This window comes from Salvelinus namaycush, chromosome 3 (assembly GCF_016432855.1).
Source record: "Salvelinus namaycush isolate Seneca chromosome 3, SaNama_1.0, whole genome shotgun sequence".
Classification (NCBI taxonomy): domain Eukaryota; kingdom Metazoa; phylum Chordata; class Actinopteri; order Salmoniformes; family Salmonidae; genus Salvelinus; species Salvelinus namaycush.
Window position 1 is genome coordinate 48298348 of NC_052309.1, and position 144179 is coordinate 48442526.

A 144179-nucleotide genomic window follows, 5' to 3' on the forward strand; every position below is an offset into this window, starting at 1 on the left:
AAAACACCAGGCAACGCTGGAATGTGACACAGGAGACTGTAATAAATACAGGGAGGGGTAGAAGTGAGTGACTGTGTGTGTGGGTGTGTACAGCATAGACCTCCTGTCCGTGTGCGTGGGGTTTAACCATGAATAACAACAACATCAGAGCCATGGCAGGCTGGGCTCCTCAGCATTTAGCCTCTCCTTCCGCTAACACTTCCTGGGAGAGCTCATCTGGCCTGAAAACCAGAGGCCAGCCAGGATTTGCTGATAGAAACCCTCTGACTGTCGGTCACTCTATTCTCTTTCCTTCTACTTCACACAAAGGAAAATCAGGAGGAACAGGTGGAGGGAGTCCACCTATTGCAGGGGTAGGCAACTAGATTCAGCCGCGGGCCAATTATAGTCGGAGCAGATGGCCGGGGGGGCGGAACATAATTATAATAATTTGTACACAACAAATTGACCACAACTATGCCCAAAAAGAGATTGTATTTTCTATACAGTACCAGTTAAAAGTTTGGACACACCTACTCATTCAAGGGTTTTTCTTTGTTTTTACTATTTTCTACATTGTAGAATAATAATACATTGTAGAATCAAAACTACGAAATAACACATATGGGATCATGTAGTAACCAAAAAAGTGTTAAACAAATCAAAATATATTTTATATTTGAGATTCTTCAAAGTAGCCACCCTTTGCCTTGATGACAGCTTTGCACACTCTTGACATTCTCTCAACCAGCTTCATTAGGAAGTAACCTGGAATGCATTTCAATTAACAGGTGTGCTTGTTAAAAGTTCATTTGTGGAATTTCTTTCCTTCTTAATGCATTTGAGCTAATCAGTTGTGTTGTAACAAGGTAGGGGTGGTAAACAGAAGATAGCCCTATTTTGTAAAATACCAAGTACATCATATGGCAAGAACAGCCCAAATAAGCAAAGACAAATGACAGTCCATCATTACTTTAAGACATGAAGGTCAGTCAATTCGGAAAATGTCAAGAACTTTGAATGTTTCTTCAAGTGCAGTCGCAAAAACCATCAAGCGCTATGATGAAACTGGCTCTCATGCACCACAGGAGGACCCAGAGTTACCTCTGCAGCAGAGGATAAGTTCATTAGAGTTAACTGCACCTCAGATTGCAGCCCAAATAAATGCTTCAGAGTTCAAGTAACAGACACATCTCAATATCAACTGTTCAGAGGAGACTGCGTGAATTATGCATTCATGGTCGAATTGCTGCAAAGAAACCACTACTAAAGGACACCAATAAGAAGAGACTTGCTTGGGCCAAGAAACACATTAGACCGGTGGAAATCTGTCCTTTGGTCTGATGAGTCCAAATTTGAGATATTTGGTTTCAACCGCTGTGTCTTTGTGAGAGGCAGAGAAGGCGAATGGATGATCTCTGCATGTGTGGTTCCCACCATGAAGCATGGAGGAGGAGGTGTGATGGTGCTTTGCTGGTGACACGGTCAGTGATTTATTTAGAATTCAAGGCACACCTAACCAGCATGGCTACCACAGCATTCTGCAGCGATACATCATCCCATCTGGTTTGCGCTTAGTGGGACTATGACCCAAAACAATGACCCAAAACACACCTCCAGGCTGTGTAAGGGCTATTTGACAAAGAAAGAGAGTGATGGAGTGCTGCATCAGATGTCCTGGCCTCCACAATCACCCGACCTCAACCCAATTGAGATGGTTATGGGATGAGTTGGACCGCAGAGTGAAGAAAAGTGCTCAGCATATGTGGGAACTCCTTCAAGACTGTTGGAAAAGCATTCCTCATGAAGCTCGTTGAGAGAATGCCAAGAGTGTGCAACTCTGTCATCAAGGAAAAGAGTGGCTACTTTGAAGAATCTCAAATATATTTTGATTTATTTAACACTTCTTTGGTTACGACATGATTTCATAGGTGTTATTTCATAGTTTTGATGTCTTCAATATTATTCTACAATGTAGAAAATAGTAAAAATAAAGAAAAACCCTTGAATGAGTAGCTGTCTAAACTTTACTGGTACTGTAAGTATTTTTCTTTTAACTAAAAACTGGTGGGTAAAAAATAAAGTTGTGGGCCGGTTTTGGCCTGTTACCGACCCCTGACCTACAGTGTGACTGAGCCCCAACCCTCCTCCTGATAGTCTGTACATGGAGTAATCTGGACACAAGTCTGTCATCAACTCAGTCATAGTCTGGATAGAAAAATACTTCTTCCAGACAGGGCTGTACTTGGCTATTCTTTAGAAGTTGGGCTAGGCTTATTTCCTGACCATGTGACCTGACCAGTGAAAAACCCCTGGCCCTATATTATCTAGTAAGATCTGTGTTCCTTATGAGGGTCTTGTTCAAGGAAACTGCTAGGAGGGGTTCCCGGTCTTCCTCCTATAACCCTTATGACCAGAGATTTACAGGCAAGCCTGTATTTTTATAGACTATATTACCTCATGTTGAAAAGTAGACCTCTTCATCCATCGGCTTTAAAACACAAGCACCACTGAATTGGATAGGGAGAAGATGCCAAATGACGACCTGAAAACGCACACCACGGTACAATTCAATTCATTCTGTATGAAATAGCCCTAGGCCTGCCCCCACTTATAGCTCGGAAGAAAACTACAATTCTTGAAAACACTGGCAGCAGCATACTTACTGTACACCGACGTCTTCGAGCTACTAAAACCGTATTGACTTTCCCTCAGAGCTAACTGGGTTAGCGAGAGCAGCTTCTGCTGTGGCAAGCACTATTCTTTCTGAGGCCAGAGGAGTCGGCCGGGTGAGCGCAGCGGTTGAGTTCCAATTTGGACCCTATTCCCTAAGTAGGAAACTACTTTTTAACAGGGCCCATATGGATCTGGTCAAAAGTAGTGCACTATATAGGGAACGGGGTACCATTTGGAACACAGCCAGTGAGTGCAGTATGGGGCCGGCCGGGCCAGGACCCAGAGGTGACTGAGGCCAGTAGTGTGTTCAGGTCATGCCAGACAGACCCCTGTCCCCTACAGTCAATGTGTCCCACATGACCTGGGGCAGGGGTCCACTCAATATGCAGGCGCCACTTTGCGCTTCTTCTCACTGGGGGGGGGGGGGGGGGGGCAAGGCAAGGCCAATGGTCGCCTACATTTAAAACACATGTCTATAGGCTTAGGTCTACAACTGGCCTCCTTTCCAGAGTCCACCCCACCTCATCATGGCCAAACATATATATATATATATATAAAATAAAAAAACTCTGCTCCCCTTCAGTCATTGATCAGACTGAAACTGATCATCAATAGCCCCAGACAGGATGTCAGGATCACCAGCGTGAACCTTTTCAATAAAATTGTCTGTCTCCCCCATGGAGTGCTGTAACTCAATCACACTACAGTCAAAGTCCAGCTCTCCTGTACTGACAAGGCTGCTTTGCAGGGTGAGGGGGTTATTATGTTTCAATTAGCCTAATCTAAATAAATTCATGCAATAGACACATTACAATTCTGTAGGCTATTTAAATGTAACTCACCCGCACCCTGCTTCTTTGATTTTAACTGTGTTGGCGTAAGAAGCACTCTAGGATGACCTTTGACCTATCGTCTCCCTAGAGGTTCACAAAGTGGCCTGACCCCATCTGTGACACGTGACATCATCAGAGTGTTGAACCATCCATTAAAACACATCACCAGCTAACTACAGACAAATAGCGTATCACATAAACTGCACATACGATCATCTGAACTGTCAAAATATACCATTTTCCAACATGTCAGTTTACACTAAATCAAATGTACAACGATAACAAAATAATGTTCTTCATTTCACTTAGGCCTATGCTTGACAAAAATGATGTGGTAAAAGATTAGGATTGCCTATTTAATTATTTTTAATCAATCAAAGTGGGCCTAAACATAAAACACAAGAAGCTGCAAAAGGACAGCAGCAATCTTGCAATTGAACAGCAAATGTAAGCAATGTCCTTTTGTTTATATGTGTAGAACAGAGTGACATGCAGGTACAGTGTTGCTGCCACCTTCTGGCACATAGGCTGCCTGCTCCTCAGGTGACCCTGTGCAATAATTACAAGCAAGCTCTTTCTCGCTACAGAAGCACCACCCTGGTCTGTAGACTAGAGTTCAAATGGTCTTCCAAGCTTACATAAAATGTACAGTATGTAGACCTTACAGAGGAGGGCATTGTACATAACACCACAGCACAGCCATTCAGGTTGCAGAATAAACATCCTCCTGGACATTTCCATAGACTTCTAAAACTTCTATCAACAGTATAAGAATAACACATCTGAAGACTTCACACATTCACTGCAATTCACCCCGGTATCTTAAACACGACGGGAACACAGCAGACTCTTTATACCTCATTTCATAATACACACATTATTTGAGGCTTGGAGTACGCCCAGGCAGAAACGAGCGTAGGCTAAGGCAGTGAATTAGAGGTCTGTGGACTCGGGGAGGCAACACGTGACCGCTTCACTGTATTGTAGGGCCGACTGAAGAGATCACACACCCATTCAGGCATTTAAGCATTTCAGATCAAAACTCTAAAACCAGGGACGATGCAGTAGCACTACAAATCTCCTTACTTGACATTAAGATGGCTTAACTTCTGTGAGAAAAAAAAAGATGTTTCCATTAACGGTTTGACATGCACGCCTGTAAGGTCAGATTTGATTTTATTCCCGCTTAAGACCGTTGGTCATAAAGCAGCAAAGTGCTCGGGTTAAATCCTCTCTCCTGTTAGCGCTTCATCAAGGAGTCCCGAGTGGCGCAGCAGTCTAAGGTACTGCATCTCAGTGCTAGAGGAGTCACTACAGACCCTGTTTTGATTCCAGGCTGTATCACAACCGGTCCGTGATTGGGAGTCCCATAGGGCGGCGCACAATTGGCCCAGCATCGTCCGGGTTTGGCCGTCATTGTAAAATAAGAATTTGTTCTTAACTGACTTGCCTAGTTAAATATTTTTTATAAAAGAGTCAGAATCATGCTTGGCTTTCAGGTAGGACTACAGCGCTTACATTTTGCCATGGTACGGAGCGTCAAACTAATCAAATGGTACTTAGCCTAGCCTTTATGCAGTGGTATAAAATACTAAATTAAGTAAAAATACTACTTTTAAAGTATCTGTACATAATTGACAACTTTTGGATTACTACATTCCTGAAGAAAATAAATCTACTTTTTACATTTTCCCTGAGACCCAAAAGTACTCGTTACATTTTGAATGCTTAGCAGGACATGAAAATGGTCCAATTCACACACTTAAAAGAGAACATCCCGGGTCATCCATACCGAGTGATCTGGCAGACTCACTAAACACAAATGCTCCATTTGTAAATTATGTCCGAGTGTTGGAGTGTGGCCTTGAATATCCGTAAATGAAAAAAAAAAAGACTATTTTGCCGTTTGGATTGCCTAATAGAAGTAATTTTAAATGATTTATACTTCTACTTTTGACACTTAGGTATAGTTTTGCAATTACATTTACTTTTGATAGTTAAGTATATTTAAAAGCAAATACTTTTACTCAAGTAGTATTTTACTGGGTGACTTTCACTTGAGTCAGTTTCAAATAATGCATCTTCACTATACTGAAGTATGACAATTGGGTACTTTTCCCACCACTGCCTATATGTACAGTATGGCGCTTTTAGAAGGGGGCAGTCAGGTTCCTTGGCCCCCCAAAGTCGATACTTTCAACGCGGTTGATCCCTTACGGTGTAAAAATAAAAGTGGGTCTTTAGTGAAATCCTTAAAAGCCTGTGGGAAAAAAAACAAGAAGTTTATAGAAAGCCCAGGGTAGTAATGGGGCATCATGGAAAAAAGGTAGAGTGCTGCTGTACCATCGCCACACTACAGTACAGCTGTCATCTATCCACCAGCCCCTGTGCCAGACAACACAGCCAAAAGCTTGGCTGGAAAACACAATTTTTTTTTGCCATTATGTAATCTTAACTAATTCGCAGAGATTGATATTTTAGACTCGACGACGGCTGAAGAGAACAGCAAAGTTATGACAACAACTTAGGATGTCAAACTTGAGCAAAGGCTCTAACTCCAAGTCATAATCCAAGCTATGAAAAAAAAAACTCTGGGTTTACTCTTTATTCTAAATTGTAGATATAACAAAAAAAGTTAAGGGCTACGGTTGTTTTCTCTCTACCCATAAGCCTGGAAGACACCTTGTGAGAGAGAGCAGAGTTTGAGAGAGAGCAGAGTGCTGAGCTCACTTTGGTGAGGCTGTAGTCTCTCTGCTGCCAGCCCGAAAATAAGTGTTTGAGGGTGGGCGGCTGGGCTTACAGTGTCTACAAAGCATTCACACCCCTTGACTTTTTCCACATTTTGTTATGTTAGAGTACGCATTTAAAAATGGCTTACATTCAGATGTTGCGTCACTGGCCTAGACAGAGTACCACAATGTCAAAGTGGAATTAAGTTCTTTGAAATGTTTACAAATGAATACAAAATGAATGGCTGAAAGGTGTGGGAGTCAATAAGTATTAAACCCCATCCGTTATGGCAGCCAAAATAAGTTCAGGAGTAAAAATGAGCTTAACAAATCACATAATGAGTTGCATGGGCTCACTCGGTGTGCAATAAAATGATTTTTGAATGACTACCTCATCTCTGTACACCACACACACAATTATCTGTAAGGTCCCTCAATCGAGCAGTGAATTTCTGACACAGATTCAACCACAAAGACCAGGGAGGTTTTCCATTGCTTTGGAATGAAGGGCACTAATAGGGAGATGGTAAAAAAAAAAAAAAAAAAAAAAAGGAGACATTGAATATCTCTGAGCATGGTGATGTTATTAATTACACGTTGGATGGTGTATCAAGGAAGGAAGCCACTCAGGGATTTCACCTGGAGGCCAATGGTGTAACTTACAACAGTTACAGAGTTTAATGGCTGTGATAGTAGAAAACTGAGGATGTGTCAACAACATTGTAGTTACTCCACAATACTAACCTAAATGACAGAGTGAAAAGAAGGAAGCCTGTACAGAATACAAATATTTTTTTAAATGCATCCTGTTTGCAACAAGACACTAAAGTAAAACTGCCAAAAATGTGGCAAATAAATGTACTTTATGTACTGAATAGAGGTCAACCGATTATGATTTGTCAACGATTATTGGAGGACCAAAATAAGCCGATACCGATTAAATCGGCCGATTTTTTTTTTGCTTATTTGTAATAATGACAATTACAACAATACTGAATTAACACTTATTTTAACTTAATATAATACATCAATAAAATCAGTTTAGCCTCAAATAAATAATGAAACATGTTAAATTTGGATTAAATAATGCAAAAACAAAGTGTTTTAAAAGTGCAATATGTGCCATGTAAGAAAGCTAACGTTTAAGTTCCTTGCTCAGAACATGAGAACATAGCTGGTGAAGCTGGTGGTTCCTTTTAACATGAGTCATCAATATTCCCAGGTAAGAAGTTTTAGGTTGTAGTTATTATAGGAATTATAGGACTATTTCTCTCTATACCATTTGTATTTCATATACCTTTGACTATTGGATGTTCTTATAGGCACTTTAGTATTGCCAGTGTAACAGTATAGCTTCCATCCCTCTCCTCGCCGATACCTGGGCTCGAACCAGGAACACATCGACAACAGCCACCCTCGAAGCAGCGTTACCCAAGGGGAACAACTACTCCAAGTTTCAGAGCGAGTGACGATTGAAACGCTATTAGCGCGCACCCCGCTAACTAGCTAGCCATTTTACATCGGTTACACCAGCCTAATCTCGGGAGTTGATAGGCTTGATTTCATAAACAGCAGAGCTGATGGCAAAACGCACAAAAGTGCTGTTTGAATGAATGCTTACGAGCCTGCTGGTGCCCACCATCGCTCAGTCAGACTGCTCTATCAAATCATAGACTTAATTATAACATAATAACACACAGAAATACGAGCCTTAGGTCATTAATATGGTCGAATCCGGAATCATCTTGAAAACAAAACATTTATTCTTTCAGTGAAATACGGAACCGTTCTGTATTTTATCTAACGGGTGGCATCCATCAGTCTAAATATTCCTGTTACATTGCACAACCTTCAATGTTATGACGTAAAATTCTGGCAAATTAGTTCGCAATGAGCCAGGCGGCCCAAACTGTTGCATATACCCTGACTCTGCGTGCAATGAACGCAAGAGAAGTGATACAATTTCACCTGGTTAATATTGCCTGCTAACCTGGATTTCTTTTAGCTAAATATGCAGGTTTAAAAATATATACTTCTGTGTATCGATCGATTTTAAGAAAGGCATTGATGTTTATGGTTAGGTACACGTTGGAGCAACGACAGTCCTTTTTCGCGAATGCGCACTGCATCGATTATATGCAACGCAGGACACGCTAGATAAACTAGTAATATCATCAACCATGTGTAGTTATAACTAGTGATTATGATTGATTGATTGTTTATTCTAAGATAAGTTTAATGCTAGCTAGCAACTTACCTTGGCTTCTTAATGCATTCGCGTAACAGGCGGGCTCCTCGTGAGGCAGGTGGTTAGAGCGTTGGACTAGTTAACCGTAAGGTTGCAAGATTGAATCCCTGAGCTGACAAGGTAAAAATCTGTTGTTCTGCCCCTGAACAAGGCAGTTAACCCACCGTTCCAAGGCCGTCATTGAAAATAGGAATGTGTTCTTAACTGACTTGCCTAGTTAAATAAAGGTGTAAAAAATAAAAATGATTTTAAAAATGATTTTAAAAATATTGGCGTCCAAAATTACCGATTGTTATGAAAACTTGAAAATCGGCCCTAATTAAATCGGCCATTCCGATTAATCGGTCAACCTCTAGTACTGAATATAAAGCGTTATGTTTGGGGCAAATCCAACACATCACGGAGTACCACTGACATTTAAGAATGGTGGTGGCTGCATCGTGTTATGGATATGCTTGTCATTGGCAAGGACTAGGGAGACTTTTAGGATAATAAGAAACAGAATAGAGCTAAGCACAGGCAAAATCCTAGAGGAAAACCTGGTTCAGCAGGACAATTACCTAAAACACAAGGACAAATATACACTGGAGTAGCTTACCAAGACAAGATGTTCCTGAGTGGCCTAGTTACAGTTTTGACTTTTAAAATCAGCTTGAAAATCTATGCCAAGAAAATGGCAGTCTAGCAATGATCAACAACCAACTTGACAGAGCTTGAATCATTTCGAAAAGAATAATGTGCAAATATTGTAGTCCAGGTGTGCAACGGTCTTAGAGAAGTACCCAGAAAGACGCACAGCTGTAATCACTGCCAGAGGTGATTCTAACATGTATTGACTCGGGGGGTGTGAATACTCACGTAAATTCGATATGTCTGTATTTCATTTTCAATCAAATGTGCAAAACTTTCTAAAAACATGTTTTCACCGTCATTATGGGGTATTGTGTGTAGATTGGTGAGAGAGAAAAAAATATTTAATAAAATGTTAAAATTCAGGTTGTAACAAAACAAAATGTGGAATAAGTCAAGGGGTAGGAACACTTTCTGAAGGCATACAATACTGTAGCTAGCTACATAGATCAGTGACAGAGGAAAACGACAGGTTCTGTGAGGCTGTGGCCTACATGCTTTTACTTGTCTGAGTCCACAGGCTGCCTGCAAGGCCTAGCTAGGTGTTTAACTTGAAGGCAAATCCGCTTCTGTTAAGACATTTAGTCAATAAGTCAAGTACAATAAGACTTTTCCAGACAACCGTGTGGCTGGTGGATATTAAATACACAGAAAAGGACACTTTTTAAAAACAGGGAACGGGAGATACCTAGTCAGTTGCACAACTGAATGCATTCAACTGATATGCATCTACCGCATTTAACCCAACCCCTCTGAATCAGAGAGGTGCGGGGGACTGCCTTAAAAATTTACGTCATCGGCATCCGGGGAGCAGTTGTTTGGTGGTTAACTGCCTTGCCGGCTCGGGGATTCAAACCAGCGACCTTTCAGTTACTGGCCCAACGCGCTTAACGGCTAGGCTACCTGCCGCCCGAAATGAACTGCGGTGATATTATAAAAAGGGACGTCACAATAGGGATTAGCCCAAATTTAAAGAGCCCTCAACCACATCCCCTGGTTTGAATACATTTGCATGGGAAATAAGATGGTATGTTGACTGAACATGGCTCCCGTGATGGTGACAACAGTGTCACTTATCACCTTGGCAGCACAAACATATCGGTAGCCCTGGGGGAATGGCATCTTATCAGGGGGACATAACAGCATTTGGTGTACTGGGAAGGGACACGCAGAACATCATATTGTACTTCGAGTGCATCTATCGCTTGCTGCTTACTCTTTTGTTCAAAGTCCCAAGAAATACATTCTCTGTGCAGGACTGATAGAAGTTCAAGCGCTGAGAATTCTGATCTTGACACATTGTTACTATTAACATGATAATTGGCCTAGGGTGACGGTTAGAACACAAGGCCCCTTGAAGTTTGTTTAGTTAAGAAATATGAACAATTCAAAAAAGGCAAACAAACTATACTGAGCAAAAACAAAACTCAACAATTTCACAGTTCATATAAGGAAATCAGTAAATTAAAATAAATAAATTAGGCCCTAATCTATGGATTTCACATGACTGGACAAGTGTACAGCCATGGGTGGGCCTGGGAGGGTATAGGCCCACCCACTTGGCAGCAAGGCCCACTCAAAGGGGGGCCAGGTCCAGCCAATTAGAATAAGTTTACCCCCCCAAAAAAGGGCTTTATTGCAGACAGGAATGTATCATCGAGGCACAGATCTGGGGGAAGGGTACCAAAACATTTCTGCAGCATTGAAGGTCCCCAAGAACACAGTGGCCTCCATCATTCTTAAATGGAAGATTGGAACCACCATGACTCTTCCTAGAGCTGGTCGCCCGGCAAAAATGAGCAATCGGGGGAAAGGGCCTTGGTCAGGGAGGTGACCAATAACCCGATGGTCAATCAGAGAGCACTAGATTTCCCTCTGTGGCGTTTTTTATTTATTTAGGTTTTTAGGCAATAGATATTGTTGTCATTTTGTCACTCAAATATCACATGAATACACATTAGAAATGGCCAAATGTATAGAACAGCAACAAAATGTGCTTTTAAAAAACTGCTAAATGTTCTTTGCACCCCATGACAAGGTCTGTAGAATTGTAGGAAATAAGCTTTTAAACCTGCAACATTCTCTCATGAACAGTGCCCCCAAGTGAAAGTTTGGAAACCCCTGTTCTACACTATACATTGCTTGTTTTGTCATAAACTGAAATTAGGCGAACTATTCGAATTTTAGCAACCAGGAAATGCTGGAGCGATTTCTGCATATTGCACGTTTAATGTTGTTGAAATATCATAGCTCTTTTGTCATGTCTATCGCATTAACAAATATGTATTTATCATTGTCGTTACACTTTTTTTCAATTTGTCTCAACAGATGTCCCAGACTGTTTCATTCCTGACCACGTCAGTAGTGGTTCACCTGATGAGAAGAAGAGCTGGCTGCATGCCTGTGTCACAAATCGTGGACAGATGTGTCATGTTTGGTGACATCACTGACATTGCAACCGGCGTCAGAAATATGTCCAGGGGCCAACCTCTACAGAGGAAGCATCTCCCATGTCACATTTTCCAAGTTGCAGAAATGTCTACACATACAGCAAAGCAAAATAGAACCATCAGAAAAAACTATTCAGTGTCAGATGCAAGCAGGGGTGTAATCATTATGCCGATTCTGTTTAAAAAAATGTGGTCTGTTGCAAAACCGTTTACTCCAAACAGAAAACACAAACAAGAGTTTTTATTAGACAAATTCAGGTAGGTCCCTCACCTTTTTAGTTTCTCCATTTGCTTCTGTTTGGTTCTTAAATGGTAAACGGTTTCTGTAATGAATACACTCTAGCCTAGTGAGGGTAAAAAAAAAAACTAAAAAAAACATACTGAGGCGAGACTGAGCTATGGCTTCTTCCTGTCCAACATGCAGGATGCAGTACAGGAGGGAGATATTGAGGTTATACATTGTAGCTCTGTTGTTCTACAATGCCTATGGTCATAGCCAATATCCCCACTAGCTGGCTACTAGACAAACAGTTGGCCCTAAAGCTTTTTGTAGGGAGCCAAGAAAAGCAACTACTGCATGTATCAGTGATGGACACTAGCTAGAATGTGGTCCAATGCTTTTACAGCAATATAGCTAGCTACTAATACAAAAGCCCAACTTCTTGCACAACACATAAGGTTGTCACTTGGTCAAATCATAAATAATACTATATACGCACACACCAAATAAATTGACCAACAAAAAATATATAACAAGGTATACATAACGTATTTATACTGTATGTTCCTTATCATTTACTTAGTATTATCAAACCTCATGCAGGTACTGCACTACATTGTCGATCTGCATGGAATGCAAAATTACTATTTAGCTTGTATTCTCCGAACAAAAACAGCAGTATACCTGTAACAGATTGTGTATTCTTTAATATACAGTGCATATTCAGACCCCTTGCCTTTTTCACATTTTGTTACGTTACAGCCTTATTCTATATTGATTAAATAAAAAATATCCTCAATCTACACACAATACCCCATAATGACAAAGCAAAAAACTTTTTTTCCTTTCGTTTTTTTTGCAAATGTATTAAAATACATAGCTATTCAGACCCTTTGCTATGGGACTTGCATTTAGGCTCAGGTGTATCCTGTTTCCATTGATCATCTTTAAGATGTTTCTACAACTTGATTGGAGTCCACTTGTGGTAAATTCAATTGATTGGACATGATTTAGAAAAAGGCACACCTGCCTATTTCGCACAGTTGACAGTGCATGTCAGAACAAAAACCAAGGTATAGCCATAAGACAGGAATGTATCATCGGGGCACAGATCTGGGGAAGGGTACCAAAACATTTCTGCAGCATTGAAGGTCCCCAAGAACACAGTGGCCTCCATCATTCTTAAATGGAAGAAGATTGGAACCACCATGACTCTTCCTAGAGCTGGACGCCCGGCCAAACTGAGCAATCAGGGGAAAGGGCCTTGGGCAGGGAGGTGACCAATAACCAGATGGTCACTCAGGCAGAGCTTTAGATTTCTTCTGTGGCGATGGGAGAACCTTCCAGAAGGACAACCATCTCTGCAACACTCCACCAATCAGGCCTTTATGGTAGAGTGGCCAGACGGCAGCCACTCTTCAGTAAAAGGCACATGACAGCCCGCTTGGAGTTTGCCAAAAGGCACCTAAAGACTCTCAGACCACGAGAAACAAGATTCTCTGGTCTGATGAAACCTAGATTCAATTTTTTATAAAATTTGTTAAAACATTTCTGAAAACATAATTCCACTGACATTATGGAATATTGTGTGTAAGTCAGTGACAAAAAAATCTCAATGTAATCCATTTTAAATTCAAGTTGTAACAACAAAATGGGGAAAAAGTCACGGGATGTGAATACTTTCTGAAGGCTCTGTACGTAAAGTTAACATTTGATTATTTGTGTATGGAGGTTGTTATTATAGGCTATTGGTTCCTTACTCAGCCCGCAAAGGAAAGATAAAAATCATCCGCTATTGAAATAATGCATGCATCATCAGCTTTTCTGAAAGATCTTGGCCCGGGACAGTATTTTTATTTTATTTGGGCCAGCAGCTTTCGTTTTGCACTGGCAAATTTACCTACATTTAAAGGTCTGCAAAGCATGTCAACCTGGGCCCTGCATGACCCAAATGCATTTATAAACTTGTCCGGGCCAGCGAGAAGAAAAGAAAGTTAACGTTGGACACCGCAGGGGTGTGCTCTCTTTTCTCAACGGCTTGAATCAACAGACCAGCCTTCTCCATTGAATCGCAGCATTGAAGAAAAAAAACGGATTTCCTCCTCAAGAATGGGAAGACACTTGGGCCGGGCCCCACATGACAGGGCAGGAAGGGGGAGCACTAAGTCACTTCCCAGGTCACAACCTCTGCTCTATGTAGCCCATAGCGACAGGGTCAGTGCTTATGAGGAGCTCAATAGGATCCACATAACGCTCCCTGCTGCAGCTCCCATCCTCCTCGTTACCATCCAGCAGCACCAACTAAACAAGGGGCTCCAAAGGAGGCGCAGTGGGCTAACTGGAGTCTAAACAGAGGAGGACTGAAACCGACCTCATAACTCACACAGCATGGGCAGAGCCTCTGAGCCAGGAGAGGAATAAAGCACGCCGCATGTAGTGTGTGCTGCTGCTGCTGCTATTTTCTGATAAGAAGATAACATGTTAACAAGCATTGGGAAATACATTTGTGTAATCCTTAACTATGTGTCAAAGGGCAGGAAGTGAGGTATCGCGTGGACTTTTACAATACGTCTGAACATCCTGCAGTAAGGTTAGCCTAGGCGACTTCCTAGCTGGCAAAATCACACACAAAGACAACCCAATGTTTTACATGTCTCCATGTACATGTCTATTTAACAGTCTTGGGGGAAAGGTGTGCCGATGCCAAACAATCCAAAGCTAATGGGATTCCCAAACATATAAAGGGTCAACCAAATGACTGTATATGAATGGACAAAAAAAACATTGATCACGTGACACAATTAATTCCTCCCCTTCAGGAGGATGAAAAGATTTGGCATGGGACCAAAGATCCTCAAAAGATTATATAGCTGCACCATCAAGAGCATCGTGACAGGTTGCATCACCTAGACTTGGTGCTCCGGTATGGCTTGCCTTGCGATAGGAGAGAGAACAGTCTATGACTAGAGTGACTGGAGTCTTTGACATTTTGTAGGTGCTTCCTTTGACACTGCCTGGTATAGAGGTCCTGGATTGCAGGAAGCTTGGCCCCAATGATGTACTTGGCTGTACGCACTAACCTCTGTAGTGCCTTGCGGTCGGATGCCGAGCAGTTGCCATACCAACAGTGATGCAAGCAGTCAGGATGCTCTCAGTGGTGCAGCTGTAGAGCTTTGATGATCTGAGGATCTATGGCAAATCTTTTCAGTCTCCTGAGGGGGAATAGGCGTTGTTGTGGCAACTTCACAACTGTCTTGGTGTGTTTGGCCTATGACAGTTTGTTAGTGGTGTGGACGCCAAAGAACTTGAAGCTCTCAACCTGCTCCACTGCAGCCCCGTCAACGTGAATGGGGGCGTGCTTGGCCCCCCTTTTCCTGTAGTCCGCGGTCAGCTATTTTGTCTTGCTCCCGTTAAGGGAGAGGTTGATGTCCCGACACCACACTGCCAGGTCTTTGACCTCCTTGCTGTAGGCTGTCTCATCGTTGTTGGTGATCAGGCCTACCACCATTGTGACGTCGGAAAACCTAATGATGGTGTTGGAGTCATGCGTGGCCACGCAGACGTGGGTGAACAGGGAGCACAGGAAGGGACTAAGCACGCAACCCTGAGGGGCCACCATGTTGAGGATCAGCGTGGCAGGTGCATGTTGCCTACCCTTACCACCTGGAGGCGGCCCTTCAGGAAGTCCAGGATCCAGTTGCAGAGGGAGGTGTTCAGTCCCAGGGTCTTTAGCTTAGTGGGGGCACTATGGTGTTGAAAGCTGAGCTGTAGTCAACTAACAACATTCTCACATAGGTGCTCCTTTTGTCCAGGTGGGAAAAGGCACTGTGGAGTGCAATGGAGATTGTGTCATCTGTGGATCTGTTGGGGCGATATACAAATTGTAGTATTGTTAAGAGAATTTTGTTCTCAGTTGTTCATAATACCCAATTGAATTAATTACTCAGCCTAAAACCCAGAATTTGTAAGAAACTGGTTGAAATGAATCAAGCGTAGGCCCAGCTACAATTGTCAGGAATGTTTATTTAGAAAGCTCTGCTTATCATTTCCGGTACATTGGTCTATATACCTCACATTTCGTCATAAACGTCCCTCCTCTCAGATACAATGGCAACATAGTTCACAAGTCTTACATTGTCCGCCACCTGTTATACAATCTACTACAAGCCCAAGGTCTCTCTCCTCCCTGGGTGGGGAGACTTCCATCCCTGTTATCAGTTTCACAGTGGTCACAAGTTGTCTGCCACAGTTCCTTGCCTACCAACAGTCCCTCTTTCTTATGGACAAACATGATTCCTCAGACAGGATATAATTCTGTTAGTTATAATTCTACGTTAAATGTATACATCATTTAGTCATTATTCATACAATTCCCATAACAAGTGTGTCTAGGGTTTCTGGGATGATGGTGTTGATGTGAGCCATGACCAGCCTTTTAAAGCACTTCATGGCTACAGACGTGAGTGCTACAAGCAGTAGTCATTTAGGCAGGTTACCTTCGCTTCCTTGGGCACAGGGACTATGGTGGTCTGCTTGAAACATGTAGGTATTACAGACTCGGTCAGGGAGAGTTTGAAAATGTCAGTGAAGACACTTGCCAGTTGGTCAGCACATGCTCAGAGTACGCGTCCTGGCAATCCGTCTGGCCCTGCGGTCTTGTGAATATTGACCTGTTTAAAGGTCTTATGCACATCATCCTCGGAGAGCATGATCACTGGTGCTCTCATGCATGGTTCAGTGTTGCTTGCCTCGAAGTGAGCATAGAAGGCATTTAGCTTGTCTGGTAGGCTAGCATCACTGGGCACTTCCTGCTTGAGTGTTTGCTTGTAAGCAGGAATCAGGAGGGTAGAATTATGGTCAGATTTTCCAAATGAAGGGCGAGGGAGAGCTTTGTATGCATCTCTATGCGCACGCGATATGCTGATGGAAATTAGGTAAAACAGATTTCAGTTTTTCTGCATTCAAGTCCCCAGCTACTTGGAGTGCTGCTTCTGGGTGAGAATTCTCATTTACTTATGGCCTTACATAGCTCGTTGAGTACGGTCTAAGAGCCTGATTCGGTTTGTGGTGGTAAATAGACAGCTACAAGCTGTGGTCCCGTGTGGCTCAGTTGGTAGAGCATGGCGCTTGCAACGCCAGGGTTGTGGGATCAATTCCCACGGGGGGACCAGGGTTCAATTCCCACGGGGGGACCAGGATGAATATGTATGAACTTTCCAATTTGTAAGTCGCTCTGGATAAGAGCCTCTGCTAAATGACTTAAATGTAAATGTACAAAAAATATAGATGAAAACTCTACCTCAGGCGAGCAAAACCTCAAGACTTCCTTAAATATTAGAGATCGCGCACTCCTGTTGTTGACAAATAGACAGACCACCACCCCTCGTCTTACCAGAGGTTGCTGTTCTGTCTTGCCAATGCACGAGAAACCCAGCCAACTGTATATTATCCATGTCCTCAATCAGCCACGACTTGGTGAAACATAAGATATTAAATGTCCCGTTGGAAGGATAGTCTCGAACAGAGCTCATCCAGTTTATTCTCCAGTGATTAGACATTCACCAGTAGGACAGATGGTAAAGGTGGATTATCCACTCGCTGTTGAATTCTCACCAAGCACCTGGATCTGCACCCCTGTATCGGCATCTCCCCTTCATGCGAATGACAGGATTTGGGCCTCATCTGGGAGGAGCCGTACATTTTTGCCCTCTGATTCGTTAAAGAAAAAAAATCTTCATCCAGTCCGAGGTGAGTAATTGCTGTTCTGATGTCCAAAAACTCTTTTCAGTCATAAGAGACATATCAGAAACATTATGTACAGAAAAAGTTACGAACACGATAACACATACACAGAACAGCACGATTGGTTAGGAGCCTGTAAAACAGCAGCCATACCCACCAGTGCCGTAATGTATCCTTATAACCTTTTCTGTGTGTGATTGGTTCAAGGACATAGTGCATTCGTAAGGTATTCAGACCCCTTCACTTTTTCCACTGTCAGGTTACAGCCTTATTCTTATGTTTTCCTTTCACCAATCTACACACAATACCCCATTATGACAAAGTGAAAACAGTTTAGAAATGTTAGCTCATTTATTAAAAATAATAAACCTGAAATACCGTATTTACAGAAGTATTCAAACCCTTTACTGAGACTTCAAATTGAGCTCAGGGCCATCCTGATTCCATTGATCATCCTTGAGATGTTTCTACAAATGTTTTGGAGTCTACCTGTGGTAAATTCAACAGATTTGGACAGGATTTAGAAAAGGCACACACCTGTCGATATAAAAGTCCCACAGTTGACAGTGCATGTCAGAGCAAAAACCAAGCCATGAGGTCGAGGGAAATGTCAGTAGAGCTCCGAAACAGGATTGTGTTGAGGCACAGATCTGGGGAAAGATACCAAAAAATGTCTGGAGCATTGAAGGTCCCCAAGAACACAGTGGCCTCCATCATTCTTAAATGGAAGACGTTTGGAACCAACAAGACTCTTCCTAGAGCTGGACGCCCGGCCAAACTCAGCAATTGGGGGAGAAGGGCCTTGGTCAGGGAGGTGACCAAGAACCCGATGGTCACTCTGACAGAGCTGCAGAGTTCCGTTGTGGAGATGGGAGGACCTTCCAGAAGGACAACCATCTCTGCAGCTCTCCACCAATCAGGCTTTTAAAGATAGAGTGGCCAGACGGAAGCCACTCCTCAGTAAAAGGCACAACAGCCCTCTTGGAGTTTGCCAAACGGCACCTAAAGGACTCTCAGACCATGAGAAACAAGATTATTTGGTCTGATGAAACCAAGATTGAACTCTTTGGCCTGAATGTCAAGCGTGACGTCTGGAGGAAACGAGGCACCGCTCATCACCTGGCCAATACCATCCCTACGGTGAAGCATGGTGGTGGCAGCATCATGTTGTGGGGATTTTTTTCAGCGGCAGGGATTGGGAGACTAGTCAGGATCAAGGGAAAGATGAACAGAGCAAAGTACAGAGAGCTCCTGCTCCAGAGCGCTCAGCACCTCAGACTGGAGCGAATGTTCCCTTTCCAACAGGACAGCGACCCTAAGCACACAGCCAAGACAACACAGGAGTGGCTTCAGTACACGTCTCTGAATGTCCTTGATTGGCCCAGCCAGAGCCCGGACTTGAACCCGTTCGAACATCTCTGGAGAGACCTGAAAAAAGCTGTGCATAGAAGCTCCCCATCCAACCTGACAGAGCTTGAGAGGATCTGCAGAGAAGAATGAGAGAAACTCCCCAAATACAGGTGTGCCAAGCTTGTAGCGTCATACCCAAGAAGACTCGATGCTGTAGTCGCTGCCAAAGGTGCGTCAACAAAGTACTGAGTAAAGGGTCTGAATACTTATGTAAATGTAATATTTCAGTTTTAGGCTATTGTGTGTAGATGGATGAGGTGAAAAAACAATTTAATACATTTTAGAATAAGGCTGTAACGTAACAAAATCTGGAAAAAGGGGTCTGAATACTTTCTGAATGCACTGTTCATCTGGTGTATTAGAAGCAATTATTGGTACCATGATTGTCTTCTAAACCTTTTTTTTTTTTACATGAAAAATCCCGTTTTCCCATTACCTATAATGGGGGATCCTGTTTTCTGCAAACAATGCCAGCAGTACAGTGATCAGCCTTTAAATTCTGTGGCTTCAATGAGGGGGCAGTTGTTCTCCTTTGGGCCAACCCATAGACATGAAAACCAGTAGATACTGATAGCGCTGCCTTACTTAGTCACCAGCAGCTCCAGGCCTGATAACTTCCATCACAATGAGTGAACAGCCTGAGGGGTGGGCACTTCACGGAACCAGCTCATATTCCCGGCATGCAAGAGGTGTGCACGTTGCATTCTTGTCGCACGCGTCAGCTAAGTTAGGGATTTAAAGAGTCAGTTCCGGTCCAGCTTCATTCTTTCATGTTAGTGCTCTGAGGTGGACTGCCAGTAGAGTCAATGTTCAGAATCGGCGCAATCTGTAATCTGTGGGTGTGTGCATCAAGTTGTCAATATAACCACTTGTAAAGGTATTTTAACCGAGTGTTTTGAAGCAATGCCACAAAAAAAATATTTTGGTGTCTTTCCCGTCCGTATTTGTGTCCGAAAATGGGCTTTTAGAGATGACAAAAGAACGTGTGAGTAGGGGCGGGTGCATAGCCTTGCAATTAAACCAAGAAACAGATGTTCCACTTCCAGAGCATTGTTTAGAGGAGGACCAGACCGAGAGGAAATGTGGGACTGACTGCAATAAGGTATTGTGTTGTACTGAGTGACTCAGCTTTTCCATAGTACCATTAAAGGGGGGGGGGGGGGGGGCTCAACTTTGGTCTTCAGACAGTACCATTCTGTCAATGACAGTACATAAAATTCCACCCTAAACAAGATCACCTCAAATAAAAGTGCCAATATATGAATTGAAGGGAAAATAAAGGCATCATGGCTCATCAGCTCAGGAAACTGTGGTTGTTTAGACTTGCTGCATGAGCAGTGTTCTACTCCAAATATATATATATATATATTTTTTATATTTAAACTTTATTTAACTAGGCAAGTCAGTTAAGAACGAATTCTTATTTACAACGGCGGCCTACCTCAGCCGAACCCTAACCCCAGACGACGCTGGGCCAATTGTGCGCCGCCCTATGGGACTCCCAGTAACGGGCAGTTGTGATACAGCCTGGAATCGAACCAGGGTCTGTAGTGACGCCTCTTGCACTGAGATGCAGTGCCTTAGGGCTCCCGAGTGGCGCAGCGGTCTATCACTAGCTTTTTTAATATAGCCTAACTTCTTAAAGGGAACACAATGCAAAAGAGAAAGAATGGACAAAGCCCAATGTAGACTTCTATGTCCAAAGATACTCAAATAAACTTCACATTTTCCAGGTCCTTCTCTAGTGTACCTGCGCAAGGCTATTGAGTGGAATGTTATTGTGCTAAATTAAGTCTCATTGGGTTGTACGCAGGATGTTTGTGACCTATATATTTGAGCTGCCTTGAAAGAATAGGAGAGGAGTCGCGCCTCGATCAGACCGACAGCGTCATTGCATCAATGCTGCGCATCAAACTCTGCAGTCAAACTTTTTTCATTACGTAATCCACAATTTTTACTGGATATGTATACAACAGAAGTTCAACATTCACCTTCTGCTACCATTTCTGTCAAGTCTGCACATATATCCAACGTATGCGTCAAATTGTATCTAACCTACGCACCAAAAAGAACACAGAACGCACTGCAACTGCAACGCTGCAAGACAAACGCAGCATTCCATTGGAAACCAGTGTACTTCTGGTGTACCAAAAACGCAATGACGCTGTCGGTGGGAGAGAGGCGTTACAAGGCCCACTTTCCTTTTCTATAACTCACACAGAGGGGAGTCAAACTGACAGACAGGGATTCCAGACCAGTTTCGCAAAGTAATAAATACACTTTAATAAGACTACCAGGGCGACAGTTTTAAAAGCAAGAGCTTGTAGTCTACTTCTCTGGTAGCCCCTATAGAGGGATAAGAACAATAATAGAGACAAACATCAAAATGACAGTCTTTAAAAAACTTTAATGCTGTGAAAACTTCTGTTTGGACACATGCTCTGCGTGTATACCGAACAAAAATATAAAACGCAACATTTAAAGTGTTTCATGAGCTGAAATAAAAATACACCACAAAAAGCTTATTTCTCTCAAATATGGTGAACAAATCAGTTTACATCTCTGTTAGTGAGCATTTCTCCTTTGCCAAGATAATCTATCCACCTGACAGGTGTGGCATATCAAGAAGCTCATTAAACAGCATGATCATTACACAGGTGCACCTTGAGCTGAGGACAATAAAAGGCCACTCTAAAATGTACAGTAGTGTCACACAACACAATGCCTCATGTTGAGAAGGAGCGTGCAATTGGCTTGCTGACTGCAGGAATGTCCACCAGAGCGATTGCCAGAGAATAAAATTTTAATTTCTCTACCATAAGCCGGCTCCAACGTCGTTTTAAATATTTTGGCAGTACGTCCAACCGGCCTCACAACCACAGACCACGTGTAACCACGCCAGCCCAGGACCTCCGCATCCGGCTTATTCACCTGCGGGATCGTCTGAGAACAGCCACCCAGACAGCTGATGAAACTGAGGAGTATTTCTATCTGGAATAAAAGCCTTTTTGTTGGGAAAAACGAATTCTGATTGGCTGGAGCTGGCTCCCAGTGGGTGGGCCTGGCTCCCAAGTGTGTGGGCATATGTCCTCCCAGGTCCACTCATAGCTGCGCCCCTGCCCAGTGATGTGAAATCCATAGGTTAAGGCCTAATGAATTTATTTTAAATTTACTGATTTCCTATATGAACTGTAAACTCTGTGAATTTGTTGAAATTGTTGCATGTTGCGTTTACATTTTTGTTCCGTATAAAATAACAAAACCTTGCAAAGCGTCTACAATTTACTTTCAGGGTGTGTTGTTTTCAGGAATTCAACAGGAATTCCCATTGCTTCACCAGGGTGAAACATTGACCTTTGTGACTAATGTAGCCTGCCTACTTCAGAGTGGCCCTGCAGCGTCTGCTTTCACTATCAGTACTGGCTCTGAGGGAATATGCCTCTTCACGCCCTGAGTACTGCATGGAATGCTGCTTTACATGCAGGCAGCCTTCACACAACACAGCCATTACAGGCTGGAAATATGTGCTTGTCTTGTACCAATACAAATTTTGAAAATAAATTATATCCGCTTCTTGTTTTGTTTCCTTACTACAATTCTTCCGAGTACTGATATCGTAACAACCCTACAGTAAATCATACAGTAGTGGGCACCTCTACCGACACAGCCTCTTAGTGGATAGAGCAGGATGATTAACAGGAAACTCAGGACACGGACATCATTGTGCATCGCAAATGGCACCCTGTTCCCTAGCGCACTACTTTTGATCAGTAGTTTATTATGTAATATGTAGGGAAAAGGCCACCATTCTGGATGCAGCCCATACCTGGAGCATAAAAGTCACTCATAACGCCCTACATCTGAGAGCAACACACGCAATGCCTATGTCTGCCTACGAGATAAGCACCAAGACCACATTTTCATTCATATCACTCACCTGACAAACTTACCTTCTCTAATAGTAATTTTACACAGCTGTTTTGTTTATGTTTGAGGACCAACACATGTTGCTTAGAGTGTGTTGTCACTTTGTATTATGCACTCACCCTCTCTCAAAAAGGTGCAAAGAGGGGTTTCTGTTCATTGAGTGAAAACAAAACCGTGGATCAGTCTAAGAAATTGGCTTTTGAACTAGGTTGTAGGTAGGATTTAGCCAATTGTGCCTTGAAAAGTGTTTGCAATTCAAAATGTTCTGCAGCTGAACAGAGTAGGCTATTTGGGGAAATAGTATGGCAATTCCACAGTAACAGAGTGATGCTGAGACTCCGATTTGTACACTTTAAAAAAGTATGTGAAACAAAAACCAAAGACTGCAGAGTTAAACAAACCCTGCACAAGGACTACATTTTACAAAAACATTTACTTGTAGAACAGTGCAAATGAAAAGTTTGGTAACAGAATGATGGCACAAACAGTCATTCTGTTATAAAACTGCGCATCTGAAAATGTTTTTCAAGTATATCTGTTTTAGGTACATTTTCACTCAGTTACTGTGGAATTGCCTTATGGCAAAAGCAATGGCAATTAAACTGGGCTGAGGTTTGGATTGTCAGAGAAGAGCAGTTAATTTAAGCTGAGGTTTAGATAAATAACTTCTGCATCTCTGTGGGATGACAGGGGAAGGAACGAATCATGGATTATAATAGTATTCTTAAAGTAGAATCAAACAAGCACATTCAGAAGTCAGAGAATTTGGAAAAGTTCTATCAAATGGTACATCATATAAAGGCTACTGTTTTATAAAGGATGATTGTGTGTGAATGGAGGAGTGGGGGGGGGGGTGTAGTTGCCTTTTTGAAACAGCTGAATATCCTCAGATGATAGATCCCTTGTAATGATGACAGTCCCACAAAACCCTTAACAGTAATGATAGCCAGAGAGAGATACTATTGAACATATGACCGGAGGCCCCCATAATAGAACAGGACAACAATTGCATTATCGTTTAATCTTAAAACTGCAACTTTTCAGAAAACTTAAAAGGGAAACCGTACTGAATGATATTTATGACGTCATCTAAATAAGATTGACACTCACTTTCCATTGCAGTAGTTAGCAAACTTTCTCTCAGGTTGGATAGCTAGCTAGAGTAACTTAAGTGTGTGTGTGTGTATATATATATACACACACACACACATATATATAAAACACACAAAGGTGGTTCGTTCTCACCTTCCTGGAAATAAAACCAACTGAGTGACTGGCTGGGTGAATGGATAACACATTGCTCCTCGTCAACTAGTGCGTTAGAATGCTAGCTAGCAAGATAATTATTCCAGCTAGCTAGCTAACTTTTTTGACATGAGAAATTCAAACCAAGAACACATAGCTAACGTTAGCTTGCTTACCTCTGTTGTCCTTTGTGATGGAGGTTTCTTTAAAGCTTGTTTGAAAGAAGTTTCCATCGATCCAGTCATTGTCACAACTTCACACCAGAAACAAATCCCCAAGAAATCAATGCATTGATCCCATCTCACTTTAGGCCGATGCCGCTATACACCCATCCCGTTGCTATCCCGTTTCTTCGCCCGAGCATGGAGGGAAAAGTCCTTGTTAAAATGAGAACAAAACTAAAAACTAAAACAAAACTGGTTCACATCAAATTGACCGAAAGTACATAATACAAAAATGGATATGTGAAAATCCTAGTGAAGAACGATATACATGTTTAGCATCCAGTTAGAAAGTTGCCTCCCTCTGATCAATTCTTCATTTGGGAAGAATTGACTGCTGACACTACTATTCTGCTAGCAGCACTAACGATGATGTCACTTTCCTATGGTAATGTGCCTTCGAAATAAAAGCCCGCATTTCAAAACATTGCAAAGAGTATAACTCATTCAAAAGATACTACATGTTAATCGATTTGTATTATGCTTACAATGAAATGCAAGAAGGAATTTATTTTGAAATATGTTTTTAAAACATTATTTTAAGACCACTGTTGACAAATACAATGTTCAGACTGGTATGTTGACAATATAGGGCTTATAGTGAAAAAACGATTATTTGTGCCAATATAAAAGTGGGGTTTGGAGTACTCAGTAGGGTCTGTAGAATCTATCAGTTGAGGCTCCTCAGAGTAGGAAGGAGAGGACCATCCTCCAAAGTGAATTTCATTTTTTTTAAACAGACCATTTAAAAAGTTCTCCTTTTTAGATAAAACTATACTAAATATAATCACGTCACCTAATAATTGATTAAAACACACAATTTTGCAATGAAGGTCTACAGTAGCCTCAACAGCACTCTGTAGGGTAGCCCCATGGTGTAGCCAGAGGACAGCAAGCTTCCATCCTCCTCTGGGTACATTGACTTCCAAACAAAACTCAAGTATTTTTGTTCACCCAACTTAGAATACCTCACAATCAAATGCCGACCGCATTACCTCTCGAGAGAATTCTCTTCGGTTATAGTCACAGCCGTGTATATTCCCCCTCAAACCGATACCACGACTGCCCTCAAAGAACTTCACCGGGCTTTATGCAAACTAGAAACCACATATCCTGAGGACACATTTATTGTAGCTGGGGATTTGAACCTCTATTAGATCGGTGTCCACCCGCAGGACAGTTGAGCTAATGTGCGCTAATGTGATTAGCATGACGTTGTAAGTAACAAGAACATTTCCCAGGACATAGCCATATCTGATATGGGCAGAAAGCTTATATTCTTGTTAATCTAACGGCACTGTCCAATTTACAGTAGCTATAACCATGCTATTGTTTGAGGAGAGTGCACAGTTATGTACTTGAAAATGTATCAATAAACCAATTAGGCACATTTGGGCAGACTTGATTTGGGCAGACAGTAATTCAATGGTTCATTGGATCAGTCAAAAAAAATGCACATACACTGCTGCCATCTAGTGGTCCAAATCTAAATTGCGCCTAAACTGGAGTAATACATTGTGGCCTTTCTCTCGCATTTCAAAGATGATGAAAAAAAAGAATATGCATATCCTTGCTTCAGGCCCTGAGCTACAAGCAGTTAGATATGGTAAGTCATTTTAGGCAAAAATTTGAAAAAAAGGGTACGATCCTTAAGAGGTTTTAACAAAGCATATTTGAGTTAAACGCTACGGAAGTTCTATCAACACATTGACAGTAATACTCACAATGGAAAAACATTGAACCACTGCTACTCAACTTTTCTAAATGCCTACAAGGGCCTCCCTTTGGCAAATCTGATCACGACCAATAACATTTGATTTGAAAGTGAACTGTGTTTATATTGCGCTGATTCTGTTGAAAAACTTGTCATAAACGGAAGCAAACGGAACAAAACAGGGATGAAGTTACCTGAATATGTCCAATAGAAACTCTCGTTTGCAACTGTTGGACTAATGATTACAACCTATATCAGCTAGATGCAGGCAAGAGTGTGCAAGGCGGTGACTGTCTGGGCTAGGTTGTAGCAACCTCATGAAAATTTGAGTATTATGTAGTAGAATTAACCTAGCTATGTTATATTGAGCTGGGTGAGTTGAAAATGAATGACAGTCATCCAATATGCTGTAACTGAAATAAGGCCACGCTCATGAAAAAATTAAGTGTTCTCCCTCATCTTAAACGGCACCGACCGCCACTGGAATCTAAATGTCATTTCATGGGGCACTGAATAATACAGATTGTTTCCTACACCCATTCCATAGGCCACAAAGCAAATCACTGGCGCATTACACATCGGCTAAAAAGGTGAGAAGTGAGGGGAATTAAGGTTTGGAATATTCACGTCGAGGGTCTGGCGTCATTGTGCTTTTGTACGGATTGTGCTCTTGACCCAAATAACAATATCAACAGGTGAATAACATGATGCAAAGACAAGGGAATTATGGTTTGTCATTAGATATAGTGCTAACAGACAGGCATACCTGTTCTAGGCATTTGTCTAGATTAGAGTGCTGCTGGCCTTTCAAGCTGCCCATTCCATTGGCCAGAATGCATTACACTGTAAATGTAATACATATTGAAATGCTGGTATTAATACAATATTAAAATGTCAAACATACTTTAAGGTGGTTGCAATGTGAAAAACAATTAGAGTGCAGAAAAAAATATTTATATTTCCCAAGTTCAGCATGTCTTTGTAAAAGGACTCTTTTACATTTTTATCTGCGTTCCTGTTGCCAGCATAATATCCAGCGGTGTAAAGTACTTTTTTTTTTTTTTTTAATTGGGGGAGGGAAATCTGTACTTTACTATTTAGACAACTTTTACATCACTACATTCCTCAATAAAATAATTTATGCTCTAATTTTGAATGCTTAGCAGGACAAGGGTGCAATTCACACGCTTATTAAGAGAATACCCCTGGTCATCCCTACTGCCTCTGATCTGGCGGACTCACGCAACACACATGTTTCGTTGGTAAATTGTCCGTGTGCCCCTTGCTTTCATTAAAAAAAAAGAAAAATGGAGCCATCTGGTTTGCTTGATATAAGGAATTTGAAATTAATTGTACTTTTGATACTTACGTATATTTACAGTGTTCCACATGTTTGCTGAATCTTTGGCCCATTTTCCCCAAAACTCTCTAGCAAAAACAAACATGTTTTTTTTGCAGCAAAAATGGCACACGCATCATATGAATAGATCTGTCTACCAACCAACACTGATGTGCTCAACACAAAACACTACTATGAATATCCCATCAGTAGGTTCATGCCTTTTCAGTGTTACACTGTAGCCGGTTGTAAAAGATTACAGTAGCCTACTCAAATATACATAAACACACAAATGCAATACAGTAACAAAAACATTTCCAAAATGCTGTGTTTTGTATCTAACACTTTCCATACCCAACAAGAGAAAACCTAGAAGAAAAAAAAAATCAGTAAGATAAAGGGTTTTCTGTACAAAAATAAGTAGCTCATTCTTTCAAAACAGACAAAAACAAAATGCAAAAAGTAAGAAAAAAATGACAGGCTGCATCCTATTATGGTCTGGCCACAGCACCTCATTTACATCACAAGCGATGTTTCTCCCTGGCTAAACAGCTTGGAAAGAATCTTCTGGAGTGACGGCTCCAGCCGCCGAAAGTCCCCACATCAACTTCACCACATGCATCTGCCATTGCCTGGAGAAGAACATGCGTGCGAGGGGATGGCGGTCACACACCTTCCATCGCCATGCCGAAAAAAACCTCTTCAATTGAGTTTAGGAATGGGGAATATGGTGGGAGGTATAGAACAATAAATTGTTTGTGGTCAATGAACCAGTTGCGGACCAGAGCAGCCCGGTGGAAACTCATGTTGTCCCAGATGACAACATACCTGGGCTGCTCTGGTCCACCCCTCTGTTCAGCTAGAATGAGGATGCCATGTAGTGTGTTCAGGAATGTGATGAGAAAGGCGGTGTTGTAGGGACCAAGGTTGGCATGGGGATGGAGGACACCTTGCTGGCTAACGGCTGCGCACATGGTGAGATTCCCTCCACGCTGTCCAGGGATATTCACAATGGCCAATAATGTTCCATCCCCTTCTTTTGGCTAGGCCAGCCTCTATGTAAATATAAACATACTGATGCAGTGGAATCCAGCTCCAAGACTCTGAAACAGACAAGACAATGTGACATAGACCTAGAGCAGTCAATATGGTGAGGCACAATACACGGGATTACAGTACTGTGCCTATACAGTGCTGATAGGATAGTAAATTCACAGTATAGTACTTACTTGCACATATTCATAGCGCTGTTCTTTAATCCTCCGACTCTTGCTCAAATGGCACCCTGTAGACCGGTTTCATCCAAATTCGGTTGCGCTGTAATACACGGTCCAATGTAGACAAGCCCACCTGGTGAATGTTATTGAATATTGTGTTTGTCTGCAATTATGTGCTTCTGGATTTCTAGTAGTCTAATGGTATCGTTTGCCACCACCATGTTCAGAAAACAAGTCTCCTGTTCTGGTGTGAACAGCCGGTGTCTTCCACCATGGCCTGGTCATCTCAGTTCTGCAAAAGATCAACAAATATGATTGGTTACAGTAAGCTAAAATAATCAATTTTCTTTCCATATGAAATTACATTCCTGTAACATTGGTCAACAATCACTGAGTAACATATGCCTAGTAATATGTCAGACTGCAATATACATACATACATAAAGAGCATAGTGTAGATGGTAGGTAACTTACCGGTTCTCATTTCTGGATATACAAATGATAGATGCAACCATGTAGCGGTTCAGGTTGGGCTGAACTCTGCCCAGCCTCCCTCATACTCAATCCATGGTTGAGCACATGGTCAACCAACGTGGCCCTGATCTCATCTGAGCCAGCCAGCCAGCCAGCCAGCCAGCCAGCCGTTCCCCTCTCTCCTTCACATCTAGCTCTTGCTTCACCATTGATTTCCTTTTATACTGCTAAAGCTCTGATTTCTAAGTGAACAATTCAGCAACTAGTGTTTACACCTGTGAGGAGTGGGTGTTGCCAATTGGTGTATATAGCTTGGCATTGTGATTGGCGTTGCTTTCCAAAGGGACTAAAGAGATTTTAATTTTGAATGTTGTGCCTAATGTAGAGAACTGTGTGTAGTGTTTTGCAAAAAAATGTGATATAGAATTGAAAGCTGAGTCTAAAGCAGGAATTGTGCTTGCAATTTTGCAGACTTGGTTTAGGGATTTGGTACATGAGTTTCAGGTTTCGGTGATTGCGTTTCAAGTTCCAATTTTAGCGTGTAAACAATTGGGGAAAAACTGTAAAATGGTTGTACTGGGACACGTTTTAATACAATTGTAGGCCTCGTTTTAAAATGTTATGAGTCCGCAGTGGTTCTGTGTAGTTACGCTAATCATATTTGTCATATACACATGGTTAGCAGATGTTAATGCGAGTGTAACGAAATGCTTGTTTGAGACAAGTGTATTGCAGTTCTTTTTGTCTTAGACTTAATAAGTCAAATATGTTTGAGTAACAAATTGGGAAATAACGAGTTATTTGGATTTTAGTTACCACTAGTACTTGGATAAATTCGTGCTCGTTGACATTAAATTCACATTATTGTCATTGACCCGTGTCCGATCTCTGTACACTTTGGCTGCGTATTGACCAGGGGAGAACTGCCCACTCTCATCGAAGCCACGGAAGTTAAAGGCCGACCGAGGTACTGCATTGTTAGCAAAAAACAGTCAATCTTCGTGGTCAATCTTCGTGTAAATCAAATAAAAATGGAAGACAATCATGGTACCAATAGTTGCTTCTAAAACAAGAGATGTATGTCCTATAAACAATTATTTTAAAATCGCACACAGAAGAAGTTAACTTATTTTAAATGCTAATGTCAGCCTGCAGTACCCTGGTCGTCCTTCATTTTGAGTTAAGGTGTCTGCATACTAGGTTAGGTTTGCTCCAAACAGAACTCAGCTAGAAGAAGTGAACGTCTTTGCCTCGCATACTCCCTTAAAACACCGCTTGAAAAAAAGAGGCAATAGTACTTTTTGTCCCTCTTGAGACGCCTTAGCCAGTATAGATTTAATCAAAATAGTCTGAGGTAATCTATGATAACTCAAGAAATCTGTCATTCATTTAGACGTTTTTGCTGAGGTCTTAATCATGCAATTGTACATTTAACTATGATGTTTGGTGCAGTATTTCTCAAGTGGAAAAATGTGCACGAGAACAAGTCGTCTCTCGTTGAATGATAGACTTCATTGAAGTATCCCTACTGTTGACCAATCACCGAACGAAGGGGTGTAGACTTCGGCTACCGAATTTCGGCTTGCCTCAAGGGAAACAAGATGTGTGTACGAACAGCCCCCCCAAAACTAACAAAAATGGCACAAAATGTCATAATATATGCACCAATTGTTTTGGATGGGAAGCATGTAGACGCCTTTAGTCAATGAGAGGAGGCAGCACTGAGCTAGCAAGCAAAGTCACTCCCTGGAGTAGCTCAAACTGCGCATTTTATCAGAGAGAAAGAGACGAAGCGAGAGGTTTTACTCCTCCCAAAATCTGTTCACGAAAATGAACCCTGTGAGGAACGTTTGTATGGCGGTCATTGAGAGTGTAGAATTAGGTCAACAAAAAATGTAATTGCTCATTTGCTACGTGAGGCTTATTTGATCTAACATCCGTTTCGTAATGGTTAGGTTGTTACGAATGCACTGACGTAAGTGGACGCACGTGACATTTTGGCAACTTTGGGAAAAAAACGACTTTGTATTGGAGCTGTAACTGTTGTCATATAGATATATTGAGAACTAATCATGGATATAACCAATTTTAGCATGGACATTGCCATTGAGGGCTTCCACCATTTTAAGTGTGGGAATTCCTATGAGTTGCACTGACGTAAGTGGACGCACGTGACATTTTGGCAACTTTGGAAAAAAAACGACTTTGTATTGGAGTTGTAACTGTTGTCATATAGATATATTGAGAACTCATCATGGATATAACCAATTTTAGCATGGACATTGCCATTGAGGGCTTCCACCATTTTAAGTGTGGGAATTCCTATGAGTTGGGAGAAAACAGCCAATGAAGAACATGAAAATGGACTACTTTAAAATGGTGATGGCCTCAATGGCACGGGTACAAAGATTCATCCACTATTTCTTGCTATGGCCTGTTGTTCACGTGCGTATCTGCCCTCTCATTGGCTAGAATGGTCCCACCTGATCTCACCTCTTCCCGCCTGCCTTCCATTTTTGAGGACATGTAGTTTTATTGTTAGAGCGGTCACATTGAATATCTTGTTAATATAGTTTTGTTTGATAAAATACATTTTTATATTCAAATGTTGGAACTGGGTTCTACAGTTTGAACCCGTGCCGTTTCTGGCTCCACACCCACTCATCTAGATGTGTGAAAGTTAGTTAGTTAATGATCCATCATGTATGACATTCCTGGGAGTGTGTAAACTTACATTTTGTATCACCATTTTTGTATGTTCTCTATAGTTATGTACTTGGAAATGTATCAATTGACCAATTCGGCACATTTGGGCAGACTTTATTGTCCAGTATTGTAATTCTTCACTGGATCAATCTGAAACTTTGCACACACACTGCTGCCATCTAGTGGCCAAAATCTAAATTGCACCTAAACTGCAATATATCAGGACCTTTCTCTTGCATTTTAAAGATGATCGAACAAAAAAATAGAAAACACTTTTTTTAAATGATCTTTTACCAGATCTAATGTGTTATATATATTCTCCAACATTAATTTCACATTTCCACAAACTTCAAAGTGTTTCCTTTCAAATGGTATCAAGAATATGCATATCCTTGCTTCAGGTCCTGAGCTACAAGCAGTTAGATTTGGGTATGTATTTTTAAGCGAAAATTGAAAAAAAGGGTCTGATCCTTAAGAGTTTTTTTTAAACAGACAGCCCAATTCAGAATTTTTTTCCACTCATTGTGGCGTTTTGCCACTGATTATATCACTGGAATGTATAGCATCCGTTTTACGGGCTCCTGACCAATTCTGCTATTTTGTGTGTTTTTTTTTACTGATCATAACTTTTTTTTTACATAATGTTTCCTCCACCGTTTTCTATGACCAAAAAGAGCTTCTGGACATCAGAACAGCGATCACTAACCTCAATTTGGATGAAGATTTCTACTTCAATTAATTGGCAGCACAGGACATACTGCTCACCACGGACCAGGTCTAATCCCTGACACTCATAAGAGAAAGAGACCGCAATATAGAGGCCGACGTGCCGGTGTCCTGATGAAACTACGGCAGTGAGTAAATAATCCACCTCTACCCTCTGTTCTATTGCCGAATGTACAGTCACTGGAGAACAAACTGAACGAGCTCTGTTCGAGACAATCCTATCAACAGGACCTGAAGAACTGTAATATCCTATGTTTCTCTGAACAAGGACATGGATAATATTGTACCTGGTTTTTCTGTGCTTTGGCAGGACAGAACGGCAGCATTGGGTAAACTCAAGGGGGGTGGAGTGTGTCTCTTTGTTAACAACAGCTGGTGCACAATCTCTAATATTAAGGAAGTCTCAAGGTTCTGCTCACCTTTTACTTCCTCATCAATCTTTTTTTTTTAATTTTGGGGGAAATTTTTACCCCTTTTTCAGTCTAGTCCCATTGCTGCAACTCCCGTACGGACTCGGATGATGCGAAGGTCGAGAGCCCTGCGTCCTGCGAAACACTACCCTACCAAGCCGCACTGCTTCTTGACACACTGCTCGCTTAACAATCCTGTCTCAGAGCTACACAGACAATTCCTTCGATCTCATCGCTTGGTTTTTACTCTGACATGCATGGTCAACTGTGGGACCTTATATAGACAGGTGTGTGCCTTTCCAAATCATGTCCAATCAATAGAATTTACCACCAATCCAGTTGTAGAAACATCTCAAGAATGATCAATGGAAATAAGCATTCCCGAAAGGCCCCAGAGTCTGCAACACCACCAAGCAAGTGGCCCATGAAGACCAAGGAGCTCTCCAAACAGGTCAGGGACAAAGTTGTGGAGAAGTACAGATCAGGGTTGGGTTATAAAAAAATATATGAAACTTTGAACATCCCGCTGAGCACCATTAAATCCATTATTAAAACATGGGAAGAATATGGCACCATAACAAACCTGCCAAGAGAGGGCCACCCACCAAAACTCACGGACCAGGCAAGGAGGGCATGAATCAGAGAGGCAACAAAGAGACCAAAGATAACCCTGAAGGAGCTGCAAAGCTGCACAGTGGAGATTGGAGTATTTGTCCATAAGACCACTTTAAGCCGTACACTCCACAGAGCTGGGCTTTACTGAAGAGTGGCCAGAAAAAAAGCCATTGCTTAAAGAACGCATGTGGGAGAATCCCCAAACATATGGAAGAAGGTACTCTGGTCAGATGAGACTAAAATTGAGCTTTTTGGTCTCCAAGGAAAACGCTATGTCTGGCACAAACCCAACACCTCTCATCGCCCGAGAACACCATCCCCACAGTGAAGCATGGTGGTAGCAGCATCATACTGTGGGGATATTTTTCATCAACAACTTATAATTCATAAAGGTCATGTTAACTGAGAGTAAGGGTTAAGAGTTAAGGTTTGGGATAGGGTTAAAACCAGTGTCCACGACTAGGATTGAATGTACAACCTGATCCAGTCATAGGATTACGCCCTTTCACCACTCCGTCCACAACGCCTTAGCAAAACTCAAGCCTACTTGATGATAATAGCACTCACTGTTGCCCCTAGTGGACAGTTTAAGGCATTTCCCGACATCCTCCAATTTCAATGTCAATCTTGAACGACCTGGCGGAGCTAGCGAGTTCTTCTGTAAGAAATGACATTATACTACACGTGTTAAGCTCCTGCATAAATTAAATATTAGTATACAGTATTAGCATCAGGTAGCCGAGTGTCGTTTTTTGTTACGCATTGAAAAGGTAAAACCTTGATTGCATAACTTCGTTCATTTCCAAAATATTGTGAGAAAAACGTATTCCACTAATTGCATCCCTGACAACGGGCATTTCTATACCTGTGCAGATCAGGTATAAATAAATTAGTTAATCAAGAATATAGTACAGTATTTCAAGTTAGTAATTTTTTGACGTGAAATTATTTGTAAAACTGCAGTGTAGAGATGCTGCATCAGTACATCTGAAAAACTTCCACCTTTCCTCGATCGAAAATAGTAACCCAGCAGCATCCCTAGTAGTTTGTTTGAAAATCCATTATGAAAATCCATTATGATAGTCTATAGTGGCTAAGTCAGGCATGAGAGACCATGAGTAAAAACACCTTGAGTATATTAGTTGTTTAGTAGTGATTTGGCACGTTGAAAAACCTCAATGTAAGTTAACTGATAATATAAAGGTGGTTTTGTATACCAGGCTATGACAAAACTCCCAAGGCACTTCCCCAGGTTAAAAGGTAACGTAGTAAGTTGCAGTAGCTTACTGTATATGTATGTATGCATGTACAGTGCCTTCGGAAAGTATTCAGACCCCTTGACTTTTTCCAAATTTTGTTACGTTACAGCCTTATTCTAAAATGGATTTAAAACAAATCCTCAGCAATCTACACACAATACCCCTTAATGACAAAGCGAAAACCGGTTTTTGGATTTTAAAAAAAACATTAAAATAAAAAAACAGAAATACCTTATTTACATAAGTATTCAGCCCCTTTGCTATAAGACTCAAAATTGAGCTCAGGTGCATCCCGTTTCCATTGATCATCCTTAAGATGTTTCTACAACTTGATTGGCGTCCACCTGTGGTAAATTCTATTGATTGGACATGATTTGGAAAGGCACACACCTGTCTATATAAGGTCCCACAGTTGACAGTGCATGTCAGAGCAAAAGCCAGCCGATGAGGTTGAAGGAATTGTTGAGACAGGATGGTGTCGAGGCAGAAAAGATTCTGCAGCATTGAAGGTCCCCAAGAACACAGTGTTCTCCTTCATTCTTAAATGGAAGAAGTTTGGAACCACCAAGAGTATTCCTAGAGCTGGCCGCCCGGCCAAACTGAGCAATCGGGGGAGAAGGGCCTTGGTCAGGGAGGTGACCAAGAACCCAATGGTCACTCTGACAGAGCTTCAGAGTTCCTCTGTGGAGATGGGAGAACCTTCCAGAAGGACAACCATCTCTGCAGCACACCACCAATCAGGCCTTTATGGTAGAGTGGCCAGACGGAAGCCTCTCCTCAGTAAGACACATGACAGCCCGCTTGGAGTTTGCCAAAAGGCACCTAAAGGACTCTCAGACCATGAGAAATAAGATTCTCTGTTCTGATGAAACCAAGATTGAACTATTTGGCCTGAATGCTAAGCGTCACGTCTGGAGGAAACCTGGCACCATCCCTAAGGTGAAGCATGGTGGTGGCAGCATCGTGCTGTCGGGATGTTTTTCAGCAGCAGAGACTGGGAGACTAGTCAGGATCGAGGCAAAGATGAACGGAGCCAAGTACAGAGAGGTCTTTGATGAAAACCTGCTCCAAAGCGCTCAGGACCTCAGACTGGGGCAAAGCTTCACCTTCCAACAGGACAACAACCCTAAGCACAGCCAAGACAACACAGAAGTGGCTTTGGGACAAGTCTCTGAATATCCTTCAGTTGCCCAGCCAGAGCCCGGACTTGAACCCGATCGAACATCTCTGGAGACCTGAAAACAGCTGTGGAGCAACACTCCCCATCAAACCTGACAGAGCTTGAGGATCTGCAGAGAAGAATGTAACTCCCCAAATACAGGTGTGCCAAGCTTGTAGCGTCATACCCAAGACACAAGGCTGTAATCGCTGCCAAAGGGTCTGAATACTTAGGTAAATGTGATGTTTTTTATGATTAATATATTAGCAAAATTTTTTTTGCGTTGTCATTATGGGGTAGTGTGTGTAGATTGATGGGGGGAAAAACAATTTCATCCATTTTAGAATAAGGCTGTAACGTAACAAAATGTGGAAAAAGTCAAGGGGTCTGAATACTTTCCTTAGTTTGCACTGAAATGAAACATGAATTTGAAATGAAAAATGTATACTGAAAGTATTTACTGAGACACTTGCATCTATAACATTGGCATCTTTATTGCACAACATTCCCATAAAATTGGGAAAGGATAATTTGAGAAACAATTCATATTGAAATAAAATTAATATGTACAGTTTACATTAATCATTACACACCATACTAAATTATTTATTCATATTCATGTATAAAGAGAAAAGTAGATATAAAGTCATACCTCCGAGAAATAATCAGGGGTTTCACAAAATGCAATAAGTACAACATATCCTGCAGTGCCCTAGCATCTTACATGATAAGCATGTAAAAAAAAATGTTTACAGCAAAATAAATTCTTCAGAAGCCCCTGATCCATTCACACTACATGTCCATTAAAGGTAGACTCAGCGATATGACGTAGATGCATTAAGTAAACAGCATAGCGGGTCAATTTCCACAACACCTAAGAGTGTTGAAGTGCGAAGCTCAACTTCTGAAGCTCAACTTCTCAGCTGTTTTTGTGCCATGGCTACCATGCTGTGAACAGCAAGAAGCGAACCTGGGCAGATACTGTGTGTGACTGTGTGAAAGCTAAGTCTTGCATCTCAATATCTGCAGTGCTGCTCTTTCGCTGAGACTCCATTGTATGGCATTCTCTCTCCAGACAAAGTACTTCAAAATCAAATGCAACATCAATTTCTTGGTTGGTAAAAATATTTGTAAAAAACAACAATAAAACTGATTTGTGGTTTCACCTCTTGCTTTTGTAAAATCAAACGCAGTGTTGTTTTTAGTTAGCCATAATTAAATATTGGAGTATAGTGTAATGAACTGATACACATATTGCTAACATATATTCCACAAACTCTCCCTTTGTAGCATTCAATACAGCCGTAAACATGGTATAATGGTGGCAAAGCGATAAAAAAGTTTTAAACCGTGAAAATATTTCAGTTTGAAAATATATGTAGATCATTGTTTCGTTTTTTTCAACATACCGCAGTAGAAATGGGCTCTCATTGTACTCAAGAGAAATACAATAGTTTTCCCATTTTCAGGAATTCAATTAACATCCCTTTTTCAATAAAGCACAGCATTGTGTTCGCACAGTTTTATTTCCTACGATTAAAAACAACAAAATATTTTTTCCCTCAGGCATTTCTAGTGGGTAACTATAAAAAGCAGATCTGAGGTAGTGTTGTACCTGTGATAAAGTATGTCAAAGCCACATTAAGCATTTTTCAACCTCAGCTAATAATTAAAATGACTATCGATTACCCAGATATGACCTCTAGGCCTATGTTTATAATTAGTGAAAAGATGTAGTTCATTTTCAAATGAAATCCAATGAATTATGGATCATTTAGAGAGACATTTTAGGGCAAGTACACTTGTAAACAAATACATGAAGAACACAAACATAATTGGCATAAAGTGACAATATTCTCTATGATATTTACAACAAAAAAATGCATCCTATCCATCTCCGGAGTCCGTTGCTTCCTATGACCTGGTTAAAGATTGTACAGAAAAAAAGTACATAAAAAAAAAAAACTATTTTAGTATCGCTGTCTTTATTATTCATACTCAACAGAAAATGTCTGACTTTGGCTTTCTTGTCCTTTAACAGGGTTAAAATAGTCTGGATGCAGAGGTGGGGAAAAAAACATTCAAAAAGAAGAGAACGATTTAGGGATGCCTCCTTGGCCTGGAGTTAGCCAGCAGAGCTTCAGCACTTACTAGCGGAGAGTAGACTGTGGGCTAGGCTGCCCCCTTGTGGCAGTGTGTTTGTATGCCCAGTGGCAGCAACAGCAGTATCCACCGAGGTCTCGCATCCATCGAGGTGGCCTTTTCTTCATCCCAAATGACACCATATTCCCTACATAGTACACAAATTATGAATAGGATGCCATTTTGGATGCACACCTTGTCCAGGAGACCCTCTCTGAGAACGTCAGCAGGGCGTTGGCGGACAGGGTCAAGCCGCCATGTTAGGCCAGGGCAGAGCACAGTATCAGTCATACTCCATCTCTGGCTTTGGTTCCATCTATTATAGCAGTATTTGGGCCACATAGGGAGAGTGAGTGCTCGCCACAGCTGCCAGCAGTGGAAGGTCACTGGACTCAATACTGAAATGATAAGAAAAGCCATACTTAGATTATTGTACATAGCTGAGCAAAAAGCCATGGGTATATTCTAACTCCGTTACTGTGAATGTTATTCAGATGTAAATAACAAAGTGCAGTATGTTAAGAACAGAAGGAACATTGATCACAACATTTATATTTGACAATAAATGGCACCCTATCCCCTTATATAGTGCACTACTTTGGACCAGGGCCCATAGGGCGCTGGTCCAAAGTAGTGCAATATATAGGGGAATAGGTGCAATTTGGAACGGAATGCCATTGTATAAGAACGGTTTAGCTGCTCACCCCAGGACCATCCCCAGCTCCTTGACGTGCACTCTAGTCTGTCCCTTCAGGTACTCTGCCAGCATTTTACTCTTGAAGTAGATCTCCTGGAGTCTGTCCTCAAGGTGCATTATGCACTGAGGAGAGTTATAATCTTGTTAGATGTTTGTGATACCGAGTAGCCAAAGTAGGGAGTACTCACACTGCTAATCACTGCATGCTAATTTGGCATTTGTATGAACTTACAAAGTTGGGGGAGACGTTCATTTTGTAGAGCTGGTGGGTGGACTGGAGGAGGCTGGACACGAGGCTGGACACCAGGACTTCCTTCCCCAGTTTGTTGTTGTCCGTCGCTCGTCTCTGGCTGCTGGCTACCTGCACTGTCCACTTATCAGTGTCTGCGATAATGCAGACAGCCTCCGCAATGGGCTCATCCAACACTGGATGCTGCAAGAAAAAAAATAGGAGAATACTTTGGGCTCAGACGGCTGCAGATCAGATACAGCATGTAAAGGATTAAGTGAGTTAGACTTTAGGGTCTCACGAAGCCTCACAATCCAGCTGTTTAGTGCTTGAGGTATATAGCAGTCTTTTACCTGTACAGCGTGGGCCAATTCTGACATGAGGCCCTGCCTTAACTTGTCATCGTTGGGCATCCCCTGCAGAACAAAGTCCGGCACGTTGGTCGGACAGTACCCTCCGAACAGGGACCTCCCAAAGTTGGCAATGCTCGGTTTGGAGAAATTCTCCACTAGCTTTGACCTGTTGATTTAAGACATGGCATAGATGACATCAGAACATATTCTGACACATAAGTCACAGAGGTTGAGTTGAAAACAATGTTTTTAATGTTGACATCAATACGCCTTGTAAAACTCAAGACGTATACTGTGTGAAAGTGGCCAAGCCATTGGTTCAGAGCCAGTGTGTATCTCACCCAGGGAAGGGGACCTCCACCTCCTCCTGCCACTCGTCTGGTTCCTGATCCTCTCTGTAGTAGATGTCGCTCTCGCTCTGCCTGTGGATGTCCTGCCCTGCGTCTTCGCTCTCGCTGTCCCCCAACGCACTGTCCGAACTCTCGTTCCGGGGGATCTCCCAGTCATTAAGCGGGGCCACCTTCTTTTGTTGGTCCTCTATGTTGTCCCCTTTGCGGACAGTTAGTGAAATCACAATGCCCTTGTCCTGCTCAGCAGAACAGCTCCTACAGGAGTCTGCCTCCGACCTGTCTGTGGAGCCACACCTACACCTGGTCTGGACGTCTGCCCCCCCTCCACCCCCACCTACCTGTCCCATAACGCCCTGTCCCGTACCCTCCTGTCCCTTAATGCTACTGCTGCTCTGGACTCCCGAAGGGTCCAGCAGCTCTTTCTGGGTTTTGTCCGTGCCGCTCGACAACTCTAAGCTTTTCGCCACGTCGTCTATAGTTCTGGTCTCGACAGGGTTGTCGTCACTGAAGTATTCGTCGAACAGCTCCGAGCACTCCTCCTCGCTGACAGGGTTCCACTGGGGCATCTTACTGGAGACGCGCATCAGAGTCTTCTCCCCCCCACCGTTGGTCTTGGTTTGGTCCGCTGATGTGCCAGTTGTGGACTTCACCCGTTGATCACCACCGTCACTGCTCCCACTCTGCTGCTGCTGCTGTTGTTGTTGTTGTTGATGTTGTTTTTGTTGCAGTAGCTGTTGTAGTAGTAACTGTTGCTGCTGTAGTAGTAACTGTTGCTGCTGTTGTTGTCGTCGTAGTTTCTGTTGATGTTGTTGTTGTAGCAGCTGTTGTTGCGCTTGATGTAGTAGCTGCTGCTGCCTCTGTTTCTCCATGATGTATTTCTTGTGCTTCTTAATGTCCTCCTCCACCTTCTTCCTCCTGTTCTCGGTGTCTGACCCTGGGGACTGGGGGTCGCCGATAAGAAACAGCACTTTGGTGGCAGGCTCTTCCTGGTGGTTTGACAGAAAGGGGCCGGGTACAGGTACAGGTACGGTCTTGTCAGGGGGCTTCTTCTCCAGTGGTATCCCTGAGGAGTGGAACACCTTGATGGGCATCTCCTCTGTCACCTCCTCCTGGCTGGCCTTGACCTCCAGCTCTGCCTCAGGCTCGGTCTCCAGGAGCACACAGGCTTGCTCCCCGGGGGAGGCTGAGCCCACACGCACCAGCGTCTCCATTTTAGCATCCACACAGGATGTTGGTGACTCCTTCAGCGGCGCGGGCTCACTATCATCCTCCGTGTGGACGATGATGGGCACAGCGTTGGTGTTGTGGCTGGAGTGGGCCAGGGCCTGCAGGACGCTGCTCTTGGAGCCCTGACTGTTCTTATTACTGTCCCCCTCCTCGTCGTTGTCCTCCTCCTCCTCCTCCTCCTCCTCAGGCCCATTGCCAGCCTCAGTGTCTGTGTAGGTGCTACTCTGCAGGCTGTTGTTGCTGTCTGAGGGGTAGCTGCTGTCCTCTCGGGACTCGGGACCCTGGCTCAGGTAGTCTCCGCTAGGCTTGTGCATGGTGACCAGCACATAGTCGGACTCCTCCACCTCCCCGCGCCGCAGTGAGGTGGTGATGAGGGAGCCGGGGATGACGATAGCCTCGTCCTCAGCGCTGTCCAGCATGTGGGTCTCCAGCAGCTCCGAGCAGCGGATGAAGTAAGTGAGCACGTAGAGGAGTCTCTGGACTAGCTCCTGCCTCCGACCCACCACTACCGTCCTGGACAGACGCACCGGGGAGCCGATGGCCCCGTACAAGTCACCTATAGGCACAAAACAAACACCACAGTTAACTACAGTTCATCCCAATTAACTACATATTTCTAATTTTCACTTTGTTACATATGTACAGCTACAATTCAAATGTGGTCAAAAGTGTATAACTTATTCTTTCCCTTTTACATTTGGGAGAGTGAGGGAATCAGCGCTCTGTGCTGTGTTTGATCCTTTTCAGCCACTAGGAGGAGCTGTACACTAAAGTTGCATGTGCTAAAATGAAGCCCACTATTTGGTATTTACAGCTAGTTACTGTTAAGTATAGGAGCGTCTTTTAACAGTCGACTAAACAGAGATATTTCTGCCATGTTATTTAACATGAAGTGAGTGATGATGACTTTCATACCACTTAACAGCTTACAAAAAAAATGGATCCTGACAAATATGCATGCCACGATGGGATGGAATTTAAGGATTGTGAGCACTGGCCAGCCGATTTAGTAGACCGCGATTTCTACTAACCCAGGTAACATTCGGTCTGTCCTTACCGAGCTGGGCCCACAGTGGGTTATAGGGGTGCGTCTTGGCCAGCATATCCACGCTCTGAGAGGAGTGTTTCTCCAGAAAGATCTTGATGGGCGGCTGTCCGTTGGGCATGACGGTGGGCACCCAGGCCAGGTGGTTGGTGAGGATGGCTGTGAGGAGGGCAGGGAGGAACCTGGGAGAAGAGGAAGAGAGAATTATTTAGTGCTCTACTTTTGACCATGGTTCATAGGGCTCTGGTCAAAAGTAGTGCACTACATAGGGAATAGGGTGACATTTTGGACACAGTCACCGTCTACCGCTTCCACTCTGTCTGACTCATTTTTCTCAATCTCCACCCCCTCTGCAGCCTCGTGTTTCCCCTCTTCTCGAACTCATGATCATTCCCGAGATACATCATAGTGGTCACTGGTCAGTCTAAATCATGTGGCAGTAGACTACTGCATCCTAATACAGTGAGTTCTATGGATGTCTTGCTACATTGGCAAATGATTAAGCTTGGTTTTGTAACCTCGACAAAAACAAGCTAAAGATTGGCAGGGATTCCTGACTTTTCAGCTCGTTCACTATTGCACACGTACAGCACGCACATACAGAAACACAGACAGACAGGAGCACTCAACTGGTTCTTTGAAGCCTGCTCCATGAGCAGGGAGAGCTCCCTCATGAACTGTCCACAGAGCTGGTTCTTCTCGGGGGCTCCAGACATCATGGTGAGCCAAACGGGCTCGGCCACGCGGGGCATGGTGTAAAGGTTGACGATGGTCGTCCTGGAGAGGGGGAGGGAGAAACACAAGCCATCATTGTCTCGGGGTGAACAAGAGGGCCACAGTTCTCAGTCCAGGCCTTGCTTACAAGGGAGACCCTCTGAGGCAATTCAGCGTCTGGAAATTTCACAGCGGGAAGCAGTCCAGAGTTTTACACAGAACTGAGGGCATCTCTGAGGATGGAGGAATGTGCGGCATTATAGTTTTAGATCCCAGATGTTTGCTGATGAGCAGGGGAAACAAGTAGTATGACTATCGAACAACAGCTATAGGTAATAGGAAGGAGATGACAGGTAGTGAGGAGATCGATGATTTGTAAAAGGTCTTTCCCTGAATGAAATTCACAGAAACTAAAAGATGAACACAAATAACATATAGGCATATTGTGTCTCCTTTTACAACAGTAGTGTTGTTAAACATCAGATTTTGGTTTCAACTGACTGGGATCATTTTGACACACTGCTAGGAAATATGCAGACATCGCGTAACTAATAACCCTTCAACCCCACTCTACCTTAATGTTATTATTCAACGAACACATAAATCCAGAACCTTTTGCTAAAGTTCATCACAGCAACACTTCTCAGCCGCTATTGTGAAGAACCCTATTAAAAGCCCATGGCGTGGGTAGTGAGGTTTTTCCCTGACGTGGGGAAGCCAGCCCATGGTCTAGCCTTACGGCCCGTCTGACCAGCTGTCCAGGTGAACTTTAAGGCACCGACGGACATTAAGGAACGTCAAGTCGACTGGACATTTATAAAACCGACTGAGTCTAAGTTTATACTTCATTCATTCCATGTGACCTCAATACCACTGTTGTGCGGGCAGAGCATTTTAAGTCCGTCAAAGAACGAAGAGACTTTTGATTGGTTTTTATCATATCCCAATCCTACAAAATATACAATTGGCATCGTATGTGTGTTTCCATGTTGCTTCCGTGGGTATGGGTGTGTATTATATCAGACTGCGTCAATTTACACCTGACTTCGTCATCAAGCAGCATTTCTTCCATTTTGCGGCATTATGTTTCCATGACCTCAGAGACCTAAAGGTCAAACACAAATAGCCAACTATATTGGCCTTCCTGCTGATGGCACTGACATTATTTACTCTTCTGGTAGCCCGGACACTGTCTGAGGGAGATCATGTTTCCTCAGCGCGGGGGCTTGGGTTGCCATGGCACAGCGCCAGCAGGCATATGACTGCAGCAACAGGAAGCCTTCACACTGTGCTCAACACGTCTCTCTCCCTCCCCTCCCACCGCGTCAGTGGCTCTGCAGCAGGGGATTTCCCAGCATGCACTGGGAGCAGCAGGGGTGTAGCTGGCCTGTCGTCACCGTGTGCGAGTGTGGACAGGACAGGTAGGGACTGCATGCTCCCTCTCTGCTTACAGTGCAGATTATTAATGAGCTTATTTTGGCCGTGCTTGTGAGAACACCCTGTGGGGACGCTGCCCAATGTTAGGAAGGTCAGAAGCTATCTACGTCACACTAACTTAAACTAAGGCATGGATTAATGATCTACTGCTCTCCGACACTTTGATATATGTTACATAAAAGGAAATATACAGAGTCCCTATGGAAACCAATTATGCCTCCACCTGTCCTCCCTCCTTGCCCAGGCTCCTAGGTAACAAGCTAAGGGATTTGCCTCTGCTACATTGTCAGTGTGGTTTGCTTCAGTCTCAGTAAACACATGACAGTAACAGTAACTCACCTGAATTCATTGAGGCCATCCACCATGCGGCTGTAAGCCAGAGCCCTCTGACTGGCATCAGCTGATCGCCGGCTCATTTTCATGGCCTTGTAAATGAGAACAGAGGCATGTTTAGAGGCATGTACTTAGAGAGGGAGAAGATAGAGCAGGGACCCCCCTGAGACTACACACACTGACAAGAACAGAGACTGGATACAGTGCCTTCAGAAAGTGTTCACACCCTTTTACTTTTTCCACAGTGTTGTGTTGCATAGTGGTATTAAAAATGATTTGTCATTTTTTGTCAACGATCTACACAAAAAAAACTCTAATGTCAAAGTAGAAGAACAATTTTAACATTTGTAAAACATTTATGAAAAATAAAACACTAATATATCTTGATTAGATAAAAATTCATACAAGAATTCATACAATTCATACATTAATATATGTTAGAATCACTTTTGGCAGCGATAACAGCTGTGAGTCTTTCTGGGTAAGTCTCGAAGAGCTTTCCACACCTGGATTGTGAAAGATTTGCCCATTATTCTTTCAAAAATTATTTTTTTTGTTGATCATTGCTAGATAACTAGGTTTTGCCATAGATTTTCAAGCAGATTTAAGTCAAAACTGTAACTCGGCCACACTGAACCCGGTTTTCCTCTTGGATTTTGCCTGTGAAAAACTCTCCAGTCCTTAACGATTACAAGCATACCCATAACATGATGCAGCCCCCACTATATGGATAGCGGTACTCAGTAATGTGTTGTATTGGATTTGCCCCACACACTTTGTATTCAGCACAAAAATAAAACTGTTTTAAAAAGCAACCATTTGCCTCAGCGGTTTCCTTCATCTCCGGCAACTAAGTAAGGAAGGACGCCTGTATTTTTGTAGTGACTGGGTGTATTGATACGCCATCCAAAGTGTAATTAATCATTTCACTAGTCTCAATGGGATATTCAGTCTTATTTTGTTTTACCCATCTACCCATAGGTGCCCTTCTTTGCAAGGTGGGGTACAGATGGGTGGGGTACAGAGATGAGGCAGTCATTCAAAAATCATGTTAAAACTATTATTGCACATAGTCAGTCCATGCAACTTATTACGTTAAGCACATTTTAGGCTTGTCATAACAAGACATATCAGCTTTTTATTTTTGAATAATTTGTCAATTTCAAAAAACATAATTCCCCTTTGACATTATGGGGTATTGTGTGTAGGCCAGTGAGAAAAACTCACTTTAATCCATTTTAAAGTCAGACTGTGACAACAAAATGTGGGAAAAAGGGGTGTGAATACTTTCTGAAGGCACTGTAAAAAAAAAAAAAACACAGCCACAAAAAACACACACATGGCGCTGACAGATCTAACAGAAGTTGAGATTTAACACAAGATGGTTTTTACTTTTCCATCTCAGGCCCACATACATTGTATATGTTTAACACACTGAGCAAGTCTGATTGAAAGCCTCCCCCTCTCCGTTCACAACATATCATTTTGTATATCTACCATCACTGTCAAATATGCCAGGGAGACTTCTCCACACACCGACAACAATATCTATGGGAGCAGCTCCTCACCTGTTCAATGGCACTTTTGAGTTTGTTCATGTGGCTCTCGAAGAGGGGGAAGTGGGAGAAGAAGAAGTCCTGGAACTTGCTGTTCTCCTCCTCGTCCTGGGAGAGGAGGAAGATGACGCCGATGGCTATCTTCTTCTTTCTCGCCACGCCCAAGCTAGGACCGCCGCTCTCGTCCGACATGTTAAAGCTCTCCTCCACAGACCTGGGGCAGGGGGGGGAAAAAAACGACATAAATTCTACGGGGGACACAGAGACATCGTGACTATGAAGTAAACGCCAGTATTCTTAACAGGCAAATGTCAAAGGAGAGAGGTAAATGATGCCTTGACATAAGATCTCAACCTGGAAAAGGGGGAGAACAATAGACAATAGTACTCACTCACTCACTAATCAGGATAGATAGAACACCAGGAGTAGTTGATACTCTTCAACAGGGACAACTCCCAGAATAAACGATACGATGGAATACCTAAATGTAATTTGTAACTGGTCATGTACTATTAAGCCAACACCAGTGACAGTGCGTTTGGTGTCCTGTAATTGATAGGTGTAGATAGAATTCAGGGAGGGGCCAGTGGTCCCACACAGTATTATGATCCTCCAGTCCAGTCATTTGTATATACAGTAGCGATGCCTGCTGGAATTTGAGGAAGTCCTCAGGGGCTCCACTTCACATGGGCGTTCGAGAGGCCCTGGTGGGGGGGGGGGGGGGACACCAGAAGGGGAATGTGTGTCATTGTGTTGAGCTGCTGTCTCACCATCTTGGGAAGACCCCGTTTTCCAGACTGGTGGTCTGGCTGCGGAGCCAGCGTCTCTGGTAACTACTGGCCTGGCTGCTGGTGAGGGAGGAGCCCGGGGAGGGGAACGGAGTGATCAAGAGGCTGCTCAGAGACGCTGTGGAGGGAGGGAGGCATGGATAGAGCGAGTAAGAGAAGAGGAATGGCAGAGGGGAAAATGGGAGTAACAGAGAGCCATAGAAGTGTAGAGAGCAAAAGAGAGGAGTTGAGGAATGAGAAAGGAGAGAACAAAAGGAGAGAATAGAAGAGAGGGGGAGGGTAACAGAGAAAAGAGGGAGAGTGAGTCAGTCAGGAAGGTTACTCATACACAACAGAACAGGGGAAACTCACATAGCAGACGTCTGCACTGCATTCGTTCAGCTTCCCACAACCCTCCCTGATTATTACAGCATGGCTTTATCACCTCACAGTCACAAGGAAAGCTGACCCAATACCAGGCACCACGTAGGCATAGATCAATGGAGGCATGCCAAATGTTTGTGATTGAGGACTAGGGAGGTGTATGGGTGTAGGAGAAGGGGAGCTTTTTGTGTGTGTGTGTGTGTGTGTGTGTGTGTGTGTGTGTGTGTGTGTGTGTGTGTGGTAGAGGGGACCAAATTAGAACCTCATTTACTAGTACCAGGTTTTGGGAGGTGCTATATTTAAGCATCTGCCTGTGACGCGGGTGGTTGACAGAAAGTGAGATTCCTCTCATGCTGGCAATGCCAGGGCTGGGGGTCAGTTTCCACTGCACAGGATTTTCCAGCATCTCTCTCTCCTCCACACCCCCATGAAGGATGGCTACATGGTGGCAGTGGGGGTCAATGAATGGAAAAAAAGGGTGGCCGTTAACATCTGAGCCATGCCTCCATTAGAAAGGCCCTGGTCAAACGTAGTGCACTGTGTAGGGCACAGGGTGCCATTTGGGATGCAACCGTGGTGACACTATCAATCCAGTTTGACCTTGAAGAGAAAGAAATGCTGTGTGGAGCTGACTGGTCTACAGCCGTGACCCAGAGGAATGTGGCTTCATCTAAACCCATTAGTTGTAAGAGCACTCTTGTTTAGAGATGGACACACCAGTGAGGTGAATCTAGTACTAAAACCCAGTAACCGAGGCGCAACATCTCAGAGACATATAAGGCTTCGGATCAGTGCAGGGTGTCTAGCAAGGCTAATCCTGGATTTAGTTTAATAGGCATTACCTGATCTGGCGATTCCACTGTCTCTCTCGTCGTATAGGTTTCTGCCCGGCATATCCATGGGGTTACTGTGGCCTGCAGGAGAGAGAGAGAGAGGGAGAGAGAGAAGGGGAAAGACTGAGAAACAGACCAGGTCGACTCGGCCCACTGAGGAGCGCAAGCCGGGAGGGGTGCCAGTGCTTTACCCACCACCGCTCTCAAAGCAAGGGGCAACCTTCGCTACCACAGAACATTCATTTCCCAATGACCAAGTCCACCAATTACATACCGCCACAGTGCAAGACACTTGCTACAGGGCCCTCTACTAGGGTACTGTGGTTTGTGTTCACTCTAACCCCACTCGGTGTTGAAGCAGGTGCAGCAGCAGTAGCATCGGAGATACACAACAAACAACATGTACGTTCGCAGAGGTTTACCTCGGCGTGAACACAATAGGCTAAATGACAAAGGGAAAGTTCACACCATAGTTTACGAGTGCAGAAAAATGTGGTGGCCAAGGCATTGTTTAGTGTGGTGCTGTTGATATGATTTACGGTCAAATCAACACAAGCTTTGCTGCAACGCGCCGTTGCCCCCCGCCCACCGTGGCCTGCACCTTATGAACATTCCACTATAGCATAGCTAGGGAGCAACATGCCGTGCCACCTAGCAGTGGCTTACAGAGGGTCACAAGGAGGCTATTTATACGTAAATCACCACAAGGGGAGAGGTTTCGGCGGTTCAGAGAAGGAGGGAGGAAAAGGAGGAGGGGGGATGGAGAGGTTATGGTTCGGAGGGTAGGAGGGAGTGAGGAAAGTGAGGGGTACAACAACCATAAAGCAGATATTGACCATGCCCCGTAATACACTTGCTGACACATGCGGCGTACGTACACATGCATGCAACTGCACACAAGCACATCGCAAACCTGAAAAGAAAGAGGCACTCTTGATGAGGCGGAGAGGGCCCTGCTCAGAGAAGGCCCGCCGCGGGCTGCAGAGCTGAGATAAACCTGCGCAGCACAAAACGGACAGGGAGAAGAGACAAAACAAAACCGGACATGAACCACTGTTAGTAGAGAAGCAGGAGGCCGACTACCATGTAGGCACTCTAACCCCGACGGAGAGACAGACAACCTGGAGCAGTCCGGGACCACAATGTGACCACAACGGAACCGCAACGTCCGTCGGATATATTTAGTTGCCACGGAGAGTAGTCGGTCAGGTGGACCAAGATCCCGCACAGAAAATACAACCTCACAGCGAAATACTTTTTAGAAAACATTCCGAAATTGTAGAGGAAAGTGTATTTTCTGTGGGGATGACAGAGAGAAAACAAGAGATGAATTTGCCAAAATATCTGTGTTTGCATCATAAATCTCTAGAGGCACAGGCTCCAGTGGAGAACTCTTGGCAAATTCAATTCAGCCTGTTTTAAACTGTCCTGAAATGGACGTTCAAGGAAAGGGAACAAACAGTTTGCCTGGAGAATACACATCAATTCAGGTAAAGTCAATTTACATGTGACACACGTAAAAAGAGAGCCAGTGTCTGATAAAGATTTGCAACACAGATCACATACAGTTAACTGCCCAAATAAATGAAACACTTGAGGAAATGAGGGATACAAAGTATATTGAAAGCAGGTGCTTCCACACAATTGTGGTTCCTGAGTTAATTAAGCAATTAACATTCAAATCAGTCTTATGTAATGTATAAAAATGCCAAGTGGCCCATTCATTTTGGCTACCATAGAAGAAGAGTTCAGTGACTTTGAAAGAGGGGTCTCAAAGGAGCACAGGGGTTTTCAAGGGTGTGTCTGTGTCTCAAGTCACCAGATCGCAACCCAATTTAACAGGTATGGGAGGTTCTGGAGCGGTGCCCGAGACTGTGTTTTCCATCGCCATCAACAAAACACCAAATTATGGAACTGCTTGTGGAAGAATGGTGTCGCATCCCTCCAATGGAGTTCCAGACACTTGTAGAATCTATGCCAAGGCGCAGTGAAGCTGTTCTGGCGGCTTGCGGTGGCCCAACGCCCTATTAAGACACTTCATGTTGGCGTTTCCTTTATTTTGGAAGTTAACTGTGTCTATGCATGGATAAAACGATAAACAAAGACATGATAGATAAACGGAGATATACAAAACAGTGCTTCAGCACAACCAAAATAAAATAAAACCCATCGGTGTCGATATGAACAGTATACATCCATTCATGTGTGAGACATTGTAGGTGCCAGACCAGTCAGTTGTACTGTGGTTGTGGTTACCTATGTTCCCCAGTAGACCGTTGGCCACAGTGTTCTGATCCGGCCTCAGAGCGTTGGGGTCCTGACCGATGAACTCCAGGCTGTCTTGCAGTCTGCCAGGAGCACACAGACAATGGCACAGGTTCAAAGGGCATCAGTAGAAGAGATCGAGATAGATGGAGCAAGCATAGAAAGAGGAGGAAGAGAAAGACAGGAGAGAGAGAGAGAAAGACAGGAGAGAGACAGATACATGAGGGAAGGTGGTAGTAGGGCTTACGTGTTAAGGCTGCCATAGACACTGCTCCCTGTTCGGGCTGTAAACACTTTACTCAACATCAGCTGATGGGGCGACCTGTAAACAGACAAGGGAGAAAGGGCGAGAAAAATAGGGGGGGGGGGGGGGGAGAATTCATGATGACTCGGTGCTCCTGACGTGTGATACCAGTCAAAAGTTTGAACTCATTCAATGGTTTTCCTTTACTTTCACAAGTTTCTACATTGTAGAATAATATTGAGGACATGCCAAGAGTGTGCAAAGCTGTCATCAAGGCAAAGGGTGGTTACTTTGACGAATCTAAAATCTAAAATTTATTGTGATTTGTTTAAAACTTTTTTGGTTACTACATGATTCCATATGTGTTATTTGATAGTTATGTCTTCACTATTATTACACTATTCAATAATGACAACACATCAAGACAGCTGCTGTGTACATTTCTTAGAGCTCCAGTTCAAAGTGCTGTGGGACACAATCTCCCCCCCCCCCCCCCCGCCTGGATCTCACCGTATCTGATGGATTTTGAGTGTGGAGCCCTTGTAGCTCATGGCCACAGAGCCAAACATCATCTCCCCCAACATGTTGGCATCAGAGGAGCACCGTGACCCCTGAGAGACAGGAGAGGAGAAGGGGAGAGAGGGAAAGGAGAACAGAAAGGGCGAGTAAATTGCATGGTTTTCTGCCGTCAAGACTGAAACATAATACATTGGATTGACATTAAAGTCTGAAAGGCATTTATTTTTTGGTTGCCCAAACACTTTGATCACTTGCCCTCAAATGTAAATGAGCTATTCATGCAGAGAACCATATATTGCCTGCCTTTCACCAACACATAGGGGACAAATAAGAAATTATCCGTAAAACAATTCTCAGAGCAGGCTCAACTTGCATGACTGCCATAAATGGTCTGCCTTTCACTCAAATGGGGAGGAACCAGAAATATCAGTTGTAGGCTACTGGAAGTCGTTGCAGTTTGGTTATTTTCGCAATCACACACACCTTAGCCAAATACATTTAAAACTCAGTTTCATAATTCCTGACATTTAATCCTAGTAAAAATTCCCTATTTTAGGTCAGTTAGGATCACCACTTTATTTTAAGAATGTGAAATGTCAGAATAATAGTAGAATGATTTATTTCAACTATTATTTCATCCATCACATCCCACTGGGTCAGAAGTTTACATACACTAAATTAGTATTTGGTAGCATTGCCATTAAATTGTTTAACTTAGGTCAAACGTTTTGGGTAGCTGTCCACAAGCTTCCCACAATAAGTTGGGTGCATTTTGGCCCATTCCTCCTGACAGAGCTGGTGTAACAGTCAGGTTTGTATACCTCCTTGCTCACACATGCTTTTTCAGTTCTCCCCACAGAGTGGCTTTGTGATGGCCACTCCAATACCTTGATTTTGTTGTCCTTAAGCCATTTACCACAACTTTGGAAGTATGCTTGGGGTCATTGTCCATTTGGAAGACCCATTACCGACCAAGCTTTAAATTCCTGACTGATGTCTTGAGATGTTGCGTCAATATATCCACATAATTTTCCTCCTCATGATGCCATCTATTTTGTGAAGTGCACCAGTGCCTTCTGCAGCAAAGCACCCCCACAACATGATGCTGCCACCACCATGCTTCAAACCGTAGTCTGGATTTTTTATGGCGGTTTCGGAGCAGTGGCTTCTTCCTTGCTGAGCGGCCTTTCAGGTTATGTCGATATAGGACTCGTTTTACTATGAATATAGATACTTTTGTACCCGTTTCCTCCAGCATCTTCACAAGGTCCTTTGCTGTTGTTCTGGGATTGATTTGCACTTTTCGCACCAAAGTACGTTAATCTCTAGGAGACAGAACGCGTCTCCTTCCTGAGCGGTATGACGGCTGCGTACAGATGAACGTGGTACCTTCAGGCATTTGGAAATTGCTCCCAAGGATGAACCAGACTTGTGGAGGTCTAGTCTGAGGTCTTGGCTGATTTCTTTTGATTTTCTCATGATGTCAAGCAAAGAGGCACTGAGTTTGAAGGTAGACCTTGAAATACATCCACAGGTACAACTCCAATTGACTCAAATTATGTCAATTAGCCTATCAGAAGCTTCTAAAGCCATGACATCATTAGAATTTTCCAAGCTGTTTAAAGGTACAGTCAACTTAGTGTATGTAAACTTCTGACCCACTGGAATTGTGATAGTGAATTATAAGTGAAATAATCTGTCCGTAAACAATTGTTGGAAAAATTACTTGTGTCATGCACAAAGTAGCTGTCCTAACCGACTTGCCAAAAATATAGTTTGTTAACTTCTTATGGCTGCAAGGGAAAGTATTGAGTAGCCAGTGAAATCGTGCCCATTTCAAACGGCCTCGTACTCAATTCTTGCTCGTACAATATGGATATTATTATTCTTTTTGGATAGAAAACACTCTAGTTTCTAAAACCGTTGGAATTATTTCTCTGAGTGAAACAGAACTAATTTGGCAGCACTTTCCCTGACCAGGAAGTGCAATGTCAGAAATATATGCTCTGTTCAACTTGATGCCTATACATGGTCATGACACTTAGGAGTCTACTTACACTCCATACGCCTTCCTCTTGGTGTCAAGAGGATGTGAGAGAAGAAATTTTGTGTTCATCTTGGTCTGAGGTGGAATAAAAGCTATTTCTTTGACGTGACCGTCCACTTCCGGTACTCTGAAGCGCGCGACAAGGAAGTGGGATTGACTTCTGTTTTGCTGCCGTAACGGACGACAACTATCCCCGGCTCTGATTTTTTTTGATACATGTGACCATATCATCGTAATGTATGTTTTTTCAATATAGTTTAATCAGATTATTGAAATTTTTTCGGGAGTTTTGCCGTGTTCCGTCCTCTGACTGTGTTTACGTTGGAGAGATTTGTGCCACTCGGCTAGTGCCAATGCTAAGTGAAGAGGGAAATTTGCCATTCTGAATCCAAACAACGACTCATCTGGACAGAGGACACCTTGTTCAACATTCTGATGAAAGATCAGCAAAAGTAAGACCCAATTTATGATGTTATTTCATATATCTGTCGTGCATGTGAACTGGTCGTGGGCGCCCAAGTGTTTCTGGCTATTGTGGCTACGCAAATATAGCGCTACATTTTGTTTTCGCTGTAAAACATTTAATAAATCGGAAATATTGTTTGGAATCACAAGATGCCTGTCTTTCAATTGCTGCACACTATGTATTTTTCAGAAATGTTTTATGATGAGTAATTAGCTATTTGACGTTGGTGTCTGTAAATATTATGGCTGTTTTCGGTGCAATTTCTGATTGTAGCTGAAATGTAAACTATGGTTTATACCTGAAATATGCAAATTTTTCGAACAAAACATATGCTATACAATAAATATGTTATCAGACTGTCATCTGATGAAGTTTTTTCTTGGTTAGTGGCTATTTATTTCTTTATTTGGTCGAATTTGTGATAGCTACTGATGGAGTAAGAAACTGATGGAGTAAGAAAAGTGGTGTCTTTTGCTAACGTGGTTAGCTAATAGATTTACATATTTTGTCTTCCCTGTAAAACATTTTAAAAATCGGACATGTTGGCTTGATTCACAAGATGTGTACCTTTCATATGCTGTATTGGACTTGTTAATGTGTGAAAGTTAAATATTTAAAAAAAATATCTTTTGAATTTCGCGCCCTGCACTTTGAGCTGGATGTTGTCATAAGTGTACCGGTGCCGGGCTGCCGCCATAAAAGGTTAACAAGAAATTTGTGGAGCGGTTGAAAAACGAGTTTTATTGACTCCAATCTAAGTGTATGTAAACTTCCGACTTCAACTGTATGTATGTATGTATATAAAAAAACATATGTCCATGAGTGACTGTTCAGTTTACTTGCCTCAGGCAATAGGGAAACCCTTTATGTCAAACTATTAGGGTTCAAGCCAGTGTCTTTTGATCATGAAATAGCTCTCAGTGGTATGCTTTGAGGAGCTGTGGCCCATCTATCCAAACAGCGCGTGAGGTGTCAGAGGGACCATTCTTACCCATAGAGATGTACTAGAGTTAAATCTCCTTTCCAATGGTGTTTCGCATGCCAAAACAGGCCTCGAGTCAAGTACGCCTCTCTGTCCAACAGTATGTTCTCACCTGGAAGCGCAGGCCCTGTTCCCTGGGTTCCCGGGGCTCGGAGGCGCAGGAGGAGGAGCTGTCTAGAGAGCTGGAGCTGCCCCCTGTAGGCCTCAGCTGGCAGCACTTCCCAAACACCTTCATCTGGGCCTCACTACTGCACATCTTCTGCTGGGGGAGGACCAAACAAATAATACATTTATATATATATATATATACACACACACACAAAATTATGTGGACACCTCTTCAAATTAGTAGATTCTGCTATTTCAGCCACACCTGTTGCTGACGGGTGTATAAAATCAAGTCGTAAAATGTTTGCCCTGCTAGAAATGTAAGTGCTGTTATTGTGAAGTGGAAACGTCTAGGAACAACAACGGCTCAGCCGCAACATGGCAGGCCACACAAGCTCACAGAACGTGACCGCCGAGTGCTGAAGCGTGTAAAAATCGCCTGTCCACGATTGCAACGCTCACTACCGAGTTCCAAATTGCCTCTGGAAGCAACGTCAGCACAATGACTGTTCGTCGGGAGCTTCATGAAATGGGGTTGCATGGCCGAGCAGCTGAACAAAAGCCTAAGATCACCATGCGCAAAGCCAAGCGTCGGCTGGAGTGGTGTAAAGTTCGACGCCATTGGACTCTGGAGTAGTGGAAACGCGTTCTCTGGAGTGATGAATCACGCATCACCATCTGGTAGTCTGATGGACGAATCTGGGTTGGCGGATGCCAGGAGAACGCTTCCTTCCTCAATGTCAACTGTAAAGTTTGGTGGAGGAATAATGTCTGTTTTTCATGGTTCAGGCCCCTTAGTTCCAGTGAAGGGAAATCTTAACGCTACAGCATACAATGATATTCCAGATGATTCTGTGCTTCCAACTTTGTGGCAACAGTTTAAGGAAGGCATTTTCCTGCTTCAGCATGACAATGCTCCTTTGCACAAAGCGAGGGCCATAAAGAAATGGTTTGTCGATATCAGTGTGAAAGAACATGACTGGCCTGCACAGAGACCTGACCTCAAACACTTTTGGGATGAATTGGAACGCAGACTGCGAGCCAGGCCTAATCGCCCAACATCAGTGCCTGACCTCACTAATGTTCTTGTGGCTAAATGGAAGCAAGCCCCCGCAACAATGCTCCAACATCTAGTGGAAAGCCTTCCCAGAAGAGTGGAGGCTGTTATAGCAGCAAAGGTTGGGACCAACTCCATATTAATGGCCATGATTTTAGAATGAGATGTTTAAGCAGGTGTCCACATACTTTTGGTCATGTAATGTATGTAGTACAAGAATTAGGCCCTGGTCCTTTGAGTTTCTCGCATACACACCCCCCCCCCCCAAAAAAAAAACAACACTAGTATTTGTCATGGCCTATCACATAAATAAGAAGCATACTGCCTCTGTCTTAGGTTTGATGAGCTTCTGACTGATCTTTAAACATAAACGCTGGATATCTTTTGCACAGAGGGCACATTTATAGGAATTGTCTGACAGTATAGTTACACATATACACACCCGGATGGAATTCAATAGTTTAGCGGTACAATCTTTCCCCCAAAAAATATGCACGTAGAGCGACAAAAATGTTCTTCTGTTCATGTTTGAATGATTGATGTTTATAGACATACATTGCTTAAATAATGATAATAACAAATACAGTGCATTGAGGGATTTCCTAAGAAACCAAATAGTGTTAGTAACATTAAATGTAAATAAAAACATTATTAAATCAAGCCTTTATCAAAGCTTTATCTCGTATTCCTACGCAAACACAACCAACAAAGAGGCTTTCTGTATCTCACGAAATGAGATTGATGTCAGAGCATTCAACGTTATTTCTGTTCGTCTTAAATCCATACAGATTAAAACACAAATCTTACCCCCCCCCCATGTGATGTGACTTAATTTGTCAGCAGAGAATGGCACCCTATTATACTGGACTGCGTGTGTTGCTTTGCTTTAGTAATGGCTCACATCAAACAAATGTCTCGCCACACCCTGATAGAGTACACAAAGGCTTGGTACATGTGAGTGCCTGTCATATGACTTCCTCAGGAACTCGTGAGCTGGAGCTGCAACCGCACTCTTGCTCTCCCTCACTCCCTCCCCCTCTCTCTTGCTCCCCCTCCCTCTCTGCAGCACCCACTCCCTCCCCCTCTCGCACTCACTCACTGCTCACCCTCTTTCTAGCTTGTACAACCTCGTTACTCCCCCTCCCTCCCTCTCAAGCTAACTCACTCACTCTAACTTGCTCTCCACCTCTCCAGGGAGAAACAATATCCTCAGGCAAAAAACCATCATGTGACAGGGGTCACACAGGAGCAAACTAAACCTTAATCATGCTGCAGAATGCATTGAATGGCAATGACTAACATAGTACCCACACTTGTTGCATAGACAGGCCTAGCTAATTGTGGCCCTTATCCAATAAACTCATATTGCTTTTTAATACAAACATTTACAATAGGTTGTTAAAGTAAATACACATGTTCTATTTGGACACAAGGGTGATATAAGTCAAGCAGTTGGGGTGCTGTCAACACCAAAGTACATTGCAGCAACCCATGACAGCGCAATGCCAAAAGGGCTGAAGATGTGTGATAGAGACTCAGACTGGTCATGTGAGTCTGGAGGAATGTTTACACATCGGTGGCGGGTGTCAGCTGATGCTATTATTATTATTATTGGAGATAAGAGGTCCAGTTCAAACCGGTCAAGCCCTCTCTAATACAGCCACAGGAGCTTTAGACAGCATTACCCATTTCCCCCACACTATGGTGTACAGCCTCATAAAACATCTTCCCCAGACAAGACAGACACATCGCCCCCCATATCCCTCACCAAAGTGTCACTCACCGAGGCAGGGGCTTCCTCTGCACTCCTCTTTTTGGCACTGGAGTCGAAGAGGACATTTCTCCCCCGTCGCTCACAGTCTTGGTACACTATCAATCTGATCTGGCTAGGGTCCAGCTGTGGGGATGACCAGCTAGAGAAAGAGAGAGAAAGAGAGATGGGGGGGGGGGGGGGGCAAGCATGAAGCATATGAGCATGCTGGCACTACTAGCAATGAATGTAGACCTGTTACTCAAACTATCAAACTGACTCCCAAAATATAAGCAGCACGTTAAAACAGACATTCCCCAGTCAGACCTGTCTTCACCCAGTCAGAATACCAGAACCAAGCAGAGGTCCATAATGGCCCAGGTAAACTCCATCAAATAAAGGATAAATTACAATAAAAAGTAAAACAGGTTCACAGTGATGGACTGACAGTTGGTTAATAAGTCCTCTTATTAGGACCTTTCGGTCGGTGGGCCTGCCCGTCGTGCCATTGCGGCCATTCCTCCCCTCATTCTGCCGCCTCCCTGATGGAGAGCAGAGACAGCTATGGCCACCCCCCAGCCTCCACCACAGGGCCTGTTCGGTTTGGAGGGCCGTAAAAAAAAGTGATGGACAGACAGACGAAACAGAGGAGGATTTTTCTCAAATCTGAGGGATGGGAAGCAGGGAGTGGATAGGCCTATTTCAAGCTGTTTATTGGAGAGTCTGTGAGGGGTCCTCTTAAATGCCACTGTTTTGAGGGGGGGTGAGGGAGCTTAGCTGTCCTAACTCCCTGTCAATACCATTAGTCACAGCCCACTGGTATTTGTGTTCTCTGCATTACTGTGGTCCTTCAGGGCCAGGGATGTGTACTGGTCTGGGCTAAGTGCGTGTGTGTGACATGCTGTTTACCAAAACACTGGTGTCAGTCACAGTATAACCTACATACCTCATTCACTTGGGGGGGGGGGTTTAGTTCTTAAGCCTCTAATCTAAAGGAACTTTTAATCAAGTTATCCATTGCTCATCTCAAGTCGTTTGATCATTTATATTGTATTAGGGGCTTGGGTGGTACACTATATATATACACACACACACCGCATACACTGGATGTTTTTTCAACACCGTCAAAATTATTTCTTTGAAGTTTAATACATTTGAATATTTACAGATACTTTAAGTAAATACTTGCAGTCAACTTGTGCAGTACCTCAGAAGATAAAGGAGATAGTGTTCTTCATTTCACCTGTCACCATTTTTTATTAGAAGGCTTACCTGCAGTCCCCAGGTAAGTCCTCACGTGGTGTTTGTTTACAAGCACACGACGAAAGACCGGAGCCTTGTTTGTCACCCACTGTTGTGCTGCACGCGCCAGGTGATCTAGTTACAGTATGGAATTCACAACTACATGTTTGCCAGCCAGGTATCTTATTACTATTAAGTTAACGGTCTAAAATATGCCAAATTCTCCGCAGTTGTGCATTTGGTTTGCTAATTTAGTAGCTAGTTAGCTATCTAGCTAAGTGGTTAGCTACAGTACTTCCAAAATCAAGCTTTGCTTGGTAACAGCAGAGAATCCGCTCCTGGACCAAGAGCCTTGCTGTTTAATATTTGTTTTGTATGTGCAGCTAACTTTGAGTAGTATTTTTTAGTTACTTGTATAGTTTAGGTCAGAAACTATACAATGTTAGCAATGCCTTTGTTTGAATTTAGTTAGCATTTTCTACGGGATTTTACATGTACTTGTTAGCATTGATAACCTTCGGATTAGAGCCTCGGTGGGGTTGAAAACAGTGCCCCTTGTGTTCAACGCCAATATTACCAAATATCCCAGTGTGGTACAAGGTTGGTAGGAAAGTATGACACTGGATACTGCCCAAGCCTAGCTCGTATGACATTGGCCGAACATAACGTCTATCATTGAAATAGATTCATTATCAGTGTCCTCACAATAATTGCTACGTCCGAGTACAATATTCCCTTTATGTGCCCATCAAACCTTCACTCAATGACAGCACTAATCGAGTAGGTCGGCTAAACGAAAAACAACATTCAAGAAAAGAAACCTTGAAAGTGAATGAGGTGATGGTACACGAATCCTATAAAGTAATCATCCTTGGACTCATTCATGGAGTGCAAAAGTTGTCCATTTTGAAAGCAAGGCCTACCCTGGCGAGAATCAGCATTCCATGGCAGGCCAAGAATACTCCCCTACCCATTGCAGAGCATAGGAAAGAGCAGACTAGTCAAACTTACTGTGCCTTTGTCCTAAATTGTACCCTATTCGCTACATAGGGCACTACTTGTTCCACAGGTTTATGGTCAAAATTAGTGCACTATATAGGGATTAGGGTGCCATTTGGGATGCAAAGAGCCTGTTACACCCCAGGCTCTCCATAGCTGGCCTATATATTCTGTTCAGAAACATCCAATTCCCCTCAGACAACCAAGTCATCAATGATGTTGGCTCTGAGTTACGCACGAGGCATTCACTTTTTCTCATTGGGGCAAAAGTCGGTCCGCTCTCCTTCCTGTGTCGTCGTGTAGTTGAGAAGTGTCAATTTGTTAGTAGGTGAACGGAAGTGTCCTATAAATTGGACTAAATGATAGGATCAAACCGTATGGACTAAATGATAGGATCAAATGACAGTAGCGCAGGCCTACAGCCTGTCAATATGTTTTAAGCACCATGGCATTACTCCTTAGCATGATACATTTACATATAGGCTAGGCCTAGCTAAAGCTAGTAATAGGATTCATTCAGCCTAACAAACAGAAGGGAGTACAAAAACTAAAACATAGTATGAGCTTGGCAAATCATTTCAGCAGAGGACAACAGACAACGCAGCTCTCCATCTTATCAGAACAGAAGTCAGCAGACGAGAGAAAGTGGAGCAGTTTTAAGAACACTGTGTCCATCAACCAGTGACAGAGAGCGAGCGGGGAGAAACAAGGAAACAGACCCTATGACAGTTGGCTATTAGGAGCCATTCATAAAAGCAGCAGCACACAAGACTGTTACATACAGCAGCACAGTGCTGACCTCAATTCAGACTGAGCCTATAAAATAGCCTACAAAAATAAGGCCTATAAACATCATATTAATTTCCTTGCGGTATCCACCTCTTAATGTGTTTCTCTATCCCTCAGTCTATGAATGTTTCAAATGTACTATTTAGACTAGGGCATTTGTAATAACAACAACATTTGCTTATAGCTCAGCTGTATCAATCAGAGCATACAATCTACAAAGAAGCATTGTGTGAGCCGGAGCCCTGCAGTGCAAAAGTAAACTCCCTAAAAATTACAGAAGACGGACGGCCTTTGACTGAAAGGCGGTAAACACTGCATCCACACTGGTTCCAAATAGAGAAGCAACTGCAAGCTGTCAGAGCACTAATCACCACATTACATAACACAGCAGCACACTGTCACCACAATTATAGTGAAAATATATAGCCTTGCGCCACTTAAAAACAAGTAGATTCAAGCACCGCGACACACAGCTGCAGCTCTCTCCGTGAAGCTGAAAGTAACCTTGAGTTAGGTATTCTAACCACATTAAAATCCAACACGGTCAAATCCTGAACAGTATCACAAACACATGGCAATAATCATACACACAAGCAGCAAGCTGTTTGAAATATTACTAGGTACCTGGGCATCATTGTGCATCTGCCAGTCTTTCCCCCAGCCCTCTCTTTGCCCTCTCATCCACTGCGTGGCTAAGAATAGCTCTGAACTAAATTCACACAACAACATGAGACTGTCAGGTGATCTTTGCGCTGTGCTGGACAGCGCCTGGACAAAGGCATCCCGGCACTGCCGCTGCCCACTGGGCGGGAGTCTAGTCCCCCTCTGAAACTAAAGAAAGTGACAGGCACAGCCATCCACTGGAGGTCTTCACAGGGAATAATATGTCCTCCTCGCTGTGACCGCAGAACAGCCCTCCCTCCCACCAGAAAGGCACTGTGTGTGTGTGTGTGTGTGTGTGGTGGGCAGCCAAGTGGGGTGAACATGCATGTTACATAAACAGTCAACCTAAGCTGTGACGCTTTTCCTCTGTCTGATAATGGGGGTTGTTTTTGAATACACAGAGGGTACTTTTCCAGATAAGCATTCTGGTGAACCAGTCCAGCTAGGCTATATTATAAAACTCTGGGCTGAAAATGAAACCCTGCTTTAGGACGCTGGGTGCTAGAATAACCTAATCACACTTTCTTATGAGTGAAAGAGGACACCTGCTTACCGACTCCAACACACAAACACCATCTCACACACACATACACACACACACACACACACACACACACACAACTGGATCTGTGGGCAACACACACATACCCTCCCTGCTAAAACTAAAAACACAGTGACTGCGTCTGAACTGGGGAGGGGTCAGTGGGAGCTGGAGGAAGGGGGAATCCTTTCTCCAATCTCTCTCAACAGCCCCAGAGAAGCCACAAGATGCTAATGCAGGGGAGCTTGAAAGCTCCAAGTCCCCACCACGGCTGACTCACTTGGACACCTGACCCACAACCTGTTGTGTTTCCTTGGTTTCAGCCAGGTGACCGCTCACTTCTGCATTCTTATCCATGAGTCATATGATCCATGAGTGTGTGGATCACATCCACATTCTCATCAAACCAAGTTCAACCCCTGATTGTTCAATGGAAAGGATGCCAGAGGAAACCACAAACCCAGGGGCTGTGTGTCTATGACTGAGTGGATCATGCTGCATCACACATGTGTAAGAACGGTGTAACGTTGTGGAATGCTATTGCTGTTACATGATTGCCAAACTCGCGTTATCTCTGGGGAAAATAGTTATTCTACTTTAAGTCAAGCTGAGTGCAAGGGGACTATGCCTAATTCTGAGCTTCAGTTCTAGACCAAGAAATGGCTGTCTGAAAGCCCCCACAATACTGAGTGTCTCTGTTTTGCCAGACTGTACAGAAAGTAGGTAGTCAGGTGATATGGGATACATCACTGATATGGGACTCTCAACTAAATAGGTTAGACCTAGATTACATTCCGAGAGGCCTTTAAGTGTTCATATCAGTTTATGGTGTAACATTACACATGCACATGATTGACAAAAGCATATTTCTCTCAAATGTTGTGCACAAATTTATTTACATCCCTAATTAAATTAGCATTTCCTCTTTGCCAAGATAATTAATCCACCTGACAGGTGTGGCATCAAGAAGCTGATGATAAACAGTATGAATATTAAACAGGTGCACCTTTTGCTGGGGACAATAAAAGGCCACTAAAATGTGCAGTTTTTTCACACCATAATTCCACAGATATCTCAAGTTTTGTGGGAGTGTGCAATTGGCATACTGACTGCAGGAATGTCCCCCAGAGCTGTTGCCAGATAATTTAATGTTCTTTTCTCTACCATAAGCCGCCTGCAATATGATTTTATTGAATTTGTCAGTACGTCCAACTGACCTCAACCACAGACCACATGTATGGCCTTGTGTGGGTGAGAGGTTTGTTGATGTCAACGTTGAAAGTGCCCCATGGTGGAGGTGGAGGTGGGGTTATGGTATGGTCAGGCATAAGCTACGGACAATGAACACAATTGCATTTAAAATCGATGGCAATTGGAATGCACAGAGATACGGTGATGAGATTCTGAGGCCCATTGTAAGGCATCTGTAACCAGCAGATTTATTTTAATTTAATGATTTCCTTATATGAACTGTAACTCAGTAAAATCTTAAACATTACTGATACCACAAGCCCAGTTCCATGACTCACGGCAACCCAAATAGCACCCTATTCCCTATATAGTGCATTACTTCTGACCAGGACACATTGGGTTCTAGTTAAAAAGTAGTGCACTAACCTATATAGGGAATAGGGTGCCATTTGGGACAAGCTCTGACTGCCAATTCTGAGAAACAGCAAAAAGGGTTTCTGGCAAAGTTGGTATTGTAGTCAGGGTTAGAATTCTGAGGGGAGTTAAGCCATCAGCATGCTTCAGTTCAGCTGGCGCCTTGCTGAACTCGGCTAGGCAAAACGAACGAGTGTGCGTCCGCATACTCCCTTAAAAGATCAATAGTACTGTTTGTCCATTCTGAGAGAACTTCCTCAAAAAGTCTAAATTAATCTAAGATAAGAAATGTGTCATTAATTGACTGAGTTAAGGAGATCTAAGTTGCGCAATTTTCCATCAAAGATGTTTGATGCAGTATTTCAAGTTTTTTAAAAAGTGCATGAAAACATTTCGTTGAATGACAAATTTAAGAATCCCTACTATTGACCAATCACAGACGAAGGCACATAGTCGGCTGCCAACCTCAGCTTGTCCTCGAGAAAAAATATAATGTGCGTGAACAACCGGGAAAAAAAACTTGCCGAAGACCAAATTAAGACAAAATGTGTCATAATATACGCACAAACTGTTACGAACTGTTATCAGCTGGGAAACATGCGGACGCTTTTAGGCCTGCATATTAAAATCTAGGATAAATGCCGGTAGGCCTACACCGTTCAAACACCAGCTTTTCAAAGGCTTTGATGTGGTTTATCAGGAAACATTGATTGTGCTGCTAACTAAGAGAGCATGGAAGAGTTCAAGAAATAGGCCTAGTAGGCTACATATATTTACATTTGATAGCCTAAATCTCACACAAATAGGCTATTCTGTTTCCATTAAGACATAGGCAACTATTAGTACTTACCAGTACCATAGGTAAAGACAGGGTGGGGTCCTTTACACAAAATATATATCTTTACCATGACCCTGCTGTTCTCAGAACTCTTGAGTCACTTAAAATAGCACTGATAGGAAGAACATGTCGACAAGCTGTCTTACAGACCACTGGCCTGCCTGATGAGATGCAACACACTCACTAGACCAACTCATTAAAAAAGAAAAACCACAAAGTAGCCAAACCACAACTCAAGACGGGGAAGCAGGAGATTGGATGTAAAAAATAAATAAAAAAGCAACAACTTTCCCTCATCTAACCTGGCAGCTACTTTTACAGGTTGTGACTGACTAGGGAATAGAAGTGATACTGTGACAGACGTTATTTACATTTTACATTTTAGTCATTTAGCAGACGCTCTTATCCAGAGCGACTTACAGTAGAGTGCATACATTTTATTACATTTTTCTTTTTTTTTCACATACTGAGACAAGGATATCCCTACCGGCCAAACCCTCCCTAACCCGGACGACGCTATGCCAATTGTGCGTCGCCCCACGGACCTCCCGGTTGCGGCCGGCTGCGACAGAGCCTGGGCGCGAACCCAGAGACTCTGGTGGCGCAGCTAGCACTGCGATGCAGTGCCCTAGACCACTGCGCCACCCGGGAGGTTATGATTGATGATCCCGCACATGACACACACACACACACACACACACTGTTATGAAACTATGTGCAGAGGGAACTTGAGCCTAGATTTCACCTCTCTCAACCATTCCACTACTACATCTTAAAGTATCTGTCCAGTGTTCGAGAATGTTTATGAAATATTTCCCTACAATTAATTACCACATGAATTAAATAGATGTCCTTCCCCAAAAATATAACTAAGGACGTTAAAAAGCAGCTTTTCTCTGTGCCTCTGCTTGGCCTGTTAGGAAAGAGTGGTTTGGGAGTAAACTGCTTTGACAGCTCATCCAATGAAACTTGCATACAGCTGGATATTCAAATTAGCTTCCATGTGGGGGCACTGGGGCAGTCTGCCTGAGCCCGAAAGGACCAAGTCAAATAGTTTGGATAGATTCAGGATTTGGAAACACACGATGGAACTACTAGTGCACTTTACCATAACAGCAATAAATGCAGACAGATAATTTCACAAGTGTGAGTCGTTTCTGTCCTTTGCTTTGTCACTATATTCCTTTCCTTGAAAAACAAGAAAAAAGCGGTCTGTGTACTGTTTGTCCATCTTTACACTTCCTCAAAATATTCAGAATTAATCGGAGATAACTTAAGAAATCTGTCATGAATTTACACCTTTTTGCAGAAGAAATCATGATGGTACAATTTTACATTAAGATGTTTGGTGCACTATTTCTCAAGTAATCTTTTGTTGCATATAAAGTGTAATTGAATTAAACACTTCATTGAAGAATCCCTACTGTTGACAAATCACTGACGAAGGAGTGTAAAGTTTGGCTTCCCTCGAGAAAAACATTTCTGTGCACGAAGCTGCTTGCCTAATCACATAAGGGCACATCTTATCCAAAGAGGATGATGTCATTATCTAAGCAAATTTCAAGCGTTTTTAAAAAAACGGTTCGCTTCAAAAACAAGTGTACTGAGTAGGGATGCACGATATATCGGTGAACATATCGGAATCGGACGATATTAGCTAAAAAACGCCAACATCGGATGTCTAGTTTAACGCCCCGATGTGCAAAACCCGATGTCAAAGGTACCGTGCATACATATAACGTAGGTACATGACCGCAACTTAACCCTGTTGCCCAAAGCTAACGTTATAAGCAGCCAGCTAGCTTCATCTGGCTAGTAACGGTCGACCGCACCGGGTTGTGTTGTGAAGCTAGCCACAATTAGGATTAGGCACAATAGTGGAATTTGCCTTCACAATAAAATGTATGTCATTGAGAGTAATGCAAATGAATACAAATAGTAGAATTATGCCATATTTTTATTTTGAAGGCTAACTGCAAAGTCCACCATTGTGGCTAATCCTTATTGCGGCTAGCTTCACATAGATGGGTCCGACCACAATTAATCAAACAAGAACGTCTTATAAATTAGGGTTATTTTAGATGACACCTAGCTATATAGTTAGCTAGCTAACTAACTATAGCTACTGAAACAGAAGTCATGTTATTTGACACATCAAAGTGTTATTTGACGTGTATCTTTTTTGACACGCAAAGACCTGAACGGCATTCCATAGAAGTACTGGTTGAGAATGAAACAACTGAACAAGCACAGCAAGTAAATCAGCACAGCAAGTAAATGAAAGAAATAGGTTATGACAATGTTTTACTGGTAATGGGAACATACATAACTGCCAACAAAACAACTTTTTGGTCAGTGTGGTGTGTGTAACCTTTATTTAACTAGGCAAGTCAGTTAAGAACAAATTCTTATTTACAATGATGGCCCGGAAGATGCTGGGCCAATTGTGCGCTGCACTATGGGAATCCCAATCATGGCCGGATGTGATACAGCCTGGATTCGAACCGGGGACTGTAGTGATGCCTCTTGCACTGAGAAGCAGTGCCTTAGACCGCTGCGTCCATGTGGGTGTGTTAACTATTTAACTGTACTAGCATGCTTAAAAAGCAGCTAAAATGATAAATATCGGTTATCAGTTTTGCTTTTTTTGGCAAGGAAAATATCAGAAATCGGTATCAGCCAAAAATGTCATATCAGTGCATCACTAGAACTGAGTGTTTTTTCTCTAATGTATGCTTTGGCTAATAAGTAAATGGTGAGTCAACAACATTATTTGGTTATGAGCAACCAGGTTTTCATCTAGATTTATTTATATATTTTTTTTTACATGAGGCAGCCACCAACATGCTTGAAAATACGAAGTGTAGCACTTAGTGATGTGTTGTCCCGAACATAATGCTTTGTATTCAGGACATGAAGTTAATTTCTTCACTGCCTTATTGCAAACAGGATGCATGGAATATTTTGGAATATTTTTTTATTCTGTACATGCTTCCTTCTTTTCACTCTGTCATTTAGTTTAGTATTGTGGAGTAAATACAATGTTGATCCATCCTCAGTTTTTTCCTATCAAAGCCATTCAACTCTGTAACTGTTTTAACGTCACCATTGGCCTCATGGTGAAATCCCAGAGCGGTTTCCTTCCTCTCCGGCAAGTGAGTTAGGAAGGACACCTGTATCTTTGTAGTGACTGGGTGTATTGATACGCCATCCAAGTGTAATGAATAACTTCACTATGTCCAAAGGGATATTGAATGTCCGTATTTTTATTATTATTTTTTACCCATCTACCAATAGGTGCCCTTCTTTGCGAGGCATTGGAAAACCTTCCTGGTCTTTCTGGTTGAATCTGTGTTTGAAATTCATTGATCGACTGCGACCTTACAGATAATTGAATGTGTGGGGTACAGAGATTAGGTAGTCATTCAAAAATTGTGTTAAACACTATTACTGCACACAGAGTGAGTCCATGCAACTTGTGAAGCAGATTTGTACTCCTGAACTGATTTAGGCTTGCCATAACAAAGGGGTTGAACACTTGACTCAAGACATTTCTTTCCATTAAATTGGAGACTACATTTTTTTTTAAACACAATTCCACTTTGCCATTATGGGGTATTGTGTGTAGATCAGTGACACACAATCTCAATTTAATCAATTTTAAATTCAGGCTGTAACACAACAAAATGTGGAATAAGTAAAAGGGGTGTGAATACTTTCTGCCTGGGGAAGGAGCAGTGTGTTTTGAGTTCTGACTCAAGGCTGTGTGTGTTGTTCTGTGGTACAGGAAGGAAGCTGTTTGCATTCGGGGCAGGCCGGGAAGCAAACAAAGCCTTTGGCAGGTATCTCTCAGCGATATACAGTATAATGCCCTTGGTCACACGTAGCCAGGGAGTCAGGGTAATATGAGCTCTGTTAAGGGTTTTCCTCAGAGTGTCAACCAACCTGCTGCCCTGCCTGGTATTCTTATAGTCAGTCCAGTGTCAGTATCTGAGTAGTTTTACTGTCAGATAAGCAAATCAATAATTTTGTAGTAGGAGACACCAACATGCTTGAGAGTGTGTGTTAAAGTGAACTATCAGTCCCGTGTGTCTGATGAATGAAGCCTGGGTGCAAAGAAATGTACTTAAGTGCAGGCCAGAAAGGGAATAGTAACCCATGCCACGATGGGGGCCAGTGTGAAATGAACTCTGCTGCATCTCTCTCTCAGCCTGGACATCTTTATGAATGTGGATTTGACACATATAGGGGAGGGTATTTAGTATCATGTGTTCTCATGAGTGACAGATATAAATGGAATCCACCTGAATTCATTGACATTTCTCTTAAAATGATAGGCCTATAATTCATAAGATCTATATATTTAAAGGATGTTTAAAAGGATTTCCCAATGCGCAGTAACAGAAGATAAATATCAAACGGTTTGTAATTTCATAGTAATCAGAGAAACTAAGGCACAACTAATGTATTTTCTGAGCATTCACAGAGCAGCTTCAGCTTGCCAGCCATCCATTTGTCATAGGCCCATTGAACAGTCACGTGCACAGAGCACATACTGTCCCTGGTTGACTGGCTGGCTTGTGACCACATCTCAATGCGTGCTACTGTACAATGATGTATATATACACACACACACACACACATACATCATTGGTGTAGTAGCATGTATGCAGCGCCGTTGTACATTGCACCGAGTGTTGATAATAATCTGGAATTGTAGCAAACTAGTTATGAATAGTTATGCATTCTAAAAATCGATCATTTATTCCACGGAAACACACCCCAATTATGAACACCCTATCCAGCCCAAATTAGTAACATTAACATTAGAAGTTAACACTTGCTTTGTCTCGTGTTACCGAAACGTCTTCAAGTAATTGCCACCAAGAGTGGCGGCATTGCCTTATTTTCTACAAAGACCCAACATGTTCCTCGAGCGAGTTCACAAGGTGGGTTAACGTTAGCTTGCCGGTGGCAACAATAAGGGCCGCATTCAGCTGCTGTCATCAGACATTAGTTATGCTAATACGGATTGCATAGCAGTATCCTAATACAAGGCTCCGGACCTTTTGCTCACCTCTTTCACAAGATGAGCTGCTCAACTAACGTTAGCTAGCTAGTTTATTACGGATAGCATGCGCACGTACCTGAACGCGGGATCCTCTTTGTTGCATCTTGGGGGCGGCGAAAAGGCATTTCTTTTATTAAAAAGTTTATGGAAAAGAGTTGGAGGCATTTTGTACCAAATATTTAGGTACAGAACGTCTCACTTTCTTTTAAATCCAAGAGCAACGCTAGTTCCTTGAAACTAATTCCATTTGTGTCGGAGTCATATGACAAGCATTAGTCACACGAGCTGCTTGGAAACCCACTACATGTTTCTGATTGGACGATGATCCACTGCTCCTTGTCGAAAATACTTGATTGGCTGATATTTTTGGCCAAGCACCACGTGGTCAATAGAAATGCTGTGTTGATGTTTTGGCTTAAAGTTACCATCTGGTCGAGATACGAAATAAAATGTACATTAAAAACTCCCAAAACATAATAAAGAATCCATATATATCCCAGGCCAGGACACCGTAGGAGATTACATATTTTGATAAGTTAAATATGGTTCATATTCAATTCCTAGCCTGAAACATACTGTATGTCACATGTCAAATAGCTCAAATACCAGCTCTTCAACAGGGTGGTAATATTATCAATGTATTTAGTTAAACAAAATCAATGTACATTATGTATTACAGCAACAGAATTTCATACATGTTTATTTTCTATTTAAAAAAACATGGACTGTGAAAACATTCTCTTTTTCTTTACAGAATTGTCCTAAAATAAATAATTAAAAAACAAATGTACAAACTGCCTTTTCATTAGTGTTGTATAGCTTCATAATTGTGTATTGAATTACAAGTTTGCAAAACTATTTCAAAACATGCTTACAGGGCCTTGTGAGATGAATGTGTTGTGAAAATGTCAGGTAAAATAAGGTTATATATGAGCTTCAGCCAATGTGGTTTGTTTGCTTTCTCACCTCGATTGATGACAACTTTAACAAGTTGTGGTAGCTTTCCTTCCCGGAGGGGTGGAGCCGGCACACCTTGCACAGCTGGTTCTGGAACTGCAGAGTGAATAAAGCACAATATTCAATAAAAACAATAGAAAATGAACAGATGTAGCAGCAGATTAATCATACTCAATAACCATCACTATAAATTATTATGACAAAACAGTATGTTTCATGGATAGGGTGGCAGGAATTGAGCCCAATTTGAGCCCAATTTACAGCCAATAAATAGAGACAAGTTTTTCCTGGTCCAGTCACAATTGTCAGGAAAAGCTCATGGCCCTACTCATGGAAATGCTTGTAAGGACATGATGAAAGGTCTCATGAGAAAGGCATGACCTCTAATGGACATTTTGAGTAATGACATATTTCTGCAAGACATTTCAGTGCAGGGTAAATAGAGTCCGAGGATGTGGAATTTACAGTTTTTTTAGAACAAAAATCTGCAAGACTTCATCCTGTGTAGAAATGGTGAGCATACCAAACAGCTTCACCCTCATCTTCAAATGCATCTGTCGAAGGTACACCAACATTGGCGAATATCATCTGGTGGCGAAAAACACCAGGCCCATGGTCAGTCAAACAACATTCTATGACAGCAACTCATCCAGATTGACGATTCAGAGAGAATGCTTACCCTCAGGGAGGAGCACCTCTGCCACACTTTTTTGAAATAATGTGTCCTTTTCTTTCTCGTCTGCAAAGTCAAAGAACCTGGTTTGCTCCGGGGAGTGTTGTGTGGGTCTTTTCTGGACTTTTGGGGCTTCTTCAGGGGCAGCCGTCTCTCTGTCGCCCCCTGTGTTTCCGGTCCTCTCAGTGATTTCAATGGCCGTGTGGCCACTGACAGGCTCACATTGTTCACTACCATCTTCTCAGTGGTAACAGAGTCACTGAATGTTACTCTCTTCCTGCATTTTGATCTTCCTGGGTCTAATCATCACTGACTTTGAGAGAAAGATTTCATTACTAACTGACATTCATACACTATTTTTTGTGTGTGTTTTTTTTTAACCTTTATTCAACCAGGAAAAGCCCATTGATACTCAGAGTCTCTTTGTCAGATGATTCACAATTTCTCTTGAGAATGAAACAATTTCTCTTTAAATGCCACTGAGATACAGCCAGAATCTGAGAAATACAAAAAGACAGGGGAGGGTTTTCATACTCGTGGTGTTTTCTCGGGGACTGAGGGCACAGTTACTCCTCCAGGCAAGGGTGTTCTTTCAATGGAAAAATAGGCATTGTACATACAGCTTGTCTACAAATACATGGAAAATAAATAATCAGTTCGATATGTGTTCTCCTGCTTTTGTTAGGTGTTTGACAGAAATAAGTCAATTATATATTACAAACAAAAAATATGAATGATAAACAAATCCCTAAAAATGTGTGTCTAATGGGCAGTGCTAAATGGCTGTGAACAAAGAAATGTCATTTGTTAGGATATACTGTTTCATTCTATGAAAAAATGAATGTGACATCTAATACATTGAATCCAATTGACCTCTTTTCCTGATGTTTTCCATCATTCATTTGGGAGATATCTGCAAAGATACAAATAACATTGTGCACACATAAAGAAGCATGGAATACTTTATATCCCAGGTTGGCAAGGTTTCACTTTCCTTTTAAAAACGACACATTGGCTGTGTCCCATGGCAACCTATTAGCTAGAGCAGGTGAGTGAGGGCTGGTTGGGGATGCGGAGAGAAACAGGTGAGTGAGGGCCGGTAGGGGATGCGGAGAGAAACAGGTGAGTGAGGGCTGGTAGGGGATGCGGAGAGAAGCAGGTGAGTGAGGGCTGGTAGAGGATGCGGAGAGAAGCAGGTGAGTGAGGGCTGGTAGAGGATGCGGAGAGAAGCAGGTGAGTGAGCGCTGGTAGAGGATGCGGAGAGAAGCAGGTGAGTGAGGGCTGGTAAGGGATGCGGAGAGAAGCAGGTGAGTGAGTGCTGGTAGAGGATGCGGAGAGAAGCAGGTGAGTGAGGGCTGGTAGGGGATGCGGAGAGAAGCAGGTGAGTGAGAGCTGGTAGGGGATGCGGAGAGGAGCAGGTGAGTGAGGGCTGGTAGGGGATGCAGCTGGTTGATTACAGCTGCCACACGTGATATGAGCATGAAAGTGAAGTTGATATTATTGAACCTGTGCATACAAGAGACCAGTGGCTGTTGCTTAAATTCAACTGAATTTATAAACCAAACTAACTTTATAAACATTTTATAACAGGTTCTTTAGATTGGTAGGGTTGAAAACTTCAGTAGTATCACATGAAACTGTACTATGGTATTCTAAAAATGTTGGAGTCATAAGTATCATGACGTTTTGGTATCGTGATATTACCATGGTACCGGTATACCATGCGACACTAGATTTAATAATTTAATATTCAGATTTAATAATCAACAATCAACTTCTTACAGCATAGGCTGTCAGCCAGGTATTTTTTACAGTGCCTGCTCAGTCCTAGACCAACATACACATACACACATACACACCATAGACTTCCTCTCTGCGGAACACCTCAGGTGAGATCAGACTGCTGGTATCACTGGAGATAATATCATCTGTCAGTTTCATCACAATCCAACAGGAGGGAGGAAACATCCATTGGCGAAACTGCACCTAGAAAATGCATTACGTTCAGTGGTCAACTTTCTGACCCAATTACAATCCAAAACATCACAGACCAAAAGGAGCAAAGGCCCTCCATCCCTTCACTCACTCACTGACAAAAAAACCCAACATGTTCCAAACTCAACTTGCACGGTCTTCTGTGCTTGAATTGATTGTGCTCTCCTGAAAAAAAAATGGAGAGTGATAAGCTAGAGTAAATCGGAGGTGAAGCAAACTGGTTTAATTGAATGTTTTCACTCATCAGGGGAGCAGTTGACGAGACAGATCTGTTGAGGTAAGCATTGTAATGGGATGTCAAAGGGATGATCAGTCACTTTATTGTAGCTACAAATATTATCTGACTGCATCCCAAATGGCAACCGATTCCCCATTTAAAGCACTACTTTTGATCAGGGCCCATATGGCTCTGCTCAAAAATATTGCACAATATAGGGAATAGGGTACCATTTGGTACTCAGGCCTTATGACTGCTATTACTTGTTAAGCAGATGAAGCAGCTCACCTGTGGTTAGCGCATATTGACTCATTTATGGGTGTCAGGACCTTTTTGCTGTGCACAGAGGGGTTTAACGAAGAGTCACTTCAGTTCTGAGAATTAAACAAAAGATGTGCTTGATGATCAGTTTGTCTGGCAGACCAATTTGCTTCTGCCAGACAAGTGAACAGCAACCATAGTGGGAAAACCTACTGATCAGCTATGAGCAGGACTTAACTTCATCTGCAAGGTAGAAAACTAGTTTGGTAATGAGTACACTGGGCTTGGGTTCTTTTTTTGTCTACCAGTTGTGCTGTAGGTAAATGTGTGTAGCTGGTTGTCAGAAATTGTTTTTCTAATAATGTTATAGATGGCTACTGTATATGTTTTCTGTGTAGGAATACAATAAAATAAGTCTAGGGAGATATGGCCTTCAGGTATAATCATAGTAGCTCATACTGTAATTGTTCAAACAAAACACGAATGCGAGCTAGCAAACATGTTTGAGTGACCAGGGAATGACCCCTGCTAAACTAGCTACTGCTAGCTAGGCAACATAATTTTTTTGTTTGAACAAACTATTCTTAATAAAATTATTAAAATATTGTAATTGCCCATAGCGAGTATTTCAATTCTGGATCTTCAGCAACTTGAATGAGCTTGAGCCTCTCGAGCTATTCAGATATTATTTTGAATGGCGGTGTTCCCCCCAAAAATGTATTTTTGCGACCCCTGCTGGTCATAAAAGTGAGATGCAAAAATAGAGTACACTTGCGCCAAAGAGTTTTTTATAACTAACCCATTTTATAACTAACTCATTGTTCTATCTGTGCTAATGCTGTACCAGGTTTGAAACATGACCTCACCTGGAGTCATGTCATTAGTCAAAGAAGGAAAAACACGGACTATTCAAATATCCAACATGTACAGCTTTATTCCTCACCTGCCCATCATTTAGGTTTACTATAAAACATACTATTATTTATATATTTTTAAACATACTACATGATTATTTATATTCTGCCCTGTTTACATTCATCAGTTGGAATTTGACTATACATTTTTTATTGATTTCTCACCAGTCGCATGGTTTCACATGCAAAGAAAAATTGTATACCTTTAATACTTTACATTAATTTACATAAGTGCTGTACAAGCATGCTTGTTCTGCCAGATGCAATGTACACAATCCTCGTACTCTCCCCTACATATATCAATCACATCTTATCTGTGAAGTGGATTCATGTTATCCTCTGAACAGCTTGTTTGTAAGCAGAGACTTGTGATTGTGACTCAGGATAAAAAAAAATTTTTTTATTCTGGTTAGATATTTATGTGACAGGTGTATTTGTCCAGGCAGAAATGACTGAGAGCGGCCTCAACTGGTGCAAACTTGAAATAAGTGAGATGGAGGAGGACTACCGTCAACGGCCTATGGTCCTTATAGGAGCCAAGGACTTAAGTCAAGTATTTTTTTTGACACAGTGTAATTTAAAAAAATAGTTTTACCAAATAAAATGAGCTGGATGTTGCAAATGTATTATATTAATCTGTGTGATGGACGCTACGATTTGAGCCCTGGCTGACTGTGTCACAGCACTGTGTTAGCCTGCAGAGCTAAATCATGTAGGCATGTACTTTGTGGGCTAGTCTTCAGGCCTCAGTTCACTCAAAACCCACTAAAATTACAATTGTTAGCTGTAACAGACAATGTGAGGTTCTACTGCTCACGAGCATATTTCAGAGGCTCTGTAAGTGCAGCCTTTCCCCCACTAAAATCAGACATCAAATATGATGATGAAACATCTGAGGTACTTGAAGAAAATACACCATATAGACCTTCAGCACTCAACATTGTGGTTGTTGGCTGCTGAGAAGAAGCAGGCACTAGCATTTAGTGCCTGCTTGTTGTGCCATAGTAAACTTCAACCAATCACACAGCCACGTTAACTGTGTAAAGCTCAATAGACTCCAAAAACACAGGATGAACACTTCTATGGAGACTGTGCCACCTGTCCAACTGTGTGCATGCTCATATTACCCTATATCACTATCGTGATCATAGTTAACACTTTGTCTATATCGCCCAGCCATATGAGTCAGTGTTGCAATGCAAAGGTAATCCTGTTTTAGTTTGATTGAGCATCGCTTGACATGGAAAGTAAATAAATAATAAATAAAAATTATTCCAGAATGTATTTTATTTTTCTCTGCCCCATCCCTACCCCAACACACCCCTAATCCTTATTGCTGCACTCATTCAATACAAGGATATGGTGATGATTCCATATGACAGAAAATTCAATGAAAGTTACAATTCATCTCACTACAAGCAAAAAAATCCATTCATATGCTTACATCTACATCTACATAGTGATACTTTGCGACCAGAATTAACTCAAAAGCCTATACATTTGTACTATGTAAACCCAAAATGTCACTGTCCATTTTGTTCTAACCTCCGTCAATGGATGGAGCTTGTCGATATCGACTACATGAGAAAGCCTTACAGTTTGACTGTCGACGACCAGAAAATCCCAGGACAAATTTTGAAGTATCATGTAACAACAGTCCCAGCAATGCAGAGCACACTGCATGCACTGCCCTTAGCCCATGTATGTATGTTCTTACCAGGCAAACTCTGAGCACATCATGTAGGAAAAAAAACTGATGCAATCTTTAAGTTATGTTTTGATAGGCCTACAAAGGAAAGAGGAACGTGCAGGCTATGTTGACTGTCTGTTGCTGCCGTTTCAAGATGGAGAGGAGGCTGATTTGGTTGTAGATCTACATTGGCTGCCGTGGGGCAGCGGGCAACACTCGGTCAGCGGGCGTCAAAAGAGAAATCGATTATTCCTTCCTGAACCACAGTCACTTGTTTGGCTGATTTGAGTCTGTTTTTGTGGTTTCATAGGGGTGAAGTGGAGTGAAGGAGAAATGTGAATGAGGAGTGATGTTGCTGAGAACCAGGCTTTTAGTTTGTGGTCGTGGTAGTGTTTCACATGGAGATGTTTTCGTACAGGTCTTCAATCTTCTCCTTGAAAAACTCCCTCAGCTCAGGTCTCTTTGCTTTTAGTGTCGGAGTCAACAGGCCATTCTGAATGGAGAATTGCTCATTATGGACGTAGATGTTTTTCACCTTAGGAGAAAATGAAGACATTATAAAATGTAGACAGGATCCTGTGTCATCATCGAGTTCTCTTTCAGATACTTGTCAGTTGCCCCCACCAATGAACACCTCACAATTGACGCACCCACCTGCTCAAATGAGTGGAGGCCGCTCGCCTTGCCCAGTCGCTGCAAGTCTTCCATGATGGCTTTCTTCAGGACCTTTACACAAACAGAGACACAACACCACCACACTATGACTCTCGAAGATGATACCATGTGTTGTGCCAACCTTTTCAACAAAGGGCCCAACTCTTAACAAAAAGGGGTTCAACAGGGCACCCTTTCATTTTGTTTAATCAGTTTACTGAGAATCTAGGGCTATTTCTCTATTCACATAACACATAGTTGACACCTTTCATCATGGCAACAAATGGAACAAACACACCATTGAATGTAGACGAATTTAAAATCACATACAGTATTTTTACAGAGGTCCCGATAGCTCCCCTCCATGCCTTTCTTCAGGGCCCAAGCAGGCATTGTCTCTGGGTCAGGAACAACTATGGCAACCAGACAGGACTGGAAGAGTAACAGACCATATAGTATATGAACATTAGAAGTTAGAAAGGGGAGAAAATAAATATATACAGCCCCAGTCAAAAGTGTGGACACACCTATCGATCAAATGTTTTTATAAAGCCCTTTTTACATCATTTACTCATTCAAGGGTTTTTCTTTATTTTTTTTACTATTTTCTACATTGTAGGATAATAGCAAAGACATCAAAACAATGAAATAACACATATAGAATCATGTAGTAACCAAAAAAGTTAGTAGTAACCAAAAAAGTTTTGACTCAAACGCAAAGGAAAGGCTAGCAATTATAATTTTAGTGGTGGTTGAGTGAAAAGTTAAAAAAGTTAAGTGTTAAATCAAAATATATTTTAGATTTTAGATTCTTCAAAGTAGCCATCCTTTGCCTTGATGACAGCGTTGCACACTCTTGGCATTCTCTCAACCAGCTTCACCTAGAATGCTTTTCCAACAGTCTTGAAAGAGTTCCCACATATGCTGAGCACTTGTTGGGTGCTTTTCCTTTATTCTGCGGTCCAACTCATCCCAAACAATCTCAATTGGGTTGAGGTCAGGTGATTGTGGAGGCCAGGAGATCTGTGGTAGTGGGACTAATTTCAAACCAGACAGGATGGCATATCGCTGCAGAATTCAGTGGTAGCCATGCTGGTTGAGTGTGCCTTGAATTCTAAATATGTCACAGACAGTGTCAATAGCAAAGCACCCCCACACATTCACACCTCCTCCTCCATGCTTCACGGTGGGAACCACACATGCGGAGATAATCCGTTCATCTACTCTGCGTCTCACAAAGACACGGCGGTTGCAATCAAAAATTTGGCCTCATCAGACCAAAGGACAGATTTCCACCGGTCTAATGTCCATTGCTCGTGTTTCTTGGCCCGAGCAAGTCTCTTCTTATTGGTGTCTTTTAGTAGTGGTTTCTTTGCAGCAATTCGACCATGAAGGCCTGACTCACGCAGTCTCCTCTGAACAGTTGTTGAGATGTGTCTGTTACTTGAACTCTGTAAAGCATTTATTTGGGCTGCAATCTGAGGTGCAGTTAACTCTAATGAACATATCCTCTGCAGCAGAGGTAACTCTGGGTCTTCCTTTCCTGTGGCGGTCCTCATGAGACCCAGTTTCATCATATTGCTTGATGGTTTTTGCGACTGCACTTGAAGAAACTTTCAAAGTTCTTGACATTTTCTGGATTGACTGACCTTCATGTCTTAAAGTAATGATGGACTGTCGTTTTTGTTTGCTTATTTGAGCTGTTCTTGCCATAGTATGGACTTGGTCTTTTACCAAATAGGGCTATCTTCTGCATACCACCCCTACCTTGTCATAACACAACTGATTGTCTCAAACGCATTAAGGAAATAAATTACACAAATTAACTTTTAACAAGGCACACCTGTTAATTGAAATGCATTCCAGGTGACCACCTCATGAAGCTGGTTGAGAGAATGCCAATAGTGTGCAAAGCTGTCATCAAGGCAAAGGGTGGCTACTTTGAAGAATCTCAAATATAAAATCAATTTTTATTTTTTTAACACTTTTTTGGTTACTACATTATTCTATGTCTTCACTATTATTCTGCAACGTAGAAAATAGTAAAATAAAGAAAAACCCTTGAATGAGAAGATGTGTCCAAACATACATATCTATATACACTACCGTTCAAAAGTTTGGAGTCACTTAGAAATGTCCTTGTTTTATTTGAAAACATACACGAAATGAGTTGCAAAATGAATAGGAAATATAGTTGAGGTTGACAAGGTTATAAATAATGATTTATTTTGCACCGGGGCCTCCCACTTCTCTTTCTATTCTGGTTAGGGCCAGTTTGCGCTGTTCTGTGAAGGGAGAGGTACACAGCGTTGTACGACATCTTCAGTTTCTTGGCAATTTCTCGCATGGAATAGCCTTCATCTCTCAGAACAAGAATATACTGACGAGTTTCAGAAGAAAGTGCTTTGTTTCTGGCCATTTTGAGCCTGTAATTGAACCTACAAATCCTGATGCTCCAGATACTCAACTAGTCTAATGAAGGGCAGTTTTTTGCTTCTTAAATCAAAACAACAGTTTTCAGCTGTGCTAACATAATTTCAAAAGGGTTTTCTAATGATCAATTAGCCTTTTAAAATTATAAACTTGGAATAGCTAACTCAACGTGCCATTGGAAAACTGGAGTGATGGTTGCTGATAATGGGCCTCTGTACGCATATGTAGATATTCCATAAAATAAAAAATAAAAATCAGAAGTTTCCAGCTCCAATAGTCATTTACAACATTAACAATGTCTACACTCTATTTCTGATCAATCTGATGTTATTTTAATGGAAGAAAAAAAATATTTAAAAAACAAGGACATTTCTAAGTGACCCCAAACTTTAGAACGGTAGTGTATATATCATTTAATATGTTTTTTTCTTCTGGATTATGGAAATTCTCCTGTGACTCCATTTTCATACATACATCTCTCTATGTACACACACACACACACACACACACACACTAGAACTGGGTGCGTTCAAGTCGTCGATGGCCAATGATTACAAAGGAGCTACAGTATGGGCCTAAGTAAGTCTGTGTCTCTATGAAACTAGCTGTACATAAACAGTGTCAAGCATAAACTGTGGCATTAAGAAAAGCCACTACTGACTTGACTGGATAAGGGGTTTATAAACAAATTGAGCGACATATATAATGAATTGGCTTGACCCGATTATCTATGTCCTCTGGCAACAAACAGAAAAACTAAAACTGCATGGGTTTGGTTTAGAGCACATGGGTACATGTACAGTCTGGACACAGAGATGTCTAGGTATCCTCAGGTGGTTCTGGGTCCAGTGACCATCTCTCATCATAATGCTCAAACAACGAACCACGTGCTGTGATGTGATAAGGAAGAGAGGTGGTTAGGGAGGTAGGTTAGTTCACCTGTAGACTGTCACCATGGACGTAGAGCTGGGTCACAGGCTCACAGCGGATGTAAATGTTCTCTATCTTCTCAGGGGAGATGTACTCTCCCTGGGCCAGCTTAAAGATGTGCTTCTTCCGGTCAATGATCTTTAGTGTACCGTTCTGAGGAGTGTAGAGGACAGGAGAGAAGAGGGCAGATGTCATAAGGAGATAGTGGGAAACAGGTCTGAATCCTGTCTTGAAATACGCTCATACCTTACATTTTAACTGAGATACTTGTGGATCGGATTCAACCATAAAATAGGATATTGTACAAGGATGGCAAAGAGATGTTTGAGGAATTGTCTTTGTAAGTGAAGGGTCATAGACAAGCGTGTGTACGTACAGGTAACCATTTCCCTATGTCTCCGGTGTGGAGCCAACCGTCTGTGTCTAGCGTTTCAGCCGTCCTCCCTGGGTCTTTAAGGTAGCCCTTAAAAACATTGGGCCCTTTCACACACACCTAATGGATGATTGGAGGGAGGGAGGGAGAGAGAGAGAGAAAGAAAAACAAAGTGATAATTAAGGAGAATATGTTCAGCACCCAACTATCATTTTGACTAATGCTAACATATTTTACATACAGTGGCTATCAGAAGTATTCACCCCCATTGTATTGTTTCACATTTTGTTGCGTTTCAAAGTAGGATTGAAATGAATTCAGCCCCCACTATGCTTGAAAATAAGGAGGGAGTTACTCATTGACGTGTTGTGTTGGATTTGCCCCAAACCTAAGGCTTTGCATTAAACCTAAGGCTTTGCATTAAACCTAAGGCTTTGCATTAAACCTAAGGCTTTGCATTAAGGCCAAAAAGTCTATTCCTTTGTCGTTTTTTTTTTCCTTCTTCAGTATTACTTTAGTGCCTTCTTTCATACAGGATGCATGTTTTGGAATATTTGTTACTCTGTATATTTTCTTTTCACTCTGTCATTTAGGCAATTATTGTGAACTACAATGTTGTTGATCCACCCCCAGTTCTTCCTTCACAGCCATTGAACCCTGTAGCAGTTAAATAAAGAAATAAAAAAATACAAATTCACCAATGGCCTCAAGGTGACATCCCTGACATCCTTTTTCCTGCAGCAGATCAGGAGGATGATTGTATATGTGTTGTGTCTGGGTGCTTTAATACATAATCCACGGCATAATTATTAACTTGACCATTCTTAAAAAGAGATATTCAATGTCTGATATGTTATGGTTACCCATCACTGCCCTTCTTTATGAGGCTTTTGAAAAGCTCCCTGGTCTTTGTAGTTGAAATTCAATACTTCACTGAGGGACCTTACATATGTTGTATGTACATATGGAGGACAGAGGAAGGGATAGTCAATCAAAAATCATGTCAACCCCATTTATTTCACACAGAGGGAGTCTTATTTTGTGATTTGTTAAGCCAAATTCTACTCCTGAAATAATAAAGGCTTACCCAAACAAAAGGGGTGAACACTTTTGCAACTATATTTTAGTTATTACATTTGTCTTAGTTTGTTAACATTTGTAGAATTTTCTTTTCACTTTGACATTGAGTACTTTGTGTAGGTTTATTACAACAACAAAACAAATCATCAAAAAGAGAGGAGGACCAAGGCACTCTTCATATAATTAATTAAAATGCCTTTATTAGTATGGCATGTTCAATTGAAACAAAGTTCTTTAAAAAATGACGAGGTTCGGCTGCATGGCCTTTGTCAGTTTGTCAGGGAGTACAAAAAAATCACAACAAAATCAATTTTAATCCTACTGTCACGGAACAAAATGTGAACAAATCCATGGTGGGGTGAATAATTATGATACCTATTATAGCCTCAATGACCAACTGTCTGTGACCCTGTTCAAGTACAGATTATCAAAAAAATATCCTTGATGTTTCATTCAACTCACCTCTCCTTCTCCTTTGGCAGCAAAGTAGTTCTTTTCAGCCACATCCACCAGCTTGATGAGGTTACATGGCAGTGGTGCCCCCACATGACCTAGAGTTAGTCATCAAAATAAGGACAAATATGAGCAAAAATCGAGTTTACAGACAGCACTAACTGATGTCTTCATTTGTTTGATTCAAGTCATTACACAGTAAACTGGCTGCCACTGAAAAGTATGGAATACAGTATAATGCCCCAAAAAAGCATATATTAAGCTGAAAATACAAAAACGTAGCCCTCTTGTTTATTTTCCAATACCTAACACACAGGTGTCAAACTCATTCCACGGAGGGCCCCGCGCCATTTGCACACACTGTATATAGACTTTATTTTTTTCTATTGTGTTATTGACTGTACGCTTGTTTATACCATGTGTAACTAACTCTGTGTTGTTGTTTGTGTCGCACTGCTTTGCTTTATCTTGGCCAGGTCGCAGTTGTAAATGAGAACTTGTTCTCAACTAGCTTACCTGGTTAAATAAAGGTGAAATAAAATATAAATAAAATAGTGTCTGCAGGTTTTCGATCCTCCCTTGTACTTGATTGATGAATTAAGGTCACTAATTAGTAAGGAACTCCCCACACCTGGTTGTCTAGGGTTTAATTGAAAGGAAAAACCTGCAGACACTAGGCACTCCATGGAATGTGTTTGATACCCCTGACATATAACATATTCAACATGTATTCTATAGTAATGGTTTTACATCTATTATATCAACTGCAGTTGAAATATGCTCACCTTTTCTTTCCAATTGTTTAACTGTTTCCTTTTCTGGTATTTTACCACTGTCAACTGTGTTTATTTTCAGCAAACTTAACATGTGTAAATATTTGTATGAACATAACAAGAATCAACAACTGAGACATAAACTGAACAAGTTCCACAGACATGTGACTAACAGAAATGGAATAATGTGTCCCTGAACAAAGGGGGGGTCAAAATCAAAAGTAACAGTCAGTATCTGGTGTGGCCACCAGCTGCATTAAGTATTGCAGTGCATCTCCTCCTCATGGACTGCACCAGATTTGCCAGTTCTTGCTGTGAGATGTTACCCCACTCTTCCACCAAGGCACCTGCAATTTCCCGGACATATCTGGGGGGAATGGCCCTAGCCCTCACCCTCCGATCCAAGAGGTCCCAGACGTGCTCAATGGGATTGAGATCCGAGCTCTTCGCTGGCCATGGCAGAACACTGACATTCCTGTCTTGCAGGAAATCACGTACAGAACGAGCAGTATGGCTGGTGGCATTGTCATGCTGGAGGGTCATGTCAGGATGAGCCTGCAGGAAGGGTACCACATGAGGGAGAAGGATGTCTTCCCTGTAACGCACAGCGTTGAGATTGCCTGCAATGACAACAAGCTCAGTCCGATAATGCTGTGACACACCGTCCCAGACCATGACGGACCCTCCACCTTCAAATCGGTCCCGCTCCAGAGTACAGGCCTCGGTGTAATGCTCATTCCTTCAACGATAAACGCGAATCCGACTATCACCCCTGGTGAGACAAAACCGCGACTTGTCAGTGAAGAGCACTTTTTGCCAGTCCTGTCTGGTCGAGCGACGGTGGTTTTGTGCCCATAGGCGAAGTTGTTGCCGGTGATGTCTGGTGAGAACCTGCCTTACAACAGGCCTACAAGCCCTCAGTCAGCCTCTCTCAGCCTATTGCGGACAGTCTGACCACTGATGGAGGGATTGTGCATTCCTGGTGTAACTCGGGCAGTTGTTGCTATCCTGTACCTGTCCCGCAGGTGTGATGTTCGGATGTACCAATCCTGTGCAGGTGTTGTTACACATGATCTGCCACTGTGAGGATGATCAGCTGTCCGTCCTGTCTCCCTGTAGCGCTGTCTTAGGCGTCTCACAGTACGGACATTGCAATTTATTGCCCTGGCCACATCTGCAGTCCTTATGCCTCCTTGCAGCATGCCTAAGGCACATTCACACAGATGATTAGGGACCCTGGGCATCTTTATTTTGGTGTTTTTCAGAGTCAGTAGAAAGGCCTCTTTAGTGTCCTAAGTTTTCATAACAGTGACCTTAATTGCCTACCATCTGTAAGCTGTTAGTGTCTTAACGATCGTTCCACAGGTGCATGTTCATTAATTTCATTCCTTCCATTTCCTAGCTGAACTCATGAGGTTGGTGGTCACCAAATACTACTTGAAGTTTGACGATGCCTACTTCCTGCAGTGTAGCATGACCGCCATGGGCACAAGGATGGCAACCAACTTCACTAAACTGCACCTCGGATAAGTGGAAAAAAGTTCATTCTAAACTAGACCAACTCTTTTTTTGAGAGCCTGATTTCTGAGAGCCTCCCTCATCTATTCAGAACGAGCACCGACAAACAACTTCCTCCATGCTCAAAGTTAACAACATAGGGTCAAAGCTTCTGCTTCCGTCAAAGTGCATTCGACAGAAGATTACAGATTTAGAGCAAAGGGCTACAATCACACATGGATAAACCAAGCTGAAAGTAAACTCGTGGAAATTCCTATAGCACAGCTACTGAGCAAGCCCTAGACCTAGATCCTCCATCCAAATGGTCACTACCGCCATCCAAATGGTCACTACCTACACCGAGCAAAGTCCAGAACTCCTAGGCATCATCAAAAAACTTTGGCATATTCTCTGCTTAGACCCAGCTCTAGGCAATACATTTCAGCAGCCTCCCATGCAGCTTAACATTGCGCTAAAAACATTTAAGACAATATTGTTCGATCCGATGTCAGCCAAAGCGCAAACAAGACCAGCATCCTGCCAATTCCTCCCGGCAACTACACGTGTGGCAATTGTACCCAATGCCAGTAACACCAAACGTATGATAAGTTTCCTGCACCCCAGATTGGATCGTGACCCCAAGTTCAAAGGTACCATCAACTGCAATTCTCGCAGTGTGATCTATGTGATTTGCTGCCTGTGCAACTTATTTAACGTAGGCGAGACCTCAAGGAGGTTGCGCACTAGAATGTGTGAGCGCCGAAGTGCCATTCGAAGTGATGACCCCAACAGCCCAGTGCCCCTCTGTTTAAAAAAGAGAGGACACTCGCTTTGTGAGTTATTTTGGAATTGAACGAGTTAGCAAAAACAAACGCTGTAGCGACGTTGACAAACACCGACAGCCCAGAGAGATGTTCTAGATCAATCCCTTAGATACTTTAGTCCCCAGAGGTCTTAACCTAGAGAAGGACTTTAGTATGTTTTTGGGAATTCCCCCCCCCCCCCCCCCCCCCCCCTCCCCCTTAAACAAAGTGATACTTTGGCTATTGGAGGCATTTGTACTTCATATACATTCAGGAGAAAAGCTCACTAGTGTGCTATTGTTAGAACCAGTTAGTCCTTTTTGCTTTTGATGTTCTCCCTAGTTTTGTTTAACCCTCATTTCCCCCCCCCCTCAAAACCAAACATTTTCTATAGTCGTGGTTTTACATCAATTATATTTACTGCAGTTGAAATATGCTCCCCTTCCAATTTACTGTTTGCTGTTCTGTATTTTACCACTAGGTGGAGACATTGACCACAGTACCCCTCACCCTGTATAGTCTCCCCTCTTGTTAGCACCACCGGTTGAAGAGTTTTCTACCTAATTGGGAAAGGGATACCTAGTCAGTTGTACAACTGAATGCATTCAACTGAAATGTGTCTTCCGCATTTAACCCAACCCCTCTGAATCAGGTTGCCTTAATCGACATCCACGTCTTCTGCGCCCGGAGAGCAATGGGTTAACTGCCTTGCTTCAGCACCACCCCCAACATCAACATATGTGAAAATTACACATTTCTAGGTTTTGTAGTAAAAAAGAGACACCATTTCCAATGACATCATTGGTGTGCGTCGTGATTTTAGTAGGCATTGCCTACTGATTGGTTGATGTCATTGGAAATACTTATCTTACTCTCGTTTTTTACTACAAAACATAGAAACGTACCACTTTCACATGTTGATGTTATGGATGGGACACGAGCTATATTACTTTTACAACATCTGAGCCACAACATTATTTTGTGGAAATAGGCAATACTTCGTGTGGTTCGACAATCAGGCCTGCACAATAGTTGAAGTCATACGTCTATCCAGACTTGCTAAACATTAAAAAAAAACGCATGGCACAAAACCAAAGACCAATTCTCGGGCATTTGACGATCTTGACTTGTCATTCCCCCCCGACACCCCTGATTCAGTTTTGTCTGACGTCGTTTCACACATTCAGTTGCCTGATCCAAACTAACACTGAGCTAGCCCACTGATTAGGTACTGTAAGAGCACAGGGCCTTATTATGAGCGTGAACTGATTCGCTTTTTGAATAACATGATCCACTCCAGCCCTGTGAAGAAAGGATCTATCTGCTGGTAACCGCAACAGCCTCGTGAAATAATAAGAGGCAGACAGGAGACGATTGACATCCGCGTTCGAAAATGGCTCCCTGTTCCCTATGTAGTGCATGGTTTAAAGTAGTGCACTATATAGGGAATACGGTTCTGTTTGGGACGCACAAAGGGTTTAATGGGTTGATGTCTGGGTTAGGCGTTTCAGTTCCTTTAACAACCATTAAACCACAAGTACTGCAGCTCATTACTTTCCCAGTGTAACCTTTGGCCATGGCTGTTTCACCGACGTAATAAAGTGCATACGTTATCATATAGCAACTGTGAACCTGTTGTAAAACACAGAACAACAACATGGTGCGTGGGTAAATACTGTATGTGATCCACAGGCCTTTGACCCCAATCTGGTCAGGTCTACCGACACGTCACCCCTGTTCTCAAACGTTACAGAGGGGAAATGGTTGTGGTCCTATTTGGGCGTCTGAGCGGCACGCTGCAGAAAGGTGGCACCTGCATCCCATAGCCACAGAGCTCAAAACCTAAAACCTCAAAGGTTGTGTGAGGCTGAAAGCATGTGACTCTGACTAATGACACTATCTCCTGAGCGGTGATACGATAATGTGTTCCCAACACGCAGCATGTTATCTCTGTGTGATTTTGTTTCCACTATAGTCAAATTGGAGACTTTCACCCAGTGGTGCAGGATAAGGTGTTTATATTTTACAGAAAACAAATGAACATCGGACTTTCAGCATGCTTATAAGGAAGGGCACTCAACATGCTCGGCACTGACACAAATCACTGATGATTGGCTGAAAGAAATTGATAGTAAGAAGATTGTGGGAGCTGTTTTGTTAGACTTCAGTGCAGCTTTTGATGTCATTGATCATAACCTATTGCTGAAAAACGTAGGTGTTACGGATTGAGGGTTACCTATCTAATAGAACACAGAGGTTTTTCTTTAATGGAAGCCTCTCTCATGTAAATTCTGTTGAGAGTGGTGTACCGCAGGTCAGCCGACTTTGGACATGATTGTTTTCTGTTTTTACGAATGACCTTGCACTGACCTTGAATAAAGCCTGTGTGTCTATGTACGCTGACGACTCATCAGTATACACGTCGGCTGCAACAGTAAAATTAATAACTAAGACATTTAACATAGAGCTTCAGTCAGTTTTAGAATGGTAACTAGCAATAGGCTGGTGTAAAATATCTCAAAAACTAAAAGCATAATTTCTGGGACAAATCACTCGCTCAACGCTAAACCTCATTTATAGCTATTATTGAAAAATGTTGCTATTGAGCAAGTTGAGGAGACTAAACTGCTGGGTGTAACCCTAGATAGAAAGCTGTCATGGTCAAAACATATAGACTCAATGGTTGCTAAAATGGGAAGAGGTGTGTGCACGATAGGGCGTTGTTCTGCCTTCTTGACATCTCAGTCGACCAGACATGGAGGGAAAGGGTCAGTAACAGGCATGTCAGTCCCTCCTGGCTCAAAGTTGAGGAGAGATTGACTGCTTCACTATTGGTCTTTGTGCGAGGTATTGATGTGTTGAAGGTACCGAACTGTTCAAGCAGTTGGCACACAGATTGGACACTCATCGGTACCACACAAGACATGCAGCCAGAGGTCTCTTCACAGTCTCCAGGTCCAGAACAGAGGCTGGGAAATGCACAGTATTAAATAGAGCCATGACTACATGGTTCTCTCTGCCACCCCAGGTAACTCAAGCTAGCAATAAAACCATTTTCAAAAAACAGATAAAAGAACACCTTACTGCACAAAGAGGACTGTTAAGAGCAATTTTATATATCTTGTATTGTAATTTGCACTGTACTATGTACTAGACCTAGATATTGTGTGTATGTACTGGTATGTACTGATATGTAGGCTATGTGTGACATTTTCAATGTATGTATTTTTGTCCTTGACTAATAATGTCCTGTACAATGTATTATGTCATGTTTCATGTGGACCTCAGGAAGAGTAGCTGATGCTTTTGCAGCAGCTAATGGGGATCCTAATAAATACCAAATACAGGCGTCGGTTAGAACTGACTGTAAGCAGGAATGTGCAGCTGGAACTCAGTCGTGGTCTCAACTTACTGTTGCGAGTTAGAATAGTAGAATACACAAGGTGCAATTTAGAAATGTGGCTGTGCATCAGCAGGTGATCTCTTCTGTCAGTCACTAAGCCCATGTCAGCTAAATATTTTTAGATTGCTAAATTAGTTTAGCGGCCAACTTTCTAAACTTGTTATCATGGTCGAATTACTGTCCGGGGCGGCCTCCATTGATTTTGCTAGTCTCACTCAGATATCATATAAAAAAACTGCAAACATTTCTCTCTACCCTATGGAAAAATCTGAAGAATTGCAGGAAATTAGCTGTAAAACAGCTAATTTTCCTCTCTGCCACAAGGCAAAACGTGTAGTAAAGTTGCAGCAAACTTGGGTTAAAACTACAACAGCGACTCTCAACTCGTGGGTTGCGACCCAAATTTTGGTTGCAGGAGGATTTGAATAGGTTGCGGGTCATTTGAGTAATTTATTTGTATTCTTTTTATGAAAAAATACTCCAGTCTGAACATAAACAAGTAAAAGCAGCTAGAAAGTGTGTAAAGAAATATAACTGAACCTACATTTTTTTAATAATTTAATCACAGTTTTTTAATATAAAGTTACAGTATTAGCAGTGCTATTTAGCGGATTTGGTTTATTTAATGGTCTCAAACCAGGGAGCTTATTAACATTCTACATCAAGAATACGGGCAAAATCTAATTATTGACAATTTAAAAAGTGGGAATAATTTTCCAGATTGCATTTTGGCCCCCCAAAAATTGGGATGCGAATATTGGGTAGCGACTGAGACAAGCTGGTTCAATATGAGTCCCGAAGCACAACCTGTTGAGAACCACTGCTTCATACCCCATGATAAAAATGTGTTAGAATTGCACTAAATTAACAAAAAAGTTATCAGCTGTCAAGATGGGGGGCCACTAAAATGTTAGAATTTTTTGTTGCCCTCACCCCCATCAAAGTTGCCCACCCCTGTCGTAGAGGTATTCTTGCTCCCTGGTCTACAGTAGGGGTGTGTCCCAAACGGCTCCCTTCATATGCACTATGTTTGTCCAGGGCCCGATTCCCTATATAGTGCACTTCTTTTGACCATGGCCCATAGGGCTCTGGTCAAAAGTAATGCACTATATAGGGAATAAGGTGCCATTTGGGATGCGTCCCATATTATAAGGTTTGTTGGGTGAAGTGGGAGTGGAGCATCTGGAGAAGAAGAGGAGAGGGAAGATAAGCTAACCTGAGGTCCAGTCTCCAGGAGTGGTGAAAGTACAACCAGCAGTACACTCCGTCTGGCCATACGCCTCATACACCTACAGCCAGCAAGGATAGACAGCATGTTAGGAGGTTGTGATTTGCGTGGTTTGTCTGTGTGCACACATCCTCAGGTGTTTGTGTATGTGTGCCTTCTTGTGTGTGTCTGTTTGTGTGGGTTTAAGCACTCATACATGTTTGTGTGTGTGTGTGTGTGTCACTCACCTGACAACCCAGTGCTGCCCTGAGAAATCCCAGTACGGTGGGGGAGGCCGGAGCAGCTCCAGTTACAATCATACGTAACCTCCCACCCAGGCTGGCCTGCCAACAGAACACAATATTATCACAACCCAAACTCCAACAACACACCAAACATTGAGTCTTTCTTGGAATACAGTGGATTCTGCCTGCCAAAGGGTCACACTGGGGACATACACAGGGCGTATTCCCCCTTTATTGTCTGAACACACACACAGCACACATCTATGTATCAATCTTCACATCCGTCCGTCCCTCCGTCCATCCATCCATCAACCGTGTCAGGCCACTCATAGGAAGGAGAGGACAAGAGGAGGAGGTGAGGTGGATACCTGTATCTTACTGAAGAATATCTTATCCCACAGGCTGTCCATGCGGATGATCCCACGGCTGACCTCTGACCCTTTTCTCTTGGCTGCAAAGTTCAGCAGCCAGCGCTTCAATGGGGTGTTGGCCTGGCTGAAGATCTGTGGAACACACACACACACACACACACACACACACACACACACACACACACACACACACACACACACACACACACACACACACACACACACACACACACACACACACACACACACACACACACACACACACACACACACACACACACGAGAGAGAGAGGGTGAGTTGATATAAGATATGGAGAATGAGGGGAGGTGTGTGCGCGTCTACGCGTGCGCATGTGTGGGTAGGTGGTTCTCTCACCTTGTCGTACATGCGGTTGAGCAATCGAGGCACCACGGGGAAGATGGTGGGCCGTAAGGCCTTCATGTCATCAGACAGCAGGCGGATGTCACCTTGGAAAAAGCCGATCCGGCCACCGTGACAATACACCACAGACTGGGGAAATAGAGAGAAAGAAGACAAAACAGTGACCGTTGATTCAAAAAGCACTTATTGCATACAGTTGGGGAGAGTGGGGTAAGTTGAGCCAAAGGGATAAGTAGAGCCACCCTTGTTTCTAGGAAACCATACACAAAATTAATAATTTGAGTCCGTGGAGGAAGAAACCACATGGAAAAAGTGGTAAGCAAGTTAGGACTTAAAAACATTTTCACCAAGTCAAATGAATTTATTGTGTTAGCGATTTCATGATGCTTGTATGTAAACCAAAGTAGATCATTTCAAGATTGTTCTATACATCAGTTGGGGTCTCTATAAGCTTCAATATGAGGTCCTAAACCTAGCATGAAAGTGCATCCTTGTAGCTGTGTGGGATAATATAGTCAACATGTTTGCTTTGGGGTATGTTGAGCTAATGGTTAAGCATATGGCAAGTTAAGAAAACTGAAGTGTTTTCTTCCCATGTGTAATGCAAGGCATTATAGCTGGGATATGAGGTAACAACAGGGCCTGGCCTATGTTAAAAGTGATTTAAAAAAAGTACAAAGTGTTTGTTAGGTGTTAAGCCTGTGTTAAAAGATTATAACAATTATTAAAAGACAAAAAAAAAGTGATTGTGATTGTGTTGAATTGTGTTTGGAAAATAAAGATAGACATCGTTTTAAAAAGGAAGTGGTAATATTTCATTCAGTACAGAAATGTGTAGGTGGCTTAATTTACCCAATCCTGCGGCTCAATTTACACCATATAAGCCATGTTTTCAAAACTGTAATGTTTACATGAATTCTGATTATTTCCAGGAATGCGCAACATCCTGAAATATATGTAGATATTTTTGTTGGAAAGAATATTATAAACGCAACATGCAACAATTTCATTGTATTTACTGAGTTAGTTCATATGAGGAAATCAGTCAATTTAAATAAATTCATTAGCCCCTAATCTATGGATTTCACATGACTGGGAATACAGATATGCATCTGTTGGTCACAGATATGCATCTGTTGGTCACAGATATGCATCTGTTGGTCCCAGATACCTTTTTAAAAAATGGGCCTCACAATGAGCCTCAGGATCTCGTTACGGTATTTCTGTGCATTCAAATTGCCATCAATAAAATGCAATTGTGTTCGTTGTCCGTAGCTTATGCCTGCCCATACCATAACCTCACGGACACCATGGGGCACTCTGTTCACAAAGTTGACATCAGCAAACCGCTCGTCCACACGACGCCATAGACGTGGTTTGCAGTTGTGAGGCCGGTTGGACGTACTGCTAATTTCTCTGAAACGACGTTGGGGGTGGTTTATGGTAGAGAAATTAACATTACATTCTGTGGCAACAGCTCTGGTAGACATTCCTGCAGTCAACATGCCAATTGCACGCTCCCTCAAAACTTAAGACATCTGTGGCATTGTGTTGTGTGACAAAACTGCACATTTTAGAGTGGCCTTTTATTGTCCCCAGCACAAGTTGCACCTGTGTAATGATCATGCTGTTTAATCATATTATTGATATGCCACACCTGTCAGGTGGATGGATTATTTTGACAAAGGAAAAATGCTCACTAACAGGGATGTAAACAAATTTGTGCACAAAATTTGAGAAAAAAGCTTGTGCGCATGAAACATTTCTGGGATCCTTTATTTCAGCTCATGAAACATTTCTGGGATCCTTTATTTCAGCTCATGAAACATTTCTGGGATCCTTTATTTCAGCTCATGAAACATTTCTGGGATCCTTTATTTCAGCTCATGAAACATTTCTGGGATCCTTTATTTCAGCTCATGAAACATTTCTGGGATCCTTTATTTCAGCTCATGAAACATTTCTGGGATCCTTTATTTCAGCTCATGAAACATTTCTGGGATCCTTTATTTCAGCTCATGAAACATGAAACACTTGACATGTTTATATTTTTGTTCAGTGTACAGTATATTTCCCTTGACGGAGTGATGCTGAATGTATTTTTTTTAATAACATGATACTTGGTTACAGAGCAATTAAATAGAGCAATTTGTCACGATCTTCTTTAGGTGAATGAGAGGACCAAGGCGCAGCGTGATACGAATACATCTTCCTTTTTATTGACGAAGATGAACACGAAACGAAACACTTTTACAAGCTACAAAACGAAAGTGCAGTCACACGCTACTAACATTTAAACATAGACAATTACCCACAACCTGTCTAATGCCCATGGCTGCCTTAAATATGGGTCCCAATCAGAGACAACGATAGACAGCTGTCTCTGATTGAGAACCACTCAGGCAACCATAGACATACCTAGACACCTACACTGAACACAACCCCATAAACTCTACCAAAACCACCTAGACACTACAAACACCCTTGACAAAAACACACAAACATCCCACACAATTGAATAGCCCAATGAATAGTGTGGGCATTGTGTACTTTTTTGGCCTAGTTGTTTCAGATTTGTTTATACACTTTAGAAGTACCTTTTTATCCTTCCTAAAAACCAAATGGCTGATAGTAACTTATAACCTCCACACTCCTCTCTGTTTCTTAACAATTAGACATTTGGTTAAAAGGGGATCTGACCTAATACATGGTCATGGTTAGAAGGGATACAGCTTTTATCAAATAAACGTCAAAAGTGGAAATGTTTAGCATTTTAGCTAACCCTAACCCCTTGTCTAACCTTAAGCTAATTCTCCTAACCTGCTATGTTAATTCTCCTAACCTGCTACTCCCTTCTAGCCATGACCCTAATTCAATCCCATCTTTGGAACATTTCCTACTTTGGAGGAAAGGCTCTGCAGGGACCGCCTTTTCTCTTCTTCTCCGTGTTGACAGACGTGATTTGCATAATAAGACTGCAGCACCCTGGCAGGTATCATAACACTGCATGTGGCATAAATGTTTTATTGTCACATCTACAGTGTTGCAGTGAAATGTGTTGTTTTATAGGGTCAACCATAGCAGTACTTCATCCCTGGAGCAATTATGGTTAAGTGCCAGGCTCAAGTGCACATCGACAGATTTTTCACCTTATCGGCTCGGGTGTTTAATCCAGCGACCTTTCGGTTACTGGCCCAACGCTCTAAGCGCCAGGCCACCTGCTGCCCTAGGAATATCACAGCATAGGCATAGCCTACTCACGGAGTTCTACACAGAACATGAGGTGTTCCTTCTGAGGATTAACTCGTGGGTATCTGCATTGCTGCATAGAAGTCCCACGCATTAACACTGTCTGGGTGTGTGTCTTCTCGTGAACGTGAAGAACATGTCTGGGAGGTGGTTTCCTGTGTTTGTCCATAGCTACAGGAAACAACAGACCAAGCTTGTGGTCCAAATGGCTCCCTATTCCCTTTGTAGTGCGATATATAACATAGGGTGCCAATTGGGACTCAAGTTTCCTGTAGCTGTGAGAAACGGATGAAATAAAGCACACACCCGTAACTGTATGAGCCAGCTTTTACAGAGGCAGCAGATAGGGTATCAGTAAAGAGCTGACGGGCTATGGCAAAGTTAACATCCCAGATAGCAAGGTCAATTGCGGCCGAGGACCAGGGCAATTGCCAAGATCCTTCAGGTCTGGAAACGCACGCACACACACACACACACACCAACTATAATAATACAACTCAAAGCCTTGTGTGGACTTTGTTTGGGACATTACCTCAATGAGTCTCTCAAACATGTGAGCCAAAGGCAGGAAGGAGATGAGAACATCGTCTTGGTTTGGGAATATGACTTTCTGTGGCACGCCAGACAAGCATGGGGGAGAGAAGCGGTGGTTAGACAGGTTCAGAACCATTTGTTTCCCACCACTAAACTGTCAAATATGATACTAATGAGAAACATAAATGATGCACAAAAAATAAATACATCTGTGTCTTATTGTCCCATGTAAGATATTGGACTTGAAGCAATTTAGTGAGCCTTGCCTCTAATAGAGTTACAGAAATGGGAGAAAAGTACCTACTAAAGATAAATGCAAGGCAAATTTCCCCAAAGAAAGGGTCTGTGACACCATAGTCTGTTTGAACTCACATCTGTGACTTTGAGGAAGCCTGAGAAATCAGCCACTACATTCCCGTGTGTCAGCATGACTCCCTTTGGGTTTCCTACGGAGGAGGGATTCAGAAAAAACTCAATGAACTTCTCCCCCTATACCTGCTCTCAACAATGAGCATTAGCTCTGTCCCAAATGGTACACGATTCCCTTTATAGTGCACTACTGGTCAAAAGTAGTGCACTATATAGAGAAAAGGGTGCCGCATACAGTATCAATCCATGGAAAACAACCAAGGTAGATATACACTGAACAAAGATATTAACGCAAAATGCAACAATTTCTGAGATTTTACTGAGTTACAGTTCATATAAGAAAATCAGTCAATTGAAATAAATGCATTAGGCCCTAATCTATGGATTTCACATGACTGGGAATACAGATATGCACCTGTTGGTCAAAGATACCTTAAAAAAAGGTAGGGATGTGGATCAGAAAACCAGTCAGTATCTTGTGTGACCACTATTTGCCTCATTTAGCGCAGCACATCTCCTTCGCATAGAGTTCACATCTCCTTTGCATAGAGTTCACATCTCCTTCGCATAGAGTTCACATCTCCTTCGCATAGATCAAGCTGTTGATTGTGGCCTGTGGAATATTGTCCCACTCCTCTTCAATGGCTGTGCGAAGTTGCTGGATATTGGCAGTAACTGGAATACTCTGTTGTACGCGTCGATCCAGAGCATCCCAAACATGCTCAATGGGTGACATGTCTGGTGAGTATGCAAGCCATGGAAAAACTGGGACATTTTAAGCTTCCAGGAATTGTGTACAGATACTTGCGACATGGCATGCTGAAACATGAAATGATGGCGGCGGATGAATGACACGACAATGGGCCTCAGGATCTCGTTACGGTATCTCTGTGCATTCAAATTGCCATTGTAAAAATGCAATTGTATTTGCTGTCTGTAGCTTATGCCTGCCCATACCATAACCCCACCGCCCCCATGGGGCACTCTGTTCACAACGTCGACATCAGCAAACCGCTCACTGTCTGCCATCTCCCGGTACAGTTGAAACCGGGATTCATCCGTGAAGAGCACACTTCTCCATCGTGCCAGTGGCCATTGAAGGTGAGCATTTGCCCACAGTTTGTGCAGAAATCCTTCAGTTGTGCAAACCCACAGTTTCATCAGCTGTCTGTGTGGTTGGTCTCAGACGATCCCGCAGGTAAAGAAGACGGACGTGGAGGTTCTGGGCTGGTGTGGTTACACATGGTCTGCGGTTTTCAGGCTAAAAAGAACGTTGGAGGCGGCTTATGGTAAAGAACTTAACTTAAAATTCTTTGGCAAACGCTCTGGTGGACATTTCTGAAGTCAGCATGCCAATTACATGGATGGATTATCTTAGCAAAAGACACATGCTCAAAAACAGGGATGTAAACAAATGTGTGCACAACATTTGAGAGAAATAAGATTTGTGCTTATGGAACATTTCTGGGATCATTTATTTCAGCTCATGAAACATGGGACCAACAATTTACATATCGCGTTTATATTTTTGTTCAGTGTATATGGAAAAACAAACAGTTAGCTATTAGCAGCCTAGGAACTAACAGAACAATAATATTGTGCCACCTGTTTTTTCAAATTACACATTCACTTTAAAAAAATATATGTATTTGCCATGGTGGAAAATGCCTGAGTTATACCACCCTGTAACAACTTTTGGAACACACACTCAGAGACAGACCACAGGAGATAAGAGGGCACCAGCAGAGACATCCACCAGGGGGAAACAGGCTTCAGGCTAATGGAAGTTACACTGAAAGACCAACAGGTGGCACTCTTTCCACTACTGCAGTGGGCCGCTTCGCTGCCTGTGACTAAAGCTGTGGTTTCCACCCTCGTCGGGATTCTCCTAATCTTACTCCTGATCTTCTTTGTGACTGTGTTTGTGGCCAGACTGTAATAACAGGTTAAGATTCCAGACAACTCCTCTTTTATGTCTAAATGTCTTTCCCTCGGAAGTCTAACAGTGTTAGTAGCCCTACCATGACCATACTATTAACTCTGACACATGGCATTGGCCCTGGTCTGAAATGGTCAGGGGGGGGTGGTCTCTTCCTGTTAATAATATGTCACGCACAATGAGAGAAGCAATAGACACACGCCACCACTGTGATAATACACATTAACACTGCGATAATACACATTAACACTGCGATAATACACATTAACACTGCATTCAGCTTGAAAGAATAAGACCCTTTGGGGTGTCTGGTGGCTGGATGACCATACCTGTGGTACCACTGGTGAAGCACACGATGGACAGGTCTTCTGGTGTAGGTGGCTGTGGGGGAACAAACGTTCAGTCAGGATATAGCCCTGAAGGAGATCTTTAACACATTGACATCATCTTTAGGCAATAATCACCATCACAATGGCCCATCTCTGGCATTTTAAGCAAGGTGTGACTGTAGAGAAGACGCGCACACAGCAAAGAGAGATAAAGTAATGACTCAAGTAGTGTTTTCAGGGTGACTTTCTACTTTAATTGAGTCCTTTTCTATTAAGGTACCTTTACTTTTACTCGAGTCAAGTAGGACTGACAATTGGGTACTTTTTCCACCATTGAAGAACACAAGCACTCAAAGTGCTCTTTGAGATCAATAGTACGTATTTCAAGCAGCGGTTACTATGGGAAAAAGACAACTAAAGAATGTTCGCAAGACCTTATGTCTGCTGTGTGATCTCAATTCTTACATAATAGCACACATAGTTCAGTGCTCCATATGGCAATCAAAGGAAACCAATTGGTTTGTACTCGAAATAACAAATGTTCGATGGAGAAAAAGTAAACATATTCAAATACTCTCTCCGCAAACACAAATAGGTCTAGGCGGAAGAACTGTCACCAGGCCAGAGATATGTAGTCTGCAATATATCCAAAACAAAACATAGTCAGCACGACACCGAGGTCTTCCTGCATTCTGCCTGTTATTACAGGGACAGACAATATCCATCTCAAGGCTATTCGAAGATGCTAATTTGTGGTCTGTGCTCCCTAACCACAAAGTTGCATCATGCACTGTTCTCCAGTGTGTGAGATTAGACAATAATTACAGAGAGACAAGATTACAGCGAAGAGCTCGATGTGAACTTTTCTCAACTAATTAATTATTTCCCTAGCTGGGTAGGTTATGACTGTGTGGATGTGATGCAGCTAATGATACAGAGATGCTTACTCAGTCAAACAATCAAACCAGACATACAGACTGCACTTACCATGGGATTTCTATGCTTCTCTCTGCCCAGTGCCTAGATGGGACGACAGCATGCAAAGAAGCACGAAACCTTGTGTTAAATAATCATTAGAAGAATCATAAAATACAATTTACAGCCATGATGAAGTAGAGGGGCTTGAATATCTGAACAACGGTAATGTCCCAACAAAAGAGAGGCTTGCATAGTTTCACGCTAGAATCATTTTGTTATAAAAAGTGCCGAAGCAGTCCTCAACTGGCAACTTCATTTAAACAGTACACGCAAAACACCAGTCTCAACGTCAACGGTGAAGAGGTGACTCCGGGATGCTGTCCTTCTAGGCAGAGTTCCTCTGTCCAGTGTCTATGTTCTTTCGCCCATCTTAATCTTTTCTTTTTATTGGCCAGTCTGAGATATGTCTTTTTCTTTGCAAACTAAATGTCAGGGGTGTTTACGTTTCTATTTTTACCGCTTCTGAACCATGATGATGTAACCTATATTTGCCTCATATTTCTGAACAGCTGAAATAAATAAAAAACCTGTGGTGATTTCAACTAATATTCCCAAAAGTATTTATTGAAGGCTATACAACCTTTTCTTTTGTAACAGATGTTGCAGTCGCACAAGCAGGAGGAAGTCCCTACACATTGCTTTGGAGCAAAAACAATCAGCTTTTTGTGTGATGATGTAGCCTAATCTATAAAAAAAGTTAATAAATGTAGGGGGTCGATCAGCTTTAATTTTGCAGATAGATTGTGGCTTCTATTAATGTAATTGTCTGCACAATTTCCAATCCCCCATATATATTTTTTGTCAATATTTATATTAATTTAAATATATACTGTATATATATATTTAAAAATATATATATATTTCTGTTCTTTATTATTTTCCCCTAACCCTACCACCCTAATTGGAGTAAACTAATGGACAACAATACTTAGGATTCCACTTCCAGTTTGTACATACCACATACATTTCATGAGCAGTATATTTTCTATATTTTATCTTTTGTTTGTTTTTAGTCCCAGCCTTCAGCTACCCTCAACCCATCCCATCTATCTCTGAAGACCATCTTGTTTTGATTTCTAGATGCCACATATATTTTTCCACTGTGCTGTGATTTTTCAGAAAAGTTCTGAACCTTTCTATTCTCATAGTGTCACCCCCTGATCTGTTTCACCTGTCTTTGTGCTTGTCTCCACCCCCCTCCAGGTGTCGCCCATCTTCAAAATGATCCCCCGTGTATTTATACCTGTGTTCTCTGTTTGTCTGTTGCCAGTTCGTCTTGTCTTGTCAGGTCTTACCAGCGTGCTTACCCGTCTTCCTTTTTCTCAAGCTCTGCTTCCTAGTTTTCACGGTTCTGACTATTCTGCCTGCCCTGACCCCGAGCCTGCCTGCCGTCCTGTACCTGCCTGACTCTGACCTGATCACGAACCCCTGCCTGTCCTCTACCTGCCCTTTGCCTGCCCGGTGTTTACAATAAATCATCTAAGAACTATACTATCTGCCTCTTGTGTCTGCATCTGGGTCATATCCTGAGTCCTGAGATACATAGTTTCTACAGATTGTAAATTAAAGATAAATACCTTTGCTAAGAGTATTATTATATTATTGATTGATTGACTATGACTTTTCAAATCAACCAGCAGTGCTATTTGCAGAGTTACACTACAGTTCAAAAGTTTGGGGTCACTTAGAAATGTCCTTGTTTTTGAAAGAAGAGCACTTTTTTGTCCATTAAAATAACATCAAATTGATCAAAAATACAGTGTAGACATTGTTAATCTTGTAAATGACTTTTGTTGCTGGAAATGGCAGATTTTCTATGGAATATCTACATAGGCGTACAGAGGCCCATTATCAGCAGCCATCACTCCTGTGTTCCAATGGCACGTTGTGTTACCTAATCCAAGTTTATCACTTTAAAAGGCTAATTGACCATTAGAAAACCCTTTTGCAATTATGTTAGCACAGCTGAAAACTGCTGTCCTGATTACAGAAGCAATAAAACTGGCCTTCTTTAGACTAGTTGAGTATCTGGAGCATCAGCATTTGTGGGTACGATTACAGGCTCAAAATGGCCAGAAACAAAGAACTTTCTTCTGAAACTCATCAGTCTATTCTTGTTCTGAGAAATGAAGGCTATTCCATGCGAGAAATTGCCAAGAAACTGAAGATCTCGTACAATGCTGTGTACCTCTCCCTTCACAGAACAGCGCAAACTGGCCCTAACCAGAATAGAAAGAGGAGTGGGAGGCCCCGGTGCACAACTGAGCAAGAGAACAAGTACATTAGTGTGTCTAGTTTGAGAAACAGACGCTTCACAAGTCCTCAACTGGCAGCTTCATTAAATAGTACCTGCAAAACACCAGCCTCAACATCAACAGTGAAGAGGCGACTCCGGGATGCTGGCCTTCTACATTTAACATTTACATTTAAGTCATTTAGCAGACGCTCTTATCCAGAGCGACTTACAAATTGGTAGGCAGAGTTCCTCTGTCCAGTGTCTGTGTTCTTTTGCCCATCTTAATCCTTTCTTTTTATTGGCCAGTCTGAGATATTGTAATGTAATGTCATTAATGTATTAATGTATGTATGTATGTTATTAATGTAATGTAATATTGCTTTATCTTTGCAACTCTGCCTAGAAGGCCAGCATCCCGGAGTCGCCTCTTCACTCTTAGGTGTAGGCAGGGCTATAATTAGGTGTAGGCAGGGCTATAATTAAATAAGTAAACTGGGGTATGACTAAATAGTTAATCAGGGTGATTTTTCCACAAATAGAAGTTCTATTAAAATGTATTGCAGTGAGATTATTTATTTAATTTGGGATATGAAATCCGAGTATGTCCACTTCACCGTCGGACCATTTTATTGGTAAACTACACAGTAATATAAAAATGTTATTTTATTTTTTAGATCTAATACGTAATATGGTGCACTTATCATCATTCGATTTTAATCCAGAGAGATTAGAAAAAATATCTAGATCCTCTACGAGGCTGTGCAGGGATCCAAATTGTGGATTTAAAAGACAACATGAATCGTCATCGTACAATGACACATTTGTTTTTTAGCCCTGGATTTCTAGCCCTTTGATATTATTGCTGGATCTGATTTTAATAGCTAACATTTCGATGGCCATAATAAATAGATATGCCAATAGTGGACAACCTTGTTTCACTCCTCTTGACAATGTAAAACTTTCTGAGAAAGTACTTTCTCATACCTTTAACCCATTGTACGAAATTAAATTCCAATTGTACTTTATCAAAGGGATTTTCAAAGTCATCTATGAATACCAGGCCTGGTTTCCCCGATTGTTCATAGTGTTCCCTTGTTTCCTGTACTTGTTTTATATAATCTCCAATGTAATGTCCATGTAAAAAACCTGTCTGAATAGGAAGAATAATATCTGACAATACCTTTGTAATTCTACGCGTTATGCATTTTGCTAGGCTTTGAAGTGTAAGGTCTCTCCAGTTTTTTAGGTGGACTGGATCTTTATATTTACCACCTGGGTCCTGTTTCAGTAATAGTGAAATCAAATCTTCTTGCTGAGTATATGATAGTCTACCATTTTTGTAGGAGTGGTTAAAACACATTAATAATGGACCTTTGAGTACATCGAAAAATATTTGCTATACCTCAACTGGTATGCCATCCAGCCCTGGAGTTTTCCCAGACTTGAAGGCTTTAATTGCATCTAGAAGTTCTTTGTCTGTAATTAGGCCTTCACTTGACTCTTTCTGTATTGCTGTTAATTTTACACTATTAATGGAAAAAAAATCCTTACAATTAACTTCAGTTAGTGGAGATGGAGAAGACTGAAATGAAAACATATGCTTAAAGCACTTTGCCTCCTCTTTCAAAATATAGTTTGGTGAATCATCTTTATATTCTTAGGCTAATCTTTATAGTTGCTGCCATATTTTAGCCACTAGCCAGTTCCTGTAAAAAAGAATGTAACTCCTAACTTGAGTTTTGCATTGGGAAAAAAAACAATCTGTGTTTTAACCACATATAGGCACTACTAACTGCTATTTTGCTTCTCAATGATCATGCAAGTACCGCACGAGTAGGCTACCTAGCTGTTCCACCTCTGGCCAGCCGAACGTTCTAGGCAACCCGAGCATGTGTATCCAGACCGGTAAACAAAGTCTGATAATGGGCGAGCTTGTTTTGCATCGCCTGGCACCCGGTGAGGTATTATTCCTCACATTGTTTGTCAACTACTACTTTCGGCTGCCTACTATTTGCAATGATAATCTTCATAATTATGCTGCCATATCGTAGCGGGTGTTGTTTTAGTGTACAACATAAAGTCTCCCCCTTCATGTCAAGGAGGCGGAAGCGGCAGCGGAGCAGTGGGAACACTGAGCAGAAGCTAAGTAGGCAGCAGAGTGGGTAGCAGCTAGGTAAAGAAAAAAATACTGCACCTGCGCAGAAATCTGTATCAATAGCCACAAAATCCGGAACTGTAGCCACTCCGTAAAGTACATTAGCTGGGCTGAGTCCCCTCTCCCTCCCTATCTGAGGTCCCTCCCTCCCATCTCCATCTGCCCCTACTCTCCCCACTCCCTCCCTCCTCTCTCCCTACCCTCTTACACTACTCCTCCATCCCCCCTGCCCCCTTACACTCTCCCTACGTACCTCAACGTCTTGCATGGACTGGACGATGACCCCGCAGCCTTCCCCCTGCTCCAGCAGGGCAGGGTCAAAGGGGTCCATGAGGATGATCCTCTTCAGCCCGGGGGTGTCCTGCCTCTCCACGTTACCCAGCAGCACCTGGGCCTTCTCAGGCTTGTCGCAGATCACTGTGATGATGTCGGCTGAAAGACAGCACACGAGATCCTTTTGTAAGAACTAGAACACACATACATGATCCAATCAGCTAGTAAACACACAGCTAACTAACTACTGCTCTACAAACAGATTGCCCTTCCATGGCCTTGGAGCAGAGACAAATCCTGTTGGGGCACTGGGCCAAAACCAACGCACTATGTCACTGAGGGGCAATTGGAAATGATGAATGACATGATGAAAGTGAGTTAATGTTATCTGTCTGACTAGTGTGAGGATGGAAAGCCCTGAGGTCATGGGAGAAAGAAGGAGAGTGTAACGACAGATCTCAAGACCTGCTCCCTCCCAAACCCACTGAGCTGAGCTCATTACCTGCAGCATAAGGCGAAGGTGAGCCCTTGCCTGATTCCTGTAAGTGAGTATGCGGAGTTAAGGGGATTGTGTAACTTAAACACGACCAAACACAATTCTCTGGTCAAGGTAAAACTGTTATTCAGGAAGGGAAGGCTGAGTGTCAAAGTTTTTGATCTTTTCAGACACATCTATAGGTAGTATGTGTTTCATGATATCGCCAACGCAACTTGATCAAGAAAATCATTAAAAGAACTGGGCCATGAAACCAAAAGGAACATTCTAAGATCTATTGCTTTGGGCGAATAGAGTAGACAGCAGTACACTTACAGCAAGTTTCAGTCCCAAATGGCTCCCTGTTCCCTGTGTAGTGCACTACTTTTGACCAGGGCCCATAGGTGAACAGTGTAGGGAATAGGGTGCCACTTGGGACACACACCTCAGAAAGCTGCTAGTCTTACCAGTGTTAATGATGTACCGTATGGCATCAGGCCCTAGTGTGTCATACAGAGGCACCACCACCATAGAGTAGGTGTAGCAGGCCAGCTCCGAAATGATCCACTGCAAGTACAGACAGACAGGTCAAGAGGAGGTCAGCGTCGCCATAAAGAGAATAAAAAAGCCTCTACATGAGCAGTCGGGGCTGTTAGACTGTACGTCACGTCAAAACATTTGTGAATCAGATGTCATCCCAAATGGCACCCTATTCCCTATATAGTGCATTATGTGGAGAATAGGGTGCCATTTGAGACGCACACACAGTGTCTCGCCGTGATGATGACCTCACCTCTGGCCTGTTCTGTGCAAACACTCCGATGAACTGATCTGGGCTCGGCGTGCAGCCCTGGCTCAGCAGCCCCGACCCCAAGTGCTCCGCCCGGGTCGTGACCTGGAAGTGAAAAATAAATAGCAGCTGAGCATATTGGGAAACGAGAAATATGCCAGTATAAAAGAGAAACATACTATCCTCTGTTCAATTCTCATGATGTCATAGATTCAAATTTGGAGCAGAATCCATCCAGCTGCAGCATTCCAATGCTGAAGCGTTTATAAGCCTCCTAAATAAATCCCTTTCAGTAACATCGAGGAGAAAATACTATTAAAGAATTCCATACACAGAATGCTGAAAATGAATTCCTCACTTTTGATTGTGTTTGGAAGCCAAAATCCCTTCAAATGTGTGTGTAAAAAGGACAGTATTTCAGTAGTTGTACAGAAAGCTTTAGTGTAAATCAACTTCAAATTCAACTCTGTGTTACTACAGAGGTTTGAGTAGTAGCAGACGTCTCTCCTTGAGGTAGGGGAGACTGTAAACTGAACCTGTGGATCTGTCGAGACGCCATATGCCACACCTCCAAATGCAATACAAACCACAAGGAGTGAGTTACACACAGAGCTATAGATTACACTAGCCCTATGAAGGAATAGACCACACAGCTCTATGCAAAGCAGAGAGCTGCTCTTGTGCTTCAGTGTTCTGTACAAAAGGTAGTTCTACTGTGTGCTTACCTCTTTATAAGACAGCCACTTGTAAGGCTGGTCGGGTAGCCGGGAGCCTAAACAAGGTCCATCACCTAGAGACAATACAACAACAGGATGAGTCAGGGAAAAAAAACAAAAACACAGAAACCCCCAAACGATCACATGAAAACACAGAAGTTCTTGACTGACACCTATGACCACGCATGTACAGTACATTTTGATTCCGCTATCTATTCCTTTTATTTTGTTCTCTTCAGCAATCTCTTCACAGTGTACTAACAATAACATGACTGTTGGACCTCAGCATTGGTCATTCAGCCCATTCAGAACCAGATATAGAGAGATACTATCTACTTTATATACGGTCTAGTCTGTCTGCAGTTTAACTTTAGGCCTCACACACTAATTCCCACACGCTCGGTTGACATGATAACCTAGATGGTACTTTTTCACTCACACAGACAGACCACACAGGCAGGGCACCATCACTTTGTCGGACCACAATGTCTATGTCTGGGTATATTACTCAGACCACATGCACACAAAAAAACACTGTGGTCTGAGTAAGTGCTAGTGTGTGTGCATGTGTGCACACATGCTGTCTGTCTGTCTGCGACTGTGTCTGCACATGTAAGAGTATGTGTGTTTGTGTGTGTGTGTGTGTGTGCTTGTGTGTACACACCGGCTATGTGGAGGCCTCTCTGGAACACCTCGTACATGGTCTTGGCATCCTCATGGTAGTGTGCCAGCAGCTTATTGGGGCTGTCCCCCAGCATGGACCTGCGACCCCCATCTTCATGCTAGAGACCGACAGGGGGAGATAGACACAATGAGGCTAGGGAACACAAACACACACACACACACACACACACACCAAAGTAAAAACATTACTATTTCTGAATGTGGTCCAAATATACAGTAGGTTCAATGACCAAAATGTTACCCTTTATTTTCTTACTTACGTGAGGATGTGATGATGTGTGTATGATGGTAAATGGAGTGGGTGTAACAGTGGTATTGTGTTAACCCTCAGGTAAACCTCTGTGGGGTTTTATGTCTTAGTCAGCCCCCTTTGTTGTGTGCTGCCCTGGTGCCCAGAGCCTATATTCACAAAGTGTCTCAGATTGCTGGTCTAGGATCAGGTACATCCTGTATTTGTCCTTATGATCTAAAAGGCAAAACTGACCCGAGATCAGCACACCTTCTCTGAGACACTTTGTGAATACGGGCCGAGGTGGAGTATCGCATCCAGAGGAGGCTGGTGGGAGGAGCTATATGAGGACCGGCTCATTGTAACAGCTGTAATGGAATACATGGAATGGTACGAAACACATCAAACGCTTGGAAAGAACGTTTGACTCCATTCCAGCCATTACACTGAGCCAGTCATCCTATAGCTCCTCCCACCAGCCTCCTCTGATCGCATCGTATCTCTGGCTTACCAGCACTTCCTCAGACTGGTGCCGGAGGTTGCAGGGAGGAGAGATGGCGCGTGGCCGTGTGGCCAGCCAGTAGGCCAGCACAGCAGTCAGAGCACCAATTCCCACCAGCGTGGAGGTGGGCAGGGAGCGGAAGAACTGGGTTAACTCGTCCAGCTCAGGCAGCCGTAGACTGCTCATTAGCTCCTGGGCCTGCATCCTCTCCATCAGGGTGGAACTCAGCTCTGGGGTGGGAGAGGAGGGGGGGGGGGGGGGGTGGGGGGCAGAAGGGTCGAGAGGAGAGTAAGTGAAAAGAAAAGGCAGAGAGAGTCGTCCAGGTCCTGAGGCAACAAAGCATCCCCAAACCATCACGCTACCACCACCATGCTTGACCTTTGGTATAAGGTTCTTACTGTGGAATGCAGTGTTTGGTTTTTGCCAGGCATTATGGGACTCATCTGTCCATAGAACATTCTTCCAAGAGTCTTGATGATCATCCAGGTGCTCCAGGTGAATTTTTGGCAAACTTGAGAACTTTTTGGATGAGATTGGTCCCATTATGTGTGGCGAAAACAAAACACTGTATTCCACAGTAAGAACCTCGTACCAACGGTCAAGCATGGTGGTGGTAGTGTGATGGTTTGGGGATGCTTTGCTGCCTCAGGACCTGGACAACTTACCTTAATAGAAGGAACCATAAATTCTGCTCTGTATCAGAAAATTCTACAGGAGAATGTCAGGCCATCCGTCTGTGAGCTGTAGCTGAAGTGTAGCTGGGTCATGCAGCAAGACAATGACCCAAAACACACAATCAAGTCTACATGAAAATGGTTAAAAAGCAATACATTTGAAGTTTTGGATTAGATCTAGACCTAATCCCAATTGAGTTGTTGTGGCAGGACTTGAAATATGCAGTTCATGCTTGAAACCGCACAAATGTTGCTGAGTTAATGCAGTTCTGCATGCAAGAGTGGGCCAAAATTCCTCCACAGTAATGTGAGACTGATCAACAACTACAGGAAGCATTTGGTTGCCGTCATTGCAGCTAAAGGTGGCACAACCAGTTATTGAGTGTAAGGAGGCAATTACTTTTTCACACAGGGAAATTGGGTGTCGTTTGTTAATTAAATATGTAAAATAAGTACACCCTTTTTTGTTATTTGTAAACTCAGATTCCCTTTATCTAATATTAGGTTTTGGTTGAAGATCTGATTACTATCAGAATCAAAAATATGCAAAAATAGAGAAAATCAGAAAGGGGGCAAATACTTTTTCACTGCACTTTATATAAAGTATTTATCATATAGTGCAGCACTAGAAGTCAACTACTTTTCTCCTTCCCTCCTTCTGACATCCAGGTGGCGACACGCATCTCTGCATACCAGGCAGATATATCAGCATGGAAGTCAGCCCAGCTTGGATGAGCAGCAAGAGGAACTGCCCCTCCCTAACTTCAGGCTATGATTAAAGCCTACACCCCAACCCGAGCAATCCATCCTGCCACGTCTGGTATCTTGCCCCCCCTACACACATTTACAGGAGGACAGCTCCCGCCTAGCCCAGTCAAAGCTCTTCTCTGTCCTGGCACCCCAATAGTGGAACCAGCTTCCCCCTGAACCAGCTTCCGAAAACATCTGAAACCCTACCTCTTCAAAGAGTATCTTAAATAATCCGACAGCACCCATCCCATCACACCCTCTCTTTACCCCTTTCGTGAACTAACACTCGCAGTTGACTTTTTGCTGACTTTGCTGATAGCTACCTTATTGAGGAAAAATGTACTTACTATGACTTAGGCATGTTTTTGTCCCACCTAGCTATCTTAAGATATACATTACTGAATAACACTGAATCATATACATTATTCTGTATGGTTGGTTGGTAGACGGTTGAAATGCTGAATTTGTGTTTCTTCCCTAATGGTATGAGTCACACAGAACCACAAGCCCAGCCAATCACAATCACTTCCTCCTCGTTCTTGGTTCACTATGCAGCAGAGAGAGACATCAGAAATGACAGTTACAGCAGCCACCATGTGAATCAACCATCTACCAGAACAGAACAGGCCACACTTCCTCTTCTGTCACTACAAAACTGACACATTCACACACGTAGACTCTACATATCCTGTGAGTGTTTTTAACTACATCCCTATGGTTTAGTACCATCTCTATTGAAAGGCCACAGCAAGGTTACAGTGATGAGTCATGTGCAACATTATGGTAATACTAATATTGCTCATAGTGTTATGTGGTACATGGTGCTTTTTATGGCAATTTATTTGACAGACATTGCAATTCTATACCATCCTGACCTTCCTTGTTTCAGTTGTTGTGTTAGTATTAGGCTAGAACTCTGTCTCTGTCCGATATCTATCTCTGGTGGGGGTTTTTCAGCCTTGATGAGGGTGAATTATACTGCCAGGCAGTTGTGGGAAAAGTACCCAATTGCTATACTTGAGTAAAATTCTAAAAGTATTTGGTTCTAAACGTACTGAAGTATCAAAAGTAAATGTAATTGCTCAAATATACTTAAGAATCAAAAGTATAAATCATTTCAAATTCCTTATAGTGAGCAAAAGCAGACATTTACATTACATTTACATTTAAGTCATTTAGCAGACGCTCTTATCCAGAGCGACTTACAAATTGGTGCATTCACCTTATGATATCCAGTGGAACAACCACTTTACAATAGTGCATCTAACTCTTTTAAGGGGGGGGAGGGGGGGGTTAGAAGGATTACTTTATCCTATCCTAGGTATTCCTTAAAGAGGTGGGGTTTCAGGTGTCTCCGGAAGGTGGTGATTGACTCCGCTGACCTGGCGTCGTGAGGGAGTTTGTTCCACCATTGGGGTGCCAGAGCAGCGAACAGTTTTGACTGGGCTGAGCGGGAACTGTACTTCCTCAGAGGTAGGGAGGCGAGCAGGCCAGAGGTGGATGAACGCAGTGCCCTTGTTTGGGTGTAGGGCCTGATCAGAGCCTGAAGGTACGGAGGTGCCGTTCCCCTCACAGCTCCGTAGGCAAGCACCATGGTCTTGTAGCGGATGCGAGCTTCAACTGGAAGCCAGTGGAGAGAGCGGAGGAGCGGGGTGACGTGAGAGAACTTGGGAAAGTTGAACACCAGACGGGCTGCGGCGTTCTGGATGAGTTGTAGGGGTTTAATGGCACAGGCAGGGAGCCCAGCCAACAGCGAGTTGCAGTAATCCAGACGGGAGATGACAAGTGCCTGGATTAGGACCTGCGCCGCTTCCTGCGTGAGGCAGGGTCGTACTCTGCGAATGTTGTAGAGCATGAACCTACAGGAACGGGTCACCGCCTTGATGTTAGTTGAGAACGACAGGGTGTTGTCCAGGATCACGCCAAGGTTCTTAGCACTCTGGGAGGAGGACACAATGGAGTTGTCGATGACAACAGACAGACGACACCATTTTCTTGTTTTTTTTAAATTTACGGCTCGACAGGGGCACACACCAACTCTCAGACATCATTTACAAACGATGCATTTGTGTTTAGTGAGTCCGTCAGATCAGAGGCAGTAGGGATGACCACGTGTTCTCGTGATAAGTGGACCATTTTCCTGTCCTGCTAAGCATTCAAAATGTAACGAGTACTTTTGGGTGTCAAGGAAAATGTAGGGAGTAAAAAGTTGTTTATTTTCTTTAGGAATGTCGTGGAGTAAAAGTAAAAGTTGTCAAAAATATAAATAGTAAAGTAAAATACAGATACTCCCCAAAATACTTAAGTAGTACTTTAAAATATTTCAACTTAACCCAAAATATTTCAACTTAACCCTTTATGCCACTGCTGCCAGGTAGATCTAAGAACAGAGCTACACCTGCCATTATACACACATACTAAGCATGAAAAACCACAGACAAACAGGTAAGGCCAAAATGAATCACAAGGATATGGATTGCCTACAATGTAAAGTGTTTACAAAAACTTGAGAGAGACTTTATAGGCCTAGTAGTGTAATTTGAGAAACATTCTGATCTAACCCTTAACTGAACCTTTCCAATGAAACACATAGTAGGCTATGTTGAGGTAGCATGGTTGTGATGTGTCCCAGTCTGTTCGGCACCAGAGTTGAGGCGTGCTGAGCACTAAGCGGTAACAGAACATAACCTGCTGTATGTTAGGCTACCTGTCCTACGGTGACCAGATGAGGCTAGGCTATCTGAGGAACCATATCAGCCTCAGACTAGGCTAAACGCTGTCCAGGTGGAATACAGAAGTCAAATACCCAATCAACCTTCGAGAAAGTCATGACCCCAGTTGAAGAGTAAGAACGCTTGGTTGTAAACATGGGGATAACAGTTGTAGACCCTTCCATTATTGATGGCAGCCCATCATCAGATTGCATTTGTCTCATTGTTAGAGGGTTAGCCTATCCTCTCATCCAAGAGGCAGTGTCCCTTCTCTGCACTCTTTGTCCTATTGTAACCTGTCCCTATGCTAGGCTAGCAGAGGATCACTCACACACAGGTCAGAGCCAGCTATCTTTAGCCTAGGAAGAGTACTACTGGGCAGAGGACAGTGGAAGAGCTGCTCAGGCAACCACCACTTCCCGATCCACCACATCGTCATCATCAACAATAATGACCTTGATCAGATGGACCAATCACATAAGTCGTCTAACACAGCCTAATTTGGGTCATTAGGGACACAGTGAGCTCATGATATTTGTGGTTGGAGGGGTACACAGACAGCAAGATATACACCGAGTATACCAAACATTAGGAACACCAGTGGTGTAGAGTACTTTTAAGCCAAAATACTTTAATGTACTACTTAAGTCGTTTTTTGGGGGGGTATATGTACTTTACTTAATTATTTATACTTTTGACAACATTTACTTTCACCACTACATTCCAAAAGAAAATAATGTACTTTTTACTCCATATGTTTTCCCTGAAACCCAAAAGCACTTGTTACATTTAGAATGCTTAGCAGGACAGGAAAACTGTCAAATTCATGCACATATCAAGAGAACACCTGGTCATCCCTACTGCCTCGGATCTGGCAGACTCACTAAACACAAATGCATCATTTGTAAAAGATGTCTGAGTGTGTGCCCCTGGCTATCCGTACATTTTCAAAACAACAAAATGGTGCCGTCTGCTTTGCGTAATATAAGGAATTAGAAATGATGTATACTTTTACTTTTCATACTGAAGTATATTTTTGAAATTACATTTACTTTTGATTCTTAAGCAAATTTAGAACCAAATACTTTGACTTTTACTCAAGTAGTATTTTACTGGGTGACTTTAACGTTTACTTGAGTCATTTTCTATTAAGATATCTATACTTTTACTCAAGTATGACAACTGGGAACTTTTTCCACCACTGATTTTCCCTAGATGTACTGTTTCTTTCCATATGTAGGCCTACTGTGTCTATTCTGAATCCTTGGATACTGTACATGTAACCTACCGGTAGCGTAAGGGTCGGGAACGGAAGGTATTGGCTGACCACACTAACCTCAGAGGCCTGAGTCCCGCCCCCTCTCCCCATCTGCAGAGCGTCACCAGCAATTAGGCTATCCTGCCATGAGATTATGGCCTATTAGTACAGAGACGGATGCACACAAGTAACCCCCCCCCCCCCCCCTCCCCCGGCTCTGCCTTTTCTATTTAAAGTCACCTCGCTCTCTCTTTTCTCTCAGTCTCTCTCTCTCTCTGTCAGTCTGTCTGTCTGTCTGTCTCTCTCTCTCTCTCTCTCTCACTCTCTCTCTCTCTAGCTGTGCGACCATCCAGTCATTTTATCTCAACAGTGTCACCTCCGCAAACCCACAGTCACATTAAGTCCATGTTCTATGCGTGCTGCGCACATCCACGCACTCCATGTGAGTGCACTGGCTGCGTTCTAGGCTAACGACACATGGAGAATCTTGTTGATTAAGACAAAGGCAAGTGTGGAGGGTGCTTTAAAAGGGGTTAGGGTTCAACATCAATGCACAGGAAAGCAGCTGCATTAATAAGGAAGCAAGGCACACTAGACTCTGGTAGTGAAGACTTACAAGGCAGCGCAGTAACCCGTCAGTCTGTGTGTGTGTCTGTGGTGTCTGGGCCCCCGGGCAGATCTTACTTTGCCCTCTGCAAACCTTTGATTACCTCCCACCGCTGGGAGATTATGCTCAGCAAGGGAAGCGATGGGGGGAAAGGAGAAGCGCATTTGGCTTAGTTTGTGCCTGGCTGGCCACCGTATCACACCACCTTCAGCAAACGTTCCAGCTATTCTATCTCACCCCCCCCCCCCCTTTCTCTCTCCTCCGCCCTCCCTAAACCCACAGGGCTTCCGTTCCTCCAGCAAATGATAAATATTGTATGTACCACACACACACACACACACACACACACACACACACACACACACACACACGGAGACCTCAGCACAAAAACAAACACACACATGCAAGTTTAAAAGCTAACATTTAATTTTTTTTCAATTTAACCTTTATTTAACTAGTTAGTCAGTTAAGAACAAATTGTTATTTACAATGACGGCCTACCCTGGCTAAACCCTCCACTAACCCGGGCGACGCTGGGCCAATAGTGCGCCGCACTATGGGACTCACGGCCGGTTGTGATACAGCCCAGGATCAAACTCGGGTCTGTAGTGAGGCCTCTAGCACTGCGATGCAGTGCCTTAGACCGCTGTGCCACTCAGGATCCCAAAACATACACGCACATACAGTGCAGACTCAATCAAACACATTAACATACGAACATACAGGATTGAGTCATACAGTGAGCAGATCAATGAGTCATTTTAAAAGAGATGGGGGATGTCAGGCAATGGTTTTTCTAGTTAATGGTCCAATGTAGCCGTTTTTATCTAAATATTAAATTGTTTCTTGGTAACAATTGAGTACCGTACTCAGATTTTTTTTTCACTTAAAATGGTCAAAAAGAAACAACAATAGCTTCTTAGCAAAGAGTAATTTCTCAAGCAAGAATTTAGCTAGGACTGTCTTTGTGGTTGTGGTCGGAGCGGGGAAAACTAGCTGTTATTGGCAGAGAGGTTTGGAACTCTCTTTCTTATTGGTCTATTAACTAATTTACCGCCTAGTGATGTCACCCAGGCAGGCTAAAACTCCATCCCACCAAAACAGGCGGAAAATTCAGGCCGTCTTTTCAAACCGCTCTTCATCATTTTCACAATTTCGTGGTATTATTCCAACCTCATAGTGTTGAAATATATATAATACACAAGAAAATCACATTTTTGAGTGCCTTTAAGACTGATCTAAAGATACCTAGTAAAGCATGCGGTGCATCAGGAGAGGACGTAACCCTTGTTCAGCACTTTCCATTTTGCCAATGCAGTCCAATAACCGACATTAAAGCAATGGGAATGCTTGGGATGCTGGAACATCCACACCATCCACCCCTACTCTTCATAACACTCACAACTGTCTGCGTGAGGCAATATCCATCCATTAATATAATTAATGCGATGGATTATATGAGATTCCAGCATGTAAATATCATATCATTTCCTCTCTTTAAACTTGGAATGCACTTACATACTGTAAATATGAACCTGTAAATGAACACCTCACACATGTACAGTAGCATAGCCTACTGTACAGGGGCCAAATCTAGCTGATAGGGTAACGGCTAAAGGTTCTATGCTTGATATTATCCCCACTCTTCTCATGCAATGTTTCTAAATTACAGGGATAACACTAAACTACCACTGGTATAGTATAACGTTCACTAAATAGGCTATAGCCTAGCTAGGTTCTGTGAAGACATAAAAACTCATTCAATTGTAGGCTGATTTACAAATGTAGTCTACAATGTTCAGAAAGATACTGCATTTTTGCCAAACTTTTCAACTGAGAAGCACTCATATACGCTTTCTCAGTCTGTAACTCTGTCATGGGTGGAGCATGTGGCTCATCCTCTGAATTATTAAGAGGGGGAAAATAATAGGTTTACCTGTTAGTCCATGAGCCAGGGGGGTTGGTCGGTCTCACTTGGGGTGATGATGTCTCATCTCTCATTCATCCCTCCATCCCATTCATTTTTCCCATAGGAATTTTACCCAATAACGAAACAATTGAATATAACAACAAGTTCTTGCTCACTTATACCCTTTGATCATATATATTTGGAAAGATAGCTATCCATCAGACACATTTTTCTTCATGTTCAGGTCAACAGAACTTTGACTATCGGCCTCTAGGGTACATATCAGAATTACCTGTAAAAATTGCTTTAAAAAGGAAACCTGTAAATATTTTTAAACTTTGTTTGACACGTGGTTCTGAAAGGTCATGAAATTACCTTTCAAATGATATATAACATAACCAACGTTGGAAGCATCAGCTGCTAGAAAATCGCCATCAACATTAGACATCAACATCAACATTATTGTGCCATCAACATTAGACATCAACATTATTGTGCCATCAACATTAGACATCAACATCAACATTATTGTGCCATCAACATTAGACATCAACATCAACATTATTGTGCCATCAACATTAGAATGTTGGAAACTTAGAATTCCATGTAATGGGGCAGCTATGTTTTTGGATTCTAACTTTGGTGATAGAGGCACCAAATTACACACACACAGCTAGAACAGGGTTTAAAAAATATCACAGAATTCATGTATCAACCCCACAGAAGCATTTTCCCAATATGGCTGCCAAACAACTCAATGGGCTCTTATTGGACAATTTCGCATGGCCATGTCTGTATGAAATATAATTGTAGTATTCCCAATTATATCTTAAAGGTCCAGTGCAGTTCGAAATGGGATTTCCCTGTGTTTTATATATATTTCCACACTATGAGTTTGGAATAATACTGTGAAATTGTGAACATTTTATTTTATTGTAAGAGCTGTTTGAAAAGACTGCCTGAAATTTCAGCCTGGTTTGTTGGGATGGAGTTTTGGCCTTCCATGGTGACATCACCATGCGATAAATTTGTTAATAGACCAACAAGAAAGAGAGTTCCAAACCTCTCTGCCAATCACAGCTAATTTTCAGTTTCCCCTCTCCACTCAAACCACTCCCAGACAGTCGTAGCAAAATTTCTGCTTGAGAAATTGCCCTTTGCTAAGAAGCTAAATGTCTTCTTTTTGATCGTTTTAATTTAAAACAATCACAATAAGGTACTTAAATGTTACCAAGAAATGATTTGATATGGTGATTAAAACGGCTACATTTGACCTTTAAAGTGCTCATAGTGATGTAGAATACACATCCAAATGAGGTGTGCCAGATATTTTACATCACTATGAACATTTTAAGATATTTTGGGGCATGCTACAATTATATTTAATACAGGTATGGTCATGCGAAATTGTCCAATAAGATCCCATTGAGTTGTTTGGCGGCCATATTGGAAAAAAGTTTATGTAGGGTTAATGTGTGTGTGTGTGTGTGTGTGTGTGTGTGTATGTGTGTGTGTGTGTGTGTGTGTGTGTGTGTGTGTGTGTGTGTGTGTGTGTGTGTGTGTGTGTGTGTGTGTGTGTGTGTGTGTGTGTGTGTGTGTGTGTGTGTGTGTGTGCAATTTGGTGCCTCTATCACCCAATTACATGGAATTCTATGGCCAAGCTTCCAACATTCTTATTTCAATGGCACAATATGGGCTATTTAAACAATAGTTGTATCTGGTGCTTTATATCATTTGAAAGGTAATTTCATGATCTTTCAGAACCACTTGTCAAACAAAGTTTAAAATGTGTCAGGGTTTCCTTTGTAAAGGAATTTGTACAGGTAATTCGGATATGTACCCTAGAGGTCCAAGGTCAGAGTTCTGTTGACCTGAACATTACCAAAAATGTGTCTGATGGATAGCTGTGAATCTAAGCTTTCCAATGATATATGATTACAGGGTATAACTGAGCAATAACTTGTTGTATATTGACATTGTTTGTCATGGGGTAAAATCCCTATGGGAAAAATTTATGGGATGGAGGGATGAAAGAAAGAGTGATAACACACAGAAAGCTGTCATTTCTGCACTGCTATTGCACATTTTCCAACTCTAGGGACATAGACCTTCAAAAAAGTTACTATGAGACATTGTCGCCCTAAGTGAACCCAATAGACCAAATCCGGGGGGGTCTGGCTCATGGACTATGTTTAGTAGCCCACCTCAGATGTTAAAACAATGCATTACGCATGACGATGACTTTTGACAGCGCACAATGGCTGTAAAGCAAATGTTGACAACCCAACAGTTTAACGGGCCCTAGGCTACTTTATCTTTTGCAGTCGAGGTTACTATAGATCAAACATGCTGATATGTGCCTAATGTTGATTAATATAAAACGTTTTTTAAATTGTCACATTTTCCCCCACACCCCTGACTGGCGGAATTAAATAGTGTTTTACAGAGCATTACCCAAGAAACTGCTAATACACTCGAGCTGGCTGCAGTGATTCAGGACCCTCACCACTGGACAGCTCCTACCAATCAGACATGCCCTCTTCAGCGCGTGAAGTCGCACGTCACACTACCCACTATGGCGTGGGTAGATTCTGAAGACATCCATCGGCAACCACTATGCCACGTTGCTATATAGGCCTATCCTGCAATTGTTTAGCAAAATGTATATTTTTTGTTGATCTAGCTAGCTACGTGTTATCTGGCTGTCTGATAATAGCCTACATTTACGCTGATGCATGTTAGCAGCTGTCACTGAACCATTGGCAAGCGACATACAGTTGCTAAATGGTTGAGAGATTAGCGTTTTCATTTACGTGTTTCCGGTTTAGGCATATATCCTACAGTATCTGGCACGACCTTAATAACCTGCAGACACGAATTTCTCCCACTGAAGCCTGTCATGTGGAATAACTTAGCATACAAATACCGGAAATGTGTATAACTAGCTGAAACACAAAACAATATATATGTTCAGAAAAAACTGTATCGACCCAGTTGTCCTATGCACATTGGTTATTGCATTATGTTGCGCTATGCGCTTTCCGAAGCCATGCCATATGGCTGTAATTACAAGGCCCGCTTAGAATACAATCGTTATTCCATGAAAATATCTCAACAACTGGTTATTATTATAAATGACATCAAATAGGTTATGCTATAATTGTGCACTAACTGTCAGGCCGGCAGATACGCACATAAAGAGAACCTTTCCCAGATGCATTCGGTGTAGGCCGCACGCGAATAAATGTATCCTGAAAATGTATCATCCAGGCCACTCTATAGGCTATTCTAAATATGGAAGCGGCACCTGTAAAAAGAACGCATCCTATTCTATATGAATTCTAAATCAATAACATGTCTCACAATTTCAGAGAGGCAGCGCCCATACAATAAATGGCACTTGCTATTCTATGGTGAACACAACGAATGAAAATATATGAAACTCACCTAATATTATCCAGACAGACCCAGAGACCAGAACGAAGGAAAGCATGTCTTTCTCATTGAGTTTGCGGTCGCAGCACACAGCCCGGTGCAAGAGCCTAAAACTGCAGCATCGACTGCAGTAACTCGCCGACAATCCGGGAGATTATAAGAATCACGGAGTAATAGCCTACTAGTCTATTTACCGCAAACCAGTCAATTCAGATTGCAACGTCCAACCGGTTACAGCCTAGGCTATACCTATTTGCATTGGAGTACATACATAGATATAGGTGCGCACGAGATAGAAAAAAATGCATCCTCAAATATGAACGAATATAGCCTACCATCCCTCCTGGACTATGTATTTTATTTCACCTCTAGGTAGACTATAGGCTTCCCTGCGTTTCCCTGAGCAGCGGCATACCGACTGAAATTAAAGCGTTTTACCGACGTCGCAAGTGAGATGCGCGGAGAGCAAGGTTACGCAGAGATAACTGTACTGGGTGACGTGCACTATTAGGATATAGCGATATTGTAGTGGCTCTATTTCTTTTTATTTCTTTTTTTATTCTATACAAAAATACATTCCAATTCCCAACATGCATGACAGCATAGATGCTGGGTATAAATGAGTTAACAGATCAAACGTATGTTGGATAATGGTACATGATTAGGTTAGATTTGTGGATTCGTACACTAATAGCTCTATATACCGGCATTTTATTATCAGGGGATGCACAGTTGAAGTCCTAAGTTTACATACACCTTAGCCAAATACATTTAAACTCCGTTTTTCACAATTCGTGACATTTATTCATCCAAGTAAAAATTCCCTGTATTAAGGTCAATTAGGATCACCACTTCATTTTAAGAATGTGAAATGTCAGAAAAATTGTTGAGAGAATGATTTATTTCAGCTCTTATTTCTTTCATCACATTCCCAGTGGGTCGGAAGTTGACATATACTCAATTAGTATTTGGTAGTGTTACGTTTCCAATGGTGAATGAAGGAGTCAGGCGCAGAGAGCAGGGTAGTTTCGAGCAAGTGGATATATTTTAATATTCCAAAATAGAATAGAAACGAGACGGCTACGCCACACAACAAAAGGGCACGTCAACATCCAGTCCACAATAAACAAGGACAAAATCCACACGAATACAAACACCACAAACAGAATAACAAGCCCGCACAAAAGCCAGCGGGCCTACTGCCCTTAAATAGCCTACCCACAAAACTAAACTCAAAACAGGTGCACCCAATCAGCCCAAACTAACAGAAACAAAAAGAAGAGAATCGATGGCAGCTAGTAGGCCGGTGACGACGACCGCCGAGCGCCGCCCGAACAGGAAGAGGCACCATCTTCGGCGGGATTCGTGACAGGTAGCATTGCCTTTAAATTGTTTAACTTGGGTCAAACTTTGCGGGTAGCCTTCCACCAGCTTCCCACAATAAGTTTGGGGAATTTTGGCCCATTCCTCCTCACAGAGCTGGTGTAACTGAGTCAGGTTTGTAGGCCGCCTTGCTCGCACACGCTTTTTCAGTTCTGTCCACAAATTTTCTATGGGATTGAGGTCAGGGCTTTGTGATGGCCACTCCAATACCTTGACTTTGTTGTCCTTAAGCCATTTTGCCACAACTTTGGAAGTATGCTTTCAAAGTCCATTTGGAAGACCCATTACAGACCAAGCTTTAACTTCCTGACTGATGTCTTGAGATGTTGCTTCAATATATCCACATCATTTTCCTCCTCATGATGCCTTCTGTTTTGTGAAGTGCACCAGTCCCTCCTCCAGCAAAGCACCCCAACAACATGATGCTGCCACCCCCGTGCTTCATGGTTGGGAGGGTGTTCTTCGGCTTGCAAGGATCCCCCTTTTTCCTCAAAACATAACGATGGTCATTATGGCCAAACAGTTCTATTTTTGTTTCATCAGACCAGAAGACATTTCTCTAAAAAGTACAATCTTTGTACCCATGTGCAGTTGTAAACCGTAGTCTGGCTTTTTTATTGCGGTTTTGGAGCAGTGGCTTCTTCCTTGCTGAAGAAGCCTTCTTCCTTGCCTTTCAGGTTTCAGGTCCCATGGTGTTTATACTTGCATACTATTGTTTGTACAGATGAACGTGGTACCTTCAGGCGTTTGGAAATTGCTCCCAAGGATGAACCAAGGATGAGGTCTACTATTTTTTTCTGAGGTCTTGGCTGATTTCTTTTGATTTTCCCATGATGTCAAGCAAAGAGGCACTGAGTTTGAAGGTAGACCTTGAAATACATCCACAGGTACACCTCCAATTGACTCAAATTATGTCAATTAGCCTATCAGAAGCTTCTAAAGCCATGACATCATTTTCTGGAATTTTCCAAGCTGTTTGAAGGCACAGTCAACTTAGTGTATGTAAACTTCTGACCCACTGGACTTGTGATACAGTGAGTTAAAAATCTGTCTGTAAACAATTGTTGGAAAAATTACTTGTGTCATGCATAAAGTAGATGTCCTAACCGACTTGCCAAAACTATAGTTTGTTAACAAGAAATTTGTGGAGTGGTTGAAAAATGAGTTTTAATGAATCCAACCTAAGTGTATGGAAACTTCCGACTTCAACTGTATATACTCGCATATATAGGCTATGCGAGTTACAGTGGATTCTAGAGTTGGGTTTAGTACATTTCAGTGGCTCTCCATGGGGAATGTTTGTGTCCTGCTGATTCACATTTTCCCAAGAGGGAGATGTGTTGGAGATACACTCCTCACGTGACATGACACATCACCTTGAAAATTGCTCCCTCCTAAGCAAGGGGACCGCCCATTGCTGCTGCTGCAACCATAATATTTGTCTGATAATTTAAAAGGACATACAGAGATAATTTTATATTTCTTGGTTTGTCATACATATATCATATTGCACCTTAAATGTCAAGCCTACTGTAGCATATTTTATGCAACGGTTAATCTGGAGTCTGGACACATCTTAAGTAGCCCTAGCCTACTTATGTCCCCATTGTATTTTTTTCTGAAACATTTTGAGCAGCCTAAAACACTTCCTGGAGGCAGTCTCCTGAGGTAGCCAGGGAGGGAGCCAGCGAGGGGAGGAGTGCTCCTCTGCAGGTAGGCATGGAAAATTAGGCCTAATTGTGTTATTGTAGTGTCAGCATCACATGACTGACCTAATCAAGTGGGTCATTGTCAGGACCTCCCCATCTGTCACTTCTTGTCCTGCCACCAGTCACATCTTCCTCCTGCTGCAGAAAAGACAAACATGGCCACAATAAACATGTTAAACAGAGGCAGGCAGTCAGGGGCGTATTCATTACGCCGATTCTGTTTGCGAAACGTTTCTTAAAGTGAAGCAAACGTAACTAAACGGGGAGGGACCGACCTGAATTTGTCCAATAAAAACTCTTGTTTTGCAACTGTTTGGCTAATGATTACACCCCAGATCACACAGGTGGATGCAAATGGCACCCTATTCCCTTTATAGTGCACTACTCTCCATATGGCTGGTATACAGTAATGCACCATATAGGGAATTTGGGATGCACCCACAGACTGTGGAGGGAATTCAGGGAGGTCATGCAAGAGTTGCAAGAGAAAAAAACCTACTGATGGACAATAGGGATTTCATTGCATGATTGCAATGCCCCTTGCATAGATGTTAGGGTACACAACACACACATGGCATTAAGTGATAACAGAGTGAAAGGGATATTTCCTTCAAAAGGTGACATGTGTCTTGTACTACAAAGACAGCATGCCTTTTCCCCACCCGAAGCTTGTTCTGTCCATGTGATTTCAAAGCTCTACACATAAAACCTCTTCCCATACACTATTCCTCTTCCTCCTCCCCTATCCTCCATGTCCATAAAGAATGTCAGGTTATCTATTGCATCTTCAGGCTTGCCTATCTCACCGCTCAACATGTATATGGGGAGGGTTGTGGCCATGGTGGAAGGGGGAGAGGTAGAGGGAAAGTAAGGAAAATGAGGAAGTAGAGAACTGTTGCAGAGCAGCTGTTAAAGGGGGGCAGGGCCGCCACCATGAAGTATCAGCAGTGGCTTTGATTTGATCCAATGTCACAGAGCTGTCAAAGCAGATTTGTATTTATTTAACCTTTATTTTATCAGGGAGTCAAACTGAGACCAAGGTCTCTTTTACAGATGAGCCCTGAATTACAGAAATTACAGAAAATACACGCATCAAAATATAAATACAAAATGCAAGTAGAAAGAAAAACACGATCATAAAAAACACACACATTCATCAGTAAAAGGTCCTCATTCAGCCTTCTGAATTGCCCTAGAGGCATCCAAATATCAAATTTTGTTCCACAAATAACATGCAAGGCTTTCCTTACTTCGTGGAGACCAAAACCATTTCCAGAGTTAACCATCCTTGAGACCGGGTGTGGTAACTTGTGTCTAAAGTTTAGTAAAGACGTTAGCTACAGTGGGACTTTCTGTAAAAGGACTTAATAAATGAAAACATAGCAATGTATCAACCAACTTTCTGATAGAGAATGCAGCGATGATACAAAAATTGTCTCCTGTAATAAAGCGCATGATAAACTGCTACTAACGGCTTTAATGAAGTGGCAGCTGCATTCATGAAGTGGCAGCTGCATTCATATCAATGATGTCGCCACAGTCTATGACCAATAGGAACGTCAACTGAATAATCTGTCCTTAAGCTGTTCTTGTCTATTAATGTTCTGTATTATGTCATGTTTCATGTTTTGTGTGAACCCTAGTAAGAGTAGCTGCTGCTTGGGGATCCTAATAAAATACCAAAAAATACAAAATCTGCATTCTACTATTTAACGAGAGGCAGGACCTATCTCTATAAAAGAAGCACATTTTTATTCTCACCTTTACTAACTAATCAATATGCTTTTTAAAATACAGCTTTTCATCTATTCAGATGCATGATCAATATGGACACCGCTCTAGTGAACAACATATACTTAGTTGTACCTGCATTCAATACTAATTTCAGGTCAATACAGTTTTTCTGTAATGCTATGAAGGCAGACTGTAGTTCAGGTAGAGCCTGGTCAACCGGCGGGATAATTGTCACGCTTGCTCCCGCTTCCCCTCACTCGCGCACGAGGGCGCCAGGCTGCTCATCATTATGCACACCTGTCACCATCATTACGCGCATCAGCACTCATTGGACTCACATGGACTCCTTCACTTTGTTTGACCTTCCCTTCTATATCTGTCTGTTCCTCAGTTGGTTCCCCGTGTCAGCATTATTGTTGATAATAATATATAATAATAATGTTAATGTAAACAGTACAAAGTACAGGACCCAGAATCGACCTCTGTGGGCCACCTTTCATAATATCCAGGAAACCTGATTTAACACCATCAGTAGATACACATCGAGTTATATCTGTCAAGTAATTTTTAAATCAGTTACATGCAGCCTGGTCTAAGCCAATTGAGGAAAGCCTCTGAATTAGAGATGAGTGATCAACAGTATTGAAAGTCAAGGACAGGGTAATGAAAGGGTCTGGCACAATATTGCCTTTTATCTATACAGTTAATCACATCATTTATAACTAGGAATGCAGCAGAGATAGTGCTATGACCTGGTCTAAAATCCGACTGGTGTACATTTAGAATACATTTCAAAGATAAGAAAGATCTTAGCTGAGAATGAATTAAGGATTCTAAAATTTTAGCTAGGCGAGAAAGTTTAGAAATAGGGCGATAATTATTTCGGTCACAAGAGTCACCACCTTTGTGAAGGGAGAGTACATGGGCAGATTTCCAAACCTTGGGGATAGTAGCAGATCTAATCGTCAGGTTAAAAACATGGGTTAATGATTCAGCAATCAGGGGGGCAGAGAGCTGCAGCAAAAATGGATCAAGCATATCAGTCCCAGTGGATTTAAAAAAAAATAACTTAATAACTTCTTGTCAATACGGGGGCGCTGTTTCCACTTTGGAAAAAATCGTGCCCAAATTAAACTACCTCGTACTCTATTCTAGATCGTACAATATGCATATTATTATTACTATTGGATAGAAAACACTCTCAAGTTTCTAAAACTGTTTGAATTATATCTGTGAGTAAAACAGAACTCATTTTGCAGCAAACTTCCAGACAGGAAGTGAAAAATCTGAAAACGATGCTCTGTTCCAGGGCCTGCCTATTCAATTGCCTAATATTTATCGATATGCATGCACTTCATACGCCTTCCACTAGATGTCAACAGGCAGTGGAAGGTGGAATGGGGTGTCTAGCTTGATCTGAGGTCGAACAAGAGCTCTTGGAATGACGTGTCCAGAATTTCCTTTCTCTACCTAGGCGCGGGAAGCACCTCCATATTGTCTTATGATAAGCGTTCGGTATACACGGCTAATATCTCCGGCTTTGTTTTTATTTGATACATATTAGAAAAACATCATAAAGTAGGTTTTTTCAACCGAGTTTCATCAGTTTATTCAACGTTTAATGGGACTTTTGGAGTTTTCCGTTCTCTGCGTCGAGAGAAATTGGGAACGTCATCAACATTGGCTAGCCTTGTGGAGCGAATTCGACAGGAGAGAAGGACATTCTAAAACCAAACAACGATTTATTCTGGACCAAGGACTCCTTGTACAAGATTCTGATGGAAGCTCAGCAAAAGTAAGAACAATTTATGATGTTATTTCGTATTGCTGTGTAAAATGTTGAGTCCTATTATCCGCCGTTTTGGCGGGCGCTGTCTCGCTATAACGTAAGCTGTTTGTTATGGTAAAGTTATTTTTAAAAATCTAACACGGCGGTTGCATTAAGAACCAGTGTATCTTTCATTTGCTGTCCAACATGTATTTTTTTAGTAAAGTTTATGATGAGTTCTTTGGTCAGATTAGGTGAGTGTCCAAACTAGCTCCGGACATTCTGGTGAATCGATGCTACATATTCACAATGTATAACCACGGTTTGCAGCTCTAAATATGCACATTTTCGAACAAAACATAAGTGTATTGTATAACCTGATGTTATAAGACTGTCATCTGATGAAGTTGTTCAAGGTTAGTGATTAATTTTATATATTTTGCTGGTTTTTGCGAATGCTATCTATGCGGTGAATAAATGCGTTTGTGTGTTTGGCTATTGTGGTAAGCTAATATAATGCTATATTGTGTTTTCGCTGTAAAACACTTAAAAAATCGGAAATATTGGCTGGATTCACAAGATGTTTATCTTTCATTTGCTGTACACCATGTATTTTTCATAAATGTTTTATGATGAGTATTTAGGTATTTCACGTTGCTCTCTGTAATTATTCTGGCTGCTTTGGTGATATTTTTGATGGTAGCTGCAATGTAAAACTATGATTTATACCTCAAATATGCACATTTTCGAACAAAACATAAATTCATTGTATAACATCTTATAAGACTGTTATCTGATGAAGTTGTTTCTTGGTTAGTGACTAATTATATCTCTATTTGGTCAGTTTTGTGATAGCTACCTATGCGGTAGAAAAATGGTGAAAATATGCGGTTGAGTCTTTGGCTATTGTGGTTAGCTAATAGAAATACATATTGTGTTTTCGCTGTAAAACATTTTAAAAATCGGAAATGATGGCTGGATTCACAAGATGTTTATCTTTCATTTGCTGTATTGGACTTGTGATTTCATGAAAATTATATTATATGATATCCCTGTCGCGTTAGGCTAGGCTATGCTAGTCAGCTTCTTTGATGAGGAGGATCCCGGATCCGGGAGAGAGAAGCGGTAGAGGTTTTAAGCAAGGCATCTTGCACCTCACAGACGCCAACTATTGAAATTAAATGTAAAACTCAATAGAAGTTGACGTTGAGTCAGCTCGAATCTGGCAGAGGAAAGATCAGTCGATTGACTGACCAGGGTCAATTAAACCAGTTTCTCTCAAATAAAAAGCCTCCCGGGATAAAACGATGATTAAAATGATCACTTATTGCATTATTTTAAGTTATGATGCCAGAGTCAGACAGAACTTGCTTAGGCAGAGAAGAGAAATTTGCACACTTCAGTGCATTTTCTGTTTTCCAAAATTTAGAAGGATCACCAGCAGAGTCAGAGATAGTGCTTAAAAAATAGCTTAATTTAAGCTTTCTTAATCAAGATAGTACATATGTTCCTCAATTCTCTGAAAGATTGCCAGTCCACTACAGACTCAGTTTTCCTTGCTTTGGCCCAGGCCTGATTTCTCATATGACTGAGCTCAGAAGGCTCAGAAGAAAACCAAGGGTTAGATCTATCTTTGACTCTGAATTGTTTAAAAGGGGCGTGTTTATCTGCCAGAGGAATAAATATGGAGGAGAAATGTTCTAGAGCCAACTCAGGGTCAGGAATACAGAAGATAGTGGCTAAATCAGATTAGAACAGGTCATGTAAAAACCTTGAGGAGAAAACGTTAAAATATATCTTCTTAATTAAACAAGGATTAGTATTTAACTTTTTCATATCTCTAATACATACTATGGGACAATGATAACTGAGATCATATGCAAATACTCCACTAGACAAATATTTATGAGGGTTATTAGTAAGAATTTGTCATACCCTGATCTGTTTCACCTATCTTTATGCTTGTCTTCACCCCCCTCCAGGTGTCGTCCATCTTCCCCATTATCCCTTGTGTATTTATACCTGTGTTCTCTGTTTGTCTGTTGCCAGTTCGTCTTGCCTTGTCAGGTCTTAACAGCGTTCTTTCCCACCTTCCTATTTCTGTAGTTCCGTTTCCTAGTTTTCCCGGTTCTGACCATTCTGCCTGCCCTGACCCCAAGCCTGCCTGCCGTCCTGTACCTGCCTGACTCTGACCTGATAACGAACCTCGACCTGCCCTTTGCCTGCTACTGTTTAATAAATAATCTGAGAACTAAACTATCCACCTCCCGTGTCTGCATCTGAGTCGTGATAGTACGAACTGGCCATGACTGACCCAGCAGCTCTGCAACGCCATCTCCTCCCAGGTTGCCACCATTAGAAGACACGAGGAGTTACTTCAAGTTTTTTTATGGAAGGATTCCAGACCTTGGTGGGAAGCCAGGACCATGCCTTCAACACATTGCTGGAGAAATTCCGCAGATTTTCTGTGAGGCAGCCCGCCACTACAGTAACCCCCCAGACTGTCAATTACCCTGCTACCAGCGGCGTTTCTCCCAGATCTACCACACCTTCCCAAAACCATGCTTACCTCCTACGGAGCGCTCATTGTTCTTTCATCTTTGAGCTGCAGCCCTCTTCATTTCCCTCAGATTCCTGGAGGATAAAGTACATAATAATGCTGTTGTCCGGGGTGCTCTTGCCTGGGCTACGACGATGTGGTAGCAACAATCCACCGTTTGCCTCAGATTGGAGGAGTTTGTGGCGGAGTTACGGAAAGTGTTCGATTCTCCATTGTTCAGGCGAGGCGGCTCGTAAGATGCTCCAACTACGTCAGGATTCCCGTAGTGTGGCAGACTTCGCTGTGGATTTTTGCACATTGGCGGCTGAGAGTGCCTGGAACCTGGAAGCCCTATTTGACGCTTTCCTTCACAGATTGTCGGAGGTGATTAAAGACAAGCTCGCAGCCCGGGAGCTGCCCCCGAACCTCGACTCCCTCATATCCTTGACCATCCAGATCGATGGGTGGCTAAGGGGAACGTAGGAGGGAGAGGGAGTCTGTTCCCTGTTGCCTACACTCGTCCTCGATTTACACCTCGCCTCCGAGGAATTCCAGAAATCCCCAAAGGCCACAATTTCCGAGTGGAGCCAATATCGGCCGAAATCTCTCGGAGATCAGGGCAGCCAAGTCGTCTCCTCTGGAGCCCATGCAACTGGGCAGGGCTAGATTGTCTCCGGCTGAGCGCTTACGCAGACTTAACACACAGAGCTATCTGTATTGTGGAGCTACGGGACATGTTTTATCTACCTGCTCATGAAAGAACCAGGCTCATCAAGGAGGTACTAGTACCTTGTTGTGGGGTGACCGGTCAAAATCCCTCCGGGTGCTCATAGACTGGGGACGATGAGAGCTTTATGGACGCTACCCTGGTGTCGGAATTGGGAATCCCCACACAACCCCTCTCCATTCCCATGGACGTCAGTGCGTTGAATGGGCGCTCTATTGGCAGACTCACCCACACCACGTGTCCCATAAACCTGAGAGTGTCGGATAATCATAGAGGCACTGGTTAGAGGGGGCGGAACACCCATTCATAGTATGGACAGATCACAAGAACCTGGAATATCTCTGCACAGCCAAGTGCCTCAACTCCAGACAAGCTCGATGGGCCCTGCTATTCAACCGAATTAACGTCACAATCTCCTACTACTACTTCCGGTGGACATGGTCTCCGACCGGGGTCTTCAGTTCTCATCCCAGTTCTGGAAGCACGCTCATTGGGTTGTCGGCCAGCCTGTCCTCCGGGCTCCAGTCTAACGGCCAGTCGGAACAAGCCAATCAGGACCTGGAGAGGACTCTTCACTACCTGCTCTCCGCTAATCCCACCACCTGGAGCCAGCAGCTCGTGTGGGTAGAGTACGCCCGCAACACCCTCCCTTGCTCAGCCACTGGTCTCTCGCCTTTTAAATGCTCCCTGGGATATCAGCCCCAAGAGGTAAAAAAACCCTCGCCCAGATGTTCGTCCGCCGCTGTCGTCATACCTGGAAGAGAGCCTGGTCAGCTCTTCTCAAGACCACCTCCAGGTATCGACGACAGGCGGATGGACCGCCACCGGACCCCGGCTCCCCGTTATCGTCTGTCCACTCGGCATCTGCCCCTTCGGGTAGAGTCCCGCAAACTGCCCCCCTGTTTTATCGTCCCTTTCCCCATCTCGAAGATCCTTAGCCCCTATGCTGTTGGACTTCTGTTGCCCCTTACCTTTCGTATACATCCCACTTTTCATGTGTCTAGGATTAAACCTATGTCTCACAGCCCTTTGTCTCCTGTTTCCTGACTCCGAGCCTGCCTGCCGTCCTGTACCTGCCTGACTCTGACCTGATCACGAATAGTGAAGACATCAAAACTATGAAATAACACATAAGGAATCATGTAGTAACCAAACAAGTGTTAAACAAACCAAAATATATTTGAGATTCTTCAAAGTAGCCACCCTTTGCCTTGATGACAGATTTGCACACTCATGGCATTGTCTCAACCAGCTTCATGAGGTAGTCACTTCGAATGCATTTCAATTAACAGGTGTGACTTGTTAAAAGTTAATTTGTGGAATTTCTTTCCTTCTTAATGTGTTTGAACCAATGTTAATTGTTGTGTTGTGACAAGGTAGGGGTGGTAATGTATACAGAAAATAGCTCTATTTGGTAAAAGACCAGGTCCATATTATGGCAAGAACAGCTCAAATAAGCAAAGAGAAACAACAGTCCATCATTACTTTAAGACACGAAGGTCAGTCAATTCGGAAAATTTCAAGAACATTGAAAGTTTCTTCAAGTGCAGTCGCAAAAACCATCAAGCGCCATGATGAAACTTAGTCTCATGAGGACCGCCACAGGAAAGGAAGACCCAGAGTTACCTCTGCTAAAGAGGATAAGTCCATTAGTGTTACCAGCCTCAGAAATTGCAGCCCAAATAAATGCTTCACAGAGTTCAAGTAACAGACACATCTCAACATCAACTGTTCAGAGGAGACTGCGTGAATCGGGCCTTCATGGTCGAATTGCTGCAAAGAAACCAGTGCTAAAGGACACCAATAATAATAAGAGACTTGCTCGGGCCAAGAAACACGAGCAATTGACATTAGACCGGTGGAAATCTATCCTTTGGTCTGATGAGTCCAAATATTAGATTTTTGGTTCCAACTGCCGTGTCTTTGTGAGACGCAGAGTAGGTGAACTGATGATCTACGCATGTGTGGTTCCCACTGTGAAGCATGGAGGAGGAGGTGTGATGATGTGGGGGTGCTTTGCTGGTGACACTGTCTGTGATTTATTTAGAATTCAAGGCACACTTAACCAACATGGCTACCACAGCATTCTGCAGTGATACGCCATCCCATCTGGTTTGAGCTAAGTGGGACTATAATTTGTTTTTCAACAGGACAATGACCCAAAACACACCTCCAGGCTGTGTAAGGGCTATTTGACCAAGGAGAGTGATGGAGTGCTGCATCAGATGACCTGGCCTCCACAATCACCCCACTTCAACCCAATTGAGATGGGTTGGGATGCTTGGACCGCAGAGTGAAGGAAAAGCAGCCAACAAATGCTCAGCATATGTGGGAGCTCCTTCAAGACTGTTGGAAAAGCATTCCAGATGAAGCTGGTTGAGAGAATGCCAAGAGTGTGCAAAGCTGTCGTCAATGCAAAGGGTGGCTACTTTGAAGAATCTCAAATAAAACATATATTTTGATTTGTTTAACACTTTTTGTGTTATTTCATAGTTTTCATGTCTTCACTAATATTATACAATGTAGAAAATAGTAAAAATAAAGAAAACCCTTGAATGAGTAGGTGTGTCAAAACTTTGACTGGTACTGCATACGGCCACTACTCCCCCTTTCTGTAATCTGTCACATCTAAATACATTAAAATAATTTACTTCAACGTCTTTATCAGATACATAACCCTTTAACCATGTTTCTGAAAGAACCAGAATGTCAGGACACGAGTCCTGTACCCAAACATCAATTGTGTCCATTTTGAAACAATAGTTTGGACATTAAGGTGCATTAGCCTAAGCCCCCAGCTCAGTCCCATAAGAGCTAACAGGCATAGGGTCATCTGCAGCTATTTGTTGAGTGAACTGGGACTTTGCCAAGGTCCCTGGTCAACCACATGAGAGCAGAGCAGACTGAACACTTTACAGACCTCCCCCGAGTCGCTGGATGCAGCGGCTAGAGCGGGAACTGGGAGAGAGCAGTGTTGGCAGATTTCAGTCCACCTTGATGAAGTACCTGCCAAATGAGTGGAGCTGCTGCAGGGGATCAGAGTGGCTGCCAATGCTCCATTCTGGGTGTGCACAGGAGGCCTTGGTGTAGCTCCTGTTGCATGGTTGGGTCTGCCATAGCGGGCAGGAGAGTCCCAGGCCTGTCCTGGTGATGGGAGTAGGGAGGGTAACCAAAACTAACCAGCAACATTGTTTAAGGTGGGGACTGCCTCTTTGTACAGGTATACATTGTCGTAAAGACAGTTCAGGCTGAAGGTGGGATGGTGGGCCAGGTGTAGATTTGGCCATAGCACACAGTCCGAGACAGGCTGGCATTTACCCTCTGGATGGTGTCAGGGTGGAAATCTCTGGAGCAGGGTAGATATTACTTTTTCACAAGATGATGGCTGAGGGGAGATTGTGTAGTGCAAGCCGATTCATCTAAAGCCCACAAGCTGCTGTTCTTCACTGAAGACAGACACACAGGGACAATACAGTATATTTACTCACTCTAGTAGTATGACCTCTGTCGGAGGAGCTTTAGATGCCCATTTGAGGGAATTTCTCTTTGCAAACAGACTATTTATTATTCTCAGTTCCTTCATCTCCAAAGCATGGCACGGAGGCTACTTTTTCCTCAGCAGTTTAACATTCAGACAATTATTATATTATACATCTAATCTGTTCAGACGTTTAATGTGAGTTTTTGATTTATAAAGACCCAGAGACTTCAGTGTAGATTTCTGGTCCCGTGTGGCTCAGTTGGTAGAGCATGGCGCTTGCAACGCCAGGGTTGTGGGTTCGATTCCCACGGGGGGCCAGTACAAAAAAGTATGAATGTATGTACTTGTAAGTCGCTCTGGATAAGAGCGTCTGCTAAATGACTTAAATGTAAATGTAAAATTTCTGACACATATTCTGTGACTGATTTAACAGTCAATAGAGCACAGTAGTAACGGCGTCTTTATGTAGGCAATAACAGAGGCTATGGCTCGTTGGCAAAAGCCTATTGGAATAAAACATTGTCGTAGGGGGTTTTGGATAAAAGCCGAAAATAAGGTCAGGCTTAGGATATCTTATATGTTTTGTTCTATGAGATATTCTTCATCAGTCACTTGTTTTACATGTTGAAGCGTTTATGTAATCAAAATAAGCACATGAAGAACAAAAAGGCTTCATAATTCATAAAGGTTATGTTAACTGACGGATGTTAGTTCATAGAGAACAAAAAATATAAAATCTAAGCCTGTGTTAACCTCAGACCATACTTTCGGTGTTTATTACCAAACCCTATTATTTCCCCATTCATTTCCCCCATTGGAATGTCTGAATGAACCAGAGGTGTTAATTTCCGGTTTTTAGGACTACAAGCTGGCGAGCTCTATAGACATACTGGACGCTTCGCAAGGCCTTTAAATGAATCAACCAACATTTGTATTAATGCATTATATGCCCCATGCACTCAGAAGAGTCGCAATTAAATATGTGAAGAAGTCTGGTGTCTATATTTCCTCGTCAGACAGATTTGTGGTGAGTTGCAATTTGAGAAGTAGTGAAATTAAAGCACTATACAAATGCAAGGAATGTCTTACTAAGCATCCAAGTTGGGATTTAGCAAGCATGTAAAACATATTGAGGTACTAGGCTACCCATTGCATGTGAGAAGCCTCCTGGATAAGATATACCAAATAGTTAATTATACACACATTGGGTTGGTGGTAATCCAAATAATTTGTATAAAGGAGAAATAATATTGACCACCATTAAAAGAGAGATATCCTTTTTTTCTACTGGGAAAACCCTGGGCTTTTTGAACGGAGCAAAAACTCCGCAGCAGGAAAATACCCTGCTTTTCCTCATAGGACTGGGACACACCCACACACTGTAATACACAACTCCCCCGCGCGCTCCGAGCTCAAACATGACAGTCATTTTATGGAAAAAACGGAGACGTGTTCCTGCTTGACGAAGGGTTTCCTGGCGGATTAACCTCTGCACTGTAAATCAGAACACTGTTAAATACGCGTTTCTGTATTTATGCAATATGAGACAATTGAGATTAAAGCAGATCACTCCAAGTCCTTATAATAAAGTGCATGGCAGTTTCATGCTGTTAACATTCGAACATGGGCAATTCTTGAATAGTAATACATAACATGATTGCTTAACTTTGTAGCAGTTGGCAATTGATATACGTGCTTTCTTTTGTAAACAAGCAGCTCGTGTCAGCAGTGACTTACATGAAGTCTGACTGGAGTCTGTGGCACCCTGTACCAATTTAATTAACAAGTCAACACTACCCCTGTCGGTGCTTTTAATACCTACACCATTTCCCGGAAAAGCGCGACTTCTCAGTTCGGCTGCGATTTATTTAAAAAGGACTTGCCTATGCCTGGGCTATTGATGCTTTGCGGGACATAATTGCACCAATAACAAAAAAAGCATAGGCCACTCACCCACTGCTTGCATTTGGCATAGTTATGCAATTAAATAATGGAATCGTATTCTCTAATATTGTCTCATTATTGGGGATAATCGACTGCATTCAATTAAATTATAGGAATACGTGTGGGATGATTACTTAACTGATAAGATAGCCTATGTGTACTATACATCATCTCTACATATTCTATAAGCACAAGTTAAATTAATAAACTATCAATAGTCATGCAGAATTATTAATTTTCACTGAAAACAATAAGACATAAAAAGCCTAGATATTGTAAATTATACTTCATGATACTGCTACGATCAACATGCATGGCTATTTTATTGGGTCTGTTCACGCCTTTTCACGACGACCATAGCTTCGCTCACAACAGCATGATTTCTCGGAAATCAGGTTGCCTGTAGTTTGAGCGCGCCGTCCTTGTTGTGACATTCGGCGCAGACGCGGACAGCTGCCAAAACCGTATGCATGCTACTAAGTGGGGAAGTCCCAGCATCTCTGTATAAAAACCACTGTTCCTTCAGCAGTGTACACACTGTCAATGAAGACCAGAGTGGATATTACAAGGAATAACAGAGGAACAACATCTCGCTCCATCTTTACAAAAGAGAATACCTGCTTTTAGGCTACATTTCTAATCAATCGGATTAAGCGACATCATATTGCAGCTGTAAGTGATTTTCTTTTCTTATTGCATGCACTACTAGGCTACATATAAACTGTGCTCATAGTTCTCTTTGTACATATTTATAGACGATATAGTTTGTATTTATAGTAGGCCTATAGGCATTTTTTTTTTATATTGACTCGCATTTGTTTTAACGCGTGTGCAGCAGCGTGCGTCTTGTCATTGGGCATAGCCCACATATTTTGACAGATAATATTACACTGACACGAACGCGCCTAAAAGCAAAGGGTTTTGGCGGTACGGTCAACCAACCTGTTCGCGAATTAACCTAGCCGAAGTAATGCAAGTAGCTAATACAACATTGCAGTAGTATATTATGACTTTTCAAGAGTTCTAGTTAAAATATAAATAATTGCACGTTTTAGTAGGTCTAGGTGTAACACGGTTTGTAACGTATCTAGGCACTGTAATGCATTGGTTTTAATCCGTTCGCTTGTTCAGTGCATGATCAGAGTGTGCATACTTGTTATTGGTTGAATATGTATGTCCATCGTGTTCTTTTTAAGTACTTCTAAAGAACCTGCTCCATTTAACCTGGGATGCACCAGATATAACCAAACTCTTTAAGTGCTTGAATAAGACAATGAAAAATAATTTTAAAGACGTTCAATGTAGTCCTATTAAATGCACATGACAGACATACTAGTACTGCTTTCTTTCACTGATTTGGATAGTCCAGTAATTTGACACTCGTTGGCAATGGTCATGGCTACATCACACTTCCTGGTCATGACTAGATTAGGCATCCGATAGTGGGCGCTAGGGCTGCATATAGTCTAGAATTGATATGCATTCCCGATACTAAACTTGTGCTTCTCCTGGACCGGCATCCCCCATTCAGACTGTAAAGGCACAATTCCCGTCCTTAACTATCTTTAATGGCGAACCCCCGGAAAATATGTGTTCTGTTTTAATAAAACACAATTTGCCACCACCATTTTCGTATTTTCGGGCAATTTAGGATGTTGTACACCCTTCGCTGAACGCGTTGTGCAACATCCTAAATTGTTCTAAAATACGAAATGGTAATATATAATGGTGTTTTATTAAGACAGTAGACATATTTTCCCGGCAGCTCGCCGTTAATGATAGTTACGGAAATAAATGATGCCTTTGCAGCCTGAATGGAGGATGCTTGATGTATGAGCCGGTCCAAGGGGGACAGGAGTGTTTACTTGGAATGCACATTAATCTCAGACTATAGTGCAGGTCTAGTTCCCACTATCGTCTGCCAAGGCTAGGTCATGAGCTTCACTGCACTAAACATCTGCACTAACTGAGAAGGGCAGTGGGAGGGCCTGAGTAACATGCTTGTACATCCACCTCACATTTCACAAGCCATGTGGCTAAAACGGAGCTAATCTATTCTCCTTGCTCTCCCAGGAACCATGCCTGTGTCTAGGATGAGAATGAGGCCTTGGTTGGAGGAAAAGATTGAGTCCAACTCCATCAGTGGATTGGTGTGGATGGACAAGGTAAGACTCATCAGACTCTACTAATGCATTTTTATGTACAATGGAAATAAATACTCCCTGAAACATTGCAGTGGCGGACACTCATTGTAAGAAGAGAACTTAGTCCAGACATTGACAGCTCAAAGCATATTAAGCACTATTACCCATGAGAAGGACTACTCAAAACTAAGCATGTAGAGGAGAAGCTGGGGGGAGAGATAGGAGGCGCTCATTTGAAACCTATTGCTTTGTGGTTTTTGTCCAGGACAATAAGATTTTCTCCATCCCTTGGAAGCATGCTGCACGTCACGGATGGGACTTGAACAAGGACGCGTGTCTGTTCAAGCAATGGGCCATGCACACAGGTGAGCAAATAACACATACCTAGACTACCTACTATAGCCCCTCTCATAATAAAATGTAATTTCACCTAGATGCATCATATGCTCTGCACAATATGCACTTCAGCACCTTCAATATACTTACTGCATCGTAATAACAATGATGTTACTTGTCTGTGGATGCAGGGAAATTCATACAAGGCGAGACTAAACCAGACCCTAAGACATGGAAGGCTAATTTCCGCTGTGCAATGAACTCCCTTCCTGACATAGAGGAAGTGAAAGACAAAAGCATCAACAGAGGGAGTGGAGCGGTGCGCGTCTACAAAATGAAGAACGTCTACTCTAAGCCAAATAACAAGAGGTCAAAAGCGAACAATGTAAAGAAAAATAACAAGGTACAGTTATATTCCTTTTTAACTGCAACCCGCTTTAGAATCCCTTCAACCCACTTTACAATCCCTATCATCATTGTAGTAATGTATTCCCTCTGCTATATAAAGACCTGTGCATGTCTATTTAGCTGGCTGTATCCAAGCCAGTGTCAACAGAGATTAGCATTATAATCTTACTTCATGTTTTGCTATTGCCTCTTCTAGGGGTCACAGATCAAGACAGAGGGAATGGCGTACAGCGAAACCAATTGCCCCAAGGACCTCAATACCAACACACACCTGCAGGAGGACAGTATGACACAGGAAAGCATAGTAGACAGCACAGACAACCTAGGTGATTTTACATTTGCTCCAGAGTGTTCCAGCAGTGTGGAAATAGGCCCAGACAGCACCAACAACTTCTACACATCTTTCCAAGTGTCACCAGACCACCCCACAGGTAAGATTAACCTTGCTAGATGTTTGGGTTTGACGAAACTCTTTGTGTTTGAGTGTGGGATGCAAATGTAAATTGAGGTTTGCACAATGCTCATGTCAATTGTCCTTCTTCAACTTTACAGACTATGAAGACGGTCACCAAGAAACCCTTATTGAGGTAAGTTTGTCTCTACCACTACAAGTTCAGTGTGCTTTTGTCATTATCAGGAATAGCCGTGTTTGCCAGATATTCTGTATTGAATACTAAAAATTCTAACACAGTTAAACCTAACAAACATTCAACCAGGCTCATCACCTGTGTTTTGCTCATTTAGATGACACAGCATTGGGAGCAAGGCAGTGTAAACGACAAGGGGTTCCTGACCAATGAAGCAGGCACAGCAGAGTCCTTCGACACTGCAGAGTCTTACCACAGTCCAGAGAGCCAATGGAGTGATAACTCAGGTAAATCACGCTGGATGGAATCCAGGCTGTTAATTACACTGTAGTATTCAACGGCAGGATTTCGTCCTGTCTGCATGCATTGTCTTTGTAAAACATTTGTTAGTCAAAATGAAAGACTACGACAGGAAAAGGAATAGGAAAACTCTGGATTCCGTAGGCAATTGGAAACATATTTGTTAAACAAAACTGTCATATGTAAAACACTGAGACAATTGAGGCCAGTCCTTCAATCAATAATATTTCCTTCTCATATGCATAAGGTGTGAAACATGATAATGCATATATGGTAAATAGATGGCAGACATAGAAGTGAATGATTACACCAGAGTCTAAGCTTGAGTTTTTGTCATTGCATCAACAATCATCTGACAAGGCTGCTGTCAATATTGCGAAAACATAAGAAGAAGTCTGTACCATCTTACAGCTGTGTTTCTCTTGCATCCCTGACCTCCTTTGTTTTGTTTTGTCCGACAGGGGCGGAAATAGAGCTGCGGCTGTACACAGAACTCATCTCAGGACTACCGATCATTGACGACATCCTCTCTTACAACGACTACTGTTCACTGAACAGCAACACATCCAGTTATCACCAACAGATCACGTGCCCACTCTGAGCCCCGCTCTCTCAGACCCCGAACAGAACCAAAAAGACTTCACTCCCGACTTTTTCTTTATCTCCTGACCTCAAGCTACACCATCTTTGCCATTTGACGAATGCTGCTCTGTGACAGTTGGAGGATCTCTACAACCTTAGGTAGCATTTTTGAAAGGAAGTATGTCCGGTACTCTCTACTGTGTTTCCACTCTTTGTTAAATCGGGCTCATAGCTGTATTGTACTCAGTGTGAATAGCTCATTTACAAGATCCATAGTTGATATGAGGGCACCTAGTCCGTTGCCAAAACATCATATCAACTCTCCGCTTGGATGAGCAACATCAGGTTTTTCTGTTTCACTGTGACAAAATGTTCCGTTATTTACACACTATATGATATGCAGCAGTATATTCACGGGCGATAATCGTTCATAACAAACTATTATGAGAAAATGTCTGTTCATTTGGTGAAAGGTGTTAAAGATGTCATTTTGTGTATATTTGTATATATATTTTTAAGTCATTTTTTTTGTTGTACAAAATAAATTAAATTAAATGCCAACCTATTGTGAGTTGTGTGTATACTGTATAGTTCATATATTGTATACTATACTTAATATATAAAAAATATTTATATCTGACATGACATACTTTTAGAGAGGTTTTGATGAGGGGAGAACAGCCTGTATAACCTGATGAGTTAGCTATCTAAGACATGGGGAGCTGAGTGTCCAATGCATCACTGCGCAACAGGCAACAGCCTGATGCAAGGTTATAGTAACATTGTAAATTACAATGTAATAATTGTAAAATAACAATTTATTGGAAACAGATTAGTTTTGAAGGGAGTCTTATTGCCATTCTTCAAAGTGGCAGGGCTTTTAACAGAGCATAAAAGTTTTTTTTTAATGCTGAAGGGGATTTAACACAGCATTGTGTGTAAATAACATGATTATTCCCAGCTGTTGTAAACTGCACTACTATATAAATTAGAGAGGAATTACTTTCTCAGACTCAAGCATATAAAACACTTTTGAATACCGATGCACATTTTTTCATGTCAGGTTTGTAACGTTTCTCGGAAACGGGTCAAACTACTTTTGCAACTGCTTTCCACAGAAGATATAAGGGCACAGGGCGAGACCCAGATGCAGACACGGGAGGCAGATGGTTAGAGTCTGTGATATTTATTATAATCCAAGGGGCAGGCAAGAGAATGGTCGTGGACAGGCAAAAGATCATAACAAGGTCAGAGTCCAGGAGGTACAGAGTAGCAGGCAGGTTCAAGGTCAGGGCAGGCAGTATGTCAGGCAGGTGGGTTCAGAGTCAAGACAGGCAAGCAGACAAACAGGTGGGTGGAGACAATCCATGTTTTATAATTGTTCTCATTTCCTATTTAGGTAGTTTGTCAAATCATCTCAGTGTACTTAATACAAGGTATACATTTTATTGTCCATTGTATTACACAGTCGTGGCCAAAAGTTTTGAGAATGACACAAATATACATTTTCACAAAGTCTGCTGCCTCAGTTTGTATGATGGCAATTTGCATATACTCCAGAATGTTATGAAGAGTGATCAGATGAATTGCAATTAATTGCAAAGTCCCTCTTTGCCATGCAAATGAACTGAATCCCCAAAAACATTTCCACTGCATTTCAGCCCTGCCACAAAAGGACCAGCTGACATCATGTCAGTGATTCTCTTGTTAACACAGGTGCGAGTGTTGACGAGGACAAGGCTGGAGATCCCTCTGTCATGCTGATTGAGTTCGAATAACAGACTGGAAGCTTCAAAAGGAGGGTGGTGCTTGGAATCATTGCTCTTCCTCTGTCAAACATGGTTACCTGCAAGGAAACACGTGCTGTCATCATTGCTTTGCACAAAAAGGGCTTCACAGGCAAGGATATAGCTGCCAGTAAGATTTCACCTAACGCAACCATTTATCGGATCATCAAGAACTTCAAGGAGAGTGGTTCAATTGTTGTGAAGAAGGCCTCAGGGCGCCCAAGAAAGTCCAGCAAGCGCCAGGACCGTCTCCTAAAGTTGATTCAGCTGCGGGATCGGGGCACCACCAGTACAGAGCTTGCTCAGGAATGGCAGCAGGCAGCAGACTTTTGGAGGATGCCCTGGTGTCAAGAAGGGCAGCAAAGAAGCCACTTCTCTCCAGGAGAAACATCAGGGACAGACTGATATTCTGCAAAAGGTACAGGGATTGGACTGCTGAGGACTGGGGTAAAGTAATTTTCTCTTATGAATCCCCTTTCCGATTGAATAGGGGCATCTGGAAAAAAGCTTGTCCAGAGAAGACAAGGTGAGTGCTAACATCAGTCCTGTGTCATGCCAACAGTAAAGCATCCTGAGACCATTCATGTGTGGGGTTGCTTCTCAGCCAAGGGAGTGGGCTCACTCACAATTTTGCCTAAGAACACAGCCATGAATAAAGAATGTTACCAACACATCCCCGAGAGCAACTTCTCCCAACTATCCAGGAACAGTTGGGTGACGAACAATGCCTTTTCCAGCATGATGGAGCACCTTGCCATAAGGCAAAAGTGATAACTAAATGGCTTGGGGAACAAAACATCGATATTTTGGGTCCATGGCCAGGAAACTCCCCAGACCTTAATCCCATTGAGAATTTGTGGTCAATCCTCAAGAGGCGGGTAGACAAACAAAACCCACAAATTCTGACAAACTCCAAGCATTGATTATGCAAGAATGGGCTGCCATCAGTCAGGATGTGGCACAGAAGTTAATTGACAGCATGCCAGGGCAGATTGCAGAGGTCTTGAAAAAGAAGGGTCAACACTGCAAATATTGACTCTTTGCATCAACTTCATGTAATTGTCAATAAAATCCTTTGACACTTATGAAATGCTTGTAATTATACTTCAGTATTCCATAGTAACATCTGACAAAAATATCTAAAGACACTGAAGCAGCAAACTTTGTGAAAATTAATATTTGTGTCATTCTCAAAACGTTTGGCCACGACTGTATTGAACCATCTTGTCGACATTCTAAAACTGGAGCTGAAAGAACTGTGCTGAATTTGAGCTAGTCTAGAAATACAGAATCATAATAAAATGTGGATATATAGTATAGTTGTTTAAACATTTCATTTTTTATTCAAATACTCGTGCAATAATGCTAATGGAGTTTGAGATATTTTCCTCGTAAGTAGTGACCTGTCCAGAATACTTAACAAGGATGGAATTCGTACAGAGAAATCACCACACTTTCTCGAGGCAACTGTTAGCACGGCAACAGGAGCCTTATCCATACATCAAATCAAATCAACTTTTTCTTTTTTTTTCACATGCTTCCTGGACAACAGGTGTAGACTAACAGTGAAATGCTTGCTTACCAGTCCTTTTCCAACAATGCAGAGCTAAAGATAAGGTCCCAAAAAAAATCTAAATAAATGAAATAGTGACACAAGAATAAAACAAGGAGTAGAAAATAACATGGTTATATACAGGGAGTACCGGTACAGTAATTATATACAGTGCATTCGGAAAGTATTCAGATCCCTTGACTTAATCCACATTTTGTTACGTTATAGCCTTATTCTAAAACGTTAAATTGTTTTCCCCCCTCATCAATCTACACACAATACCCCATAATGTCAAAGCAAAAATAGTTTATTAGAATTTTTTGCTAATGTATAAAAAATTTAAAAAACTGAAATATTACATTTACATAAGTATTCAGACCCTTTTCTCAGTACTTCGTTGAAGCACATTTGGCAGCGTTTACAGCCTCGAGTCTTCTTGGGTATGAGGCTACAAGCTTGGCACACCTGTATTTGGGGAGTTTCTCCCATTCATCTCTGCAGATCCTCTCAAGCTCTGTCAGGTTGGATGGAGAGCGTCGCCGCAGATCTATCTTCAAGTCTCTCTAGAGATGTTCGATCGGGTTCAATTCCGGGCGTCTGGCTGGGTCACAAGGATATTCAGAGACTTTTCCCAAAGCCACTCCTGCATTGTCTTGACTGTACTTAGGGGCGTTGTCCTGTTGGAAGGTGAACCTTCACCTCAGTCTGACGCCCTGAGCGCTCTGGAGCAGGTTTTCATTAAGGGTATCTCTGTACTTTGCTCCGTTCATCTTTGCCTCAATCCTGACTAGTCTCCCAGTCCCTGCAGATGAAAAACATACCAAAAGCATGGTGCCAGGTTTCCTCCAGACATGACGCTTGGCATACATGCCAAAGAGTTCAATCTTGGTTTCATTAGACCAGAGAATCTTGTTTTCTCACGGGCTGTCATCTGTATTTTACTGAGGAGTGGCTTCAGTCTGGCCACTCTACCATAAAGGCCTGATTGGTGGAGTGCTGCAGAGATGGTTGTCCTTCTGGAAGGTTCTCCCATCTCCACAGAGGAACTCTGGAGCTCTGTCAGAGTGACCATTGGGTTCTTGGTTACATCCCTGACCAAGGCCCTTCTCTCCCGATTACTCAGTTTGGCCGGGCGGCCAGCTCTAGGAAGAGTCTTGGTGGTTCCAAACTTCTTCCATTTAAGAATGATGAAGGCAACTGTGTTCTTGGGGACCTTCAAGGCTGCAGAAATGTTTTGGTACCCTTCCCCAAATCTGTGCCTTGACACCATCCTGTCGCAGAGCTCTATGGACAAATTCTTCGACCTCATGGACTTGTTTTTGCTTTGACATGCACTGTCAACTGTGGGACCTTATATAGACAGGTGTGTGCCTTTCCAAATAATACCCAACCAATTTAATTTATCACAGGTGGAGTCCAATCAAGTTCTAGAAACATCAATGGATGGATGATCAATGGAAACAGGATGCACCTGAGCTCAATTTCGAGTCTCGTAGCAAAGGGTATTTCTAAAAACCTGTTTTCACTTTGTCATTATGGGGTATTGTGTGTACAATAATGAGGAACATTTTTAATTGAATCCATTTTAGAATAAGGCTGCAACGTAACAAAATGTGGAAAAAGTCAAGAGGTCTGAATACTTTCCGAATGCACTGTATGTTAAAGCAGCTTTACATAGACAGGATCACAGTATTGTTTTCAATAATTAAATGAGCAATATCAAAAATTGGTTTCTCCATTGAATCCTATGGGGAAATATTGATATCAAATTCTATGCATTTTTGTTAAAACGGATGTCCATACATGCAGTGGAGTTGGTGTTAGAGGTATCAAAACGATACTTTTACAGTTTTTTTCACAGTGCATGGTCCAGCCGGTTTTCCTTCATAAAGTCATAATTTGACCGGACTTATACTTATAAATGGGGCCCTGAGTTTTTCCTGGTCATTTGAGTTTATGATATTGCTTCAAACTCCATGCATGTTCAGCTGCTTCTCAATAAGTTGGGTCTAGTTTCTAAATGTTCATGTGGCTTAGCTGATTCATGTCAGAAACATTCTCCCTAACTTGTCATTTTCTCGTATACTGTACTCTGGGGCGGCAGGTAGCCTAGTGGCTAGAGCATTGGACTAGTCACTGAAAGGGTGCAAGATCAAATCCCTGAGCTGACAAGGTAAAAATCTGTTGTTCTGTCCCTGAACAAGGCAGTTAACCCACTGTTCCTAGGCCGTCATTGAAAATAAGAATATTCTTAACTGACTTGCCTAGTTAAATAAAGGTTTAAAAAAATCACAACTCCACCACTGTCTTTGAGAGGGAGATTCATTCCTATGGTTCCGTTTGCCCTTGAGGACAAGTCTCCCACACATTTTGTTTCAGCTTGTAGACTTTATTCTGCATGGGAATATATAAAAATAAGGAACCCCTCAGCATTAGTAAATTGGTATGGAAACCAGTGTATGCAGTTTTGGATGGGCATCTTCAATATACCCATGGCAAACCAAGGAGGATGTATGTATCCCTTTGATGTTACAAGACAACATTGCACTTTGGATTGTTAGACATTATACAACGGCTGGGTCTAATCCTGAATGCTGATTGGTTAAAACCGCATTCCAGCTGGTGTCTAATCGACAAGTTGCCACTGGCTAAATCTATGATGTTAAAATGCCTATTCAATCCACTGTCTCATCAGCCCAGCCAAGCAATTTATAAACTTGATTTCGACTATAAAAAGCATCTGGACATTATCTGACATTTCTTTTAGACTAACATTTAGTTGCCAACAGCAGAGATTTGTATAAACCTTGTTGTCTGTCTCTCCGACCCTCGAAGCCTATGTTTGGAGGATATATTGGCACGGTTTGCCAGCCCTTGACTTCGTTTAGGGCTTAACAACACCCGTGCCAATATTGTATATTGATAGGTTTGGTTTCTGAGCTTGAACTATTATTAATCATTTGTTATAAAAGAGACATGAGGGGTGCCATAAGGAAGCTTGGGAGGGGCTGAGTGCAGGGAAAACGGTCACCTTTGGCAGTACTGATAAGGGGCGGCAGGTAGCCTAGTGTTTAGAGCATTGGGCCAGTAACCAAAAGGTTGATAGATCAAATCACCTAGCTGAGGTGATTCACCAAGGTAAACATCTGTTGTTCTGCCCCTGCACAAGGCAGTTAACCCACTGTTGCTAGGCAGTCATTGTAAATAAGAATTTGTTCTTAACTGACTGGCCTAGTTAAATAAAGGTTAAATAAAAAAAGGGGAGGAACCGTTTAAGTCCCGTATCACTCAGCTCCCTGCCTAGCAATAAAGATGCAATGTTTAGTGATAAGGAGGAGACTCCATCCAAAGCGGGGTATGTATACTACCACAGGTGAAACCTTGTCTGATGCAGCTGTATTAGCCTCCTGGGAAGAATAAACTTGGTTCAAGCTTTCATAGAGTCCGTTGAGTTTGTGCTCTGAAAATGAGAACTTAATAATATGCTCCAAACACCGGCTTCTATGGAAATCTCTCTTAATTATCATCTGTATACATAACCTTTACACGGCTTCATTTTTTTTAATTTCAAGCATGTATATTACAATAGACTTAATCCATGATCCATCCTGCCCATGCAAAGAACTAGTAAGCTCTGTCACACTAGCTCATATGTAACCACAAACACACAAAGAGAGGGAGGGAGGAAAGGAGGGAGTGTACCAAAATCATGTGACAGAGGAAAAACAGAGGTGCTTTCCAATCCACACACGCTGTAGTGTACATATAATGTCTATCTGATACATAGGCTGTCCCATAAGAACAGAATTTCCATGACAAAAACAGAACCCTCTAACCTATGTGACTGTATTTCTCATTGACCAAAGGGGCTATTCTTCATATCTATAATGAGATCATTTTACT

At 42.4% G+C, this 144179-nt stretch overlaps 4 protein-coding genes across 7 annotated transcripts in view; 1 reads left to right on the forward strand and 3 right to left on the reverse strand.

Annotated features, from left to right (window-relative positions):
- The window catches only part of LOC120032004 (rap guanine nucleotide exchange factor 6-like), a 142475-nt gene extending 117858 nt beyond the window's left edge, over positions 1 to 24617 (reverse strand). Inside the window, exon 1 of the mRNA XM_038977913.1 lies at positions 24266 to 24617. Within this exon, the coding sequence (XP_038833841.1) occupies positions 24266 to 24334 (69 nt within the window). The 5' untranslated portion in view covers positions 24335 to 24617. The remainder of the gene's footprint in view (positions 1 to 24265) is intronic.
- An 11786-nt stretch (positions 24618 to 36403) lies between these two features.
- LOC120032014 (folliculin-interacting protein 1-like) lies at positions 36404 to 69428 on the reverse strand. 4 transcript variants are annotated; one of them, XM_038977934.1, is made up of 18 exons: positions 69259 to 69428; positions 57468 to 57597; positions 54632 to 54778; positions 51016 to 51116; positions 50509 to 50583; positions 50253 to 50344; positions 48910 to 48993; positions 48006 to 48077; positions 46783 to 46918; positions 46025 to 46226; positions 44463 to 44548; positions 42603 to 42749; positions 41985 to 42154; positions 39692 to 41483; positions 39351 to 39516; positions 39001 to 39201; positions 38776 to 38891; positions 36404 to 38469 (listed from the first exon to the last, which is right to left on the reverse strand). In XM_038977934.1, exons 1-18 carry the CDS (start codon positions 69345 to 69347, stop codon positions 38391 to 38393), a joined length of 3885 nt encoding a protein of 1294 aa, XP_038833862.1. In that variant the 5' UTR covers positions 69348 to 69428; the 3' UTR covers positions 36404 to 38390. The 4 variants fall into 4 exon arrangements, with proteins under 4 accessions (XP_038833862.1, XP_038833854.1, XP_038833878.1 ...); XM_038977926.1 differs by having other exon boundaries at positions 54632 to 54781; XM_038977950.1 differs by lacking the exon at positions 48910 to 48993.
- Positions 69429 to 75533: 6105 nt separating this feature from the next.
- LOC120043898 (long-chain-fatty-acid--CoA ligase 6-like) lies at positions 75534 to 112115 on the reverse strand. Its single transcript, XM_038988501.1, has 21 exons — positions 112055 to 112115; positions 105961 to 106181; positions 105201 to 105318; positions 104546 to 104610; positions 103824 to 103925; positions 103498 to 103597; positions 102536 to 102714; positions 97901 to 97933; positions 96914 to 96965; positions 94649 to 94722; positions 94275 to 94352; positions 90488 to 90622; positions 90109 to 90243; positions 89744 to 89839; positions 89505 to 89577; positions 81822 to 81910; positions 80283 to 80399; positions 79916 to 80059; positions 76874 to 76975; positions 76544 to 76615; positions 75534 to 76424 (listed from the first exon to the last, which is right to left on the reverse strand). Exons 1-21 carry the CDS (start codon positions 112113 to 112115, stop codon positions 76284 to 76286), a joined length of 2187 nt encoding a protein of 728 aa, XP_038844429.1. The 3' UTR covers positions 75534 to 76283.
- A 20997-nt stretch (positions 112116 to 133112) lies between these two features.
- LOC120044391 (interferon regulatory factor 1-like) lies at positions 133113 to 137498 on the forward strand. Its single transcript, XM_038989019.1, has 8 exons — positions 133113 to 133252; positions 134654 to 134745; positions 134990 to 135089; positions 135252 to 135463; positions 135665 to 135899; positions 136021 to 136055; positions 136213 to 136342; positions 136817 to 137498. The coding sequence occupies exons 2-8, from the start codon at positions 134659 to 134661 to the stop codon at positions 136954 to 136956; spliced, it is 939 nt and encodes a 312-aa protein (XP_038844947.1). The 5' UTR covers positions 133113 to 133252; positions 134654 to 134658; the 3' UTR covers positions 136957 to 137498.
- Positions 137499 to 144179: the final 6681 nt, after the last annotated feature.

What these genes read in the sequence shown, in the direction of transcription:
- LOC120032014 (XM_038977926.1), bottom strand. Translation starts at nt 69,347, where the DNA reads ATGCCTCCAACTCTTTTCCATAAACTTTTTAATAAAAGAAATGCCTTT. An exon ending in GATGGCCTCAATGAATTCAG is followed by an intron (nt 42,750 to 44,462) that starts GTGAGTTACTGT and finishes CCCCCTCTCCAG; the next exon opens with GACGACCATCGTCAACCTTT. An exon ending in GTGGAGGTCCCCTTCCCTGG is followed by an intron (nt 39,517 to 39,691) that starts GTGAGATACACA and finishes TTAAATCAACAG; the next exon opens with GTCAAAGCTAGTGGAGAATT.
- LOC120043898 (XM_038988501.1), bottom strand. Translation starts at nt 112,115, where the DNA reads ATGCGCTTCTCCTTTCCCCCCATCGCTTCCCTTGCTGAGCATAATCTC. An exon ending in ACGGTACATCATTAACACTG is followed by an intron (nt 102,715 to 103,497) that starts GTAAGACTAGCA and finishes GCTGTCTTTCAG; the next exon opens with CCGACATCATCACAGTGATC. An exon ending in GCTTCCTCAAAGTCACAGAT is followed by an intron (nt 94,353 to 94,648) that starts GTGAGTTCAAAC and finishes GGCGTGCCACAG; the next exon opens with AAAGTCATATTCCCAAACCA.
- LOC120044391 (XM_038989019.1), top strand. Translation starts at nt 134,659, where the DNA reads ATGCCTGTGTCTAGGATGAGAATGAGGCCTTGGTTGGAGGAAAAGATT. An exon ending in GCAATGGGCCATGCACACAG is followed by an intron (nt 135,090 to 135,251) that starts GTGAGCAAATAA and finishes CTGTGGATGCAG; the next exon opens with GGAAATTCATACAAGGCGAG. An exon ending in GTCACCAGACCACCCCACAG is followed by an intron (nt 135,900 to 136,020) that starts GTAAGATTAACC and finishes TCAACTTTACAG; the next exon opens with ACTATGAAGACGGTCACCAA.